The sequence below is a fragment of the Fringilla coelebs genome (assembly GCF_963513975.1).
Source record: "Fringilla coelebs genome assembly, chromosome: 5".
NCBI lineage: Eukaryota > Metazoa > Chordata > Aves > Passeriformes > Fringillidae > Fringilla > Fringilla coelebs.
Window position 1 is genome coordinate 52,967,356 of NC_140033.1, and position 126,655 is coordinate 53,094,010.

The window sequence follows — 126,655 nt, forward strand, 5'->3', positions numbered from 1 at the left end:
ATGCATTATAATTTTTTCCTGACTACAGTAAGATTCCTTCCATGAAGTGCCACTTTGACCAACCATATTCCAGGAATCCATAGCCATTTGTTCTGTTTCTGCTGCTGGTTTTGTAATGCTTATTCCATTGCCAAAAGATTACTTGTAGGTGTCAATTACGATGGAACATAGGCTGCCTCCGAGATAGACATAAGAAGTAAGCATCAGAGTTTCAACTCAGATCTGCACTCAAATAAGCCTTTAGTGTAGGCACAGGCTTAGGTCAGGCAACAGTGATGTATAAACACAGCTGATGTAAGTATCACCAGAGTAGCTGATAGTGGGTGACCCTCACTGCCAGACATGTCTAGTTTCTATACTTTGCTGGATCCATCATTTTTAAGGCTGCTCCTTTCTTCCTAAACCTCAGTTATTACAGGATATTCTTCACCCTCAAAAATCCATTCATCCCCATGCTTCCATCAGCTTGAGGTGAATGAGCTGCAGGGCTCCTCCTCAGGGCTACACACAGACCTTTTCTCTCAATAAGGTTCCTCATGAGCACATTTTTTGTTCTTCCTCCATCTCTGTTGTAACTGCTTCAATTTCCACACGTGCAATATACACATTGCTTAGTCTTTCATGTCCTGCAGCTCTGACCATCCAACCTAGGAGACCACCTGGGAGAGGACTAGGGAGCAAGGACCCTTATCCTCAGCGGGTTTCCGTGGTGCCCCCCGAGCAGCTGTAACCTTAGAGGCTCACTCCCTCTGCTGGTGCTCCCGAGCCGCAGCTGGGCATCTCAGGCACCAAAGCAGAGGTTGTTCATTCAGTTGAGGCTTTTGGTTAACCTCTTCCTCCAGAGTGGAGGATGTCACTCTCTCACTCTCTTAAAAACCTCTTTTTTAAATAACCCTGAGCTGTTTGGATCCTGGAAGAGGTGCTTCAAGAGCTTCCAATCCAGCTGTGCTGTGTTGACACTTGTGTTGTCACCAATCCAACTGCAAGAAAAATGGGGGGGAAAAAAGAGAAGGAAAGTAGAATGTATTTCTTCAGGCTTGTTTTTTAAGCCCAAACACAAAAGTTTAAGTTTAAGCATTTAGTGGAAGGCTAAAAAGAAATCTGCTCAGGCTGATACTCATCTAAGTTCAGTTAAGAGAACAGAAGCAACATTATTGCATGAGCAGTGTCAGGATCAGCAGGATCATAAAGATCAGCACAAAATTTTCAGCCATATGAGGAGCCAAAGAGCATCTCAGGATTTCTACATCATAGGCAGTGTTCTGTATCCTCACCCAGAATGCTGCTTTTCACTGAAGGAAGTCTGTGCATGTTGATGTCCTTTGCTTAAAAAGTTAACTGCATGCTTTTATGAGTAAGGGCTCGTCAGTTTAGAGGACTAAGTGATTCTTAGTTCATCCACTGCTTTAGTTCTAGGCCTTAGACCACATGAAAAAAATCCAGCTTTTCCCTTTTTCCCTTTCTAAATCCTTTCAGGTCATTCAAACCTGCTTCACTGTCAGAGAAGGATGTGTCGTTCTTCATAGGTTTGGTTTTGTTTTGTTCATAAAATGTTTTGGCTATGTTAATATTTTAAAAAAAGTTCTAGAGTCCTATGACAGCATGCTAGGTAATGATCATTACCTAGTGTTTGCAGCCTGTCTTTTCAGGACTTTTGAGCTTTTTGAGTGTATTATCATATCTGCTACCTTCAGTAAGAATGGAATGGATATCTGTGTGCTGTATCATGCACTTGCTACAAATGCAGTTACCTCCTCCCCTGAACTTCATGGAAACTGTGTACATTTAGTTGACAGCATACTACCTGTACAAGCACACCACTGCTGGCACACAAATGCACCTGTGTGTTGAAATCTCACTCAAAATGTCTGATCTCAAGCCCTTGAGAAAGTAGTTTCATTTCTCTAACATTGGCACTATTTTAGAAAATTTTAACACTTTAATGAATGTGCTTTAGGAACAGAAAATGGTTTAAACATTTTAACACCTTACCATCCTTACACAACTGTCAGCATATTCAGCCAGTATTATTTAAAACATTTATTACAATGGTTTGGAAAACATTTTTAACCTCGGTGAATAAAATGTGTATTTAGCTCTGCTTATGACCTAGCCCAGCAAAGACCTTTTCAAACACAAGCATGGGATTTTTTGAAGTGATCCAAGTACTTTGCTGGACCATGGCCGTATTCCCCAATTCCCACATGTCCGGTTCATGACTAATCAAGGTTTCAATACGGGTCCTATTTCACTGACAGACTCTTCCATGTCCAGCTTAAAAAACAAGGAGGATATGTAAGAAAGATTTCCTACTGTCTTGCACCTCCCTTCACTCAGGTTTTAGAGTTTATTCCCGTTCACCAAAAACTCTCCCAGTCAGATATGCTGGATTTTTATATCATTCCTTAAGGTACTTTTTTGGGGTCTTTTTCATCTTGTTCATTCATTGTACTTAGCGAGTTTTAGCCTAGGTATGATGTTCATGGACTGCAGTTCTTGGAATAAGAGTTTACAGGCATAAGGTATGCGCAGAGAAGACACATGACATGAAGATTTGCAGTAGTGGCACCTAGGGAAACAAACAGAAAGTTAAGAGTTGGTCAGTAACTTCTCCTGAAAAAAACCAATTGCCACTAGCCACTGTTGTTTATCCACTAGCCACTGCATTTAAACACTCGCCACAGTCCTAGAAGCACCAAATGCTTGAGACACATTTTAGTGCTTAAGTCATTCCTTTAAAGTCCTTAAATAATCTGACTGAAATCAATAGGAGCTCTATGTTAACCCTGCACTTTTCACTCAGTGCAATGGAGCTAAGAGGACTGACTTCTGCTTCTTCAGCAATCACATAATTGTCAACAAATTCAGCACTGCATAGTGACAGAAAGGAGGTGAACAAAGCCAAGTGCTTGTGAAAAAATGGTTAATGGTGCAATTTCTGTGCTACGTGTATGTCACAAAAAGAAGAGTCAGGAAGAAAGAAGGTTTTTAATATGCAATTTCACCCTATAATGTCTCAAATCATTGTACTTTCCAGAAAAGAGGCCCTTCTCATCTTACATCTTTAAACTTTAGTCAGCATAGAAACTCAGTAAAATTGCTTTAACACATATTCTTTGTGCTCTTTGCTCTACTGATCTTAAAATTCAAAGAGAAAGGAATTTTTTGTCAAATAGATATAACTGTGACTATATAAGGAATAAATAGGCTAGTCAGCCATCTTTACAGTATTCAAATTCAGTGGTGGTAGAAAATATTTCTTATAAAAATCCATTTCCAACCTCCCTATTTCTTCATTCTCCTGTATATTAAATTTTCTGGCTTTGGAGAGTTGAGAAAGCCACTCCTTTGGGAACACAGAGTGACTCAGCACTTCCTAATGGTCTAACACTCTTTTGTTTTGTTCCTGTGTTTCAAATTTATATTTCTGCCATAAAGTCGTAACAGTGTGAAGATCCAGTTAACAAGGAATTAGCAAAACTCCTGCAGGCTTCCGTGGTACAGAATAAGGTTCACAGTCAATGCAGGTTTATAGCTACTCCCCTAGTCCATATTTATAGGGATAGGGACATTTTATGGTGGGAGAAAGTGACCTCAAAGGGAGCTGTTCTGCAGCGATGGCAAGCAAGCAATTGCTCTCTATAGGAGATATAGAATTCCTTGCAGGCCCTGAAAGCCTGATGAGACACAACTTCTCAGAGCACATGTCTGGCATCTGATTACACCTCCAAGGGACTGAGGAGCAGAGACTTCTCACTGCACCCAGGTTCAAAGCTACACTATTCTGGGCCTGCTTTGTACTCTATGGGGACCACCCAGAAAGGTGCAATAAGCACAAAACTCTGTCAAACAGAGTTCACAGAAATAAGTACATTAAAGATCACTTAGTATTACAATTGGCAGTAAACTGGTCAGGAAAAGGCAACTATACAATTCAAGGCTGAATCTGGACCAGAAATAAAATTTTTCTTCATGTATAGTTCAAAACACACATACTAGAGGGAACAGAATAACTTATCATCAATAAAGGACCAAAGTTTGCTCATTGCATTCAGTGCAGTTCTACAGTAAGCACCTGTGCAACAGCTAAGTTGGAATATCTGCATAAACCCAGTAAATCATAGTAAGTTTCACCCACATTTTTTACAGGGACAAATTCTATCGATGAGAGTTCCTCTCTCCTGTGAAAATACCAGTTCAAGCCCCAACACTGATCTGCTGTTACTATCTTGCAGAAAAACTTACCCAGGGGCTAGTCCTTGTCTGAGAGGAAGGGCTCATCTTCCATAAGACAAGTGCCCTTAATGCCAGCCACAAACAATGTTTCTAAAAGGTTTCTTGCGGCAATGTCTTATTAATGCCTGAGTCACTGAAAAGACCCATTTGGAGGCTTCTCTTAATGACTTCATCTCTACTGTGGTGCTCATTATAGGGCCAGTTACCTCAGATACTGGTAGACACTATAAAATTCAGCAGAAGTTCTCTTATTGATTACTCTCACACATCAGACAGCTTTTCACAGAATCAGATTGCAAGAATGTCTGGCTCTGTCTGAGACAGTAGCTTCTTTCACAATTATTTAAGGAGTTACTTAACTTTGCTACAAACTTCAAAAAATTAATTGTATTAGCAACAGCTTAAAAATAAAATGTAGTATAACTTCTAAAGTTCAAATTCCTAATTTTCTTCAAGGTACTTTCACTTCCTGTGGACTCTGAAAATCTTCAAGGACCACTCTGAACGTCAAGGTCTTATTGAAAAATAATTGAGCTACATCTGCATGTAAGATTTTTTAACAGCAATGCTGTACAGAGTTAGAAGTGGTTGGTTCTTTGACTTATGGCATGTCCTCCCTTTAACATTACTTCCTACAATTGTTATTTTCATTGCAGTAGTTTTAAGAGACCTGGATCAGAAAAAAGCATCCCTTCTTATGAACACTGAACACACTCTCAAGAAAAACAGGACTTTCAAAAAATGTTATGGCACAAGAGTCAACAGGACCATGCGCAGCTGAAAATCACCAATTTCAGGATGCCCAGAGAAGGGCTCATCTCTCCCCTGGATTACATGTGTTTACCCATCTCTATCTGAACATCTGCTTCCCCAGAAGCAGAGCTGCTGCTGCAGTGAGCAGACAAAGGTGGTGCAGTATCTGTCACCTTTACACATCTACAAACTGAGAATACACTTTACTTTCCTACTTCATTACATCATGGAAAAATCACACTTGAGACACTGAAGTGAATAAAGTCCAATCTCCTGTCCCTCCCATTAAACTAACGCTGATATCTAAGATGTGACAAGTTTCCAACTGTGGTTTTTTGAGGTTTAGAAATTAATCTTTCTCCTCCTCCTTTTAATTCTCTATCTTTTCCCAACATAAATATTAGAGTACCTTGTAACTTGAACTGGCACCATTTATTTTTTCTTCCCTTAGTCATGGGATTTCAGGTCCCCTGTTTTTGCAAAGCTTGCAAGAACATTGTATCTCAGACTCCTATTGGTCTCACAAGTCTGTTTTCTGGTTTTTGTTGCCTAAAACAAAACCAGGCCAAAGCAAAACATCTCCCTCAGACACCTCTAGACCTCAGACTTCTCTAAAGAGAAATTTGTTTATCTTCCAATAATACTGGGTATCTTTAGCATGCTACAGGACAACTTCAAATCTAACATCTCAAAATTGCTGGAGAGAAGAGACAGTTAAAGCAAAACCCAGTCAGTTACAAAGCAAAACATATGGTGAGTTACATACAGCTTTGACATTTAGTTTTATGCTTCCCCTACATGAAAAACCAGTTTGTTTTCAGGAGACCAACTCAGTACTGTACAGAGTAAACCAGCAAGACTGTTAGCCAGTCTAGAGAGAAGTTTCCTAGAGACAAGGCATTCAGGCAGAAGCCAACTAAATTTCCAAAGAGCAGCTGCTTGTCTCTCAAGCTCCAACATGGGATCAGTGCACTTGTCTGATGCTTTGAGGAGAAACTTCTTGTTTCACAAGATTCCAAAGCAAATGGCATTTGGGAGGGGGACAGCCAAAGAAAATCAAATGCATGGGATTATGAACACCATAGCTACAGAACAGGAAAGCAGGGGATATTGCTTTCTTCTCCTATTCTTCTGTGCCCACTCTCACTCTTCAGCCTTGTGAGGTCCAACATGGCATTGTAGCAGGAAGATGTGTGACTAGCCCAGCCAGTATCCTCATTTCTGCTGGCAGAACCATCAAATACACTGACAATGCTGTTCTCACCTTTTCAAAATACAGATGATATATGGGATTGGGTGCTTAGTAGTCCCTTGCAAGGGTGGGACAGAAGGTCAGCACTGGGATGGAAGGTCAGCAGACAGACTGAAGGGAACAGCCCGGCTGTGGAAGAGAACACCTGTGCCCCCACAACAGGAGAGATCCCTGGCCCATTGACTACACACTCAATTCAGTCCTAATTTCAATCAGACCACAATAAGGACCATCCCGTCACCATTTTCCCAAACGCCAATTTTGAACTTTTTGATTAAAGTGCATGAGATTGTTAACTGGTGCCTGCGAGCTCTTGAAAACTGAGAAGCACTGCAGCCGAGGGCAAGGTTCTGTTACACAGAGGCACTAGACAACTTACCATCCGGAGTACCCTAGCAAGCCACACTGGCCACAAACATCCACTTCGAAGGCATCGCTTGAAATCATCAGTCTCTCCAACAAAAGCATGCTGGCTCCATAACCTATCAAACAATCCCGTTCCATCTCTCCAAGACGTAAACCACCATCACGGGATCGACCTTCAGTGGGTTGCCTTTGAAATAAACATTTGAGAAATGTAGTAAGTACTCCAAAACATACATTCTATTGACTCTAGGCTGTCTACAAACTGTAGGAACAACACAGGGTTGATGGACTTTACAAACCAGAGCTGCTGATCTCATAAATGTGTTGCTCCTGTACCTGCAATGTGATGCAGTTCTGTAAGTGGCAACTGCAGCACCAGGCTACAGCTCTTTACCTCTCAGAATGCAGCTGAATAAGTGAAAACAGTAAGAAGTCTAAGAGTATTCAAGACAATCTGGACACAGATTTGGCACTCTTTATTGATGAGACATTATCGTCCACAGCTAACAAAATGAACCGATATTCAGCAGTTAATGAATCAATCATCATCCTGATGCTTCAGCTGAACTACAGCTAAGACTAATTTCTAAAATAAAGATGGTTTTGATCTGTGAGAGAACACCAAAATAAGTCAGCAAAAGTAGTATACTATATATTGCTAACTCATTACTGAAATGCTGTTTTTTTAAAGCAACATTTATCTAGTTTATTTTTTTAATGTATGATGGTTAATAGACAGATTTTTATGATCTATAGGTTCCTCTACACAAGTCAAACTCTTATTTATTGTCTGGGGAGACTTCCCGTCCTTTTGGTGCTAGAGGAAAATTTTAATAAAGCAATCAAGTATACATTAAAGATTTTGAAGTAAAAAAATAAGGTACTGTATATAATCTAACATTAAGACTGCATAAGACAATCTTTTAGTTGGACACAAACAAAACTTTTAACCTCTTGTTTGTCATTCTGCAAGTTCATAGTATCAGTTCTACTCTCGTGTATCAGTACAATGATGTAGTACTTAGGTTGCAAATATCAGAGCAAACTATGAAACAAAAACAATCCTGAATTCCTACAGCACTAATATACTGCATGCATTTTAGTGAATATTTCCATCTTAGTATATTCCCTGAAACATGACAGCAAAGAGAAGGAATTTAAAAGAAGTTACTGAGCTTCACTGCTCCCTGAAACCTCATGTTTAGCTGCTGTTTCCGACACTTGTAGCAGTGTAATCCACCTAAAATATTCAATGACAGATCTGGCCCATTACTTTTGGAATATATTTTGTTTCTATTATTTCTAACAACCGAATTTTTTTAAGCTTAGTAAAGATAATAAAAATAAGATTTTGCCAACTTGCTGTAAATCACAGGAAAGAATTTATAAAAGCCTTCAACATCTAATAATCTTTTGTAACATGTACAAACTAAGCCTAATTACCAGACCAAAACACCTTCTAAAGATGCAAGTTGTATTTGTTTTTAGGGGCAAGTAGTTTCTCTTACTCTGACCACACTGGAACCTTAAAACAAATCTGCTTGTAATTCAAATTGTCCTTTTCATTCATATAACCTTCTGTTTTTGCCACTGTTGGGAGAATGGATAGAAGTTGTTTACATCCTGATTAAACTCCCCAGGCCCCCCTCCCCAGATGATGGCACCGTCTCTGTTCAGATGCTGTTTTAAAGGCTAACCCTGTGCTGAATGCAGTTCCTCCTGTGAAGTGCCAAGAGGCAGATTTTTAAAAGCAGTTTGGACCTCCAAGGAATCAGGCATTTGCTATGGTGCTAGAAGTGCCTGAGTTGTTTTTATGAACTGACTTCTGTAATATTATTTAATACACAAGTCTGCTTTCAGAGGTTTCACCTAGTGCTGTTGTTCAGGATAAAATAGTTTTACACGTGAGCCCAAATAAAGTCTCGCCCCAATTATGGCAAGATAAAACCTCTGGAAGTAGTATGGGGCCTCAACTGCATGCCTAGATATGCCATAGGTCTTCCAACAGATACAGGGTGAACATTTTTAAGGCAGATGAAATTCCATTTTAAAAAATTACAAAAAGACCCCCAAACAAAAAAAATCCAACTTAAACCTTTAGCTGTCAAGTTTCACTCCCACTGTCTATGACCTCATTGAAAGAAAACAAAACAAAATTCCGCCTACCTAAAAAGTAGTCTTCTCTAAAATACCAAAAAATTTCAATATTGAGATTGAGCCTTTGAAATGAGTCTATGTTCTGCTTCCTAAGATTATCAGATTATTCTTCCAGCTCACACAAGTTTTAAAATTTCTCATATAAAAAGTTCTTTAAGATGTTAAAACAGTACTTATAAAGCATCTGTGTTTCCCCTTTCCCACTATACACATGTACACTGCAGCTGTTGCTCTGGGCGACTAACTTCTTTCTTTATTCCAAATATGACATCAGAAAACAAAGCAGACCCTTGAAAATAAAATTGGGAATATAATGAAGAAGAGGTATTTTTAATATTAAGGAAATATGTAAGTTCCTAAAATCCTCAAATGCTAAATAAAATGAAGTGATGCTTTAGGTAAAAAACTAAGTGATTTTCATTCAATTTCACTGTTGCTTTTAGAACAAAAAAGCATAAAACAATTAACTTCAGTGTTTTTAAGCACATTAAGAATTTTTGGCATTAATTCTGCATTTTCTGCAAGAACAGTGGGTTCAGCTGAATGGTCTTATTCCTTGTTTCACTGACCAGTGGGGGAAATAAGTCTGCCTCCATGGCCTCAGCAGATCTCCTTTGTGCCTGCTAGGAAGAACAAGTGACTAGTTTGAATGGAGTTGTTTGCTGAAACACTGATCTCCAAGAAGTGGAACATTATCTAAAAACCCTGCCTGAAGGAGGAGGGCATCCCATGCTCGCAGAGCCCCAGAGCACAGAGGGGAGCCCTGAATGTTGTTTGTCCCATTTCTCCCCTGCAGCACAACAGGAACTTGCACATCTGACATGTCCAAAAACACACAGGTGGCAACTCTGACAATGTCAATCAAAACAACTCTGCATGCAGAAAGCTTACATTGCTCTCTTGTAAGAAAAATTAAAACCAGGTTTTTTATTAAAAAGATTCAGCGGGACTGGGTATCTGAGCAACACCACATATAGAAGTGTCTTACACATTAATTGTCAACTACCCATGGCATTGAAATTAAGGATTGCATTTTACTTCCAGTACCAGTCCAGAGGGCAACATCCTGGTAGGTTTGACCATGGTTGACAAAGAGTGCTGCTTAGCAATTCTGCAAAGTCTTGTTTTAATCAGAACAATAGCTAGAATCAGTGATGATCAAGAAGCTCAAGTATTCTGCCTTATTCCAGATGGAAATACAGCTTTGCTCTGTCACTTAGGGTACATTTGATATATAATAAAATGCATTTCAAGACAATGACAGCCAAATTCCACATTGGAAGCTGTTACAGGATCACTTTTAAAATCAAAAAAGAATGTTAGATGCAATCTACTCCCCAGGAAGTGCAGTGATGATAAAACAATAGTGAATATGAAAGCTGGCAATGCCAACTCTCTCAGCAGAGGCAATGGCAGTAACAAATGTTTAATTATTTCAGGAGAAAAAAGAAAATTCCTGAAAGACTAGTCAAGAGGCAGCATAAATTGAACATCCACTAGCTTTCCTGAAAGTCAAATAAGGAGCCCTAATTAAGTAGTATGATGCTACTGACTGAACAAAGAATTTGCAGAAAGGAAGGGATGGGGGAAATCACACGACCTTCATCTTTACATATAAACATTACATTGACTTGGTATTTAGGTTTCATTTAAATTCACTATCTCTGAACAGCTGAAAAGTTGGGCAGGCAATACAAAGGCAGATCAAGGGATTTGGGTAAGCCAGGAGTTCCAGTAAATCCTGTGTACTGTTAGCTACGATAGAGAGTTTTCACTTTCATGTGAAGGACCAATATAATGCTTAACACACTGAAGAACAGAAAATAGGGCAGACAGCCTATTATTTGGGGATACCATTTATGTTCATATAGGCAAGCAGCTGTGGTTGTGCTGCACCTCCTTTTCTCAATGTGGTTGATGAAAAAGTCCAGACAAAGTTACAAAATCTTTTCACGATTTCTTTCCCAGTTCAACCACTATCATTTATTTCCATGGAAAGCACAAGTTTGTCCTATAGACAGTGTGAGGTTGGAAAGCAAAAAGGCATACAAAATAAGCAATGGAAAGCCAAGTATCTCTCTGTAACAAGTACAGCAGAGACCTGCCCCTCCTTTCTCTAACAGCACATCAATACGTAGAAGCTGCACTTACTAAGAGCTGTTGTGCAGGCAGGCAAAGCAAGAGTGGTGGATCCTCACACAATCAGAAGCATAAAAATAAATGAAGAACTAAAGAATACAAATCATACTTGTTATAGGGAAGAGTAAGGGACAGACATGACTATGCTTACCTCCTACAAACAGTGCAAAGATTGCTACGGTCAGAATCAGTACAAGTTTTGACTGGTCAAAAAGAAAAGTGCTGCCATGCAGGAGGTGAGGTATAAGGGTCTACATAATAGCCCAGAGAGACTGGCAAAAGACATTTGCAATAATCTTCTAAGATTAGCTGGAATTTAATTTTTTGGCAAGTTTCAGTAAATAATCCTATTGTGATGGAGAGAGGTGAACTAAATCACACCTTAGAAGCATCCCCAAAGCAAAGCCTGTGCACTAAACTCTCTTTTGTGAGCAAAGCATATCAGAAACTTTGAACAGGAGTGCAAGGAGACACAGACCTTGGCTTTAAGGAGAAAAAGTAAGTAGCACCAGTAAAACCAGGAGGCTTCAACTTCCCCAAAGGGTTTCTCAAAGTATGTTGAAATATAAGCCCATACTATAAAATTTCTTCCTTCTACTCATAACTGATTTTGTTAAAGAAAAATACCTACAATATGAGCTAAAATACCTAACAAACCTCTTAAAATACCTATGATATGAGTAATTTGACAGGAAGGGCCCACAGTGTGTACTGTGAATCAGAGATGACGTTTTTACCAGCTACTAGCAGTAGTTTTGAGAAGCAAACTCAAGTTTTGAACCACATAGAGCACACCTGAACCTTCAGAACAACCTCTTGCCACAGTCTACTGTCAAGAGTTTTTAGTCTGCAACAACGTAATAACAGTTCAAAGCATTTCATGCCAAGTATCACAAGAAAAAAAGCTCAGTTTTATAGCAATCAGTCAGCTGGGCATACCTCTGCATGTACACAAGAATTTTGTGCTTAGCTTGTAATATTACCTGGTGAGCACTGCTCTGGGTCCTCGAGCTCTTGCATGCATTTTATCTAACACCATGTGCTTCAGTTTCTGGTAATACACGGGACCAAAATAGATATATGCTTCCAAAGGCTCCCTGAAAAAATAAAAAGCAAAGCAAAACTGACAACCACAGTCAGGACACATCTACCTTAAGAGAGGTGAGGGTGTCATGTACAGGAGAAATGTGAAACAATTTGGATATAATGAATCCTAGAAAAATGTGTTTAGGCTTTCTGGGCAACCAGTCTGAAACTTCTTTCAGGGAAATCTTCTGAACACAGAGGCTCCACCGCAGCAAGGAACAAGCTCCTGAGCTCTGGTCTTATGCTGTGCAGACATGCTGCTACAGCTGCATGTACCTGTGTCAGCTGTAACATGGTAAGCCCCTCCTCTGTACCTGTACAGGAGTGTTTCAACAGTGTCATCAATAGCCAGGAAGGACTGTAAATGTCTCAGTCTCTGAAGAGTGACTTAGGGTATTTCTGTTTACATTCCTTCAGAAAGGTAAGCATATATGTAAGCAAATACATCCAGCATAAATGCTCAAACATCCTTTTTGTAGGATCACTTCAAGAATTCGCATTTGCAACAATTGCTTAGCACTGGCACACCGTGAGCCTGACAGCTTCCTCGTTCCCTGCCTCTCCCTGCGCAGCACCCTGAGGCACAGCCCAAGGCCCAGATGGGTGAAAGCCCTCCCTAAGCAATTGTGCATCAGCACAGCTGCCTGACAGCACTGCCCAGCAGCTGCATCCAGGGGACAAAGACTGCTGCCCTGGCTGGCCCTGGGGGCTCAGATGAGCTGGGTAAAGGGCTCTTGAGAACTGTATTTAGGCACTTTCATCAGCTTGAGAATATCTGTGAGCAGTACAGAGGGTGTTACTCTATTCTGTGAGCTAGAGTATGGCTAAAGATTTCTGTGTTTAAAACACCCCCAACTGTAAGAAGAGTGTAAGCACCTAAGGATCATAAAGCAACCAGTGAAAAGCACTCAGTCGTTTCCCAGCTACCACCTTCACCCAGCTACCACCTACAGCACTGAGAATGACCAGAATTAACACTGACAGACTCAACATGGCCACTAATTTGTTTGAGGGAAAAAAAAAAGGTAAAACGCAACGTAAAAACAAGCAGGAGACAACAGTATTATACCCTTTCAGAGTCATCACTGACATTATGCAGTGTTATTCCAAAAGCTGGCTATTGAAGAAAATAATAAAACTTCATTAGACATTTGAAATCTGCAAACTTTCTTATGAAATCTGCCTTCAAATTTCATAACAAACAGATTAAGCCTGTGTAATTTGATTGGAAAAAAGTATCAGTATCCTTAAACAAAATCTCTAAATAGGGTCCTTCAAAGCTGAAGTTTGGGGACAGGGGATTTTTAGAGCTAGGTGATTTTATTCTCCCTAGGAAACATGATTAGTCAGATTTTTTTAAAAGCTACCATGATATACAAACAGGAAGTGTTTCAAGCACCAGGATACTTGATATACAATTTATGGAATATGGAGTGAATAAGGAAAATAAAATTGCTTCTCTGAAACAAAAAGAGAAGCAACATATGGAATAAGTTGGTAGGAAAGGCAATTAAAATAAAAAGTACATTAAAAAAACTTGCAAAAGAGACCTAAACTTGCTTCTTGAGAAGAAGGGGACTGGAAGGATAATAAAAATAGCAGGAAGGTAGGATTAAGATACATTTTGGAAGGGCAGGCATGTGAAGCCATATGGCCTTTTCCTGTTCCTTAACTATCTTATGTTCTTTGAACTCTGTGTCTCAGAAGCCAGTCTGATCAACACAGCAGGAAGTTTGCAGATTAGAGTATTATGCCAGACTGAAACATTGTGTAATCGAAAAAAAAAAAAGGAAAAAGGAAAAAAGAGCACACACAAAATATTCCCAAGAACAGATGCTTGGCTCCAAATCCATATTTACAGTACTATTAAAGTCAACATGAAAATGCTTATCTGATTCCAAGCATATGCAAGACTTTCTGTTGACAGAAATCTGAAATTTTTTCTATCTCTCAAGAAGAAAGCCTTGGTTTTAGGTTTTTTTTTTGTCAGGCGGTAAAACTTGAGAAATTTTCATATGTACCACAAGGGCCATTCCCATTACAGCCACACATACACAAGCAATTTTGAAAATGTGGTTCCACAAAATGCTTCTAAGAAAAAAAAAACCAAAACGCACACCACTCTTCAGCCTCTTTTCTCAATCTCACAGAGCAATTTTCAAACAAGAGAAAGTTCCCGAGCTCTGAGACATGAGAAGATTTTTCAGATGTGCCTCAACAGGATTTCCCCACTCCCCTGAAACACCTAAATCTAAAGAGCAGACTCTTACCCAGTGATCCCAGATGTTACATAGTCCTTCCCTAGGTAGTTATAACCATGGCGAATAAGATCTTCACACACATCCTTAACTTTACTGCCGCCAAAAGCTGTTCCATAGTGAAATCTGCCATCGAGCACCCCAGCCTTTCCAGCCAGGAGCTCAATCAACTTTCCTACCTGTGAAAGAAAAGCAGAGTTAGCAGCCTGGTCATTGGGACAAGCACATTGCTCACAGCACAAGTTAGTCAGACAAAGCGTCCCAGATGGCAGCCTGGGCTATTGCATGCAACAGGAGGAGTGGAAGAAGCCCAAGAGCCAGGAGTACTCCTGTGTGAAGGGGAAAACTGGACTCATCCCAGGGTCTGGGAACACCCCTGAGGGTACTAAGTCAGGCAGTTCCACTTCTTCCAGTTATCTGAAAAACAGGATTGTGTGGCCTTCTGCTGTAGGAAACAGCCATGGAGACTGATTTGCTGCAGTGCAGCAGGGGGAACAGAAGGGAAGATGCTAACAAAGGAATAAAGATCAGAGGCTGTATGAAGGAAGCACTGAGGTCCCACAAAAGGGCCAGGCAGTGAGGTGTTTAGCAGGCAGTGACTCTGCAGCACAGGTGCAAGACTCGCCTCAGTTCCTGGGAGGTGTGTATAACTTAAGAGTTTTACAGGTCTGGATCAATAATTGAAGCTCCTCTCCAACCTTCACCTCACAGTCCTCCCCAGCCAGATTAGCAGGCACAGGCAATAAGGAAGGGAGAGCAAGAAATTTTCAAACACAAAGGGTGCAAGTGAAGTATTCAGCAGCATCCCTCTTAGCATGACACAGAACAAAATGGGAATGATGCACAAAGAGCCTGCAACCCTGCTCCTTTTACAGTAGGATGGTTCATAACAGTGAAATAGAGGCTGACTACTCAGAGCAGAGCAAGTGCTGGCATGATGACTGGAGAATATCCTCAGTGAAATGACACAAAGCTTTTTTGTCTCTAGTGGCTGATCCCCTTCTCCTTCCCTCTAGGGGGACAGTGCTGTGTGAACGGAGCAGCCCCACTCACCGTCATACGTGATGGGAAGCCATGAGGGTTCATTATGATATCTGGGCAGATCCCTGTATCACAAAATGGCATGTCCTCCTGAGGAACAATCAGTCCACACACCCCTGCAGAAGAGAAAACATTTCAATTCACCAAACAGCAAACCACCAGCAGGGCTGACGCTCATCACCAGATTTTCTTTAGTGTTTTCCTCCTCCTCTCTTTCTCATGGATCACTTTTTACCCAGACTCATTACCATGACCAGTACTCCCAACCTGCAGACTAGAAGAGAGCCCTTGTGACAGGACTGGCAAAATTAGCATACCCTTATAATGCTCCCAGTGATTTGTGAGTTAGCAAATTAGGGAAGAAAGCTTTGGTTCCTATTTTCAGAAGCAACTAGATGCTTCTGTCCAATCAGACTGGAATATCCCAAGAGAGACCAAGATTTTAAAGCTGATGCTATAATTTCCTGAAAGAAAAAAATTCAGAAATTGGGCCTCTTAGGTTATGCCTTTGGACATACAAAATCATTATTGATTTTAATTTTATTTATCATACGTATCTTTGCTAAATAGTGTCAACAAAAACACATCAAATGGGACTTTGACAGGGATAAGTAGGGGAAAAGAAATAAAAAATAACAAAGATTTTTTCAGGTAACATCTGTTTGCAGAGTAAAGACTGCTATCAATGAATTACAAAGTGCAATCCACTTCACAGGCTGCTTTTATTTTGTCAGTTCACGAACACAACCTGTCCCTTTAAAAGTTTTGGAAGCTTTTTTCAGTCTCTATCAGTATTGGATAAAAAACAAAGAAAACCCTCCAAACTCTAAAAATATTGCAGAAAGAATAAACAGAAACGTGAAAACTCATTTTAAATATCCATCATGCATCTCAAAATTTCCCTTCCAATCCTTATAACTTTCTATAGTGAATTCCACAGTTCAACATACTGCAGCTATAAACCATCAAGAGATCTAACACTGAAATTCAGGTGCTAAAATGCAGCTGCTTAAGCCCATACTCCTTTGAACCAAAGCTACTGTTTCAGCTGGACAATTTCTTCCAGAAGCCCTTAGAGCTCAAAAAGTCTGCAAGCTATTGGAGATCAGCCTGCTGCAACTGTGGCAGAGCATGCTTTGGGAAGAAGTCCTGGAGTGGAGGGGGCTCCTGGAAGACTGAGAGTACTGGTTACATCCCTAAAAAGGCATCCCCCGACCAGCCAGTTCACAGGAGGATATCGGCGTCTGCTCAGGAGGGAGCTCCTCTTCCACTGTCCAAGCAAGACAGGGATAGGTGTATGGGACAGTAGTTAATAGAATGAGAATGGTAAGTATGGGGGAAGGGAGCAGAAAAAAACTGTCTGGGGCAAGGGTGTGTGTGCTGCTGTATTTCATTTTTAAACCTATTGAAACTAATTTTCATTGTTCTACTGTGATAAATCAATAACATCCTTCCAGCTCTCTCTGCCAAGGAGCAATCTTTTGCTGAAAATAAAAAAAAAAAAAAACACCAAACCAACTCAAACCAACCCACTATCTCTTCCTTGCACAGCTTTTTTTTGCCCTAAAATTTTATAGATAAATACTCTGTTATATTTGTATTATCATGCATGCATTCTGCCTTATTTGCATTAACATCTAAGAAAGCATTAGGTTGCATCTGGACTTCATGGCACCTGTAAGCCAAGAATTAAATCTCAGCTAACTTAAAATTACTTTAGGCTCTGAAAACCTTTTATATGCCAAGCTGGTTCCCATAGCAGACAGCCACTGTGTTGTTTGTTTTGTGTGAAAGTGAATGATAAAAGATCCATGAAATCGACACAGAAAGGCAGAACAGCAGAAAGAACTGAGGGCTCTCCATCATAGCGGCTTCTACCCTCCGCTGACTTGTGTAACAATAGGACCTACACACCCAACTGCAGATCTAACACAGCTGTGCATTTCATTAGATGAAGAGCACTAGTGACACAAGTAAATAATTAACTTATTCTGGTCCGCTGACTGTGGTTATGAGACCAGTCATAGCTGACAGATTTTAATACAAGTTAACACAAAGACAGCATAATGAGCTTAGAAGTTAAAAACAAAATATTTAGACAGAATCCAGAAATGTGAAGCTTACTAGGCCATTTATAAAGTTTCTATTTTACAGAGAGGGAAAAAAAAAGGGAGAAAAGAAAAAAGGGAAAGCTATAAAGCCTCAGTTCTAAGCTTCTGTATTTTAAGAAGTTGCTGAGACTCTAGCAGATCTATAGCATGTCTCTGTGTATTTGGAGGACAGAGAAGCTTCTTCCTACTCTATGTTTTAAGAAAGTTCATTCAGCTGTTAAAAAAGCTGAAAGATACCTTTCCTATTTACAATGCTACTTCTAAAAGTAAGTAACTGCAATTAATTCAAAATGTAAACTTGATTTTACTCTGCAATCGCTTGCCTTCAGAAGCTCTTTAGGAGACTAATGCTCACAGGTCTGCACTTTAAGCTCCTCAATTTGCTACTCTTTTTTTTTTTTTTTTTCAGCAGAGCAGTACCAGGCAAGCTAACAGCTTTGCCAACAGCAAAAAAGTTACCAAGTGAATTAATCCATGTAAGTGGAATTACCACTTGCAACTGGCCAATAAAACAGTAAAGGAGAGGAAGCTGTATTTAAAACAGCCTCAAGTTCCAAACCCTGTTCAAGTATGAACTGCACTTCACAACTGAGCTGCTCAACTACGCCCCATAAAATATTTATAAATAAGGCACACTCAACTAGGAGGCTGCTTTGCTCTGTGGCTCTTACTAGAGGTGAGTATTTCTTAATTGTTACTGATTTAGACATCACATGAAAATTGATCCTCAGGATTCATAGAGGACACATGGAATAATTTGGTTTCATTCACTTCCCTTCCACTCACAATTTTTATATGCTGCATCTGGAATTGAGTAATACAACTTGAGACTAAATTTTGTATTGCAGTGGGACTGAATGGCTCTCACCTATACATTCTGGTGTCTCATCTGGGACCAGAATCAAGTACTAACAACCAGAAAAGGCTGCAGACAAAACAAAAATCAAAATCTGTTATTTAATGTGGATTAACAAAATGGTTATGTGTTTTAACAAGAAAGCACCTAGCAACTTGCTACATCTAATTTCATTTGAAAAACAAATAAAATTCTAGAAAAAAAACTTGTGTATCCATTTTATAATGTCACCTTAGAAAGAAAATCAGTGAAAATGCGAAGAAATTCTTTTACAATATCAAAAAGGGAAAAAAACCTGGATTAATAAGCATGGCAGTTTAATGCAAGGGTAACAGCTTAAATTAGAGTAACCTTAAATCAGACATCCACAGTGGTTTAGCATGCAAGTATAAAACAGCCATAGGCAGTTGTTTTTCAATGCTATTGTATGGTGGCCAATAAATGACAGTCCCCTCACTATGCACAATGGCCCCCAGCCCCACACACGCTACCGCATCAATGCTGACAGCATCTCAAACCCATGTACCTCCACAAGGCACTGACAGCATAAAGAGCCCCTCGCCCCGGTACTTTTGTCTGAGTTTCTTTTCCTAATCAGGAGAAACTCAGGTTTCCAGAGCTGGTACCTTTCGTGTGGCTGCTTTTACAGTTTGCTGACAAACACGAGCACAGCCAGACTAAAAGCGAGGTTTGGCGCAGAGGGGGAAGGGGGGCGGCCAGGAGGGGGCAGGGACAGAACGCAACACTATGGGAAAGTTTTTCACCAGGCTACGATAAGGCGCCTTCTATACACACACATGCCAATGAAAAAAAAAATCATCAAATAAGTCAAAACAACCTAATATAGAAAACTAATTACTACCAGCAGGAGGGACATTAGAGAGCAAAGGAGACGACGTGAATAGAAGCGGCAGCAATACCAGTTTCTATCAGTGAGATAAAAAGAAGCGCATTACTAAACGTGCTTGTTTACTTGTTCTAATGATATGGTGGTAAAAGAGCTAAAACTGACTTGAAAGGCATCTATTTTAGCTTTGCCAGATTTGCCAGAATTTGGAAATACTCTTGAGAAATAAGACAACATCACATAATTAAGGAAAGTTGTAGCAGTAACACAGCGCTGTATGTTACAGACAAGTGACAGATTTGCAAAAATTAGCAAGGCTGAACAACGAATGTACAGCTGCTTCAAAACTCTCTAATTACATACTGTGTTGGCTAACTAAGCATAAAAGAAGTCTAGAAGAAAAAAGTGCTGCATCACATAAGCTTTGTTCAATACTGAATCATTCACTGATCTATCATATCACTTGCTACATCCCATTTGACAGAAGGGGTAAAGAACAGAATTAAAATTAACAGATAAATAATGCATAAGTAAACTTGATTAGTTTTCTTATTAAAAACATCACTCTAAATGAGAGGAGGTGCTAGAAGACAATACAGTTTGTACACTGCTTTCCCATGAGCTGCTGAATGGTCTGATGTGATAAATTTGCATAGTCTGAAGCACACAAAGAGCTGATTAATTGAAACCCTTACAATGCTTCTGGAAGCAGCTATTGTAAAACAATAACCATAGGAACTTTACAAAATACACATGGCTGAATGAGTCAAGAGCTTAATAAAATGTGTGTTCAGGATACACTATTTAGAAACAGAATTAGAGATTTTTATTCTGCGCCATAAAATGCTAAATCACGCTAATTTCAGAAGTTCAGTTGAGAATTTACTGAAAAGGTCAGAAGGTTACCTGTTAGCTGCTTGAGACAAAAAATGCTGTAATTTTCCTCTTAAGGCAGCAAGCTAAGCAGCAGTTTTGTTAAAAATAAACAGGAAAAAACAGTGTGGGAAGTTTTAATGGCATTCTGACGTTTTCTGAAATTCAGCTTCTGGAGATAAAAACATGGTAAGAAATCCCTACCTTCCCTGATGCCTAATAACTACTAATGGTCTGACATTCCTGCAGTTGATTAAGAGCAAATTCTTTTTAATGCCATTTCAACTATTTAATTGCTATAAGCCCACTGACATTCTATTAGAGATAAAGTACTAATTCTGACTTGTAACATGGGGGGAAATTACACAAGTAGCCGTTTAATGTTTTATTTTAAATGTTCTGCTTATCTGTACTGTTCAAGTGCCCATTAAAAGGAAAAAGATAAGTTGATTTCCACTATGAAGTTAGGAAAGCAGATGGCAGATGCTCAAACTATTAAAAATTTCAAAAAGCAAACAAGGTCAGACTGCTACATGAGAGGGATTGTCATGAAGTTTATGTAGTTGATAATGTAGTGAATGGATTTTGTTTTGATGCTAAAGAACATGGTTCATTTAGGAAAACAAAGACCATCTTTCATGAATTTAAACTTGCTTCCTTGTCTTTAGAGTTGTTTAAGTGCAGATACTTCAGAAAGGTTTAATCCTTTATCTTAGATCTTCAGCTATTAAAAAGCTTCTGTTTGCCAGTTCAAACAATCTCTTGCTTAAATACAGTTTTTCCACTCCTCAGGAATACTGTTCAGTATTGCTGCTTAGTTCTGTGATCTACAGGACCTTTGTTGGAGGTGTTAATCCTTTTTCACATGAGAGACTGAGAAATGTTCTTTCAGAGAAGTGTTATATTGCTTTTTTTCACATCAAAGGAGCCCAACTTTTTCCTCATTGTGACTTGCAGCAAAGCAAGAGGAAATCTGGAAATATAATAATTTCCTTTGTATGGAATTCAGATGAAGCTTCTTTAGCTTAACAATCCTTTTGCCTTCTGTGCTTTGAAAAGTGACTTTGCTTGAAGAATACAAGATTAAAACAACAAAATAATTAACCAAAAGATGTTTTTTTATCCTTCTAGAAAATATATGATGCAACAATGTGAGAACAAAGTCCTGCAGTTTAGGATAAACACATAACTACCAGAGAAGATTTATAGACTAGAGACAGTCCAGTGCCAAAGATCTTAGTGCAACATCCAGTTCGGAGATGAATATGAAAATAAAGCAAAATATCTGCATTTCAGAACACAGCCTGGTGGCCTCATTTGTTTGGGTTTTTTCCTTCTCCCCATATACTTCTTTCTGAGAAGCCTTGAAGGACAGGCAACCTTTTACAGGCAGCTTGGAGGAGTGTACTTAAAACACAAACTCACGTGAAAAGAGGGTGCAGTGGACAGGCCAGAAGTGTGACCCTCGCCAATACCATGATGACATGTGAGAGGACACAAACAAGGCAGCAAATACAGAGGCAGTGACACAGATCTGTGTTATTATAGAGGCCTACAAAAATCTACCTACATATTTAACAGAAGGCTTTTCTGTAACAAAAGGCTAAAGGTGGTTTGTGAGATTTAATCTGTTGTATCCCTGATGCTTTCTAATTCCTTTACTCTGCTTCCTTCTGCTCCAGTGACAAAGCAGAGCTTTGAAATACAAATCAATTTGGAATACAGAAAAGACCATCAAAAAGTTTGAGACATGGTTTGTGCAATCTCTTATTTTGCACATATTTAATTATTTAAAACCCACTACTACTAGGATTCCATGAAATCAAATCTCATCTTCAGGCATTCCTTCTAGAAAATAAATATATTCCCCAAAAAAGACTGACAATACAGACAGACATATGCTTTTTCTCCTTCTCACTGAACCAAGGTTGCAGTATGGCTTCAGGGTGTTTAAGATCATTATATGTTCAAATGGCTCTATGGCAGGCTTAAAGCAAGCAGTCACAAATTACACTTGAAGTCGTAATTGCCTACATTCAGACCAAGATGAAAGAATAAATTCAAAGCTAATTAAAAATTCTCTCAATAGAAAAAGTTGAACTGTTAGTATTATGATTTCTGTTCCATGATTGTCTATATTTTTCTGATAAGACTGATCTTTCCCCAGTTTGATGTCAGAAGATGATACCAGATGTAATGTTAAAAAGTTATCAAAGGAGGTTTTCCCTTTTCTTTTCATGCCTTTTCTCCAGTTCTGCTATGGTCAGTATTGGCTTCTTCATTGTATTGTTAAACTGCAAAACAGTGAACAGCACTGTTCTTGTCAGTTATTTTTCTTAGTATCTATCAAATATATCTTCTCCATATTCCTCCTTTCTCTTGTTTACTGTAACATCTTTACAGGGCAGTGAACTGAGAGGTGTACTGCCAGGACGGCAATGAGTTTGAGTAAAATGTAATAATTTGGAATATGATCACTCCCCTGATCACAAGGGATTACTAGTACAGATTGATGTTTGGGACAGCTACAAACTGTGGGAACATTGCAACAGTTGTGTTACACTCATGTCTCCAAAACCAAGCTGAAAGTGACAGTCTACATAATTGATGGGTTTGACTTTTTATTAGTATTATTATAGTCCCAAGCACAAATAGAGGATGATCAGCCATTGTTAACCTGATGCAGTGCCAGGCATAATTACAGGTGCCCTCAAAGTTTCTTACAGCATTTTAGGATACTGCTTTTCGTTACCATGGCATTTCCACAGGTAGTTGCTTGCTCTGCATTGTGAGATGTCTTACGTGCATTTTGTCATATGGAAGGTCCTCAGCACCCTGAAGCCATACTGCAACCTGCCTGACAGAATTCTGTTTCCTTGTGTCATTCTTCCTCTTCCACTCATGGTTCTACGTTTGTGGAGCACTCTTTTTATTATTTTTTGGAGGGATATGAAAAAAAAGTTCATTTACATTCTGTTCAACTATTCCAACTGGTGCACATTAATAGCCCAAACTAGGAGAAAAAATTAACCTACTTAAATTTTTCAGGTAAACCCCTATAAATATTTATCATGATTAATCAAGCAGCTTCTTTAATATAATTTGGAAGTTTTTTTTAAAAGTTCTAATAAGAAAATTTGTCCTGCACAGTACTGATTGCATTATTATAAAATAACTTGCTGCTAAAATACTGCATACCGCTTATAAGGAGAAGGGTTTAATTAGACAAAGCTGAAACTGTATCATGAAATAGTCATTGCTCTAACAGTGCTCCTAAGTTTTTAAGCACTGTACAACTTCATTGTGTATAAGACTGAAAAAGTACTAGAAAGAGAATCTACACAAAATCTTCCTGAAGGAGGATCTTCCCTGAGAAAAGAAAGAATGGGGCAGTTGAACATCCAATTGCTCAACTCCTCCTGGTTGCCTCTGAAGCTCTTCCTCTCCTCACTTATCTTAACTATCCTATAAGGCTGCAGCGCAAGAACTAGACTCAGTTTTGTAGGGAAAGTCAAGTATGTAATGCTGCTTCTTTACTTTTTTGAAACCTTCAACAGTACTGATTTCCAAATCACTTGGGAACTCAGTGGGAATAGCTTTGTATTTTTAGATCAAAAACCATCTTGAAAATACAATCAATAAAAACATTTCAATGCTTATCAGAAGAGTTTCTCTTCCTTAATTACAACAGAAACAATGGAAGTATTTCCTGAGAATACAGAGTAATTATAATAATAATAAACAAATAAAATAAAAAAACAGTTTTGTGGTTGCATGGAAAGACACAGTGGAATTACAGGTGATCTTGCACAGAGCTGGAGGTACTGAGAAAGGCAGTCTTGACTATTCTTACAGACAACACAAACTTGAGGAAGTATCTTGTAACAGCTGTCACTGTGATCAACTACTGCCTTCTGCACCCATTTTACCTCTTCTGATTGACAGGTCTGATGTAGGTCCATGTCCTGATCCCCTACCCTGGAGACCACAGAAATGTGGATTACAGTGGTTAGCTCTGCATCTCACAACAGGGATGCAGTCTTTCACTTCAGTTACACCTGGAGCTATTAGGACAGGACTGCAAGGGGTGTATGGGTTGCCATGGAAAGGATTTGTAACATCAACCTCTTTACCTTTCCATCACATCTGACAACAGACCAAGCAATGTTCTCAAGCCAAAATAAGACCTAAAAATGTAACAAGATTACCAAACTCAGGTAATAGCACGGCACATACACTAACACAGAAGGTCATACTTCAAATACTACAAATCTCGATTTTCCAAGTGTACGGAATGATGAGAACATATCAAAACCTGTCCCATACTGACAACAACGGGAAAAAAACATGCTTTTAAGTTGGTTACAGTCAGGCTGTTTTCAGTCACTTCTTTCTTAACACCCTTTGCACACCTTCCAAATCTTTGAGATTCAGAGGATGATCTGATACTCATATTTTTTTACATTCAGGTCAAAGGGAGTTCACTGCTGTTTTTCAGGAGATATAGAAGTAGGTTCCTGATTTTCATTTTCCTACTAACATGAAAACTTGAGAACTGCATGCCACCAAGCAGCTTCCAAGTGGGCACTCATTTTCAGGTTTTGGTCTGAGGATCCAGAGCTGCTCCAGATCATGTCCCAGGTGTATTTTTAAAAATATTTCCTTTCTTTCTACTCTTTGCTGGTACCTGCAGTCTTGTCTTTAGAGCAGAATGTCTGCAAACATTCTGACCTGCAAACTTCCCATTTCATTTCTCTTCTGTCCGTTCAGAGCCTCTCCAATCTATGACAATCCACTGACAAATCTATCACCTAAATCCAAATTGTGACTTCAAAAAAAAAAAACCAAACCAAACCAAAAAACCTCTGTACTTGTTTGAATTGGGGGAAACTACTGTATTTTCCAGATTCATAGATCAAGCAAGAGTAGTTGTTGCTAACACATTTTTGTTTCAGAAACAACATTGCTAAATTAGGTGAACTTAACAAAAAAAAAAAAAAGGGATATGGCCTTCTACCACTGTATTCATAAAAGATCTGAACCAATCAATGGAAACATACATTATGTATGTATAGTAGGCATATACAACAATAATTTATTTTTATTAAATGGGTCCTTTACCTTTCTGCCCATGACGACTGCTAAATTTATCTCCAATTTCTGGACGTCTGGTTTGCCTCAGCAACATTTTGATCAAGAAAGCATCCTCTGCATTTGATGAAATCATTACTTTTTCAATATAAGAATCAGTGGCGCCTTTGTACCTAGTAAAAGAACCCAAAACTATGATTTTTTTTACTTGTATGAATGAAACACAAGTTACAGACAACTACCTATGTTTTGGTAAGCTCCTGACCAAACTGTAATCTTCATGGAACTTTATATATATATATATATATATATATATACACACATATAAATAAATATATAAAATCCTTTTTCCTCATATATATTTACATACAAGTTCCAGTGTACAGCATGTTTCTGAAAACGAAAAGTTTAAAGAGTTGCTACAGAAACTATTAGAGAATTAAGCTGAACTTGTAAAGGACAAAGTATGGGTTTTTTTTCACATGGGCTCTTCTCAGCAAAAGCTTCCTCATGTATTACCAATTCCTTGATCTTCAATTAAACAAACAACAGCCAAATATAGTTAGAGTTGAAGAAGAGGTTTTTAGAATTGAGTATATTTTTTCAGACAACTTTCCTTCATGTAATTTGCCCAGCTCTGAAGTTATATTGCAACATACGTTACTGGCACATCTTTGTACTGCGGCTGCTGAGGCACACTGCTTCCTTCCAGAGGTGTCTGGGTCACAGTTGGCATAGATTTGTTCACAAGAACCTGCTTATTTTCTACTTTTTCACCTACAGAGAACAAGAAGAAAAAGCACCATGAAAATGTATCTGACTGTGTTAGAAATACATTTTAAGCTTTAAAAAAAAAAGGTGGAAGACAAACTGGAAGGAACATGCCCAAGAAATATGTTGTGCTGTTTTACTAAATATTGAATAGTAAGGGAATCACTAAACCAGTTTTCTTTGGTAAACCAAAGCAGAACAGCTTGCATGCTGGGCGCACTGTGAGAACAGCTTTTCAACACACCCTGGGTCAAAAGTCTGCACAAAAGCATCTGAAGTCATATGCTCTAAGTATGGAGAAAATTAACAAGGAACACTTTGTCATGATTAAACTGACAAATTCTAGAAATTCACACCTGAATTTGGGACAGCCCATCATTCCACAATGAGCTGTGCAAAACTACTGTCAGTCTCCTTGTATTCACATATTTCTATTGATACTGGTGTCATATATAACTTCTCCCTGCTCCATTCCCTTATCCTGCCCTTCACATTGAAAACCAGATCAGGAGGAGGCCCAATGATACAACTGCACACCAAGTATCTACCTCCCACCTCCTCCACTAAATTACACTGATCTTCAGCCTGTGTCTCTTCTGTCCACATGAACTATCTCAAATAGGTTTTTACTTACATGCTGAGAACAGTCTCAGTCTGGAGTCCAGCCCAGTCCTATCTATCCTAATACTTCAGAAGATTCTTGCCTTTTTTTTTCCTTAATTAACTTTGAAAGCTCCATTGTGATGTGTTAAGGATCAAAATTGACCCAATTGTGTACGATAATGGAATTAAGTTTAATGCCCTTTAAAACACCTTTCTTACTAGATCTTAGCAGGTCTATTAAGCTGTTTTCTAACTAAAGGATGACAGTATGAGATTCTTCCTCAAATCTATTACCACTGGAAAGCTATACACCCCTCTTTACATTCCTATTTATTTTTCTTATCTCTCTCCAAACACCTTTTAAAGTCTTAAAACCATAAGGTTTTGCTTCCTCAAATAACTACATTAACTGACATCTTGCTAGGAGATTTTGACGCATGAAATCAAAATAATAGGGGTCTATATCCTTAAGAAAACAAAAGCATATGACAGACATACAGGGAAAAACTACAATATTAAAAGCTTGTCAGCTTGGGAACATTAAGAATACAAATTCTAATACTTCAGTAGATTCATATTAATAAAAACTCCCTCTTCTACTTAAATATAAAGCTACTTTTTTCATGTGCAAAAGTCTCCCCAATGATTGGTAACATGCTGCTTTCAGGAACTAACTTTTTTTAAATTTCCCATCACAATACTGCTGTCTGCAAGTCCAAAAAATCTCCCAAGAGGCTAAGTATAACACAAGGTGCACAAGAAATACTGACAGAACATTAACTTCCACTTTGACTATGAGCATGCCCTGAGAGAACATGCAGTTTGACCCACCTGGAGAGCAGATACCATCAGCATCTAAAATCTCATGGCGCCAGATGGGTTTACGGGTAGCTGCATCCAGCATCGGCCCCATCACTTTATCAAAGGTCTGATTCGTGTATCGCTTCAGCGTACACTTGGCATTCTTGTACACAAGGCACCTTCCAAAGCCTAGAATGGAACACAAACTCATCTGGCTAGGAATTCAAAGATCCTTTATAACACATGACCAGAATAAAATCTGATCTATGGGATATAAAATATTCTTTATTAGTTAGATTATTCATTGGCTTGAATATGCATAACGTTGTACACATATACCTAGTGGCGCACAACTTAAACATAAGATCATGTACACTACTTTTTTTAGATGCTGGACTATAGTCCAATTCCAAACTGTGCTAATCTGCTTCTGTATCTCTGCGCACATCATGTCTCTTGAAATCACTGAATCTCTTGAATCATTTTGGTGGTCTTCAGGAAGATGTAACATGGGACTGTAATAGGGTGAGAGGAGCATCTCTTCCTTTCACGAGTTCTAAGAAACCTAAACTTTTACTCATGTTTGTGGCTGGCATAAGCTAGTCTGCCAGGAAAGTACTAACTGAGTGTTTAGTATAATCAACCCATTATTCTTTTTTTCCTCACCTGAAATTACATGTACTGTTATAAAATTAGTGGGTTTTAAATGAGAAAAGTAGCAGCTGTGGAATTTCTCTCTAAGTACAGCAACTAACCACGATACTAAAAACTCTAATCACATTTAGAATTACAGAGAGCCAAGAACAAAGCTTGCTAATAATCCTGGGTTGTTTTAGCTCATTTGAAAGATGGTTGTGGCCACATACAGTACATCTATATCTTCAGATTATGTCAAGTAATTCCTGACAAGCACCACAGCTCTCCCTGTAAATGTTACCAGCCCACCAGAAAAGAAAACATTCAGTTTTAAATCATGCCTGTTGTTGTTTTAGAAAAGGAGGCATAAATTAAATGCAGCAGACGTTAATGCCAAAGATACATGTCTAGGAATACTATTACTGCTGCCTAGCAACTAGAAGGAAGGGTGTTTGGGGAGGGGGGGAATAAAGTGATGGAAGAATCTAATTTTGGCCACCCAAAACTAAAACCAGCTTGATCACTGCACTATGCCTGCTCTAAAAGGAATTTACGGAGAAAAGTGAGAGAAGAGATGAAGTTTTCAGGCAACTCTCCTCCAACCCTCAGCAGCACTGACATGAAGTGCTGAAGAAATGTGGAGAGAGTGAGACACAAACATGGGTCTCTGTTAGTTAACCTTCCCTTTGGTACTTTACTTAAAATATACTGCACCACAGAGTTGGTATAATTTTTTAAGGAAGCAGGTCATTAATTGAGCTCTGGATAAACACTAAATTATTTTGCTTTAGGCAACACAATTATTTTCTCTCAGAAGGTAGGCAATACTGCTACTGCTCCCTCAGAACACCAAGCTCACAAAGACACAAACTGCCTCGGGTTCTATTCCTTTCCTGAATACATTCACAAATCTAATTTCATCTACTGCTTTTGTTACTGGTGGAAATAATGAGAGCTCTGTTAGTAATGAACAAAGGTTCAGGTAAACATCTAAAAAGCAAGCCCAACAGAACAGATTAACTCATGCCTTATGTTTTTTGTAAGCTAAGTATTTACACCTTTTTTATTTGAGATCAGAAGTTAGCCATTTTTTCTTATAATATCCAGACTCAGAATTTTATATGCATGTTAGCATCTTCACCACACTATTGCATGCATGGAGTTACAATCACTAACCAAACAGAAAACCAACAAAAGCATTCAAAGCAGTTTGGGAATTCAATTTCTTAACTGGAGATCTAACGCTCATAACTTCAATAAAATTTACTAGAGTGGTAACACTACAAGAAAACAAGTTTATTAGAATACATATTGGAACGCACACCGGAGAAGTGGGAAAGAGTTGATGATCTTACCTCTGTCCAAAGAGGCTTTATTTAAGACAAGAGCATCTTCAATATCGTAGCCACTGTAGCTCATCACAGCGACTGTGGCATTCTGTCCAGCAGGGAGTTTCTCAAAATCTATCAGTTCTATTGTTTTTGTTTTTACCATTGGTTTTTGTGGATAGGCGAGGAGATACATCAGAGTATCTATCCTGTTTCTTTGATTGTATCCAATAGTACCTGTATGTAAGAGGGGGGAAAAAAAAAAAAAGGCAGTGAACACTAGTGAGTTTTTAAAAAATGTTTTGGCTAAAAAGTTACCAAAATGCAAATTAACTAAAATCAGACAGAAATTCTTCAAGAAAAGAAGGGGAAAAATAATAATTCAAACCAAAACAATTTCACATTATTATATTTAAATAAATATATAAGTAGTTTCTTAATTTAAGCTCCCAGAAAGAATTATTTATTTTCTCTCAAACAGAAAAAAAACTAAGCATCAATATAAAAAGAAGAACAACAAAAGAAATAAAAGCCACTTGAATTAATACAGATAAGATGTTTTTTTCTAATTACAACACTGAATCCCACCGGTATGAAGCTTGTTTTTATTGTTCTCATAGCCACTGGGTTTGGGTTTTTTTGGGGAGTTCAACTGTTGTTTCGAGACCTGGTCCAAAATTTCATTACAATCACCAGAAAGACTATCACTGAGTCCAGGAGAAACTGTGGATCAAGGTCTTCATCTTCAACAACATATTTCCTTCCTTTTTTGGGCAATAATTAGTTCAACAGCAGCCTGTGTTAGAATGGGACGAAGTATAAATGAAGCATACTGCTAGCAGCAGCCAAGAGTGATTTACTTTCTGAAATTAGAAGCACCGCTGATAGAAAGACTACAGTAGAAGACCACTTCTGTATTTGTCTATTTACATGAAATTAATTTTAAATTTACAGTTCAGAATTCAACCCTTTATATAGACCTCACGGCTTGAGACTGAAATTTTTGGCTCTGTCCCATCAGAATGCCAAAGTGTCTCTTGAAATCTGAGGAAAAAATAATTAAGACCCAGCAGGGAAACATAAACTGTTGTGTAGCAGAACAAAAGTTAAGGCAATCATATATTATTGGAGTTTGCTGTACCAGGGCTATGCTATGTCTCTCAGCAATTAAGAAATAACAGTCTGAAAAGTTAACATTTTAAAGTTTTAAGTGCTAAACATTCTGCAGTACTTTGTCCTTAGGATGTAAGTCTTTCAAAACCTTTCCATTTTGTCCTGCAGTTTCAGAGCCTGGCTGCATTCTTGGAAAGGTCAAAGCAGTCCATATACAAGCAAGATTTCACACGGCCAAGAAGCACATCTGAACACAAACCTGCTCACTGCGGGGGTCAGCTTCACATTTTACATGCATCTACTTGCAACTCCCATTTACATAAAGTGTCTAGAAAATCAAACTCTAAAACCAGAGTCTAAAATCAAACCGGTCTTTCCAAAGACCTATCCTGTGCTTGGCACTAGGCTCACTCTCCTAAATCACAACAGGTCGACCCTTCCCAAGGACAAGAATGGAGAGAGAGCTCAACAGCTACTGTCTGAAAATGAACTGTTACAGCTGGCCTGGACTTTCTCAGGTTCTAGAAAGCAGATTCAACAATACAGGCACAGAATTTTCAAATAACAAGAAAAAATCTGGTAGAGTTGACAGGCTTGTCTCTTGCTTTAAAGCAGTTGTTTTTCTGTCTTTTCTTGTATAAGGAAACAAATAATCTTCTAACAGTATTTTTTGCCTCCAGTAAGACACAAGCTGGTAAGGCCTGGATTTCTCAAGACTGAAGACCTTTGCAGTCCCACCCTGCAAGGCCCACCACTTGAAGGCCCCACTATTTCTGAAATACCCTGAAATTTCAATTAGACATTGTCCCCACTGTAGTTTTGACTCAACTCCCCTGATTCTCCCAGTATACAGATCAGAAAATGTACTTCCAAATTAAAAACTTAAGAGGTTTAGACCATTATTCCCCTCTGCATCTAGAATTTGTAGGCTTTCAGAGTAGGCTGCAGTGAAGCTCAGCTTAAATGTTGCACAGATAGGTACATTTTCCTGACGCTGAGAGAAATCTTTCCAAGAGAAAGTCATGCCAAACTTAACTTCAAACTAAATGCTTGCACTTTTTTTTCTCCTCTGATATGCTTAAACACAACACCTGCTATGGCTCACTGGTCAAGGATGCTAAGACAGGATGAAGTCTGGAGCACCAGTTTTATCTTTTACACTTTAAGGGTGTCCTTTACACCCCAGTAACAATCTGTGGAAGTCCCCTATATATCAAAGATTTTGGATGACACTTTAACATATTTCAGGTAGCACAAATTATTTCTTTTCAGGTGTTTCACATATTTCAAAACTGGAATTTTTATCAGAGGTTCAGATAAGCCTAACAGAACTGCTACTGTCTGGGAGCCAGAAGCAACTGATATTACTGAGATTCTAAGCCTCAATAATAAACTATATTAAGGCTACTCTTCAGGGGATGAATGCTGTAGCAAATGGAAAACATATACATATATATCAATGCCAAGTATCCTAGCAGGAAAGATACTGGTGAGAGAATGACTCCAGAGCACAAATGAAATAAATCAGCCAAAAAACATGGTATATATCAGCAACATTATTCCTAATTGCTGGGATTTAACGGTTATACAAATAATCCTTTCTCTAAACTGGGCTAACAAACCACAGCCTGAAACCACAATCTGCTTATTTAAAATAAAGCAGCAGCTCTCTTCAGAGGACTGGTGTGCTGGGATGCACCCTCTGTGTGGGTGCTGAAATGAAGGAAGTCACTAGCTTTATTTCTGCTTTCTCTCTAAAAGAACAGAGCCCTTGTTTGCTCCAGCCAAACAACCAAGCAAAAGTAAAGTATAATTAAAGTTCACCATAACAAACCCTGCTCACAATGGCTCACATTTATAATTATCCCACTGGCAAGAACCATTTTTTTTCATTGGTAATTAGCCCTGGTTAAAGCAAAACACACAAGGCTGACTGGGATACAACAAAGATCATTTTCTTGCTTTTCTCAGTACTTGATATATTGTGAATGCACGTGTGCATTCTTTCTTTTTTTTTTTCAATTTCCTGACAGTTTTTTTTCTGTTTAAGTGTCATTTGAATATCCTTTAGGGTGAAATAATCACTGCAAAAACACTGTCTACTGATATTTAGCATAAATGAGGCATTGCTATTCTGATGCTGAAAGTTTTGAGAACTCACCAGAACAAACAGCCAGCTAAAATAAGCATTAATCCAATTCTCTGGTGTATCGCTTACAACAACATTAAACTGTACAATCAAAATTAACAAGGATACAGAAATCAATCCACTTGAGCCAAAAGGGCTATTACTACACATGTCAAGAAGAAAATTGCTCTAATTCTGTATTTCCCCTGTTTTCACCATGGATTTTCTATGATTCTGTCCTTTTATATGAGCACAAAGCAAGAGAGGAAGAGGTACAGTTTTCAAATGCTGCGATAAGCCTTGCGGAGGGGGCCCCAACTCCACTCAGACAGATTGTCACAGTACATGCATTAGCTGATCTGGATGTTAAGTGTTAGAAATATTCTTTTCACAGTAGAAAGATTAAGGAGTGGGTAAAAAGATTATGGGTAAAATGTGTGTGTGTGTGGGGAGTTCATTTCTGCATCAGCACTTCTGTGCCTACTACCAAGGAGAGGAGAGGTGTCAAAACGAGGTCGTGTCATGGAGCACAAACAATCCCCAAAGAGCAGTGGCAGAACAGAACTGCGGCCACAGTGCTCCCAGATCCAACTGTGATGACCAGCAACAGCTGGTTTTGCTTTGAAGTTTGTTTAGATTCTGCGCCCCTAGGCTAGCTGTACAAAATTTGGGAGGACTCTGGCTCTCAGTTCACCAAAGAACTTTCACAACTGTCAAAACCCCCCAGCACTGAGTTCCTTGAAGCATATTTATCTTCTCAACTCAATTTTAACACATTCAGCTGGCTACAGTACAAGGCAGAACAGTATATAAAGGGCTTTGCTACTTCACAGAAGCAAAGCAGAAAGTACATGGTACAGTAACAGGCTATTTTTGTAATATCAAAGTTTTTGCTTCCCTATAAGCTTCTACAATAAAGCTCTCACCCACCTAAGTCTGTCCGCTCAAATACTTCCTTTTCTTTCAGAGGTTACAGTAATAATCAACACCCAAATCCTCCTTTTCTTAGTCAAGATTTGTGTTGCGTCTCATGGGTTGAAGCTGCAGGGCACAGCTGTGCTGTGAGTGTACAGCTTGCTTTGTGTACCTCCACCATCACTTACACAGCAGTACATGTGCATGTGCAATATGGGGGATTAGTGGCAGGAAAACTGTATTTTTTCATTCTTCAAATTAGGCTTTTAGACAGTCACAGATGTACAATGTGTAAAACTGACTAGATTTTTATGTCATAATGGGATTAAAAAACCTCCGTTTAGAGCTATTTCTTAATTGATCCTCTGAAGCATTATTTTACCAACACATTAAATGCAAACAGTACAGACTCTTGTATTTTCATCTTAAGTACTTCTGAAATTTTAAGCTACAGCTGTTAACCTGGCACTGAAATGTCAACATTTAACTGAGGTCTTCGCAGCTGCTGTTGTATTTACTACCTAACTTCCTATCAGTCTTACAGTTCAACCTGCAACATATGTAATAATCTATGCCAAAGTGAGGGGGTTTATTTCAACTCAATTTTACTGAAATCCAGTTTGGTCATTAAGTGCAGCTCTAGTCCTCAAACAAGATGACTCATCTACCCCTGAAAGGGAGATTTCAGGACATATAATGCTCTCCAGAATAAACATTACTATTTCAGGACCTACTACTTGTCAGGGACACTGGATTGAAGACCTCATTCCAATCTCTGATGTCCACTCTCCACTTACTTGTGCTTTCACACATTTCCTTAGCTTGATGTTGCCTAAAAATGAGGCTTAGAAAAGACTGTCTAAAGCTGCTGGCACAGCCCTGTGATATGGTCAGAGGAGGTGGGTCAGTGCTGACAAGCACAAGGCTCTCCTCTCCCAGACTGAGCCCTGGGCTCCCTTTGCCGCTCCAGGTTTTGATAGTCAAGGGAGTGACACAGAGGATTTGGACATGGCAGTGTTGGATGAGGAACTGCTCTGCAATTTCAGTATGGAGAAAGAAAGCAATAAAGGTGGATGGTAACTTAAAGCTTGGGGTTTGAAGCTACACTACATCACATCTCTTCACACAAATAAACAGAAAAAAGTATGTACAATGTTTCAGGAATACCCTCTAGGTGTCATCTGATCAGTAAGTGTAGAGAAAAATCATCTCTGCCCCTACATGTTGCCACTTATGGTGGCTTTTTTAAAGCAGTTATTACAAAAAGCTTCAGGTGTTTGCAGATACTTCAGACAGAGCAAAATAAAGCTCAAGTCATGTGCCAACTTTTAAAATTTACTTTTATCTAGCTGCTTATTCTTTGAGTCAGGTGTTTTGTCATAACAAACTGAAACAAAGGCTTTTTTTATTGCTCAAGATATTCAATGGCTTTTGTGTTCCTAGCGTCAGCAGGAACGTCAGAGGATTGTATCCAAGGAGCTAAATGTGCAAGACCTAGGGTCAAAGCAGCTGAATACACCAACCTCAGAAAACACAGACAATGAATTGCAAATGACACTCAAAACAAAATGGGGAAAAAAACCTTCACACAGAAAACTACAAAAGAACTCCACAGATACTGAATTGGCTTTCTGTACACACTGATCCTGCTTAACTGTGTGTGGTAACTTACCAAACCTTCTGAGACTAATAGTCATAAAATAGAGACTCAGGGGTGGGGGAAAGATAATGGGATGGGGGAGAACTGTAAGGAAAAAAGATTGCATTGCTCCTCTTTCCACCCACCCACCTTTTTTTTTTTTTTTTTAAATTTAGAATGAGAACATGCATCTTGCTATTTTCTGTTTTCATGTGCTCAACATGATGGCTCAGCATAAGGCAGTTACTTTGCTACTAATTCTGCTGGAGAAGTCTCACAAAAGCTGCAGTGTTTAAGCTTTGAACACACAGCACAAAATAAATGGTTTAGTAAACCTAACTGAAGTGGCAGTTCCTTCATGAAACAGAGCTGTAGCTCCCAACTTGCAAGCAAGCCATCAATACAAGCCACAAAACCAGCCTGTAGAGCACCAGTGTGAATGCAGCTGTCTGAATTGATGTATGACTGCTCAGGCTCCTCTGCCTTGATCACAGGCCATAGACTTGGACACTGTAACGCAGGTTTCACTGAGTATTAAAGAAAGGATTAGAACTTAACTGCTGTTAATTACCCCCAGCAGCAAATTTACAAAACAGTTGGGTTTTAATGACCATATATGACACTGTCAAATTAATTAAGTAATCAGAAAATTAATTTTGTTTCAGTGCTCGCCCTCTTCATCCAAAAAAGCAAAAGCAAAAAAATCTAAACTATGGCTGTGGAAAGTGTTCAAATTATTAACAGCTCTTTCACACTTGAGTCTTCTCATTCTCTGATGTCAACGTTAACTATTGATATATTTATTTTTAGGACATTTACTCAACGAGTCAAAGAAATGCTCCTCAATCTGTGCTCTGTTTCTCTTTGTGAGAACAATTTTTAACTCTTTTTTTGTCTGGAAACCCACAGCACATTGCAGCATAAAGAGAAGAAAAATCCCACTCTGCCAATCCTGTAGATACGCTGAAAACTTGAAAGTCATAATAATTTCCAATAAAACGCAATAGAAAATGCAAAAGTGTCCCAGTTTATTAAAATTTTCTTTTAAGTGTTAAGAATTGCAGATATAGTCTTCATTAAGTAAAACTGACTGGTACTTTTCTCACATTAATCTTTCCAAGTTTCAGAGGTAAACTCTTTTTCTTCTCAAAGCTAAAGAAGTGCTCTTTTACTTTTCCTAGAAAAGCTTCTATGTGAATCAGGAAAAAAAGAATTTTTGTTTGTCACTTTCACTACATAGCTTCAAAAACTACATAAAACTTCAAAGAGGAATAAAAAGTGAAGTCTTACCCATGGCTTGTTTCCCCATGGCACACTGGTAAGTGTTTCTTGGGGACTGGTTGTGGTGAGGATATGGAATCAGCCCAGCACAGACACCCAGAAGCGTGAAAGGCTCAATCTCCAAATGGGTTGTATCTCTAAAAAGAAAGACTACCAGTTATGGCAGGCTTGTGAACAACTTAAGTAGAATTTATTTAATTTAGCAGTATCTCATAACACTTCAAATTCAGTTCTGTTCAGAAGAATGTAAGTCAGTAGGACCTCAAAACACAGATTCACTACAGGATTTTTATTTTTTTTTACAAAAACCCAACAACTTTCTTTTGGTTATAAGTGTTTCCATATAAAAACAAACGAAGAAAAAATAAATCAAGGTTTATGAAATTCCATAATGGAGGAAAAGCCTCCACATAATGACAACCTGAGGGAGCTCAGTAAAACAATAAAACATCAGTTAATACAGTAAGACCCAAAATGCCTTAAGGAATGTCTTCTCATATAATGAGAGACCTCCACATCAAATTACTAATCTCAGAGATTCAGAAATCCACTGGGAAGATGGAAGAAGGAAAACCACAACAGATTCAGGTATTTAAAAAACTATTTTAGTTTTCCAAGGTCAGCTATATCAGTTAAGGAGAAAACGTCTCCAAACTATATCCACTGCCATACATGGTACATGACATAATACAACACTATTTGAAAAGCTCTGCAAATATTTTGGAAGTAATTATGTTGTTAAAAGAAAGTACTGATGAGAAGTAAAAAGACAGAGAAAAGGAGACAATTTGTTCTATCTGGCATGAGCTTCAGAAGAGAAAGTCCACGCTCAACAAAGACAAATCATAGCATGCATTGGGATGCAAGTGGAGAGACTAATAACTAAGAATGAAGGGTACAATAAAGCTTGGCTGGAGCAGATATGAATTTAAATCAAGAAAAGTAATTAGGAAGTGAGGAATTACAAAATACAGATGATTATAACTAAACCTATTCAAAGCCTGTCTTTTATGTCCTGGATTTATCAGAGAGACCTTGGGTTTATGCATACATTGCTTCTCCCACACATCTAAACCCAATGCATTCTCAAAATCCCAAATTTAATGTTTAACTTCTCTTGGAAGAAGAGTCCAAGAAGTCTTTTGGAATATTTAAATTATTTAAATGAATTAATTTGATTACTTAACTTCAGGATCTTGCCAAAGAAGTGACAGAAAAGCCATTATTATGGAAACACTCAAAAGCTAGCCAAGCACTGTAAGCTAAAAAAGGTTAAGGAATTACCAACAAGCACACAGAGACTGAAGACAAGTGACAGCAGTAACTTTATAGATAAATTATATATGTACTACCAGAAGAATAATGAAATCTGAAAGCTGGAAAAAAATAGACCTGGAAATCCTGAGGATTAAGCCAATGAAACTATCTATCAGTCCTAGAAATCTTTATAAATCACAAATACACCTAAACACCTAAAAATCACCTGCTGGCCAGCAGACAGCCACTGTTTTTTCTCCACTTGATAAAAAGCAGCTATGTTACTTAAAGCCTATTATAAGAAAATACTAATGGGAGAATCCAAACTGCAGTCAAGAAATTGCAAAATGGTCTCAAGAGCCAGTAGCAAACTGGAAGCAGAGACTGCTTCCCCATTCTGCAGAACTTCACAGAACTGGTGACACTTTTCAAACAATAAAACCAGAAGCTTGATGCTTACTGATAGTGAAGTTTGCAAATTTCTTCAGAGGCTACAAGTGCATGGAAATAGATATACATTTGCACATAGGGTATTCAACAAATGTCTTCTTGCAGAGAGGTCAATCCTATTTCAATCAAAGATGACCCACCCTACTACCTTATGAAGTATCCCAGAGAGCTAATGGGAGACGTTCAAACTTTACAGGGCAGTTCAACTTCTGCAGGTCAAAAATGTCACTGCCAGAACCAGAACCAAGAAAGGAAAGGCAACCTCATGAGTTTGAAAAACAGAGTTACAAATGTGTAAGGAAGAAACTGAAGGCATTAGAGTCAAATACTCCAATGAAAACCCCTCTAATTGGATTGGAAAGAGAGCATAGTGTAGCAAAAAGAAGCCTATATTACAAAAGCAGGAATGCTACTGGGATACAGCCCACGATCTGAAGTATCAGTGGCATTACCAGAACAAGCTGTACCAACATGGCCACACCATTTAAATGCAAGATGATCATTTGGGGAAAGGGGGTACTCAACTCAGCTATTCAGGATCTAGGGAGCATCATTACCAAACACAAGGAGCAATGTGCTCATACAGTGCAAGCTCAGATACTTATGGCACAGTTAGCCACTGTTAGCATTGAAGCCAAACTCAAAACAATTGAGTTTGAACAATACAAGAATCTTCTGAGCTTCCTGGGAGTTGCATGAGGAGTCCTTTCCTCACACTGATCTACTGGAAGTTCTCTTTCTCCTCTCCTTTTAGACTAAATAATGATTTCATGTGATACATTCCCATTAACCCTTCTAGCTGAGTCAGCTGTCCTGTAACTTAAATTTTCAGCTCTGGTGCTTTGTGGAAGTTATTTAATTTTGGCACAAATGACAGCAATTGCGTGCGCTCTTCTTTGCTCATGTATACAGAACTCAGTCAAGAGCATGCAAGAGTAATCTCTTAAAGTGATAAAGTCTTCAAAAGCCTGGGCAGGAGCAATGCAATTTAATTAGCAGAGTTAATGTGTTACATTTAGCAAAGGTTAAAGATAATTGAAGAGCTCACCCAGCTCCACTGAAATCAATGATGTATTTCTATTAGCTTGCAGGAGTACTTGACCGGGACAGATTATTTAGAAAAAGAATTTTCTGCATAAATCTACTGATTAAACATTCACAGAGATAATGTCTACCATTTCATATTCAGGCTTCAGTTTACAGGATATTGTCAGAGAAACATTAAAAACCAGTAAAAAGATAGGAGGACTTAAAAATTTAAAAGAATCCTTCCTTTAATGTGGGTTCTTTAATCACAGCCAGAAGACAAGAGTAAAACAATTGCAGCAGGTGCTTTAAATATGTGGAAAACATAACAGATCTGGAAATCTCTCTGAATTAAAATCACATATCAAAACTGGTTTTAAGATGTGTGGTAAAGAACACACAGAATGATGCTGACATTTTTATTGGGGCCTATTGTACATCCAAAAGTCCAAGGGAAGGTCTCATTCCAGCACTCCACTTACTGTAAGGTGGGTGTCTAGGGTCTCTTTATGGCCAGAAAAAAAATTTCCAAACAATCGTGATATGCTAAGATAATCAAATAACATGTGGAACCATTTGCCTCTTGGATACCCATTGGATAAGATTATTTATGATGAGCTGCCCAATGAGCAGAACAAAGAGCCACATCCACAGAAAAAAAGGATATACCTTTAAGTATTGAATATTTTTGAGAGTTATTAGCAGAAACAGCTCTCTCAAAATCTGGACCTTTTTGTAACTTCCCATGGATAATTTAGGATGTGTGCAGATTCCTCTTTAGCTTTCACCTGGAGTAATTTCAACCATTATTAAGGTGTGTACATGTGAAAACAGTAACATTATCTATATGTTTGCATTTCAGAGAGTTACCCTATGAAAGTTTTTCTTGTACCAGTTACTGAATGCATACATACTTATTGATTGTATTTTCATACAGGGCAATGTTACAGTCATTTTCTTCATTCACATCCAAATATTCGACAAGGCCTTCATGCAAGAAGTCTTCAAAATTCCTACAGATAAATTAAAAATTACATTAGAACTACTGACCTTATATTTCTGCAAATATAAAATACTTAGCACATATATTAAAGGAATGTAATATGTAAAGCTAAACCAGATAAATACTTCTACATGTAGAGTTCTGTGCATATTACATATTGAAGAAAAATGTGTTTTTTAAATTAAACCTGTTGCCCTTTCACTGCTACACAGTCTGACAGATGAATGTTACTTACTTGAACAACTAAATAAAATCTTCCTACATGTACTCATCATCACTGTAAATGTAGGCAAATATAAGGATAATCACGTATATTTTTGTGATTTGTGGAATTTAATTAGACCTAAATTTAAATGCCTTTGTATTAGTGTGTTTTTTTAAAAAAATATGTTAACTAAGAATTTGCAAGGACTTTCAAAAACTCTGAATGTGCCCAGTTTAGGGCGATTAAGTTGATACTCCTGTGAGGTGTTTGATTTTTCAATCAGGAGGATGATGCTGCCTCAAACCTTCCACTTGCAGAAAGAGGAGGCTGTGAAATGTATGTATTCTGTATACTCACCAAATCTCACAGCAGTAACAAAACAACCTTAATTTGACTTTAAACAGAAAATCTCCAGTACACAGATTATGAATTTATACAGGAGAGCAGACTTGTCTAATTAGCTAACCCCAAGACTGTGAAATATTGACTGACTGAAGTATCTCCACACAGTATTTACTTGGTGAAGATGCATATGGCCTACTTGAATTGCGTACCTGTAGCCCTGAGCCAGTTCTTCCATATGTTTGTTGGTAACTGCAGGTTTTTGCTTCTTGACAATTATGTAAGGCCTGAAATTAAAAAAAAAAAAAAAAAAGGTTGGTCATTGCAAATACTTAGGCAGGTAACTTAATTTATTCTTACTCTAAGAACCCTGCCTATGCACAACCTATTCTATAAACTGTCCTTAAAATTTATCAGCCTTTAACTGATAAAACCACATAAGTAAAATCCATAACTATTCAGACCTTAGTTTGATATAATTTAAAATGTGTATTAGAAAAATCAAGGCTTAAATTTTGAGGTGAAAGCCATTTTTTCCCCTTTAAATCATTCAACTAAAATTTTATAAGTTTTACCTACAGATTTTGATGATGGCTTTAAAAAATTTGAGATTTCCCAAACTACAAAGCTAAGAACAGCATTTAGTAATGTGGTTTTTACAGAACACTTAAGTTCACAGTTTGTGCTAAACTGTCCACATGCAAGGCTGCATTTTGCAATTGCCTACATGCTGTAAAGTACAGGCATTTACTGTGGGTGATCTCTGATGAATCCATAAATTTCAACAGCACATGCATCTCTGAAAGCTTCCCTACCACACAAAAACACTGACACAAAGGACGGCATGCAAGAAGGCAACGCCAAGGGCTGTTGCTATTTGGACAAGTTGCTTTGATAGAGAGCAGCAAATAGCTACAAGATACTTGTGGAGTTCCCTCTGAAGTCTAAATAATTGTTAGAAGACTAATAAGCACTTTTAAATGGTTAATAGGGATATCTGAACAATTACAGGGTGAGGGGTGCTACAGAGCAAACTTGGTAAAGCCTTGCAAATCCACATGATTTCCCTTGCTTTTATTTTAAAAATGGTCAGCTTTCCTGCCATCTCCCAAACGACACATATTAGCCCTGACTGGAGAAGTGGTTTCTCTGCCACTGAATATGGCCCTACTCGGGATCTCTTGACCAGGTATGATTAATTGATGGTTTGTGCATTTACTATTTTGTAGCCTCTGATTATGCCTCAAACTTCATTCAACAAGCTCTGAGATTCAATTAATGAACAAAGTAGAATGTCAGCAGTAGTTGTGACTGCTGCTTTGTTGAAGTGAGCACAGAATATGCAGACCACCAGTCAATGCTAAAATACGTATATATTCATTAACCCATTCTGTCTCTTCCAACCTCTGCCTATTTTGAATGAGGGCTATTTAAGGAGAAAAGAGATGCCCGGGTCTTACTGAATTTGCTTAAATCTATTCCTGTGAAAGTCTTAGCCCAGTGCATAGAAATTTAAAGCCAGTTCAATAATGAGGTAATTCTGATGAGAAGTTTACCTGCACAGTCTCCCTCCATCAGAGGAAATGTAGACACATCTGTCAGACAGATTTGTAGAGATGGAAACAAATTCATTGATATAACCTGCTCGACGCAAGATCCGAAACGTGTTGACTAATTTCTGGTGATCACGTATTACACCGAGGATGTTACCTGGGCAGAGAGACAATAAATACCTGGTGCATCCTTTGCACATCCAAAACTATTTACAAATTCTGATCATATGTGGCATGCATAGAAGTACTTCTGCTTCTTGTAAATAATGAGTTGTTGTAAAATCCCCCTCTCTAACATGAATAAGAACCAGCTCTTTTTTCCTCTCAATTCAAAATTGTCAGAATTTCACAAGTCATTTACCTGCATGCTTCCAAACAGCCTGAGAAACCAAATGATGTGGTTCTTCCAGCTTTCTTCTAGTATGTTTCTGCTCAGGTGCCCATTAATCAGTTGGTACACAAGATAACAACTCTCAAGTCTGCAATTTCACCTGTACTGAAATGGATTCAAGGTTTCCAAGAACAGACCAAGGCCCTGCCGCCTTGTCAGAAATTTTAAAGTCCTGATATTTTGATGTATGTGATCACTCACAACAGCACTAGAATTTCTCTTTTAGGTACTTAGCTCAACTCAGCTATCTTAGCAGTGCACTTCAGCTCATACTTAAATATTCTGATGCATGATGAGCAAACAAGAGAGTAAAATTCATTTAAAGAGTCACCTGACCAAAGTAATCTTAACATATAAAATAAACATCTATGCTCACATTTTAAAAACTTTAAAGGAGAAGACAAAGGATGATAGTTTGGGGAGTTTGTAAGATGACAGAAGGGTCTTTACAGCTCAAAGAATTTGTACTTTACAGATTATCTACCTTCTTAAGTCATAAGTTTAAATCAGGATCAAGTCAGCTATCCACAAGTTTGAATTTTTTCATGGATTAAACCCACAAACCAGTGTATTGAACAGTAACTTGGCTTGTCCCACTTAGTACTAGTTCATCTACATTTGGAAGAGACTATCTTGTTCTGTACTCCAAACTGAGCTTGTCAAGGAAGAGTCCAATATTTTGGCTCTGCACTCCCCTTTGGACCACAAGACAGAAGAGAGTGCATGTGGTTCCACTGAACCTTATCTTTAACACGCTGCTAGAGAAAAGCAGAGCAAAGGAATGTAGTTTGGTCAAGTGTTGCTTTTATGTTACCAGTAGAAGGCAGGGTTGAAGAACAACCGCTGTTTAATTCAAGAGTAAATGGAGAACTTACTTACTCATGGTGACAGACATTACACACTGGTCCCTGGAAGTGGATGTTACTGACAAAAGGTTGTTTTGAAATCAGAGCTATAGTTTTAAAAATGTCAATATTTTGAAATTTGATACCATAGTACCTGCTGGTTTAGAAATGCTAAAAGATAAGCTGTGAAAGAAATATGAATGTGCAGATGCAAAGCACGTATACCAAATCATCCCTTTAACAAGACAGGCTTGTTTTCCATGAGCTAATTTCTCTCATCACACACAAAGCAACATGCCCCTTCAAAAGTATTTTTAAAGAGAACAGCATTGCTAAACTTAACAGATAATATTCTGATGTTTCCTTTCTGTTTTTAAAGGCTCTTTAAAATGCACAAATATATACAAAACATATAAAGATTACAGAAAACTAAATGCTTTCTGTAAAGGAAGATCTGAATTTGTAAATTTATTACAATATTACATATTACAAATTCGAGTTCTTTTCTTCTAAAAGTACTTTATGAATGGCACCTCCTTTGCCCAGTATCTAAAAACAAACAAACCCCTAGTTAAAAGTATATATTTTTGTGCCTATTTGTGCAAGTGGGCTTAAAAACAGGGCTGAAATTTGAGAAAGCTTCCATTTCCCAGCTACATACATCTGCAGTCAGAGTTCTGAAGACACAACTTCAAGAAACTAAGTGCCATCATCTGGCCCATCTACTTTGCCCAACCCTATAAAAATATTTACAGAGGAAATTATTTGCACGTGGAAAGCAGCATCTGCTGTTGACTGTGATCCAAGAACTACTGGAGGGTTTCTGAAGCCTAACTCTCCATCAGCAACAAATAAGAGTCAAGACTGGTGAAAAGTAACATACCATTAAGAAAAACCAGGAACACGTTTGGGTATGAAAGTTCTTCACCACAGAGCAAGTTGACATCTTCAACTCCAAGATTACTGGCTAATTTAATAATTGGGCCATCTTCCATATCCGTAGTAATGTGAGTCATGAGGGCAAGGTTTTTGACCAAACCACAGGCCTAGGAAAAAACAAAACCAAAACCCACCAATTTCATCCCTTCTCTTTCTATGTGTTAATACCATACTTGCATTTTTCTCCCCAAACTGTAATTATGATTAACAAAAACAAAAAGATGACAAAGTGAAAGGAATTAATTACCCTGAAATTATGGAGGGAAAAAAAAAAGGTAGAATTTTCTATATCACACTGAAACATAATGTTTTAGCATTTACAAGCTAAAAAAAAATATAGGCACTAAAACTGATTTTAAGTTAACCAACCATGTATAACCCTATGTTTCTCTCCTCAGCTACTCAGCAACATGATGGAAATACAAGATCAGTCCATTGATCAATTTTCCATGTATCCTGTATGTTCTAGCACAAACCTTAACATCTTTACATGAAAAAGCATCTTATACAGTGTAACTTTGTTTCAGCTCTTTAGTAAGACTAGCTTATATTGACTTATTCAGAAAGTTGAGAGTTCCTCCCTTAAGAGTATTTTCTATTCAGAAATAAAAAGATAAAGAAAAGGAAAGCCAAACAAAACAAGACTGTCAGAATCAATTCCTGATTGAAATATGTACAAAGATGGTTTTCTTCCTCAAGCTGATGGCTAAACAAATACTGGTACATGTTTCCAGAAATACTGCAGGTTGATGCTGCAACTTGAAAACAGAATGTTTATGACAGAACAAAGGGAGAGGGGTTTAGGACTCCTCTCTTTCTGCTCTCACCAAAAGAGAACAGGTAGTTCCACTGCAAAAGTGGGACCTGTTCATGTCATTCTCATATAGCCAAATGATTTCAGAACTGTTTCCAGACAGTCTATGCAGGAGAAAAAAGACAAAAAAGAAGGAGGACCAGGATGTAAACAGGTAGGATGTAAGAAGTCACACAAGTTGTGTTACCAGGCTGAGGATAATTTATCTCTGCAGAAACCTCTTCATCAAAATTATTTCTCTGATGGAGGACCACCTTCAAATTAGACAGCACCATTTGTCAGGGCAAGAAACACAGAAAGCAAAAATTCCTCACCTCTCCTTCAGGAGTGTCAGAAGGACAGAGCATCCCCCACTGAGATGGCTGTAGCGATCGAGGACCACTCACTTTCCTTGTCTTTTCAAACTGAGACGAGATCCTGGTCATCATTCCCAGAGCAGATATGTAAGACAAGCGGGACAGGACTTGTGTCACGCCTTGGCGGTCCATCTTGAATCTCTTTAGAGACCAGTTTCCCTGTAGAATAAAATTAATGTTTCAAAAGAACTTGTGCAGTTTGTCCCTGTCTTGACTTTTTCCAGAGTCTAGACAAAATGAGATCTGAGGAGCTTTGCAAAACAAAGGTTGCCCATTTATTTTAATCAAATTTCCAACTACCTATCTGCCTATAAACTCCGAGTTATAGCATATCTGTATTAGGTATTAAAGAGAAGTTGAAACAAAAGGACTGCTCTTTCAGATGAAAGGATACTTTTGCTATGACATATTCCACCAAACAAACAGTCTTTTTCATCTGTCCATCACAGGTAAATTAATACTCAAATTTAGCTAAATTAAATTATTTTGGTTTTGGTTTATAGATTTTTTTTTTTTAGTATTTAAGAAAGAAAAAAAAGATCTTTGGAGTGATGTAACAGTTTTACAATAGATCCCACAAGCTTTCAGTTTTGCCTCTTTCATGATTTGTTACTTTTGTAGGAAACACAGACATTTATGCTGGAGAAGTCTGACATCAAAGCCCTCTGTACTTTTTTGAAGCCTTTTGTTTTTGGAATCCAGAGGAAAAAGACAAACTGATGTGTCTTCCCAGAGAAAAGAGAGAGAGAGAGAGAGAGAGTGTGTGTGTGTGTGTGTGTGTGTGTGTGTGGAGTAGGTCCTCCCAGCTTCTGTTTGGATTACACCAAATATAAAAGATCCATGAACAACTCAGAAGTTTTGTGTTTCAGGACAGTCACAGGCACTCTCACTTGTGGTTTTGATCACAACAACAGAGGAGCTCAGAGCATATTCTAGGACACAAATATGCTTCCATGCAAGATTTAATAAACTCTACTGCAATCTTGAAATTTGGTGTTAAAATTTTTGTCTTTGTGACATTTACTCCATATCTAGTTCTCAGCACCTGAGTCAGTGGATACAGCAAGTTTCTGTCTGAAATACTATTTACTGCAGGCACCATGTTACTGTTCAGTCCAAAGATAACATTTTCCCAAGGACTGCCTTCTGCTAATTCTTGAACCCTTTTTGGCAAACTTGAAGCGTGCTTGCTGTACTACACCAAAACCCTTTCAGAGGGTGATTTGCTTGGCTTTTTTATTTCCACTTTTAACAGCACAATCCCATTCAGTGATCAACAGAAGAAAACACCATCCATATGAATGGTTTTGTTATTTTGATAGTTTCTAGTCTTTCACTGGAGACTATCAAATAGTCTCAAATTTGTAATTGCAAGTGGGAAGACATCATGTCCAATGGCAAGTCAGTCAAAAGAAACCTGTTCATTTGTTCAGCATCTTTAGGAAGGGTTCACTCACTGACCATTTCATTCTGTAAAGACTAAGAGTTATGGAAGTGTAAGTGGAAGAATACATTAAGTCAGTAGTTTTTCTTCATACTAGAAAGTATTGCATCTGTAGGCTAAGTAAGTATGTGGTTTCTCCTTTGCTGCCCAAAGAGTCTAAAATCAAAAAGACTGGGAAAAAGGAGAAGTAAAAATGCTGCCTGAAGATGTCACACAAAATATCTGTTGTGCTTCGGAAGGGACAGAGTGGATCCTTCAAAAGCTGCCCACAAAAAAAGAAAATCAAAAGAGGTCAGGGCAGTTGTGAGACCACCCCTGTTGAGAACATCCTGTTGAGAACTCTTATGAATGGGAAGCTGCCTCCTCAGTGGCATCAGGTGATTCTTCAGATGCTGACATGTCCATCAGGCTTGTGGCACTACTGCCTGCCCTACCTTGTCTTCTGGGGTTTTCAAGGGTAAGGAGAGGACCTGTAGCAAACATCACTGAGCACCACTGTAGAGTGGATGCAGTAGGGCTAGGAATTCTTTTGCATGCTACTGGTGTAATTATGAATCTGCTCAGTTATTTCATGCTCTTTGAGACTATCATTGAAGCATTCTGGTGAGATTGGAGATTGTAATTTCCAAGAATCATTTTTATGGTATTTGCTTAATCTCTTGAATGGTGTGCACTGGGCATTGTTCCTGAGAAATTATTTTTCAATGCTTAAGAGCAGATGGTGTTTAACTGCTTATGTGGCAGTAAAAAGAGTCCAAAGACACAAGAAGAATGAAGACTTTACTGAATATGAACTGAATACTTGCAGATTTATCTCTGTCAGTCCAAATGGAAAAACTGGCACGAGCTAGAAAAAAGCACTAGCATTTAGAGAAACAAATCTGTCAATTGTATTGGTTATGTGCACTGTGGAGATTTAACTACATTTGGGGCACTCATAAAATTAAACAGTGATAAGCTTTAACACTGGGATTTGTAAGTTACAGACTGTTGGTGGTTTTGGATGCAATATGTGGAATTAATTTGTTTACAAGAACCAAAGAAAAACCTCAGTTCCATGCTAGGCAGAAAAGCCCTCTCAAGAGCACAAAAGATGAAAAATTAAGTTCCACAATTCTTACCAGCTCCTAAAATACTTAAGTCTAATCTAATTTATTTTAAAAATCGTGCATTTCAAAGTCCTTTACAAGCTACTAGCTGGATTTCAGGAGCAATCTCACAAATTGCTCTTGCAGATGTCTGAGGTGAAACACAAAGTTAGTAGCTATTATTGTTATTGTCCACTGGCATGAAGGAAAGTATCTGTTCCAGCAGAAGACAGAAACAGGCTAAAACCCAACCAAGGCAAACATTTAAAGGGTAATGATCAGGGTTTTTCAATATTATGGCATGCAGCAGATTTTCCTGTTAAATAGATCAGCACCATTAGCAGAGAAGTACAAACTTCTATGCTGCAAATTTGTTCATTTCATCAACTTCAAAATAAAAAGGCACTGCCCTCAAAGACCTCAAAATTGAGGTTGAGAGGATTTTTTTTTTCCTCCTGCTCATGATGTTTTCCTGCTGTTTTTCAAAAATCTTTTGTACAAATGATGTAACCTGACCCTAGCTAAATCCAGATAATAAAAAACCACATAGTCAAGTAGAACCTAGAAGACAGCTGGATAAATACAACCATGACCACTATTATAAATTTGCCTGCTTCTACAATTCCTTCTCAAAAATTAAAACATCCGTTTGAAATAAAAGATACCTGATGATTACTGATTTCTCAGTGAATTCCAAATGCCCCGTCCCTGACAGAGCTTTCCAATTTTAATCTATAACAAACATTAAATAGATCTGCTTTTCAAACCAAAACAAGATCAATGTACACATTTCCATCATTCACTATGGTGGAAAAGAATGAGAAGAGCAGTACTTACTGTGGAGATGGCATTGACCATGCCGTTGGAGATCTGGTCCTGCCGCATGTGCTTCACGACATCAAACTGAGCTGCCCGCTGCTTGGGGATCACCTGGTCAGCAATCTTTTTCAGCTCAGAGTTAAATTTTTTGAACAAATCTTCAAACAGAAGAGAAAGAAGCTGGAAATACAAAATGGTTAAGGGAAAAAAATTATACTTCTTCAAGTCTAGGAAACCAGGAAAGAATCTACCTGTCAGTTAAAATGTAACTTTTCTGTTTCACAAATGATAATTTTACCACAAGTTTTTGCCTTTTTACGGTATTAGAGAACTCTTAACAGAAATTAACTAGAATGGTCTAAGTTCATGCACTTATCCCCTTTTGCTTTGCTTTAATCTTTCCTTCACACTATTTTAGCACAGCCATACTTCTCTATGCTATCCAACTATTTTCCCTAACCTGCTACATTACAATCCAGCTGATTTACTTCCTACCTGAAGTTACAAACTATTTCAAAGATTTAATACCCTAAATGTACAACCCTGAATTACACACAAGATTTGGAGGCAAGACTGGTTTTCACTCTAATACATATCTCAGGTTTCATAGGCAGCTTCCATACTCATACACACTTTTATCCTGCTACTTTTTGCCAATCACAATCTGTGGCAAACTAATTACACAGAGAGTTCACCTGTAGAACATCTGTCACTGTTTTCTAGAAATGCTACTATCTGGAAAGTGCAATCAATACTCTTCCCATGTCCCTCTTAAAAAAAGACAAACCAACAACGCAAAAAGTCTACATTTAGGCAATAAACAAATAAAAATACATATACCAGCTAAATAGGAAAAAAACCTCAAACAATCAACCCAAAATGAACCCAGCAACAGAACCATTCAAAAGTGTGGCATTTTAGCACAGTTATTTCCTGTATCTTAATTACTTCTTAAAATAGCCATAAAAGGAAAAGGTTACCAAAGTTGTGATCTGACTTTTTTTTTGCTCTCCAATCTGCTTTGTTTCTGCAGTTTGCTCAGCCTCTCCTTGCAACAGCAAGAGTTTTCCAAAACATTTAAATCTACACCTCATGATACATTTTAAGTGTTCACAACAATTAGCTTTGCAAGCAAGCAATGTAAACTCTAAAGCCTGGCATTCCTGTCCTGGGACCCGAGTCTACAACAGCTCGAAGTGTAAGAAGAACCAAAATGCAGCTGCTCTCAGTGCCAGGAATGGTAGTTCCCAGTGAACAAAGCACCCAGTGTAGAACAAGCTATGTGTTCATCCATCACAAGCTAGGACATTCTGGAGTAATTTGTACCATGCAACTTTTGTGTATGCACAATTAAACTGTATTTTACCTGTCTCCATGAGACATAGTCCCCACCTTTCCTTACCTCCTGGAAACAAGAAAGTAAACCACACTCTTCTCTCCCTAGGATGGGCCACTAGCTTTCATTTCCTTTCCTCTACCTACATGCTTCAGCTGGGCTGACGAAAGCATTTGGCAAATGACACCGTAAAGCTGGTGACAACACACAGAGCATGCTAAACCTTGACAAAAGTGGAATCCTACAGCCACTCTGGACAGATAGGTTTTTTAGACCCGACCTTAGAATGAGAGGAAGGTGCTGTAGAGCCTCTTTTCCTTCCTGATGTTTGTAATACCATTATCAGTTGCAAAATGATACTCTCTCACCACTGTCACAAGAAATCCAGTCACCTGCAACTCACCTGTGATAGCACAGTTAATTTAAATTAGATTTACACCAGAAATAAAAGCTTTTATGAAGCATTGTATTAGGAAGGAGAATGCAGTGGAGTTACCAAAAATAAGATTGTGAGGGAAGAGTTTCAGAAGTAGGGAAAAAGTAAGAGGAGGAAAGGCATCATTTTAAGATGGCTGATAGTCTTATTAAATAAGAACTAAACTCCTGAAATTAACTACAGAAAACATTTGATCTAAACAGGTTAGAGCAGGATTGAAACATTCAACTAAACACTTGAAAAAATTACTCAGAACACGTTTTCATATTTGATTTCTTGATCAAAAAACTGCAAGAATCTCATCATTCCATATGTCATGGGGATTATAAAGCCACACCACCCTTCCTCTTCTATAACTAATAAAGTCAGTTATACCCCATGTACACCAACTTGTTACTACTTGCCAGTCCGGAAAGCCTCGTACTTTGCTAATTTCACTCACAGACTCTCTAAGAGCTCTGACTATCTGGCAAAGAAGAACTTCACAATAACCACATTATTTAGGTCAAGAGCAAGAGATTAAAGAAAAAGGATGGAATGCCACTGATAATATTCAATGGATTTCATACTTAGTCCAGGGCCTTTCAGCCTTCTTCAGAGAGGAGCACTAAAGAGCAAATTATATGTAAGGAAAAAAAAATACTGACAGCTCACCAATTGATTTTCATTGAAAATCCTAAGAAAAATTAATAAAGAAGTTAAGCTGCTGAAATACAGTTTCAGCAATTAGCTTAATGTCAGAGAATTCTAATTAGGTGCCTTGAGATTGCTATTTAGCGTTTAAGCCTTTAGAGTGCCAAATTCTCCCTTTCACACAAACTGGTTGCAAAATTAAAGACATTAGGCAGTCTTAATTATATTATCAGAACAGCTGGGATTAGGCAATCTCTGAAGTCAAGGCAGTATTCTTTTGTCACAGGGTAGAAATCCCTTGCTTTCCAGGGTGCCGGATTTTGGTGCTGTTCCATATCTCACACGTACAAAGCAAGCTGCATTAGAAACAAAAAAAAAAATGAGGACAAAGAACAGAGTAATGCTTAGCAAATAATGAACACATTAAGGGAAGAGAAAAGGTAGGTGAAAAGATTAAGCCTGAAATCGGTAGGCTTTGCTAACACCTCAGCTGGCACCTGGCCTACCAAGCCTCTAGTGGCAGACAGACTAAGAGAAAGCTCTGTAAACCAGCTTGGCCAGTGGATACAACTCTGTTATCTAAAGCTAAAGCACATTTCGTACTCTCTTGTCCCATGGGGTGTGAAATTAGCAGCTATTGTTTTCACACATTTTTATAAACACAATGCCATTTATGTCTTTACACTGTTAAGACCGCTGTGTTTTTCTCCTCGCATGGGAATCTTATTTTTAATTTATTCAGATTTTAAATCAACAGTATTTTTATTCCAGGAACATGCTGGCATAAAAAAAAAAAAACAAAACAAAACACTGGCAAAACTCGACACTACTTAGCCTGCAATCCAACAAAATTAGTATTTCACCGAAAAAATAGTGGAGGAAAATTAAACTACTCAGCTTGAAATGAGCATTTAAAATACCACAAGAGAGAAAGAACTACTCTTAATCAAGTGTTAACATCATCCTCACCCCCCAATAGGTCTTCTTGATATAGAGAAAAATATTCGTTGGCTTTGTTGTGATGATCCTCTACGTTTAAAACCTTTTCCCACATAATTTAAAACAACTTTGGTTGTTAACAACTGTGCGAGCAGAGGCCTTTTTCTTACAGCTTGCAGAAAATTCTGTACCTGCTCTACTTTCTGCTTCTAGAAGTATTAGGAAAAAACAAACTACTCCTTCAATCCAGTTAAATAAGAACAATCTGATGACAAAGCAACAACTAATTTACTGATTACAATCATACTGAATTACAGCAGTTGCAGCAGAAACCCAAGAATTGCATCACAGCTTAAAATATTTATTCCACTGAAATGTTGCACTAACGTCCATTTACTACTCCTTACACTTCAGAAAAACACTCTGCCTCAACACTGGTGCAAAAATTTGATGAACAGTAAAGACAATAATTTCAAGAAAACTTTTTAGGATAAGAAAATTCTAAGTTTTTTTCATTGCATTTGTGTTTTGAATGTGTTCAAGAGTGCCATCTTAGTTTCTTCAGAAAACTAGGAAGCAAAGCATATGGTTTTTACTCTCAAATAATTGCATTATGTGTGTTTACATACGGGCATAGAGGGCAGGGCAGGGTGGAAAGGAAGAGTAGGAGACAATATGCAAGCACACACCTTAAAATGTGTAATAAAAAGAGAATTTCCACTGGATAGGAACAAAAAGGAACAAATATTGTTATATGTACAGAAACAGAAATCCCAATACAAACACCGTGAGCAGCAGAGATGCAGTTTCTGCAATCCAGTGCAATCAGAAATTCAGAATTCAGAATGATCAGTAACCACAGGTGATACCAACTACTAAAACTCCAACTTGCATTAGTACTTAGCACAGCAAAGAAGTCCAATCCTATAAACTGTTTAATCAAATAAGCACACATGGCAAGGAAAAATCCATGCCACATTAGCTAAGCAGTTCCTTTACCTGACAGGCAAATTCCTCCAGAATTAGGAGAATGCAGTTTGGGCAAGAGCTGTGAACTGCCACCCTCTCTGCAAAACAACAATGCCAGACACCTCAAACCCTTCCTTCCTTTGCAGCCTTTGGATACTGCTTCTGCCTCCAGGGCCAAAATTCTGAAAGCAGGGAACTCCACAAAATCCACTTTCATTAGCTGCACAAATTAACTTTGAATATTTCGTTAATTCATGCCACTCTAGAGGCCAGAGAGGCAGCTGACAAAAAATGAGCAATCTTATGGGCACCAAATTCCAGGAGGCTTGACTGGCTGTTCAGTGAGCTGGTACACAGGCTGGGCTCTCCACAGTGGGACAGCCTAGACGTGGCATGCAGGCACCTCCTTTGTCCCAGTTTATTCCCTTACCCAGCTGCTTAGAGGAGAATACTGGGGAATGGCTCTTACTGCTGTCTTCTTGACACCAGCAGTGTTAAGCCACAACTAGGACTGATGCTCTATTTGCACTGCTCTGTCCTTTCATCTGGTATAAAGAGGCAATACAAAAGTGAAGATACAATATATTAGTCTCAATCATGAAAGAAGATCTATGAGTCAACATAGAAAAGCCAACAAAAATAAAATGAGAGGGAAAACACTTCAGTTGAGAAGACAGGGATATTCTTTATTCCTTATTCTGCATCTTTTAAGAGGAGACAGTAACAAAACCCTGAAACACTTGGCTCTGAAGTAAAAACTCACCTGCCCTGCCAGCTCCAAACGTTTATTTCCATAATAGTCTCTGTCATCTACTTTATTTTCTCCTTGAGCCAAAATTACTCTGCGTACCATCACTGCTGTGTATATGCACTTGGCACGGAAATTGAATTCCTTCACCTGTAAAAAAAATAAAAAAAAAACTAAACAAAACAAAAACATATCAGTGCTTCAGGATCAGGTCCTTAGTTCTTATTCAGACAAAATGCATCCATTTAAATCACTCGTAATCCGGGCTGAGTTACAAAAGGGATTTCAGCACTTTACCTTCTTTCAAAATGCAAAAAATAAACATTAGTGACTTTGAAACAGATAGCAAATGAAAGTAAATCAGAATAAAGATATAGGTAATGAAAGATGAAAGTCCTGAAATCACACCTGATACTGTCTGGCTATGTAGAAAAAAGTGCATAGTTTGATTAGTTCAATGGTACAGCATTTCACAAAGATTTCTTTTGACTCAATCCAATTTATTTTGAGGATGATTTACTTTATCTCAGCTACAAAGCCATCAAAGACATTTTTCCCTGCCAACAAAGCTCGCACCGTAAATAACCATACAAGCTTACTCCTGTTTAAAAACCTCCCAGAACGTTACATACGATCACATGGGTCAGAATGGTTGATGCCAGCAGCTCTCGGGCTTCTTCCATCTTTGTTTTCTTTGGGCCTCCCCAAATCCTTTGCCTTCGTACTTTGTTTCCAATGTACTTCAATGCCTGTGAAGGGAGGAATTAACCTGAGTTAATATCAGAATTGTAACCTATATAAATACACACACACACACACACACACGAGGAGTTATGTGTGTATTCCTCAACCAGTGCAATCTCACCACCAATGGATGACACAAACATCAACATCAAACAAACTGCAAAATAACAAAGATGTAAGTGATACTAACTTAATTGAACTAACAAAAGAATTCCCAAAAAATGACACAATTGACTATGCATGCAATGTGTTTGTCACAACACACATGCAATGTGTTGTAGCATTTGGAATGGAAAGTGGTGGAAATTCATGATTGCTATGATACTAAAAGAAAGGATATGGCAGAGATATAGAAAAAAGGATTCTATAAATTCCAAAGATATCCAGTTTATTTAATTAGACTTTTCACCTTCAGTTCTTTTGCGTACTTGCTAAATTTCATTCAGATATTAAACCATTAAACCTCACTTTAATATCCCCAAAAGCTACTGTGTGGCATCCACATCTGTCTCCAGGGATGCCTTGCAGTGGATTCTTACTCTCCTACCAGCTGTCAATCAATCTGCAGAATTCCTAGTTAGATGAGTCAAGAAGCAATCCAAGCCCACACAGGAAGTTTCTGCCTGGAAGTCATGAAGCTATGTAAAAGAGTCACCCTCTCCACTAAATGGCAGATTATCCTTTCCATCTGTTAGCTCTTTGTGGAAGAGTGTATCTCTCTATTAACTTCATTTGACATTTCTTGCACAGAATAACTTCTGTATTTCTGTCTGTTTTTCTAACTTTTGAATACTTCACATTCCTCTGTATTGCTCCAGCTTACTTACTCATCTGACACTGAATTAGGAGCTCTTCAAGCTAACTGGAACCCTCAAAAGGCCCCAAAGATGAAACCCAGAAAGATGTTCACTTTAAAACACTAAACATCACACATGGAACGATTTGACAAATTTCTGCTGTTTCATTGTAAACTAAGATTAATCTCCAAAAGCTTCTTCTAGCAGATTAATATATATACCCATTTGCTCCCAGAAAAATGGCCCACGTTCTGGCTAACTAAATAAGGTGCATGAGCTAAGAGAATTGTGCTGAGTCTTTAGCAGGACAGAGGGTAGCTGCTACGTAGGCTTCATACAGGAGACTAAAACAGAAGAACATCTACTCATGATTAAATGGTCAGAGCCACATCACCAGGGCTTCAGCAAAATGGGACATGCAATTCCCTTTTAAAAAAAGTCTTCAACAAACCCCTCCTAATTTTATGGACATTGCTACTTTTTATATACAGGGTTATGCCATTAAAACACAACCTTGGGCTTCTGAAAACAAAGCACTGCTTGACTTTGATTTGTAGGCTGAGAGCCAAGTCTCACATTAGGCAAGTCCTGACCCTTTAAAAAGCCTCAGCTTGAAATAAACCTCTAAAACAAATCTTAAAACAGAAAGTCTATGTCCATTGCTGACCACACCAGTGGTCGATACCCACTGTCTTGATTTTTATGGTCTCTGGCCATGTGAAAAGACACACCTGCATCTGTGTAAAAATCTGAGCCTTTTGGCATTCTTCCAGACTAGGAGCAAATGCAGCCATCACATGTTCCTCTGTGCCAATCATCTGTACAATCTCCTGGTCACTCTCAACACCCATGGCCTAGGAAAAGAAGAAAAGACAGAAATAACACAGGCTTTATGTTAACTCACTGACATTTGCTTATGCTAATTTAGTATTGTTTGTCTGCATTACTACTAAGCAAGAGCTAGTTCTTCTCTATGAAACTGTGCCATCTGGCACTGGCAGCACATATTCCAGCTATGGAAGAACGTTAAATAGAAATCTTGATAAGCAGCAGGAAGGTACACACTTTTTGGGGAGCCTATTTGGGGTTTTCTTTCTTTTCTTCACTGGCAGGAGTTAAATTCTGTTGGTTTTTCCTTAAGGAAAAAAAATACTCAGCAAAAACAAACCAAAGTGCTTAACAATGAAAGCCAAGTCAGAATCTACAACAAAGGAAGGTGAAATTTCTTAAAGGAGAACTCACAGTCTCTTACCACAAGCAATTTTGCAAACTCCGTTGACTGTGATGTAGCTCATCATATTCAAGAAATGGTTACACTTTACCCCCTTTGCAGCTCTCTGCATTTAGAAGATGACTTCACTACACAATTCCACTTGAAAGACATTCTATTATTTCACTGATCCATGCACACCTTGTTAGACTTTATACCGCAGAAAAAGCTTAATAAACTAAGAAAGCGCTTAACTGGTTTAGAAAAATCTCTCTATCAGTAAGTGTTTCAAGGTGGCAGCCAGCAGTGCAGGACTCTGTGGATTCCAGATGGTGCTAAAGCTCCCCCCTTCACACATTTGCCTGGAGCTCAGCCATATCAAGAAATGGAATAATCTCACTAAACCTCTTCTGGCTGAGTTATAATATGTTTCTCAGAACTTTGTGAGGAAGTTACGTTCACATTCACATTATTCTCCAAAGTGCCTGTCACAAAGACCATTGTAAATAATGGCCTATGTAGACTCTAGTATTCTGGTTCTCATTAAAAACTGGCAGTACCCCAAAAACTCACATTTTCTTCAAAAATGCAGAAATACCTTCCCTTCTTATTGCCTTCATGGAGTGTCACTTTGCTTAACACCTAGCTAACGCTGTTCCCTTGCAAAACTGTTGCTCTAATTGTGAAGTATTCAGCTTCTTTTTTTCTTTCATTTCCTTCTTTTTGAACAAAAAAGTGGTTGAAGTTCCTTTAAATTCAAACACTGTCTTTCCACCTTGTGGTTTATTAGAAATTAAAAGTGCTGCAGAAGTATCACACACCCAGAACAGTGTGAGGACTCTCTTCTTTTAATGCAAAGCCCAGATCACAATTCCACGATCTCAGACAGAATTGAGTGCCAACTCAAGATACAGTTACTTCACCAGGTATGAGTGTTTGATCTTAGTTTGATCCCATTAAGTAGTTACCCCTCTGATCTCAAGGCTCTTTTCAGAACAGAAGTTGGCTGTGTGATATTATTGTGGTTGAGATCTTTGTTTTTCAAATATTATTACACTTCCTCACCCTTTTAAATAAGGTCACACAATAGTTAAAAAAATCTCAGGAGAGAAGTTAACAAAATTCCCTCCTGACCTGAAAGCCAGACTCAAAAGATGAGTCTACAAAAGCATGAAAGCTTCACAATAGTAAGGTTCCATGTGTCTAGAATTTAACAGCTGACCAGCAGACTAGTTTAGGAACAACAACTAGATTAATACAATCATTGCACTCAGTCTAGAAGTTTTTAGAAGAACAAAATTTTTGTGCCATTCTAGGCACATATAATACAAATACATTTATCTAAAGCACATCAACTGCAAGCTGGTATCACCCTATTTCTGTTCATCAGGTTAATTCTAGGATGGCAAGCAAATCTTAAGTGTCATATAAACAACATATGTTGTGTTGCAAAATATGTGCAAATTGAATAAAATTAATTTATGAGTAATGACTAAAACTCAGGCAAATGACCGAAAAAAATGTGCTAATACAACAGCCTAAAAGTAAACCTATTTATTCTCCTTTATACTCTCAACCATCCTAAGCAGAGTTGTATACACAAAACCACCTACATGCAACACTGAAAGGACAAGCAGCAGGCCCATGCTGCCACCACGGATCTGTAATCTTAAGACTCTGGTTTTCAGTAAATTTGGCCCTGATGTTACCCTTCCAAGAAAAACCAAACAAACAACTAAAAAATCTAACCAATACAAGATAAGTACTTCAGAATTAGCCTGTAACATCATTAGGACAGTAACAAAATATTCCTTGGTTGTTGCCTGTGTTACAGAAACACAGAGGATATGCAATATAGGAATGGGGTCTACACTTAAAACACTCACAGTCCTAGGACAAAGCTAAGGGAAAGGGAATTAACATAGAAGCAAAGCAGTAGACAAGATGCCTTTTTCTTTTTGATTGGAAGGCAATGTCACAAAGGGATAATTTTACAGGGGAGGGGGGAAGGAGACACTGTAAAAGCATAATTTAATAGTGGCAGTGAAAGGATGAGGAAGGAGACAGGAGCAGGCTGCTGAAGACCACAGCTGAAGGCTAGCAGTCCACATACATAAAACAGACAAGGCAAAGCAAGCATTCAGAATATTCAGATCATCCTGAGTTCAAGTGGGAGAAAGTGACCTAAGTGGGCTCAACTCCCTCCTAGGACTGGGGAGCTTCCCTCTGCCCAAAAGTGTGTGTGTCCACCTCTGTGTGTGCACAGACACACAGGTACAGATGAGAGTGTGAGCCCAGCTCTTGCTCCCCCAGCTCATGTCTTAATGATGATGTCTAAGGCGTTTCCATGGCACTTCCCTAGAATGTGGTTCTGCACTCCATCAGGCTAAATTACAGCACAGAGACAGGCAGATGACTGGATTAAAAAGATGTCAGGGAAGTTCAAGGTTGACATCACAGACAGAATTGGTCTGGAGCTTTCATAATTCAAAAGATACGAGCTATGAAACAACAGCCATGGGAACCCATAATCCCGCAGATCCAGTCAGACCACCAGCCAGGTGTCCCTCTACAGCTGCACCTTAACAGCTCCAAGGCTAAAGCAGGTTCGTAAAAACTCAACTTGCTGTTCAAATCTTTTGCTGCAGGCCCCAGAGCAGTTTCTTACAGCTCCCACATAAAATAAAGATACTTCATCTAGTGATTCAGGTAGTAAAATTCAAGTTTTAAGTCCCTGTAGGTTATTTATAATCCTCTTCCTTCCCTAACCAGTTCAGATGCAGCATGCAACCTTCACTTACTTCAGCTCCCAGGGCACACTCAAACCTACCAAATCCAAATCACAAACTCAAAAGAAAAATAGCCCTTACCTTTAAGCAGCTCTAACTCCCTCCAATGTAGGGAGCTTTCTGCAAAAGCAGCAGCACCATCTTACCTCCAACTTGAATGATTTTCAGGATAGAAACACCTTTACATACCACACAAATATTCCACATCTCCTCCAATGCTCACTGCTACCTGAAACTGTCCAAGTCCCCCAGATAAAGCATGGGTACCTCCTAGCCTGACATATTCAAAAGAGCACTGTGCACAGTTTGAACAGCCCAAAGAGATGCGCACAACTGGCAAAGCTAAAACAAAGGCCTAGCAGGGTTGCAAAGCAGCTCGAGACACCCTAAATACCTCTGTGGTCGCACAGGTATATTAACTAATGAAGTGTCACAAAGTAAGCAGGAAGCAAATTAGCTGTGTTTGTTTCCCATTACAAGGCAGCTAACAGCCCTTTAAAAACTGCAACAGACACATGCTTAAAGGGCAAAATTGTCTACTTTATGTCACTACTTCAAAAGTAAAGTTGCATTTTCATATACAGGGACTGCACAAATGCTTCTGTCACATATAAAGAGAAAGGTTAGGGAAAACTGTTTAAGCTAGCACAGCTACAAAGCTCTAACTCCCCCACATCTAAAGAGCAGATACCCGAAGTCTGACCTAGAATAGTGCCAGGCACATGCCTTTTGTAGCCTATCAAATTTCAGTTAGTTGTGGTCAATGTGCTAAATTTCACAAAACCACAACTTACATGTGTTTAGCACAATTGGCTCTAAAACATCTGAGCATGCCCATCCCCAAGATCCCTACAGGTCTGGATGGCAGAAAAAAAAAAAGGCAACAGGACAAGGTCATTCTGGCTTGCAGTTTGGAGGAGGATGAATTGAATGCAGATGCCTTCTTTAGGGGGACCCCCCTGTCCTAGGGGAACGTGGTGATGCTTGTATCCCCATTTGTGTGCTCTGTTTGTGCTGGATGTTATGTTCTGTGTCTTCAAGACTGGCTCTGAAGAGTGAATGTTTGGTTTTGGTTATCAGCCTGCTCCCCCACGGCTGGCGGGACACACAGATGGGACAGTACAAGGTGCTGCTTTTGCTTTTTGCCTGGCTTTTTGCTGTGCTCTTACTTCTGGTTTGCTCTTGCTTTTTGCTTCTGCTCATTAGTTAGTTTAACTAAGCAGTCCAATTTTTTCCTGGACTGCTTTTCCTTTCCCTTTTTTGGAACTACTCGAACCTGCTCCGGACTGGGACCTGAGAACACCGAGAGTTTGCACCTTGTGGCTGCAGCAGCTGCCCCAGCACGGGAGGGACTGATAACAGAGTGACCACTCCCAGGAGAGACTTTCTGAATTTGTCATCTTTTTTCAGTGGTGAAAGAGTGTTGTTATCCAGTATTGTTCATTTTGTGTGTGGGGGGTGCTGTGACTGTTAAATAAACAGGTTCTTTCCACTTCTCTCCGAGGAATCTTTCCCAAACAGGTTGGGGGGAGGGGGCCATGTGAGTTTGCTTTCTGAAGGGGCCCCCTTTTGAAGGTTTTCTCCCAAATTTGCCCTAAACCAGGACACCCACACAATCCAGTCCCTATCCACCCAGATCAAGGGACCTTTAGATCTACTCTATTTCCACGGCTCCCCCGCAGCCCAGGCGCCTGGGCTTCATTCCTCACCTAAAGCAAGGTTGAGAACACTGTGTTCAGGTTCTCCCCTAGCATGCAGCTCTGTCCCTGCCTTTATACCTGAAACACAAGGGTGACCTTAGATTCTAGTCCAGGGAGCTCTGAGAATTTTAGGCCTCAGCTCTGTCATTTGGTAGTGTTTGCAATGTTTTCTATTTCCCAGTCCTTGCTTTCAACAAAGATGTCTAGAGGATATACCAGTACACCTCCACCTTACAGATGCAGAAGCTTTAAATACACATTGGATTACAGATCTGCAATATTTGCTTTCTCTTCTGTAATGCTACAAGGATTTTCTGCACCTGATCTACTTCTTAAGTCACATACAGAACGTCAGGTCAATTAAAGCTATAGGGACTAGAAAGACAATTCAAAATTGCCCACTGTCTCTCAGATAGTCCCTGACAAACTGCCCCCTCTAGCTGGCCAATGTGCTGAATGGCAACTAGTTATTATTTGTTTTCTTAGTCAAAACACAGAGGTCTGTGGAACGTGGCTGGATGCTGGTTTGGGAGGAAATGCAGAGCAATAGATTTTTGCCATTACTTTCTCATTTTAGTTTTTAATTAGAAAATAAACATGTAGCTGTTTCAGTACAAGTTAAGTATTCAAAGGCAGTCATAACTTCAGACCTTAGATTGTCTATATATCTTAATTTTGTCCCTTGCAGATGTGGATCTCTACATCACAAAAAGCAGAACAGCTACTAGTAACAAGGAAGACACATGCTTCATGCCCAAGGTTTGGGTGTTGGCATAAAGGAATTATTCTCCTTGCTTTTCCAACAAATATCCAGTGTATAATACTGCCATGTGAGAGAGCTGAAGTTAGACAGGCATCCCTAAGTTTGGGATTCTCTAGGCTAAGGGCTATTGCATTTGTAATCTTGCTTCTAGTAGTTCAACAGAATGAAGCAATAGCACATTACAGCAATGCCCAAGAAAGGAAAATTGGAGACTGGTGATTGCTTCCATTTCCAGCTGGAGACTCACTAGAAGTAGAGATAAGATCCCTGACTTTCATGTCATTAAAGGAAGAGTAAAAAAGATGACCACTCATGAGAACTGCTGGAATGGAACATTCAGAAGAGTTAATGTGGTTGTAGCTAATTTGGTACTGTATTAAATCAATATAAATAACTGAAAAGCACTACAGCCAAGAGCTTATAACAACTAAAACCGCTTATTATATTAATAAATGAAAAATTAAGGAATATTATCTAAAATATAAAAGATACTTATGAAGAGGGGGATAATTACAGCAAGCATTGTCAGAAAGTAATAAAATAGTCAGTACAGTTTTTCTTAGATAAACAAGCCAACAACCATTTCCTCAGACAACAACCCAGAGCAGTTACTCTACATGAGCAGGTATTTATCTGTACCAGAACAGGGTGACAAAATGTAATAGAAGTCTATAAGATAAGGTGGAATCCATCAGTTTGGTATTGGAGTAAATGGATTAAGAGCCACATTAACACCTTCCTGCAACACAAGAGTTGTGAACTTAATTATGGTACTTTTATGTACATTTCTGTCCATAAATACCTTCTCGAACTCCTTTAACCCTGGTCACTAAAAACAGATGATCTCCTTTCTTATTTGAAGAGATTTGATTAATCAGAGGTAACAGCCATTTGCTTCTCAAGTCTAAACCCAATGATTAAACTATTTGCCAGTACGAAGGCACACTGCAGGCATGACCAGCTGGGATGCTGCGACCTCATGCTGCCCCCTCCTGGCACACAATTTCCTGTGACCACCTCTCCTAACCTACCGGGCTGTAACCCACTACAGAGAACACAAAAAGAGAGTTTTGCCTAGATCCCTCCAGCCGGAGGCCTTTTTGTGCCTTCAAGAACGCAGCCCAATTTCCTCCTGCACACGCAATGTAGCAGGCTGTAAGCGCACAGGCAGCAGCAAAGCAGGACAGGACAGGAAGGAGCTCTAGCTGTTGGCAGGACAGCTCTCAGCCTAAGGCCTGGCCATGCCCTACTGTCTTCTCCAGCAGCTGGACAGACCATGTCCACCCACCACCTCTCCTAGCTGTAGTCCATGCATTTGATGCCACAGACAGAAAACCAGAAACAACAACCCTTAACACAACTTGTAACATAGCTCATAACAAACCAGAATGCTTCTGACCTGTAGCAACAGAGGCACCTCACAAGGCAGAGGGTGGCAGGTATTTGTCTTGGCCCAGCAATGCTCTCCTTGCAAAAAAATACAGCACTTATTCTCCTTTTTGCTGTACAATAAAGATTACTTCCCAGTGGAAAAAAGCATCCAGTTTCTAAGCCCTGCCAAGTCCTTCTGTACATATTAACCTGAGAGCTGCTGTCAATCTTCATTCTTGAGCTACAGCACAGCATTTTTCCCCTTTTCTTTTTTTTTTCCCCAAATAAACAGCTGTGTTACCTTAAATATGATAGCAATGGGAATATCTTCTGACAGAGTGTTGTGCCTCAGGTAAAATCTTCCTTGTTTCACAACCATATTTGTTCTGCTCTTCTTCTCATGAGTGGAACTGAAGTTAAAATAAAAATAATATTATGTCCAACAGAGTGTTTGCACTGACTCCTAGAATCTTTCGTATAGAACTTAGCAAGCTTGAACAATCTTTCACATGAATTAATCCCACTTTTTCCTCTTTTAAAATTATATCAAACCAGCCAGGGATCAGCCTGTAACTTCAAGGGTATTATCACCTGTGCTGGGGACAATTTGGAACGTTTGATTTAAGCAAGTAGAAGTCTGTACTTTTCAAAAATCATCTTTACATGCTTTGCTAATCAGTTTTGATGTAACCAGCAAGGTCAAACTGAGTAAGTATTGCAGCAACAGTGGTAACGACGTAACAGCACCTGGTGGCCCATTAACCTCATCCAGACTTACTGAGAGACAGCAGAGTATCCGGGAGAGATGGGAGGCCTCTGGAGTAGACAAAACAGCTCTCACACTGAACAGTGACAAGCAGCATCGAATAGAATAAATTTTTTATTTAAAAATAAAAAACAATGAACCAAAGGCCGAACAAAATAGAAACAAAACTTGATCAAGGAGGAAAGGTCAAACTTAGACTACTTTGCCATTTTCAGTAATTTGTGTTGTTCAAAAATATTTGTTTCCTCCTCAGCTGCCCCTGCCTTTAGAAGTTTTTATGCCAATTTTATGTACAGAGGCAGACAAAAGGTTACATCCAATTTCCACTGCAGACAAAAGGTTACATCCAATTTCCAAGTAACTTCATGTTACTTGCTGCAAACTGGGACCAAACACCATCAATTACAAAGTGACTTTGTTACAGTAAAAATTAGAACTTGCTTTTCTTAATCTGAGATGAATCCTGAAACACATGAGCAACTCTCACTGATTTTTGTAGGAATACTATACTGCTTAGGGATTGAAGTTGTAGCACACAAAATGACAGTAGCAACACAGTTCTAAAGCTTTGGGTTTATCTCCTTTATGTAACGGTAGGAATTTACCATACCTGGTAACAGAAGCGCCAACTGTGCCTTTTCTATCAGCTTCAACAATGATTCTATTTTTGGATAACTGCTCTTGAATAAGAATGACTTTCTCTACACCTTTAACAATGAAATAGCCACCTAGTCAACAGAAAAAATAGTTCGCATGTCAGTACCCTTGCACCTTACTTGCCTCCTCCAATACGCCTTTGAATATGAATTATCAGAAAGTAAACCATAAGTACACAATGGGAGAGTAAATTCTCCCTTAAAAGAGTAATGAACAAACTTGACAGATAAAAACCAAAGAAGCTGTTTGGTTTTTAACCAAACCCTCCAACTCCTCTCTAGATAGCAAAGAATAGTATGTAACACTTTATTCTTGCTTTAAAAAAGGCAATGACAAGGAGAGTTCCCACTCTAGAGGACATCATACTCCTCTCTTTCCTAACCTGTTTAATTTTCAATGAATGAACTCCATCCTTTTCCTCCCATAGCACATCACTGTAGAACACTATACACAAAATTCAAAATAAAATACTCAAAATTTTGGTGTGTTGCTTTTTGGGGTTGAAAACTTTGTGTGCAAATACCAACTATTCATGTTCTCAGCCAAAACCCTGACAATTTCTTTTAGTTGCAAGCAGACACTTGAGAAGTTTCCACAAAGACTTAATGGTGGCAGGAAACATACCAAAGGGGTATTTCTTTGCTGAAAAAGATTTAAAACTCAAAGCACAGCTGGGGAAAAAAAAGAGCATGAGTGAAAACGTACCTGGATCTAAGGGACACTCATTTAGTTTGGCAAATTCTGCTGGAGTTTTCCCAGTAAGTACACAATTGGAGCTACGCAGCATTATAGGCATTCTGCAAGAAAACCAGTTACAATTTTACTTCAGACTCAGACAGAAAAATATGAATAGTCAAATTCAGAACAAAAACCAGGCTGAACAAACTGGCGATACACACTTAAGGTAATCAGAACTCATGCATGCTGTAACCTACAGGTTTTCATTTAAGCCCACCTTATTTCATTGAACATGTAATTGAAAAGAGACCTGAAACTGGACACCTGCAAGCAGAAAACACAGACTTCCTATTTAATTGTTATGCAGCTACTCAGGCATTGTGACAAGCGGGGTCACCGAGGCCAATGACAATTAGTGCAAAGACTCCTGGTTCCCAAAACAGTCTGCAGAGAAGAACATGCCACTGGAGATCCACTGTTACCAGTTTTTATAAGAGAAAGTTAGTTCATATCTCATTTCCCACACAGGAATGACACCTTCTGGCTGCAGAGAGACAGTGCCTCTAATTCAAAAGCATGAAGTTACCCCAGTAGTAACTCTGATTTCCCTGGTGTCCTAGAAGTGATGCCTGCAAGCAAGCATTTTGTGAAGCAACATGTGGTGGAAAGATATTCCAAGAAATTTTAAGAAATTCAATGCTTAGGGAAGTAAATAAAAGAGAAACTTAGATTCTCAGACTGCATGTGAGGCAAAACTTCTTCACCATGAGGGTAGTCAAACAGTGCAAAAGCCGCACAGGGAAGTTGGGCAGTCTGCATTCATGGAGGTCTTCAGGACCTGACAGGACGAAGCATTGAGCAACCTGGTTTGATCACAGAGCTGACCCACCATTTTGAGCAGGTGGCTGCACTAGAGGTTGGAAAGGAGATCATAGTTTTTCAACCTGAATTGCTCTATAAATAATAAATCACTGAATGCTTACTTTCAATTTGGCTTATTCAACAACTAACCAGAAATGATTTTGCAGTTATTATTGAAAAGTGTACTTTCATAGTCAGCTTCATAATTACCTTTTCATTCTCAGATTTTTCATTAAAATTTGGAAAGAGAGCACAGTTTACTTCCAAAGAGAAAGCTGTATTTTGCAAAAGCTAAAAACAGTTTACCACTACATCTACCAAAAGATCTCCATGCTCTTTAGCCTCTTCTACAAAAAAGTAGACTTTTGATCCAGCTTACAGAATTTCACTCCTTGGTGGACAGCCTTTGTAAGAAATGTGTTCCAAGTGTTTTCTAAAACACCCATTGACAAAAATTACTTGTGAGTTCTACTACACAAATATTTTCAACCTCTGAGATTTTTCATTCAAATTTACTTCAATAAAAAACAAGATTAGGCTATATTTCTTGTATTCAAATCTCATAAATTATTTTAAATCTTTGCTGTTTTCATATTCTTGTATCTTAAAAGTAAACTGATGAACTCAAATTCTGTACTTCAGCAGAGTAAAAAAAGCTATCTTGTCACTGTAGTTCATTGAGAAAGTGCTTCCTAGAGATAAGAAGCTTCATATGACAAGCAAAATCCATCACAGAATATAAGCTCAATGCATTGGCTGTTTATAACAGAAACAGGAAGCAGCTGGCATAAGGTAAAATGGAATACTTAAATGCCATTACTGAAAACTCCAGTGAAACATCTGTTCCAGTCCAAACTGCATGTCAAACAAGAGCATTGGCCAAAGGAAAAAAGTACAATCCTAGAGACAGATGAGCAAAATTATTTCCCATGGAAATAATAATTGGATATTAACAGCTTTTAACAGCAAAAAACTTTTTGCTTGTATGCCCTAAAAGGCAGTCTAGTAACGTAACTTAAGCAATTTTAAATGAAAGCTTAATTTGTGCAGCAGAATTAATGCTTGCTTTACTGGTTTTACCATCCATCTTCCACAGATGCTACTCTACATACTATGTACGAAAGACTGAGTAATTTGGCTACAAAGCAAACATTTTACAATAATGCAGCTTGCAGCTCCAGGCATGCATTTTCCTCTGTGGCTTTATATCAAAAGAATCAGAGACAACATTCATCCTTATATCCATCCTTCTCTGGAAGGAGACATTATCAGAAGCTTTTGCAAAACAAGATGTTAGACCCTAAAAATCTTGTACAGCTGTTTATGGATTTTTGCCTGCTCATTGTTTCTTTTAACAAGGAAGCAAGGTTGACCTACATCTGATTTGCAGTAAAAACGCTTCCCTGCATGGCACCTAACAAAAACTGACAGCAGCAGCTCAGCACATGGTGTCTCACCTGCCAATGGGTAAGGCATTGCGGATGATCCTCTGGCTGCCTCGGGTGTATTCAATATCCACAGTAATCGGTGCGGAATAGGTCATGTCCCTCAGGCGGCACTGAAGGGACAAAAGGCACACAACAGGTGAGGTACTGACTTCAAGCTCAAGAATCTCTCTTAAAACAGCCTGTATTTGCCCCGTCCTGTAAATCCTCACAAAGAAATGAAGCAAAACAAAGCTTTGGCAAGATCTCCATGATACCTAAAGAATGTTTGACAAACTTTCCTTTTTGTTTTTGTTTAAAACAAAATCCAAGAAAATCCAAATACAATTGCTATGACTTCCAAAAGCAGCCAGCAGCTTTGTGCCTTCAGAAAACAGCACTGCAGAGCTTAACCTCTAAACCCTCTAATTAAACCAACAGGTCTAATTAAACCAACAGGTCTAATCAGCAGAGCTGGCACAAAGACGGCAGTGTGTCTGAGCAGTGCCCAGCTCAGGGACATTTCTGGATGCGGACTCCCAACAGCTGAAGACTTGTGCTGCCATATAATGTCTGACAAAATGGAAAGGCACAAGACTGAGAGAGACATGATTACCTTATTATCAGAATGAGCAAACCTCAGTGTATGGTACCATTTCTAATGATGACTTACAGGAGACATGATTACCTTATTATCAGAATGAGCAAACCTCAGTGTATGGTACCATTTCTAATGATGACTTACAAAAGGCTAACTACAGAATCACTTCCTGCAAAGATTCCCAGAATTTACAGGAATCTGCAAATTCCTTGGAGACCAAGAAAAGCAGAATAAACATCAAGGTTCCATCATTTCTAATCCAATCTTTCTGGTCTGCTCTCTCCAGCCTCACTCTAAGATGTTGCCAGTCCTTAAGGTACTGTCTCTTCATGCAAGACAGGCCTTACTGCATCTGCTGAACACAACAGAGCAACTCACAGCAGGTCACTTGTGACCTCACTGAGCACGCTTTACCTTTCAGCTCCAGGATTACAGGTTTAACAGTACTCAGACTTGCACATTTATACTTCTGCAGTATTTCAATGTATTGATAAAAGGCAATTAAGATCATGCTGTGTATTGAAGATGCAGCTCTATGGAAAAACATGCCTCAAGAATTATCATAAACTGGATGCTTCTCCTCTCCACACTACACAGTAAACCTCTTCTCCAGTAAAAAAATACTGATATACACCAGCAGCTTTCAAGCCATGCCTTGCAGGAAACTAGGTGCCCAGCAACTACATCCAATTTAAAAGTAACTGAGAACATTTCCATATTTTAATTACATTAAATTCATCTGTATGAATAGTTCATGAAACTCCCACAAGGACTGGAGGAAAAAGAAAGACACCCTCTTTTAGTACTGCTTGGGGGAAAAATGCCTTGGGATTCTCTGTGTGTGCTTTTTTAACACAGGACACAGATATAAAATACAAATTACAGTGGAATATTCCAGCATGTGTATTTTAGTATCACCTTCCTTAAGGTAACTCTTACTATAGACACCTGAAAGTAAAAGACAAGCATGACTTGATATCCACTCAGACCTTCATAAAAATCGAAATGATTTTAGGTGGTTTTGTGAAGGAATTCTTTGAGCTTTCAACAGAGAAATACAACAGCAGACTCCTAACTGTCTAATCTCTTTTTTTTTGGCACCCAGGCTTGACCTGAGCAACATCTTATTTAAGAAAACAACTGTGGCCTCCGTTTGTGCACAGCACACTGAAAATAAAAAGAAATTATGCACTAGCATTAAGCATCAATGAGAATAAATGAGATACAAGAGTACCTTATTCTAAACTCAAGATCACTATGCTCTATAAGCATTTACTTTGCCTTCTTCTGTATGTACAGTCACTTTAGCTATACAGTAAACAATCATATTAACACCTAAATTCTTGAATATGAGTTGTTTGCCTCTAACAATTTTTTGCATACTATTTCATTCATATGAAAGAAGGGCTTCCTGTTACATTATTTGCATGTTCACATCTACTGATAGAACATTAGCTACACATTTGTGAGATGCAGCAACTATCATGTATTACACCTGGCTGTGTTATTGGCTTTATTTCAAAGCTTTCCATCAAACCAAATGAGATTTGAGTCAGTTCATTGGAGACAGAAAGTGGCTATGCCCAAGTGGCACAGCTGATTCTTACAGAATTTCTCCAAGCACAGAATGCATTTCATTATAGTCTAGACTGGATGACAAAAAAGACATTTCAAGTGTTAAGTGGATACAGCAAAGGAAATAAGCATCTGATACATGAACTGAGTTATGAGGTTGACAACAGGCTGCATGCAAGTAAACAAGTGCAAGTTCTAAGCTCAGTTCCCCCTCCAGAGGCCAAAAAGAAGTGGTCACTACCTCTGTTGCAGTGGTATAAATCTCAAAACACAGTAACAGGAGAGAAATAGTGTGTTCCTGAGCACTTTGAAGGGAACTAGAGGCTCTGGATACACGAAAGCAATCCTAAAAAGTTCAAAGCTTATGTTAGCTTATGGCTTTCTCATGCATACAGAAACTATCTTATATCCTCTTGGTCAAAACCAAGAGACTTTCTGATGTCAGTCACAGCAGCATGTCCTCCAAAACACATCCTTATTCCAGAAGTACACAGTCCATTTGTTAACCTACGTGCCTACAGCACTGCAATGAAATTAAATATACTCCCCAGAAGGATAATGTTCATCTGCAGCTTCTTGTAATTTCAACAATTTCCATCTGTTTCTGCTTAAAAGTTCCACGTTTGCTTTCTGAATCAGACTTTAAAAATCTGAGCAAAAAATCAGATACAAGGTTCCAAAGACTGGAAACGAAACAGAGACTGAAGTGACCTATGGTGCAGACAGTAGAAATGCTAATATTAACAAGATGTAAATAAGAATGTCAAAGAACCCTACATTATGGCATGAGGACTTGAGCTCTGTCATAAGGAGAGCCACAAGATGAAGCAAGAGAACTACTTTTCACTACTTTCATGGAAACCCAATCAAATTCAGCTAACACAAAACACTGAATACAGCAAAAAACCCTCAACAATTTAAAATAAAATGAAAAAGCTTTATTCAATGATGGTTAAGTCTCTCAAGCTTCTCTTTAGTGATGGTGGAATGCAATGCACTACCTAATGTAACATGCACATACTCAGAATTACATGCAGTTATTATCCAAGACATTCCCAAGATAAAAAAACTCAACAAGATAGATGCAAACATTAATACCTCATGAGGCGATACAGGTCGTGTCACATTAAAGCTTTCTTCCACATCTGGAGTACCCACATAGATATTGAGGTATCTGCAATACAGTTTCAAAATAAGCAATGAGGCAAATATTTGTCAGGCAACCTAAAGGAAGCAAAATTGTACATACGCTGAAAAATCAAATTACTTGATGAACACAAGTTGATTAATAATGAGCAATGGTTCTTCCCAAAGTAACTCACTGTATTTGGGCTGTGGTCAAATAATAAAAATTTAGCCTACATGTGCAATAAACCTTTAAATCTTCCCATCTTCCATTGCATAAAGTAACAGACAAGTCACGGAAAAGACCCTCCTGGTTTATACGTACACAAGTACTTATAAACACTTTATAGCTGATAACAAACTCATGAGACAGTACTCATGCTACTACTGACATGGAAATCATCTCACGCTTACTTCAGGTACCACATTGGGTCGGCATCACTTGTCACTTTTTCATTGGCCTTCATGATTTTCTTTATCTGGAGGAGAAAAAGAACAAGATGGGACCATGGCCTTTGAGTACTAAGAGCCACTCTTCCCCCCATCCCAGGAAAGCCTACCTCGACATTGATGAAATAGTTGAATGAGTCTATGTGCTGCTTCACCAGTCCTTTCACCTGAAAAATAACGCACGCAGCAAATAAAATCAGCTTCAGTAACATTAATCACAGAAGCCAGAAATTAAGATACAAGCATTTATAACTGGTTTTGGACAACTGTGCTAAATTCTTTCAGCTGACAAACTTCTGGGAAGTGGCTGGTTGCTCACTCTGGTTCTAGACTACATTTCCAAGCTCACACTGGAGCTGTCATATAAAGAGCATATAAAGACAAAGGTCTCCAAGAGCCAGTAAAACAGGAAAATAATCTGGAAATATTACATATATACAGTATGGATTGAGAATAACCACAACAAAATGCAAACCTCTAGGAGGATGTCTCCACAAAATAGTCTGTAAATTAATCAAGAAAACAATCTATGCAACAAGTCTATTGATAACTGCAAGGAACTAAAACAAAAGGCAAAATCCACAGGAAAGTGAGGACAAGTATTCTGGGAAACAGTAAAAGCCAGAAGAAGGTAATGTAAAGTTAGAAAGGAGATTAAATATTCCCACCATGAAACGAGCATGTAGCACTAACCTTTAAAAATGCTGGAAGAAGTCTCCATTTTTCCTGAAAACAAAACACAGTTTGAAACATCTTTCCAAGAAGTAGCCAAATATCTAACATGCTGAGACTTTTTGTCTGCATGTTTTATTGTTATTGTTGGTTTCTTGAACAGTAACATTATTTTAAATCAGATCCATTTAGAAAAAAAAAACAAAAAACAACTGTCTAAAGCCAACAGAGATGGCTAAAAACTACCTGGGTCATCTCAGTAAACCATACATGCAGTATTGTCTCAGGATGCAATGGCACACTGCCTTTTCTAAGATCAGCTCATGTGAAAATATATTTTTCTGAGAAAATTCCTTAACACCATGTCCTCATGTAAGATCAACTAACATTTTTTTTGACTTTGTTCTGTTAACACTGTAAATTATATTCCTAGAAAGGGAAGATTTCCTACAACTTTAACTTTGAAAAATACATGCAAGAACCTGGGAGCAGCACTTGTTCTCTGTAACATTTATCAGGACTCTAAATCCAACAAAGATTTAGCAAAAGTACTGACAAGTTCTAAGTATATCAAGGTTCCTACAAACTTTCCCCAATTTCTAATCTTCCATAAGCACAGGGAGCATCTCCTTAAGTCAGCTCCACTTTCTCCCACCATGGCAGTACAAAAACTTGCATTTATCTTTGGCTGGAGACAAAACCCTTTTAATAAAAGGCCTGCTCCCAGCCCTCATATGCTTCTCCTTCTACTACCATTTAAAAATACTACAAAATTAAATAACCAAAAAATCCTGTAGAAAGTTGTTAGCCTTCTTCTACCCACAGAAATGTTGACGATGCTCTTGGCTTTCAGCCTCCACTGCTGCTGTCTGTTAATCTACTAATCTTGCTTGTGATCCCAATTTAACATCTAATAATGGCCAAGCTAAGGAAGTAAAAAGAAACACATGCAGTATGGTGTGGCTTTTCATACTGGTCCTTCGTGGTTTATGTGCAGTAGCGTTTACAGTCTGCAAAGCTGAAGTGGTTGATTTCAGGTTTTTATGATTTAAATGCTATGTCTAAAAAAAGAGGTTTAATCTGTTAAATAGTAATGCAATTAAACTGGTGAGCTAAGGATGAGCCTAATGGTTTTAAAAGTAAGTAAATACGGCGAGGCCAGGCTGGAAGGGGCACGAGGCAGCCCGGTGCAGCGGGAAGTGACCGTGCCACGGCAGGGGATGGAAGGAGCTCTGCGAGGTCCCTTCCACCTCAGACCGCTCTGCGCAGGGACCCGGGCGGGGCAGACTGGGGACGGGACGGCGCCTCAGGAGCCGAGCCCGGGTTCACGCAGGGCTGCCCAGGGGCAGCTCGGACCGGACACCCCCATCCCACACACACAAACACACACCGAGCGGCGCAGCACGGCCAGGGGGGACTCCGCGTGTGCGCCGCCAGAAGACTCCTTCCAGCCCACCCCAGCTCAGCTCAGCACGGCTACGCTCCGGGAGAGCCCGAGACGCGCCCGGCCGCTTGTCCCTTGCCCCGCTGACCTCCACCGTGTTGACCGGGGCCGCCGCCTGCTCCGGGGTGAGCGTGCCGAGCCCCAGCGCCTCCATCGCCTCCATAGCCACCCGCGCACTGCGGCGCTGCAGCACAGCGCGTCCCCCCGCGCTCCAGCGCGGCGCCCGAACGTTCCGGCCCCGCGCAGTCCGGGCGCCGCCGAGCGCTGAGCGCAGCCGGGCCCCGGCAGCCCGCCCTTCCCTCTGGCCTGCAGCCCGCCCTTGCCTCTACCCGGCAGCCCGCCTTTCCCCCTGCCCTGCAGCCCTCCCCGCCGCGGTACTGGGGAGCTGGCAGCGCCCGGAGGTCCCCCCTGAATCCCCGAGCCGGTCACCGCCCCCCGCTGCCGCAGCCAGGGGCCGGGAGGCGGCAGGGACACGGCGCAGTTGAGCTTTAAACGGTTTTCCTGCAGTTTTTAGCATGTAAAGCAACGCGGGGCACCAGCTTTTAGCGTTATTATTTTTATTGTCGTTGTTATTATTACTGAATGTTGTAGCTGAATCACCTACAAATTTATTTGTTCTCCTTTACAAGGGTCGGTAGTACAGAGACACCAAAATCGCAGTCAGATGGGGAGCTACTCATCTGCCCCAGTTCAAGATTAAGCAAGAAGCACTACTGATCTCTATAGCTTCCTGTGGCAGTAAGGTTCTGAGATATACATATATGTAAATATAATAATTGGTAGGTTCTAAAAAAGGGTGTGAAAGCAGCACATACAGACGTCTGCTCTGGCACAGGTTCCACATGAGCAGTATTCACGGGGCTGGGGCTGGGTTCCCCCCATCTTGGACGCTAAGGCCCCTACCCTAAAGAGGAGTAACATTTCAGGCTCCTTCCACTTGGTTTCCTGCCTAAAGCGCACACTCAGTGGAGAATTTGTTTAATACGTGGCAATCCATGTTTAATCCATGCAAGGCCTCAGACGGGCACAGGGGGAAGCTTGGAGCAGCTTCTCACAGAAGCCACCCCTGCAGTCCACTCCCCCTCCAACTCTGCCATGCAAACCCAATACATCCTTCATCCAAGCAGTCAGATTTAAGCAGGCAACTGTTTTGAATATTATTTGTACAGCTGGGTTAAAGTCACTACTCTGCACTGGAGCTGCTTCTGAGAAATAACAGAAAAACGGTCACAACAGGATATTAGTGGAGTTATTTATCTTTGGCATTTAACAATCTGTTGCATTTAATAACATTTGTGTAAATGATTTTTCACCACTGCTGGTATCACAAATAAAATTTAATGCATACAAACCCTCAAATACTTGGTTTTTAACAAAGCTGCTACAGAATGGCATCTTTTTTTACAAGGACAACTTCTGAGTAGAGTCAAGTGCATTTCAGCCACAGTAGCATAAACAGCATGCAACACATGACATTAAACAGATGCAATGTCCCTGTTTGAAACATTAAATCAAAACACATTAAACAATCACTGTAAAACATAGGCCATGCTATAAAATGCCCTTTGCAAGTCACCTTAATCAGCACCCCCCCCCCCCCCCCAAATAAATGCTATGCTTTGAGTATTTACTGGTAAAAACTAGTATGACAGTTTTTCCAGCTCATTAAAGAGCTGAAGTTTGATATTTATTTGTACAATAGAATGGACATAAAATACTACAATTAAAAGTTCATAATCATATTATCACCTTCAAATGTTCATAAAATCCTCTTTTGACTGAACCTCAAAATAACGTAGGTATCTCTAAAAGCGTAGTAAATCACTAAGATTCACTCCCTCTAGCTGTTTTTGAAATGCATTCTTCTTTAATGATTTTGAATTGCCTACCAAAATTTCATATTCATCTGAGCAAGCCTGGCTTACCTAGTGGCACAGTTATGATAGTCTAAGAGTTCCTTTCTCTTAGGTTTTCCAGGAAACAGTTCCCTTTAAAACATGTATTCATCTTTATTTTGTGCAATGTTTTCACAGGGGATAGAAGAGAAGTGCACTAGAGAAATTTCTCTAAAAAGGCATTTTGAAGAAAGTCTTCCTTAACATTTACATGTGACCAAAGTCCTTGGACACTGAAGAACAAATGAATAGAAGTAATTTCCTTTGCTATAAAGGGTACACATTCCTGTAGAAATGGACTACAAAACCACAGTGCTAATAATGCCCAGGTTTTTTTAGACCTTTATGATAGACACAGTAATGTACATAAACAATTTGTGTGACACATTATGCTTTTACAGGTTATTTTTGTCTCTTCATAAAAAATAGACTGTAATATAAAATATTAAAAACAAGCTCTAACTTGTACCACACTAAGGTTTTCTATATATGACATCTTAAAAGGAGTATTATATGGTAATATATTAAAATATCATTTTCAAGTAAATTATTCAATTTCATAGACAAGAACATGTCTATAATATGTACTTCAGCACTATCTAATCCCAGTAATCTGAAATATGCAAGATAAAGCCTGTGTAAACTTAAAGTAGTTCACTTCCACATTTCTCTTTCTCAATCCTATTCATTTTCTGTATGCAAGATTCCCAATGCCTTAAATGGGAACTAAGTATTGGGGCCCAGTCCAAAGAAATTTGAGGAAAACAGGAGCATTTCTCCTAAAAAAAACTAATGTAATAATATTTTCAAAAATTACTAATTACTCAGGTTCTTGCTTTCAGATCTAAGAATACCTTGTGAAAAATTTATATTCTGTTGGATAAGGGCATGAGAGGGGCAGTTCTTTTGTGGTACACGGTGAGGTCAGCGTTAAGTGCTTTTAAGGGAATGAAGGTTAGAAAGACCTAACTTAAAAATACTTAATACCCACCACGTATGATCAAAGATCAATACATACACATATTAAAGCTCTGTATGACCCCCACTGAATAAACAAAATGCTTTTAAACAAATCAATTATATACAGAAATTTACTCCACCCCCAACATCATGTTTCTCAGGTGTTCATCCTTAATCTCAATTAGAGTTGAGAAGTTCTGAATGATTCGTACTTGACCTTGCGAACACCGCTTCTGTAACTGCCATCCTGCAAACAGCTTGTAACCCTGGCATTCCTTAATGTAACAAAGTCCTGGGTCCAGTAATTGCAGGAGTACCTGAACTTGGCCTGGTTTGGTTACTAAAGCAGTTATGCTATACTTTCTCCTTCAAAGTATTCTCAGAAACGTAATTGTTGTCTGAGGTGTTACTCTACAAAAATACAATGTAAGCATAGTACATTTTATCTACAGTTGTTTTCTCATTTCCTAATATGCATTGCTATATGTAAATATATTTGAGTTGAAAAATAACATTGTTGTGATGGTGGCAAAACAGTAAGTACATTGCCAACTCTTTCCCACTGCAAGTCATAATAAATGCTTGCTATGGAAATTAATAATTCTCTGGCTATTACAAGTGACAATCCATTAAACAAATATTTTTCTATTAAAATATATATATGACCTTGACATTAATTTCTTTACAGTGAATTTCAGAAACTATCTGTATACATTTTACAAGACCTTTCCCCATCAACAGTCACTGGAGTAGTCTGTTCTTAGAGATGTGACTTCCCCACTGTCTTGGAAGATTAAAAAAGGGTACATTTTTTAATTGCTAGATGTTTCTGCTTCCGTTTTCTCCATTGCTGACTCAGGAAAAAGCAGTTTTCTAAGTATGTTGGCATAGAACGGTCCATACACTTTTTTATTGAAGTTTACAATGCTTGCATACTGAGATCCCAGAAACTCTATCTCTGTCTGAATCACAGAAAGGCCTCCTGGCATAGTAGGCGTACGCTTCTGAACACTCGGAAGAGCAAGCAAGCTTCTCATGAAGAGCTGGATTCGTTTGTCTGAAATGGAATATAAAATATGCTCAGAACAAATGTAAACCCAAGATGATGCCATAGTCACTTTGTAAGTAGCCTGCGCATCAGCACAGTGAAAAATGCAACAATGTAAGCAACAACTCTTTCCCAAGATTGTTTTGGGGTGGGAAACAATACTGCAAGATTCTTCAATTTGGCTACTGCAAGGTAGACACAACATAAATCTACTGCAACAAGTTACATTAACTAATATGAAGTAGACTCAAAGGAAGGGAAAAAAACACGGTAGGTTTTAACCCAGAATGGACAGAAAGAAGACTAAACACTCATTTTATCTAAATTCTTCTCCAAAATGCTAGGCTGCCTAGGCTTGTCTCTGCATGCACTTTTACAATTATTTCCAGCTGTGACTAACCATGCTCTGCAGCATACCCAGAATACCATTTCCAAGTAAACACCATATCCTTAGTCTTAGTTGAGCCAGTATTTTACTGCAGTAAGAAAATACTTTTAGAAGATAATGAGACAGCTGATTAAGCTTGCTGGAAGTAAGTTTATAAACAGACACATACAATACAACAATTAGGCAGACTCCTACTAACCGATCAAGGAACAGACAGGATTATTCTTCTCAACAATATGAGTGATTTGACCCATTAAATTATTCTGCATTTCTTCACTAAGAGTGGGAAGACCTCTTTCACTTAGAGACTTGTTCACTATGCTGCAAATCTGGACACCAATAGCATTCAGAGCCTCCTTCAAGTCAAAATTTCTGCAAGAAAGAAAAAAGCATTAAATTCTGAAGTTTCTGTAGCATAGGTAGTAAAGTGCCCTCACTTGTCTCCTTTCCCTTTTATTTTCAACCTGGTCTCTGCCATGAGAATTTTGAGAAGTTTTCATCTTTTGCTGCAGATGTACATAAATCTACATATACAGGAAAATTTCTATGTGGAAGATAAAATAAGAACCTAGTTGTGATTCAAATGGGAAAAGCAATTTCATGTGTGCAGCAGTTCACTTTATCCTTTTGCCTAGGTGTTTTTCTGGGCCACGTGCATAGCATTTCATGAGAAAAAACAGAGTGGAAAACTCTTATAAAAGACAGTCACATACATGATACTTGCCTGTAGTACAAGCAGCCAAAGAAATAGGCAGCCAAGTAAATTGAACTACCTACAACAAGTTTGAAGCAACTCCCAAGAGGATTTAGTGATGTACTGCCACAGTCTCTCCAGTATTAGGAGAGTATGAATGAACTTTACTACTAGGTTCCAAAATTTGTACATTAACAAGACTAAGATTTCATTAAAATCTACCTTTGAAAACACGTGTCTAACATATAGTGTCCTTGTATAATTAAGGAAATATACAAATGATTAAAATCTGGTATCTTCCTGTTAAGCACAAGCACCAGCTATGACACTAAAATTGTTTCCAATTATTTGCTATCAAAAAAAGAGTTTAAAAAAAGGAGTAAAAAAAAGACCTTACTTCTTATTCATGCCTTCAAGAAGAGGAAGGGAGATCCTTTTCAGCTGGTCAGCAAAATCAGGCACATCTACAATTGCTGTACCCACCATGTTGTTTGTTATGAGAGAAACACAAGCTATGACTTTTAATTGATTGAGCTTTTCTCTCAACTCCTGAAGACGAACTTCATCTGTTATTAGAGTCTAGAATTGAAACAATAATACTAATTTAGGAATAAGGAGAAGATCCAGGAAAGGACAGGTCTAGGATGTAGTCATGAAGCACTACTATTTTTAATCACAAATACGCAAACCCAGAGGAGACAGCAACTGAAATACCCTAAATATGTAGTATAGTATAAAGTGGCATTATGTACAAGTACCAGAAGTAAACCTGTGGCGGGGAGAAAAGTAATGAGGAAACTGAGGACATTGCACCTTATTCCTCATCGCTGCTGACAAATCTGTAACCAACAATTCAGCCCATGACATGGAATGCTCAGAGCATCCAGAGGACATTGTAATGACCAAGTTACAGACAGAACAGTCTTCTGGATTTGGGTGTCTTTTGAAAAAATGCCAAGACTTGTAACTGATGGATAATAATGAACAATTGCGCTTGACAATCACCAATTCAATGACCAGAGCAGGTTCTGCAAGTGATATATAACCCGCCCCAGGCAAAAAGCCAGCTGATCATACCAAGAACATAAGTAATCCCCACAGCAAGATGTAGCTGGAGTTCATTTCAGGTTACAAAGAGTTCATCCTGAGCAACATAGGGGCATTAACATCCAACTGCAGTTAGTAGCAATTTCATAGTATGGCAAGCAAGGTCTACCAGAGGACCTAGATGTAGGTCCTCTGTATGTAGATCTTACTCAAAACTGGTCACAGAAAGGTAACGAAGTGATTCCCTTCTGTCCACTGACTGAGAACACCAAGAGCATCCCCATATATTTAACAAGTTCTGTGCCAGGCCATCCTACATGTAGCTAAGGCCCTCTCTGGAAATGCAAATTTTAGCCCTGACTGGTGACAAATTTCCCACTGGCTTTATGGAAAGTTACAGAGGTCAGTAATCAGGAATTAGAGGGAAAAACTGAACACTGAGTCTTGAAGCAATAGTTTACAGTGAAAGGAAAAATACCTACTTTAGAGAACTCAAGCTTTTTACTCATTCTGTTCTGAGGAGCAATCCCACCAATTCCTGCTGCTGTTAGGAAAAGAGTGCTACAATCAGTTCTTTTAAAGATAGAGAAAGCCAAGTACTGTCAATACAAGGCCCAGCCTTTGACCACAGCCAAGACTGCTCTTAGGGTGGAGCTGGTGAGCTGTGATTAGAAAGAGGGAGAACAACCTTCACCTTGTTCTTTTCTGGTTGTTGACTTGCCCATCTCAAATCTCAGAATCTGGACTAGAATATAATCTCCAAATTTCAGATTTACTGTGCAGAAATTTAAGGAGTGCAAAAGAGTATTCACTTACTGTCATCAATAGCAGGTTTATTGTATCACACCAATGATTTCATACAGCTGGTAATCTGAAGACACCAAAATATATTTCTTACCTCTGGAATTGTCTTGCAATAATCCCACTGTAACAGTTTCAAGTAGCCATTGTTTAGCACCAGTGTAGGACTAATAATTGGTTTTGAACTACTATCAGCACCAGGGCATGATGAAGACTCATCAGAAATAGATGACAATTCATCCTCTATTGATTCCTTTATCCATTCTGTTGTGAGATTCAGGGCACCTAAGCATTGCAAATAACACAGATTTACTGCATGCCTTCATCAAAATAAGCACTACCTTGAGGAAAAAAATTATTTGTATACAGAAGAGAATCTGAAGACTTAAACATAGTGGACAGCTGAGTCTTCACAAATGGTAATTCTCTCACTTTCTTCCACTGGTCACCTTCAAATTCTACATGGTTTCTACAAACCCAGCCACAAATTAAGACTTCAGACAAGATTTTTAGGTAACAGAAGTCTCAATGTTTGAGTTCCCAAAGGATTGTTTTTCCTTTTTTGGAGAGGCCTCTTATCAGATAGGGTGTAAGACTAAAAGATAGAGGTGAAAGAAGATTAAAACATTTGATTTTTTCTGGAAGAGTTCTTCTCAGGCTGCATAAATGAACACTGCAGGCCCTATCAGTGGCTCAGGGCTCCCATTTTAAAAGCCCCTGCTCCAGATATTAGCATGCTTACTTATTCTTCTTAGAGGACATATTTCTGAACACTGTTTAACCAAATCACACAAAATGTGTAACAGTGGATCAAGTTGACTTTGCATCATCTAAGAAATTTTGTTCAGAGCCTGCCTTTTGTTTATTAAAAAACAGACCTTAGCTCTCCCAGCTTTCAGGCACACTAACTGGTTTTACATGTTTACTTCACACTAACAACAGAACAGTTGCACACAAAAGAGAAAAGGCTCATCTTATGGAGGGCTTCTGCATCCAGACAGCAGGAGTCACCACTTGTTTGTTTTTCAGACACCATTCAGTTTGGCAAATATAGGTTTGTCTGAAAGTGCCTCAGATTACAGACAGACAAACTTGATGGCAAGTTAAGCAATCATCCACTGATAGCTTGCTTGTCAAAAAATTTTCCCATTACCTACATACAGACAAGAAATTGAAGTTTTCCTCTAAGTTAACTGCAACTTGTAGAGTTTACACAACATGTATTTAAATAAGCTTTTTTTCAAAGAAAAGTTTTAATTTAATATAGCATGGTACATACTTGGTGTTTCTTCAAGAATTTCCTGGAATTTTGTTCTTTCATAGTCCACCAAGTTATGCCAGAGGTATGGTCTAAGGCTTTTAATTGTGTAATTTGCCATATCCACTTTCATCAGGTCCAAAACATGGAATATTTGTCTGAAAAGAGGAATGTAAAATTTCACAGTTTAATTTGGTCTATTGATTTTCACCAGCACACATGAAACACATGTACATTACCACTTTAATTTCAATTTTGGAGAAGTGAATGCCTTCATTGGCATTTCAGTGCAACAGATATGTTACCTATCATCTGGAATTCTTGAAGATAAGGCTTGGCCTAAGTTAAAAAGAACAGTACTGATGTAGCATCACTAAACACTACAGCCCTGTAAGTTTTTTTTCAAAAACTACATGAATTGGTATATTTCAGCCTAAATTAACAGATTTTAACTTTTTGGTCACTGACTGCATTAAGAGAAACAATCCTTCTGACCCAATTGTTTTGATCCCCCATACATATATATACACACAGGAGAACAACTACCATTTAGTCTTAATATTTCAGCGTACCTGAGGAGCACTATTTTCTGCCCTTTTATGCAAATGTTCTACTCAGGTTCAAGTAATAAGATCTTAACTAAAGAGCTTTTAAATCCAAAGTTTGGCCTTCCAGAAGAAGCATGCAAGTAACACTTCAATAAGAAACAGTACTGAAAGTGTGCTGTTTACATTTTGTAAGAATGAACAAGACGAAGAAGACAAAGAAAAGAAGAGTTTCTGAAACAGATTATTGCAAGAGTTGTTGGCTTAGATATTCAGAGCTGCCTGGCTTCATCTAGGTATCCTACTCATTTTATTACTAAGTGAGATACACAATCTGGTCAGTGTGTCAGAGCTCTTCCTCTTTAATGCTTCAGGAAGTTCTCCTATCGTTTGAGAACAGGTGTTATGCAAACTGACACAACTTTAGACTTCCTTTACCCAGCCCCCCACCTTCCACTGTCTACTACCCTTTCAGAGATGAGTTTTTTTCTCCAAAACCCACACTCAAATACCAACCTCAGTAACTCTACAATATTGTCAGTTGCTTTTAACTGTTTTATGTCATTGTCTCTTATTGGAGCACATAACTTTCCCATAGTGTTGATGACATAGTTAGCTAGCCCAGGAATATCAACAGCATTGTGTTCTGCCTGCTGTCTTATAAGATCCGTATCAAGGACTTCACAAATTTGATTGTGAATCCTGTTTGCTCCAGGAGTCAGGAAAGAAAGAAGAATCTAAATTAGAGGGAAGAAAAAAGAAAAAGCTTATCAATAAAGACCAAACCACTTAGTAAGCACATTTGAATGAAATTTTAATATTCATGTCAGGTGTATATAGCTGACAGATTATAACCAGACATTTTAAGACTGAACATTATCAAAAGTTGTGGGGAATAAAGGATTGTTTGGGGGGGAAAAAAACCAAACCGGTACAGTTCTGCAAGAATGCTCAAACCAATAAAACAGAAAGCAAGTCAACAACTAGACCAGTTGAAAAGCTGGGAGGCTACCCTGTAAAACAAACATTTACGAACTTAAAAGTTCTGAAAGACTCAGTATTGTGCCAAGATTGAAGGTTTGTACGTTCACCTGTGCGATAATCAAACAATGAAGTTTAAGTGGGCAGGTGCAATCATGTTTACACTGTTGTTCATGCCCTAAGCTCACAGTATGGTTCTGGAAACAGGCTAGTAGAGATGGGAAGCTTTGGGAAAAGAGATGACTTTCAACTGATCACTGTGCAGTGAAAGTTGAGTGAACATGTCACTGTTTGTTTGTGGCCATATTCCTGGTTAATACGGATATACTATAAATAGACATCTATTTTCAGTTCTGGATAATCATAGCTTCATATTATAAAAGGAAAACCAGAAGGTGTTGGCTCAGCTAAGTTAAGCAGACCCTTCAGTGAACTAAGGGACTCTTAAAGCTGAGGTGACAAGTCAATACAGAGAAGGAAGAACATTACCTCCTTAATTTCCTCAAAGAGCTTGATAGCATGTTTGTATTCTGGAGGATCTTCATTCAGTTCTGATTCCAAATGATCCCAAAATGCCTTGTGTACAATTTGTTTCACTGTGCCTGCAAAGCTGTGGAGTAAGTCAATTAGATATGGAGAAGACTCCCAACTAGCTTCCACCCTTGTAACTGTTTCAGATGAGACTGATCATTTGTTGGGAAACACACCTCCCCAGATAACTAAGCCCTGCAACCACATCTTTCTTGGACAGTGGATCATCATGTTCCAAAACACAGTCTAGATTGCTCCATTCATTTCTCCTCTCTTTCCAACACCAGGACTGCTTTTTGCAAAATTCAAGCTCTTACCTGTTTTGTGGGTAGTCGTCATGTTTTATGCAAAAATTTGCATTTACAGCAATTTCATGAGCTAGAGTCCAGTTTGACAGATTTCTTGTAGCTGCCACCAGTTCATCAAATGTGATAACCTTGGGAGGGCTAGCTGCTGGAACAAACAAGATCAATTCAAGCCAAATATCTATAGCTGATAAGTGCAATTGAATATACTAAAACCTAGAAATTTTACTGCTTGCTAATTGGACTCTAGTACTCTGGAAGAAGCGACCCGAGATTACCAGGTCTTTATATCTTCCTAAAACACTAACTCAGGAAACTCCCAGCTTATCAGGGGTGTGCATGTTTGTGGGGAAATACCACACAAGCCTCAAAACATTCTGAGGAGCATTTTCATATTTCTGCATCTGAACTAAGATATTTTTTTCCTTTAAAATGGGATCTTGCATTCCACTGGTTTCCTACTAACTGTTCTGTCAAAGCCACCCAACCAAAAGCACGGGCAGTAAGAGATACCAGATGTCCACTGTAATTCCAAGCACATGATTGCTATATTGCCTGTTGAAAAGATTCTGAAGTTACTGACTTGCAAACCGCCCCACTTAAAATCAGCAGATCTTCAGTCTGCTGTGAAATTAAGTTACACTAATTTTTTTTAGGAGTTAGCAGCAATGATAAAACAAACTCTACACTGGAAAACGAGCAAATTCCCAAAGTTTCTAAATCCTTAAATTCTATAATTTAATTTAGTATTTGGAAGGCTGGTAACAAAGAAAGACAAAGATCCACTAACTGCAGCTCCACTAAGAAGCTTGTTTTAATATAAGACTAAAATTACATAGATGTAAGAAGTAAGCATGGTCTGCAAATGCTTACAGACACAGAGAAACCACATTATAACCAAGGTTTTATTTACCATTACTCAAATTATCCTCCTTGTGCAAATGTGTGTTTTCTGTTTGATTCTAGTATTTATGAAAGAAAAATGTGAATTCAAGATTAATTACATGTAACTTGGTATGGTATTACAAATTTCTAAGTCACAGAATTAATTTTTAAGTGCAGGGATCAAACAGAAGAAACCCACCCTTTGCACAAAAGCATATCTGGTTGAGTGGGAGGCTGCTACCAATGTCAAGGCCAGGAAGACCATGGTGACACACTTTTCTTACACTTTCTGAAGGGAAGGAGTGCACAGGGAGACCCCCATGGATACAGCTGCTGCTGGTGTTCCACACACAGGAGATGCACTGCTTCACAGCAAAGAGAAAGCCACGCCTCTCTGTTAATACTCTTAAACAGATTCAGAATCCCAGGTTCTACCCATGACAGCAAAGAGAAACAAGGTAACTTAGCCTTATTGCTCCATGCACAATGCAGGTAAGGCTGAAATAGGCTTACACGCTGGGGAGCTGGGTTTGCTTGAAGAATCACTGTTAAAGCTCTGCCTGGAATATTCTGAGTCACTGGAAGAAGCTGTGCTTTCTGAGAGCCGTGAAGAATCTGAGTCACTATTCTGGTCATCACTGAGAGGCATTCTGATTCCCTTTACCTTGTTTACACAGTAAACAAGACCTGGAAAGACAAACACAATTCCCATAAAACCAGCACTTAGTTTTGTTTGTTTCTCAGAAGTCAGCTACTGATCATTATATTGTGAATGAAGATCAAGTAGTTGCCTTTCCTAAACAGGAAAAGCAAAGGAAAGGATTTGGCTCAACAAAAATGGCAGAATCACATAGCTACCAACACTATATGGTTGGTATATATACCAAAACTATACCTGTACTGTAAGAAAGCTTTGCACCTTCAGCTGTTTCATACCTTAATGACTCTGTGGAGACAGTCCCTAAATTGGTTGTATTTAAAAAAAATCAAAGACTACCCACAGAAACCTCTAAAGCTCCTTGTTACAAGAATTCTGGTAGTTTTCAATATCCATAAAGCCATTTTGTGGTGTCACCATCCCCCACCTGACCTTATGAAGAAGTGGTATTTAGCAATGAGTTTCCTTCCACAAACACGCTGCACAGAGTGTAACAACTGCGAAGCAAACACAGAACTTGCAGGGGGAGAACAGGCAAGTAATTCAGAATATTACATTTCTGACAGGGTGTAGCTCAAAGTCTGGCCATTTGGTGGGTCTGTGCTTAGAATCAGATCAACAATGGCACAAACCCAAAAACCAGTCGTCCTAGGGGTGAAGGTGGGTGGATAGGTTTTCTGGTTTAAGTCAAATGGCAACTCTGAGCCTCTAACATTCTATTTAGCAAAGACAACAACCTCCACTGACAAGCGTTGTGCTTCATAGTGTTTCTGTCTAGGTAAAGAAACTGCCTCCCAGACAGATAATCTGCAATTGCAGAAAATGTGGACAGCTGCACAGTGTGATACAGATGATTAACAACTTCATGACAGGAAGTGAAAAATAATTTCATAATATTAAAATGAGAACCTGGAAGTCAGCTGTAATTACTACCAAAGGAATTTGGCCCAGATACCAAAGTAGCTGTCCATCTCTGACTATGGCCGTGAAGCATTCTATAGTGGATTTCATGAAATTACATAGGCAGCAAGGTTTCCATCAGCAAATTTAACTAATATATAACTTCATTTATTATTAAATCACATCAACTTCAGTAGGCAGGGAATACCACACTTTGCAACTGCTGAATTTGGAAAAAAGACACTTTTAGCAATAAAAGGATAATCTTTGTCTGTACTTACGTGAATCAACATATTGTGGGGTCCTGGGATAGACAAAAGGTAGTGAAAATTAAGATTTCTTTATACTGGCACCTAGCTATAGCTTAAAGCATGTGACTTTTTGGGTACCAACTCATCCTGAATAGGCCTTTATAATTTGATGAGCTACTACATTGATGAGCACTCCCCTGTTAATTGAGATGATTAACATTACTTAAGTGTGTGTTTACTCCTCCTACTCTCCCAAGAGGAAAGAGGATGCACTTGAGCACCTTATTTATGTCATACTTTACACTGGGTTTTTCTGTGAAAAGAACTGGTCACATTAGCAAGAACACAGATAACAGTTTATCACAGTACTGGAGGAGCCAGTGAGAGATACTTGACTAGAACATAGAGGTCATGCATTCAGAACTTGCAACATTACCAGTGATGCTAAGCATCATAACTCTTATTAGAACAACAATTTTTTAATTTCTAACAAGCAAATATTTAAAACAGTATTGGCTAAACAAGACGGAGTTGCAAGAAAACCTAAAAAACACTGCACAAAGATATTCTGGCTTGGAAACTGTATTTAAGCTACAACTAGAAATGGGTCACTAGTTAATGCTAGAGAAGAAACAAACTATTTCTTCAATTAAAATCCGTGTTACAGATCTCAAAGTTAGTGATGATCAGAAACTAGTTGTGACAAACTAGTTATAGAACATACTTGAGGGTCTTCATGTTGAACTGCTCACTTAAATACAGTAACACTGTACAGAGCCTGCAAAGTTCTTATTACCCTCCAACTAATTTTTTTAATCAATATAAGAACACTGTATTTCCAGACTTTATCTTGTATAACACTCCTTTACTTCCATACAAATAACTAACCTCCAAAAGATTAATGTTGCAGGATGTGGTCCATCAAAATATTTGATTAATGTCCTTCGCAGTGTAGTGGCCCAAAGTCTTGTAAATTGCTTGCCCAGTGTGAGCAATTCACGGCGTGTCTACTGCTTCAGTTCAGGTGGAAAGAAGATGGAAGAAGGTAAATGACCATTAAAACCCCAAATACTCTCACACAATTTACACATCATCATTTCATGAATTACCTCTTAGTTCTAGGTATGACAATGTTAATAAACATTCAGTTTTGCAAAGTCATTCTCAGAGAAGTACTAAACCGGCCACGAAGGTGAGTCAGCCCTGCCATTTTCCACCCCATCTTGATTTCCAAGAAGATCAAGTGGTTAAGGCAGAATTAGAAGTCTATATACATTAAGTCCTTAAGCATTAGTCCCAGCAAAGGATCAATACAAATAGTTGCATTTCAAAGACGCACACACATTTTGATGTATCAAGACCATACCCCCTCCCACAATATATGCACACATAGAGATAGCAGAGCTGTCAGTAGGGTGCTTCAGAAGGCTTAATCCAAGTAAGAAGTTTCAACACTGCAACACGAGGTGACACACAAAAAAACCACTGCAATCTTTTGCTACACTAAATATATTTCCTAGTAGAATGCTTCAAGCACAATAGGAAGTAAGAATGGGTGTACTCTGCAGATTCAGAACATGATTGCTAAATTCTACGTTTAAAAGATAAAACACATCAAAGTAAACATACATGAATATACAAGCAGAACCTGCAGGGGCCATCTAAAACACTTAGGCAAATACAGAGTCATGGAGCATATGAAAGGTAAGTACCAACCAAAAATAGCATTTCTAATTAGTTACAACCATAGTCAACTGAGTCACTCGGTCTTTGCTTTATAGCATACATTGGAAGAGCTGATTTCCCTTACATTTTTGTAGATAGCACAGACGTTCTCATTAATAATTAATGGCCAAGTTCATTTAGAACTTTAAATTAGTGTAACAGTCACAAAAGTATGTCAAAAAGCCCTTCAGCCTTGCAAGATCTCTTTGTAACTCACCATTCTGGATAAACAATACCTTCTTGTTGTTTTGTTTTTTTTTTTTAATTTTCTTAGTAATTATTACATATTAGGCTGTTGTTTTAATACACATATTAATATCCCAACTGTTCTATTAAAGGGTCTGCCTGAGGTTATAACCTGCTTTAAAGACTACCCACATTCACATTTATATTAGGTTGGACACCATCACAGTGGGGTTCATCACACCATTTGCTTTCTTTCAATCAGTACCATACTGTAGGGTGTTTTAAGGATACACTCTTTGGAAGACCAAACTAAAAGTATCTTCTACATGTACCAACCCCAAGATTCCAGCTAATTTAACAATGAAAAAATAAATTCTCACATTTGTGCTATTTAGACAGGTGAGGATTATTCTTTTTAGTAAAAAGAAAATTAACACAAAACTGCAGATGCTTAAAGGCATCTTGTTCTTAATTGGTTACTTCATCCCCCAACTAGATTCTTCATTTAGAACTTATCAAGTGCAAAATCAGGTTAGTTTTAGAAGACACTTTTTATTTCTGTAGGTTTGCTTTAAAAGTTATTTTATGAAGCACCTGGGGGGAGGAGGGACAGTTTCACAGTTAGGTATTTTCTTCAGATACCATCTTCAAGCAAAGGTTTTTCACAGCCCTGCTTTGTTCAAAGGAAGTGTGCATGGACACAGAGACTTATGAGTGCTCTGTCCAGTTTTACCACTATGAAAGTCTTAACTTTGTTTATTCTGCTGGGTTCACATTCTTACTATCTTCAAGCTGGCACGGACTGAATCTCATTTGGTCTCGAGTTTCCCTTTCACTGACTCCACCTCTGTCAGCACTCACCACAGAAGAACAGAAAAGAGCCTTTGTTAGGAGTTTCTTGCATTTCCGCCGCTATTTTTCACAGCTTACAGCCGACAGTTCTCCCCTTTAGCTTTCTAGTTTCACAGCTCTTGGAAGAGACACTTCTCTTCGAGAAGGCTTAAAGAACTCTGTTGGCGAGAGTGTGTTGGGCCGACTGCCCCGAGCGCTGCCCGCTGGAGTGACCTCCGCCCGGACAGGTCGGTGATGGGACCGGGGGCCGTCCTGCCCACCGCCCTCCCCCGCAGGAGCAGCGACACCGAGGGGAGCCGGCGGCTCCTCCTCTTCCTCCATCTGTTTCACGGCCCGGCTCCTCCCCCGGCCCCATGTTTTTAACACTTAGCAAAGGCAGGAGTTTGGCACCCTCCGACCAAAACAAACAGCGTTTCCAAGGACAGGTCCGGGGGGAGGGAGTCCGGGGGAGAAGCAAGGAGGGAACACTGCCTGTCAGTCCCAGAGAAGGCGAGCCCGGGCACCCGCCCCTAAGCGCCCCAGCCCCCATCCATGCCCCGGGGAGGTCTCGGGGTGCCCCTGCCCTGCTCACCAGGGCTGCAGGGGGAGACTCTGCGGATGCGCCCGTCGGGGCGGATCGTCCCGGCGGACACTAAGGGATGGCGACAGCCCAGGAGACACGGGGCAAGGAGAGAACTACGGACCCAGCGCAAGAACTGCGAAACCCACCTGCTGCGGCGGGTGCCCCACCGGGGCAGCAGAGCGACGGGCCAGTCCACCACCTCCCTGCCACCCACACCGCACAGGAGGGTGGCAGTCCCCGAACCAGCACTGTCCCGGACTCACCCCGCGACTCATCGCCCAGCGTGCCCGGACACCCCGCCGCGTGTCAGCTCCGCCAACCGGCCGGAGCAGTCCTGCCCTGCTGTCCCCAGCCGGTCACTCGCCGCTGCTCCTCTCCGTCCTACACAGCGCTCGCCGGGCCCGCACTCAAACCCCCCTCTCAGATTTAAAGACCCAGCCCAGACTATTAGTGTCTTCCTCGGGCACGTCCATCTCTGACGGTGGAAGCGGGGAGGTGCGTCATCTTTTCCTGCCTGCCTGCGGCGAGTTATCCGAGGCGCTTGGGCTAGCCTCTGCTTATGCTAGTAGAAACTGTCCGCATCTCCTCATTCTGCCTGCGACCGGGCACTAAGCTTGGGGAAATATGCGGCGACACGGGAAGATGCTTCGGCGGACTCCCCCGCGCTGGCAGTGGGCCGTGCCGGCGTGCGGGGGGTAGGCCGGGGGATGGGCCGGGTGGTGTTTACGGAAGGGCCCCATCCGTCCGGGCCGGCGCCGCTCTGGCCCCGCCCCCGGGCCGCCTCGGGGACGGGCACACCGACCCCGCAGAGCCCGGGCGTGTGGGAGACAGGGGCTGTGTTCCGCAGGGGATGGGGCAGCGCCCCTGGCTGTGTGTGCCCGCAAAGGGAGCAATAACTAGGTTCCTGCCCTGGATTCCTTATTCCTTACCGTCTCGATGGGGGGGGGGGGGTAGTGTGTCGCTCCTCCACGCGCCATCTTGGCTCCCCAGTGCCCCCCCCGCCACCGCGGCTTCAGAGGAGCCACTCGGCCCCGTGCTGAGTTTAGTCACCCGTGTCGCTCACGGCTGTGGCCTGCTGAGCGCCCACTGAGGAACGCAGCACGGGGCAGTGCAGCACTATCATTATAAATGCTTTGCTTATTGCTGTATTGACCTCACGCACGGCAGCTTCACGCACCCACTGGGCCAGCAGTACCTGTAAGGGTCATCACCTCTTCCTGTCACAGAAGCTACGTGCCACCAGTGCCTCACCCTCCAGGAAGCACGGAGGGCAAAACGCCGGCAGTCGTCTCTGAGGCAAGAGCTCACTAACACGCCAGCCTTGCCCATCATGAAGACAGAGCTCCCCTTCCTGCAGATAACCTTTAGCACACGTGGTGAACCACACAGAACAAACAGATGTTGTATTCGGGTAGACCAAAGCCCACTGTAGGTCCCATTAACCTCTGCTGTAATATCAAGGGCTCGAAGTAGGGAACAGTTTGGCTACACAAGGAGTGCCTGGCTCCTGGAGAGGGAGTGCTTGCTTGCAGCAATGCAGAGCACCTGTTAGCCTGGCCTTCAGAGACATAAAATGGGATTAAGTCCAACAGCCTAATCAGGTAGCTTCTATAAAGAATACGATGTTTTAAATCACTGTATTTGCGCTACTTTGCTCCACTTTGTGCATGTCACATGGCAATGACAGTCTGAAAGAGGTTCAAAAGGGCTTTGGAGAAGACTGTGATTATATACAGATGGACTATTTTGTACAGAACTGTTATGACTTCCAAGGACATAATTTATTATTATTTTTTAAATCAATTTTTGCTTAGACACCATCTGAAATATAGGGAAAACATGAGTTTTTGCTGTGATGGCTGCTGACACCTTTTTTTAATTAACCAGCTAAAACTGTACATAGAGTACATGCAAAAACACCAGAGGCAGTGATTCAGGGTCCATTTTGCATCTCTGTGGACTGGACTTGTGGAAACCTGTGCTGCTCAGTGGCCTAGCTTACACAGGGAGGGAAAGTGAAGTAGCTTCTAAATACTGATATGAAAGATAACTTCAGGGGGAAAAGTATCTCAGCCTAAAAGTATGTCCACCTAAATCATAGAGTAAGAGATGGGATTCCAGAAGGGGATGGCTTTAAAACAATTTTTTTTTCAGCTATAGCAGTGTCATTCTCTCACGAGCCCACTAGCTGTTTTGGAGTCCATTCTTAAGTGTATAGCTTGCTCTATCTTATCCTATCTATCTGTCTGTCTATCTATCTATCTACCTACCATATCAAAGATGTACATCTGTCATATGTAGCTGAGGCACCAAGGACACGCTTTGAGATTCTGGTCCAAAAGCCAAGAATAAGTAGGACACTGCAGTACTCAGCACTTCCCCTTCTTTTTGGTTTCAGTTCTTTCCTGATCCAGGGGCACCAAAGCCATAGGCCACTATATGGATCTTGAAGTAGGAGAGATTTTCTCCACAGAGGAATGATACTCTTTTCTCACTTTCTGGTGTCCCCAATTTCAGCCAGGAAAATAATTGTACAGCCTTTAAATTTCTTCTGCTCAATTAATAAGATCAATGTTTTGTGTCTTATATAGCACATGTATGTATGTCCTGGATTTGGCTGGGATAGACTTAATTTTCTTCCTAGGAGCTGGCAAGGGGCTGTGTTTTGGGTTTGTTTTGAAAACTGTGTTGATAACACAGGGATGCTTTAGTTACTGGTTAGCAGTGCTTACACTGAGTCAAACCCTTTTCTGCCTCTCACCCCACCTCAGCAGCTAGGAGGAAGGTGCACAAGAAGTTGGGAGAAGACACAGCCAGGACAGCTGACCCCACTGACCCAAGGGATATTCCATACCATAAGGCATCATGGTCAGCAATAAAACTCTGGGAAGGTTGGTGCAGGGGCACAGCTTGGGGACTGGCTGGCCATCAGTCAGTTGCTGGTGAGAAATTGTTTTCATTTGCTTCACTTGTCTTTCTTGGCTTTTATTTACCCCTTTGTTATTTTCATTTTGATTGCAATTTAATATTATTTAAATTTGTTTCAATTATTAAACATATTTTATCTCAACACACAAGTTTTCTCACTTTTACCCTTCTGATTCTTCCTCTCATCCCATTGGGGACATGTGGGGTGAGAGAGAGTAACTGTGGTACTTATTTCCTGGATGGAGTTAAACCACACAAAGGTACACATTTGTAATTTTGACTAGTGTCTCAACTTGACTTCAACTCTTGGCCTTTCACTACAGAAACACTGTTAATTGAAATTAAGGACTAGTTTGTGCTCACACTTTGCAGCACTTCCTTACTGTTACCAGTTAAACTGTCAAAGACAGTAAAGCCTATAATTAATGCTCTGCTTTATCCAGCAAACAGCAAGGCAGCTACTGAGTGGATAAGATGTGCAGCTGCATTTGGCCCCGTGGGTCAGAAATGTCCCAGTATGTGGCTAACTCATGGTTAGTGTGGGAGGAGAGGGAAAGGGCAAGGCATGCTATAGTTTATGCCAGGGGCCATGACAACTAAGTTGAGAACATAATTTAAAGTCACAAGACATTTTTCGCTAATTCTAATAACTGAGCCAGGCAGATTGGCTTTAGTGCTAACAGATGGATGTTAAGACTCTAGGCTGGCTGAGATCATCAGGCCCAGATTTGATAATAGGCTCAACGTCAAGACAGAAAAAATACAAGGCAGGTGTAAGGATGCTTTCTCAGCTTGTTCTTCTGTGGAGTTTTCCTATATTCCAAGGAGAAGTAAGTCTTGTGAGAGGCAAATAGGGTTGCAACTTCTCCCCGCTGAAGTATTTGTCTTCAAAGGCAAAGCAGAATATTGACATTTCTGAGAGAAAATGGCATGTCAGTACCTTCCCCAAACACACCAGTCTGCAGTGCCTAGCAACTTTATCAACTCGGCAAATTCCTAATGCATACTCCTCTCAGCGCTAGTAATTGATCTTTCTGTACAAAGGAAATAAAAGTTTGACCCACAGTGTCAAATACAACAAAAAGCTATTTGTAGAAGGCTACTCTTGGTCAGAAATAGCTTGAATTGGTTCCATGATGAGAAAAATCTTTAGGTAGTACATTGCTAACGTTTTCCTTGTCACTACCAAGTCAGAGAAGGAGGAATAGTGGCAGTTACCTATGCTACCTTACTCCCTGAAACAGATTTACATCCCTTAATACTTAACATTGATGATCCTCTTGATTATTCTCTTTGGTGAAGTCCATATGGCTCAGTTCTTATAGTAAACTCTGAAATAAATGGCTTCTGAGCTAAAATCCTGGGTCTTAGGGTAGTGCTACATAAGCTTTTCTGGGCCTTTCCTAAATAGAAATCTGATATCCCCTTCTCATAAAGTGTGAGAGAACTAAGGCTGTGGCTAGATGTTCACAGTGGAAATTGCTGTTGTAGCTTTCCCAGGGTGCTTTGCTGCTGAAGATTTCTACTCTCATTGTATTGAGGATGACAGATTATTCAGAGGGTTCCTCACCTGCTTTAGTGCAAGCCTCCTCATACCAGCTTCAGCCACCTTTGGTATATATTTAAGACAACCTCCTGACCCCATGCAAGCTCTCTGTTACTTGCTAGGGTCAGGGCAGTAACTTCTGTTGTGGTGCTCATAACTTGCAGTCACACCAACATCCTCTCAGGTCTGTGCATTTGACAGAATTGTGCTAAAATGCCTGAGACAATTCACTATAAATTCTTCTCTTATCACCCATTCTAGTAGTTACTAGAACATATCTATAGACTAAACAGTTCAGTTCATCCTAAGCCTTGGCAGAGGTGGAACTGTATTTGACAGGTTGACATCAGGGGCTGTGATCCAGCTGACCTTACAACTCACTGTTTCTACATAATACTCAACATAAAATTTATTTTTTATGTGTATATATATATATATATGCAAAGGAAGAATATACTGTAATCAAAGGAAAGACCAAGGAAAGAAAACTACTTCCAAGACAAAATTTTATTTAATTTCTTGCTGTAACCAAATAGAGAAACAGGTATATTCAGTGCCTCAAGCTCCAGCTGGAGCCCGTGGCAGAGGGGAAGGCCTGCTCAGCGTTTCCTTTCCTGTCCTGGTCCAGGACTCGCTCCGTGGGGAAGATAAAGGCAGCAGGCTCGTGTTGGCGTGGGGAGGCAAAGAAGCATGCTCGGAGTAGAAAAGCTCTGGGCAGAGTCGATGCTGAGCTCTCGGTCTGTCCATCTCGAACAAAGCCGTCCGTGACCTGAGAGGGGCTTGTCTGGGGCCTGGAGCGCTCTTGCCACCCAGGGCAGCAGCTGCCGGGTCCTCAGGGACCAGCCCGATGCCAAGTCTAAGCTCTACAGGCACTAGAAACGGGTTGGGGAGAGGGGTTGCAGATGGGGGAAAATAACTTTCTCTCCACGCCTTTCTCTCAGTCATTCCGGAACTTGCTGCAGGTATTCCAGCCAAAATCACAACCAATCAAAACAGAAGTTGTGTGAGGCACAATTCCGCCGCGTTCTACCACTAAAACTACGAGGGGGGGCAAAAACTGACAGCAGGACCGGTCTGGGTTGGGGGACGCCCGGCGCGGGGGCTGCGGGGCGGGGGGGGAAGAGCGCTGTTCGCGCTCCCTCCGCTCCACAGCGGGCCGGGAGGGGGTCTGTCATCGCGAGGCTGGGCCGGGGCTTCCTCTCCGCCCCGCCCGTCGCTTCCCGGTCCCGCTGCTCCCCTGGGGATGGGGCTGGGCCCTGTACGCCACGTCTGCCTCCCGGCAGGGACGGAGCCCATCCCCGTGTGCGTGGCGGCTCCCCGGGGCGGGGCGGGGAGCGTGGCGCGGCCCGGGCCGGCGCCTCCGCCTTCCCTCCATCCTCCCTCCCTCTCTCCCTCGCCCACTCCCGCTCCTCCCGCTCTGCGTACGACGGCGGCGGCGTCCCGCTATGTCGGCCGCCAAGCACCGGGGCTCTAAGGGGGGCAGCCCGCCCGCCGCCAACGAGAAGAGCGCGCAGCTCGGCGGCGGCGAGGAGCCGCCAGCGAAGAAGCCGGCAGCGGCGGGGCACGGCCGGGGCGGCAGGGGGGGCCGCTCTGGCGCCGGCCCCCGCCGCGGCTGGGCGATGCTGCTGGGCGCCGCGGTGGTGCTGGGCGCCGCGCTGCCCGCCGGCTGGTACGTGCTGCAACTGCAGGAGGAGGTCGGGCGGAGCGCCCGGGAGGTGGAGGCCTCCGGCCGGCAGCGGCAGGAGCTGGCCGCCACCCTGGACACCGTGGTGCAGAAGGTAGCGCGGCGCCGGGCACCGCCGGGGGCGGGCGGGCCGGGCACCGCCGGGGCACTCGGTGCTGCTCGGAGGGGCGAGGGGCAGCAGCCGCCCGTGCAGGGGGACGGGCGGGGGGATCCGCCCCTTAAATAAGGAGCTGGGCAGCTGTCGGGTGGCCGGTCTTGCGGGAAAGCGAACGTGTCCCGTTGCCTTCCCCCTCTTCTTTCGTGGTCCCTCAAAGATGCTTTCATGGCATTAGAGGGGCAGATGGAGTCAGGGCCGCGGTATTCCCCGTGCCTGCAAACGTGGCCCCGGAGCAGCGAGTAATCCCTGCCAGGCAGCGTAGAGCTGGGCGGGACGGGGCGGGACGGGACCCCGCGGCGGTGGCCGCAGTCCCCTGCTCAAGCCTTTCCAGGGCCTGTGCCTGAAGCCATTTTATGGAACGCAGCCCGCACGCCGCATTAGGTGTTGACAGCGGTGCGGACCCGCCGTCCCGAAGGAGCCTGCTGCCCGAAATTCTGTATCTTCGAGGCCCGCAAATCACTTAACCTAGCGGGCCGAACGAGCTGCTCGTCGCTGCCTGTCGAGTAAGCAGATGTGCACGCCGAGGGACACTGGGTGGCAGCGCTGTCAGAACCGGGCAGGATCCTGCCTCAGCGTCCCCACACTCCAGAAAACCAAACCCATGTGAGCTTCACCGAACAACAGAGGCTGTGCCAGAAACACTGCTGCAGTACCTTGCCTCCCACGTTCCTGCCGCAATCTCTGGCCAAGGGAGTGAGACTCGCAGTGTCCAAGGCAGTCCAGGACCATGGAAAAGCTGTGAAGTTGCTGACACAGGATGTGGCTCAAGTGAAGTGAAATAAATGCTCATTTCCCTCATTTTTTTCACTCAGGCCCTTATTAGCCTCCCAGCTGTAGTTTCACAAATAGCACTGTCCACTTGGATACATCCTAGGGTGCCTAAACCCTTCAAAAATCGCATCTGTGATTGCATATCATCAACATACAATTAAACTTATTTCCTGGGAATAGGTTAATTGGTTGGAAGACAGTATGTAAAGTTATGACTGAGTCAGATCAAGGAAAAGGAAATTCTTGTCTCAGCTTGACTGCTTTCTGCATGGCCTATAATCCCTGCGAGCTTGGGCCTGGGCTGGCAAAGGAGGGAAAGGCACTGGCAGAGATCTGGCTGTTCAGTGCTTCCAGAAACACAGTGGCCTTTACATGTGGAGATTATATTGTCAGTCTTGGAGTTTCCTGTCCCATACAACAAGAAGGAAAAGGAAAATTCATGTCAGCAGGAGTGAAGAGTTGTAAACTTCAGGGCTACAGGGCTGTCTGAAGCTAGTTTTAAATCTGGGGGCTTGACTCACTGATGACAGTACAATGATTTGAACTAGCAAAGGTTGTTGCTTTTAACTGGTTTTTAAGCCATTTTTGTAGACTGTAAGAAGGAAGAAATTGAAATGGCAAGATATAAAACTACACTACATGAGTTAGAACTAGATGTACTTGCAGTGTATAAGCCCTTCTAATCAAAGGAATGTGGACAATTTTTTGCCTCCCATCTCCATGTCATTGCAGAAAATCATAAGTATGTGCTACATATTCTAGGAGATGAGTATATAACAGAAGTTTATAAATAGTTGGTTTCAAAGACAACTGAAACTTACTTGCCTTTGTATAGCAGATGGAGATCGCAGGGTTTTGATGTAACCCATGGAAGTTTTGGTTGCTGTGGTTTGGTGACACAGGAATTTGCTGTATTTCACTGCTTCACAAAGGTGTGGGATACTGCGTTGCACTTGCAGAGTGCCATCAGCACAGGCTGCTGTGTAGCTTTGCCCTTCATTTGACTGCTGAGAGCTTCTGTCAGGAGTAAGCATTATATAAACTCATCTGCTTTACACATCGAGGAGAAAGGAAACGATGTGGAAGTTTAGTCTTTAACATGGAACCATTCTCAGAGAGACCAAGGTCATTTGGTGTTTAAACACAAGCTAGTATGACCAGTTAGAGAAAACAGTAGTCATTGGCTGAAGATACATTTTCATGTACTATTTGGGATGTTAAATCTTTCAAGGGCTATGGTTTCAAATCTTACCAGCCATGTATGCCAAAAAAGGAAACTCACATGAAGGTTCACACACAGATCAACTTCTTTGAAGCAGGGAGTTTTTACCCCTCTTGTGCAAGGGTATTGCTTTGAGCCCTGGTGGCTCTCAGTTAGGACAAATCCAATTAGAAGCTGGTATATTTTGAAGACCCCAGTCCATTTTATTATATCAGAGCTCTCTGATTTTCAAGTGGCTGGCCCACATGGGGAATAGCTTCAGCTTACACCATGAACAGTGCCTGAGTGCAGTGGAGTAGCAGGTATAAAATACTTCCACTGTGTGAGGTGGGATCCATCTCTGTCAGTCATAGAGACCCAGCCCTCTGGAGAGTTCTGGCTATTTCTGATTTCTTAGACTAAAAAGACAGTTACTAGCAAATATGAATTTGGTGATTGGGTTGAAATGTGTCACTGTAATAGGAGCGGGAGGAGAACTTTCCTGTATTATCCTGTTGGATTTTTGACCTCCATTTATAGTGATACAGAAAAAGCTCTATGCTCTCTGTGGAAATATTTAGAATGAATGACAGCTAAAATTAATGAAAATAAGGTTGGTTAAGTCAGTCAAGTGACTGGTGCTCAGCTGCAATGTGTACGGCAGTATTACCTTTTCCACCCCTTCCCCTTAGCTCAGTTCTAATTTTCTATGGGAGCAGTAGAGAGTACAAGTCTAGGGAAAGTAGGGGCATTAGAAACCCTTTTACTGAAGAGGGAGAACAGAAGTCAGTGGGTATTGTTCAAACAGCAGGGATCTGTCAAAGCAAAGGCAAGTCTCATGGCCAAACTCTACAATCCTTGCACAGTATAGACATTCATGAAAACTAAGGAGGATTTGGCCAGGGATTTGCAAAAGTACATAGAAATAACTTAATTTCTAATTAGGATATCTGTTAGGTCTTTAGAAAATAACATCTAGGTTCTGAGTCAGGGAACTGCTGGAGCCTGCTTCACTTAAAAAGAAAAAAAAAAGGCAGCTCTATGTATTTCTTTCTTAAACCATAAAAAATATACTTCTTTTTATTTATAGAATAAAACAGCCCCTCCAGCTGTGTATCTAATCAGCAAACATGGCAGCCCATGTGGCATGGCTGATTAATATACCCCTCAGACACAGGGAGTAGGGCAACGTGCATTACTCAGGAATTGCCATCCTGCTAAAGCCTTCAGATATTTTCTGTGTGATGGATTCCTCTTGCAGCCAGTGGGAGTTCTTACATTGCATTACTAAGTTGAAGAAAGTACAGCCCACACATGCACAAAAAGGTTTTTCCACAGTCTTAAGACTGATGCTCTGCTTGGCCTCAAAATTAAGTAATGTGTGCTTCCCTGGCCTGGATCTTACCTTTAAATGTGAGAGTAAACAAATGGCGCGGCCACTCACCCCTTGACCTTTTCCTTCTGGCTGCTACTAAAACCAGCTGTAAAGATAGTTTTGTAATTGGGAAGTTTAATAGCGTACCTGATGTAGTGGTAGGAACTTTCTGTTAACCTGAGCTAGATGCAAGGCAGGCTCTTGGCAGCTGCTCTGCTTTTGTTCTTTGTGTGTGCATGGATGAGCCCTGCTCACTGCAAGCACGTGGGTGTATGCAGGAGTGGGAAAAGCAAGCTTCTAACTATTTAGAACATTAAAGACTTCCTATTTTTTTTCTAATCTTAAAAAATAATTAACAAAAAAACCTCTTGTGTTTCTGTTGGTGCCTAGGACCAGCAAAATGTCATTACTACTTCCATTCCTTGGCCCATCCCAGCTCCCCCATCCCTGTAATTTTTCCTTGTCTACCGCAAAACTTCTTTTTCATGATCAGGAATCTTTCTTTGGTATTCATGCCTGATAAAATAAAATCCCAGCTTTTCTGTATTCAGAACCTGATGCCAGATATTCTTTTGGTTTGGTTCCCTCCCTGCTCCCCACCCACCCCCTCCCCCCCCCCACCCTTTTTTTTAAAGACTTGTGATCTTTAGAACCAGGAATCCTCCATGGGAGGGATGGTTCAGGGGTCTGCATGGAGACTAGAGATATAGGTTCCTTTTTCACTGCCGCAGATTTCCTGGGTCATGAGTGGCAGGTCAGTGAGGCCAAGGACCCTTAACAGATGGTGTATGTACAATAGAGCTGTAAGGCTGAAGATGCTGGGTTTTTTGTGCCTCCCATATCTGTATGCCATGGGGTGACTTGAGGTATGGGCACAAAGGATTGCAATGCAATCATTTCATCTAGTAACAAGGACTATAAGGATTTTGGACAAAAAGGGTGAAATTACTGGTATTAACCATGTGTATTTCTGGCCTAGGTACGCTCTCTTCAAACCACATTTGGGGAATTTGAATCCATGATGAAAATTGTTCAACAGAAGCAGGAGGTGAGCGAGAAGGCTGTTAAACAAGGGGAGAGTGAAATAAACCGGATCAGTGAAGTGCTTCAGAAGTTGCAGAATGAAATTTTGAAAGACTTGTCTGATGGCATTCACATGGTGAAGGATGCAAGGGAGCGAGACTTCACATCTCTGGAAAACACAGTGGAAGAGAGACTAACAGAGCTGACCAAGTCTATAAATGATAACATTGCTGTATTCACTGAGGTCCAGCAACGGAGCCAAGATGAAATCAACAATATGAAAGCAAAGGTTGGTTCACTAGAACAGGCAGATGTGTATAAACATGAAATTAAGGTGCTAAAAGATGCTTTTGATGAGATGCAAGCATCCATGAAAATGAAAGAAAAGGACATAGAGACCTTGAAGAGTACAATAGATTCCATGGAGTCTGATGTGTACACTGAAGTGAAAGAGTTAGTCAACCTCAAACAACAACATGAGAAGTTCAAAGAGGCTGCAGACACTGAACACCTTTCATTAAAAGCTTTACAAGAGAAAGTTCTGAGAGCTGAGGATTCTATTATGCAGATCCCTAGTGACATTCAAAGACTTGATGAAGATTTACTGCAAGTTAAAGCCAACCTCAACAAATGGGAAAATAATGAACTCTTCAGAAAAGCATTAGAAACTTTTGGGAAAAACAGTGAAGGACTGGAGTCTCGATTGAGGCACATAGAAGACAGCCTAGAGTCTCTAGCCTCTGTTGCTGCTCAAAACAGTGAAAGGTTGGAATCTTTCCTTTCTAAGGAGGCAGAGTATGAGAATAAGCTCAATACCCTAGAACAAAGCATTACCACTCTTCAGGGACTCTCAAATACAGATGCAACTTCAGTCACAGGTGTTCTGAAAAATCTTGGTGAGGCACAGACTTCACTGTACAACGACATGGAAAACTTAAAGAGAAGCATCAGTGACTTGCCGTCCTCTGGTGCTCTCCAGGATGTCCAGAAGCAAATTAATACTTTGTTGGATCAAGGAAATCTTCACGCAGGTCAAACACATTCTCAAGGTTACCTTGAAAAGTTTTCTTCTATGGAAGGCTCTGTAGATGAACTGAGATCTTCTGTTAGCCAGGTCGATTCTGATTTGAAAATGCTAAGAACTGCAGTGGATAGTTTAGTTGCCTATTCAGTGAAAATTGAAAATAATGAGAACAGCTTGGAGTCTGTGAAGAGCTCAGTAGATGACTTGAGAAATGATCTGGAAAGGTTGTTTGTGAAAGTAGAAAAAATACATGAAAATATTTAGGCAGTGGTGCTTCTTGGGCAAATAATGGGTTAAGGAGAATAGCTTTTGTATGCCCTGTTTTTTACTCTTTTAAAAAGCAATTTGATACCTCCAAAGAGAATAAGAATACTTTAATAATAGAGACAGTTCTGCTTATTTCCTTTATTTCTTTTCTGTGTAGTGTTTTTGGAGTTTTTGTTGTTTGTTTTTTTCTTTCCCCTAAATTTTGTTTTAAGGAAACACAAGTTTAGTTGGGGGTTGAATTTCTTAAGGGCTCATCTTCTCTATGAAGTTGTACCACTGTTAAGTGTAGTGGTGTAACTACAGCCTTGTTAGCATGGGCACATATTTAATGGCATGAAGGTGTTTCACACTGACACTAGATATCCCACACAGAAGTGCTGTACCTGTTCTGGTACCCAAAGCATACTGCTGCACTCACAGAGGATTTTAGTGGTATGTTTTGGTTCAAGAAACAAAACTACATGCTATCTTAAACTGTTCACTGTGATGAACTTAAGAGTGGAGCAGGTGTGCAGCATCTCATCTGTTTCTGCAGTTTGGGACTCAGATGTGTGGTCACTTCACCAAGGGTCAGCTGAGCTGTAGTGTATTTCTGTGAGACCTTAGTCTGTACCAAGGAACTAACAAGGTCTGAGGTAAGTGGCACTGCCTGGGGCTAAGGCCTAGGAGATTCATTCTTTGTGATCACAGGCTTCTTTGCCAGCATCTTCAGCTGCTGGTGCAGCAGATCAGTGCTTAGAAGTGACATCTGAAGGATAGGATTAATTTCAAGAGGGTGCAGTAATATTTTTGTCATATTTTTAGACTGTTTACGTGATTAGGCTGTGTCTTCCTTGGAAAGATCTAATTTGGTCTTTGATAAGAGATTTTTCTATAAAAATCATCACAAATTTAAGGGAAGAGAAGAACCAAAATTGCACCTGTTGTGGTCCATATATAACAAGCATGCTAACAACAGCAATAATACACTCCAAAACACACAAGAGGGAAAATCACCATGAAATCAGCAGAATTGCTTCTATGGAATATACATTTCCAGGTTTTCACACAGCTGACAGTGACCTGAACTCTTATGTATTCAGGACTTGGTGCATTCTTGTCACTATTTTTGTCACCGGGTGTCTGGCTGGCTGAGGCATTGGTAGCAAAGGATCCTTCTAGGAGACCTGGTCTAGGAGAATGAGGAAAAAGTGTCATAATTCTGTAGATGATCTTTTAAAAACCACTTTCTTGTGGAGCTTCTTTGGTTTTCTCTCTTTTTGGAAAGGATTTCTAATATCCCTCCTTTTCACGTTTACTTTTGAACTTTATCCAAATAATTGGTAAAGGAGTCTGCATGTGGTTACCTTGGAAATAGGCCATGGGCATCATGCTCATCTCAGCTTGGACCAGACAGATCCTCGACTGTGTTAGATGAAAAATTCCTTGAAATAGCATCTCCCAGAAGTGGGAACAGCACAAGTACAAAGGAGTTCTCCTAGGTAAACAGGATACTGAACCATATCCAGTGTTCTTCCCACTGTTAAACAGGAAAGAATTGCTGTCAGAGAAAGAGGGAGCCATGGGTAACTGTTGTCACTGTTGGAACTGCACTGTTCTTTGTTGACTTCTCAAGTTCTTGAACAATGTTGTTTAGGTTACTGTGAAATGAACTGTATGGCTTATTTGTATTTGCAGTATTTTTAATACATAATAAACATTTGGAATATTCTTTGCACCTTTTTTTTTTTTGATTGCTGCTTGCTTATTGTTGTGTTTCCCAGGGTGCATCCAGTGGGGTAGAGGGAATGGCTTGGGGCAGCACCAGATGTGCTGCAGCCCTGTACTTGTTCTCAGCTTCCACAGGGAAATGTTGAGGCACTTTTGCTTGCTGTGGTTAAAAGCCAGCTCTTGGAAGCAGGGTTTGAGTCACATCAAGGTGTTGCTGCTGACAAGCAGACTCAGGAGCCCAAGAAGGTGATCATAAAGTGTGAAATAAATCATCTGTGTCAGGAATGAGTTCTGTGCCAGACACTGCCAGCAAGGCCTCTCTAAAACTTCCTCAGTGCCCAAAGCTTGTAGGACAGAAACCATGTGCAGAAAGAACCTATGTGATATTTCCACAGTGGCTGCTCCTTTTGCTTAGCTTCGAATGATGGATTTTAAGGCCCAACAACTGACACCATTCTCATGATGGAGATCTGCTTTTCAAAAGTTTGAGAAAGAGTAATTTCAGGAGTCTAGGCATCATGATATCCTGGCAATTCTTGAGTCACAGAAATAGGTAATAAGTCTTTAATTAAACTACGTGTGCTTGACAAAGCAGGTGAGCACCCAAGCCCTTCTATCTAAAGATACTTGAGATAACCCCAAGTTGGCAGCAAGCTGGCTGACAGCCTGCAGTGAATTTATAGTAGCTGCATGATGTTGGAACTTAGGCTGCTAAAGCCAGCAATGCAGCTGGGCTGTATTTGATCTCAAAGATTAAACAAAAAATTACTAATTACACTTCTAGTACTGAATTTGTATGGCAAGCTATTGAAATTATTTTTCTCACTAAATGAGAATAATAATACTCTGTAAATAATAAAATGAAGGCAGGCACAGGGACAAGGATCCCTTGGCAGACTGGTGGCTCAGCTTTTATGTCTGGTTTGACATTTTCATCCAATACAAACATTTCCTCATTTCCTCATAAATGTTCATAGACCACATACAGACCTAATTCTGCTCTTTACTGTCATTCTTTGTAATATAGCAGTAGAGAAGGTCTTAAGCAAGACAGACTGTGTTGCCAGTGTTCCTTATGCTACTGGGAGTTCAGGAGTCTTACCTGACTGATGGGGTATTGATCGGGTCTGTTCATTAACACTTGCCTTCATTTTTGGCTCTCATAAATGGAGAAACCATTACACTGAGGCACTGTGGACTTGATCCCTCTTGAAAGGGCTTGCCCAAATAGCTATGCTGGCAAATGTGATGGAGATGAATCTTGGGTTGCTGCAGGGACTTCTTCCAGCGGGAATTCAGCCACTGCCTTGAGCTAAATTACTGAGAAGGGCATCTGGCGGTCTAAATGCGTACGTTGGAAGTTTCATTAAAGCGTGGATTCGTGATTTAGTGGTTTTACTACCTTTTTTGACACAGCTCAGCTGGTACCGTAAACAAACCTGCAGAGAGGTGAAATGACTTCGGGAAAAAACGTCTATCTGAGATGCACAACCACCCCAGGAGCCAAAAGACACCCAGTGTGGGCCCTCTGCTTGGCTGGGCACTGCCAAGGGCGCTCCGTGTCCAGTGTGGAGCACTGCAGGACAGGAGTGGCTGGGCTGGAGCGACTCCCCAAGAGAACGGTGGCGATGATCGGAGGCGAGATGTTGCAGGAGAAGAGCTGGAACGGACGGGACTCTCTAGACATCGCCAAGAGGAGGGGAAGGAAGGATGGAAGGGGAAGGATGAACGAAGGGAAGACGGAGCTCTCTCCCCTCCCCGAGGCTGAGGCGCGGAGCTGGGCGGTGGCGCCGGGCGCCCCCCGGTGGCGGCGCCGCGGCAGCGGCGCGGGCCGGGCTCTGCGCTGGCCCGTCCATCCGTGCCGCTGGAATTCCCTCCCAGGGCAGGAGTCGGGAACGTGTCCCGCCTGGCGCATCCAGCTGGCAAAGGACAGGCTCCAGGTGCCCCCCGCCTCCTCTCCCCAGGTTCCCCGCGGCACCGGCCGGTGTGCCCTGTTTAATGCTCTCCTACGCTACCACCGCCCCGAAAAATCCTCCATTCACCGCGGGGATCATTCTAGAGGCAACTGCCACTTACTCTGTCCAGTTTTGCCATTTTGCTAATAACTGATCCCTGGCCCGTTTGTCGTGTCACCACCTGCTTGGGTTATAGATGTTTAGGGAGAGGGAAGCTGTGGCTCTTTTGGGTTTAATATCAACTCTCTGTGATACTTAGCACTGTGAGATGCTACACTGTTGGTCCTCTGAGTACTCGTACATTACTGCTACCCTGGCCTTCCTGCATGCATTTTAGTCATTGTTATCCCCCACCAGGCAAGAGCAGATATTCACTACTGTCAGACGTGCTGGTTCAGAATATTTACACTCAGCACTTTTTGAGCACCTATTTGTAAATCTTGGTATGAGGTCAAACAGTAAAAAAATGATTCCTCTGCCAAGAACCCACTTAGTCTAGCGATGCTCAAAGGGCAATTCTGCCTTGTAAACCAAAACAAAAAGTATTTTGTCCTTGCTCACATAGGAAAACCTCTCCAGAGTCTCTAGTATACAATCCATTGCAAGCTCCCAATATAATGTAATGTCTCCAGAGTCTGTGCTTGCTCATGCACTCGGAAAGTGAAAGAACTTGGAAATCTCTTTATGTGAGCAGAGCTTGATAATTCCTGCATTTATAATGCAAATACTAAACCCCAGAGCTATTCAGAGTTAATACAGCATCACAGTTGTAGCTTACTAGACCTCAGACAAAGAGATCCCTGAACTCTGCTTTTTTTTGCTTATGGAGCAGGTGTTCGTTCCCTTGGCTGTCACAGATTTGCAAATAGTACATCTCAAAATATTTTCCAAGATGATGCTACTAGATGCTGTGTTTAGCATCATGGGGACAAGTCTTTTCTCAAGTGATTCCTATGTCACTGTGAGAGGAAAATAGCCCAAAGATGCAATTTCTTATTTTACTGCATTTCCTGTTTGGAAAAAAAATTAGTTTTGAGGAAACACTAATTACACAATTAACTCCCATGCCTCACCGTGGTGTTCATCTGCAATTCTAGAGGAAGAAGCTAGTTCAAATAAGGGCGGCTTTGTTCCACTCAGAAAGACTTTGCTTTGGCACTCTCTAGATGTAAATATGTCAAATTCCAGTGGATAATCCTTTCCTGTCAATACTGCTTAGGTTGGGGTTGGGATGGAATCCTAGAGTTATGAGTAAGGATGGAAAACATAACAAATGGAGAAAGAATCAGGGTTACCTTGAAACTTTCGATTTCTTTTACGGCTCTGACTTTCAAAGTTCTGACTTTTTTTTCTTTTTCCTTCGTTTCTCCCTTTTCACCAAACTTCTCAACTGTATATACATAACAGGGGGATACAGAATATTATGCTTCGATTTTAATTGATTTACAGTAAAAATCTGAAGTCACAAGCAAAACCATGCCTTACAATGAGAGCCACTGAAGAGCTACTTGTTTAGAGAGAGCACTGCAAGAGATGTGATCTCAACATAGGAATTTATATCCTTGTCAGTGGCAGGTAAAACAAAAACTTTGCAGTTCCCAGAGTGTGTTTGAATAGTTCACACTTTGGTGTCACTCAGGCCAAAAAAATCTTACTGACAAGTAGTTCCCTACCCTGGAAGCTCAGGGAAACTCAAAATGCTTTTGCAAGGGAGTGAGATCCAACCTGCAAGGTGGTGTTGCTTTGAGCCAGAGACCTGGGAAGGGCAGCAGACTACCTCTAGTCTACTCAGCTTGGGAAGCTTTTCTTGGACAACCTCTGTTGAGTCTGCAAAGTCTGTAAATTGAAACAGTGTGGCCAAAAGAAAATTTCCACCCACATGGGAAACCTATACAGAGTGACAAGGATCCTGATCTAGATCCCACTCAAGTCAGTAGCTACATTCCCCTTTTCTTTCCTGGTACAAAATTTATGCCAAAGCACTTCACCCAAAGCCACAGAGAAAATGTGTGACATACCTAACAATGGTTTCCAACACCTCAAGTTCAAATAATCCTCTCCTTTCCTATGAGTGCATCAGAGTTTCTTACCAGAATACCTAATAGCTAACAAATCTTCCCATCCTGAGTGAGGTTCTCCTTTTTCAAGATCCCTTCTCACAGTCTGGACACAGCAGCATAAGAACATTATCAGGGGAGGTAATACTGGCTTCTATGGTTTATGGATTAAACAAATACGGTCTTTGGTGTTGGGGAAGCAGGCTGGGCCTCAGGGCATGTTTATTAGCTATTTCTGTTCAAAAGATTAACAATGTAGATAGCCCAATGCTCACCATTAGGCTCTTCAGCAAGGGACAGCCTTCTCCATGCTGTTGTTTCCAGCTGCCTAGCATTTTAGACAGAGCAGCTACCTGGTACATATGCCATCACAGCCCTCAGAGCTAGAAACAAAAGGAACATTGATTGATCTGAATGTGTGCCCTGAGTGAATGAAGCTGTTGTTATTCCTACATCATGCATATAACACCAGTGCCCAGAGGTTCAAACAGGTGCTGGATGAGAAGATTTATTTAGGCCTCGGTCCACTGGAATGCTCTGGGCACCAAACCACTCTCCCAAGGGCATGTATTTTAGGATTAAATGTGGGCTTCAGGCAACCATTCTGATAATTTTTGCCTCATCCCCATACCAGATTTTTAAAATAATACATTAATGTCTGAAGATGGTATTGGTCTTAGCACATCCATTGAGGATTCCACATTCTCAATATGGTTTCTCAGTTCTAATGTGTTTAGCATTTAAAAATAAGATATACAAGAAAAAACCCAGCTTTTCTATTCAGAAAGGAGATATTTGTATTGCTAATAATAGCCCTACTAAGCTTTTATGACCTTGAGATTGATAGAAGGATAATTAAGGTTTGCCAGAGTCTGAATCCTTACATATAATTAACTGAGGTGATAATAACCTCTTAGAGCCATGCAAAATACCTTTGTAGTTGAATGCATTCAGTGATCAAAGTGCTTTACAGCATCCTAAAAGAATGTCACGGCCTGTCAGTGATTGCAGTTTGGGGACATTACGGAAAAAAGCCCTGTACCCCCTACGTCACCGTGGTTTTAAAGCCACAGCAGCTGTAGAGATAGCAGGGTGACTCCTCCTGGCCTCCTTTGGGTTCAGAAGAATGTCCTTTGATTAAGTCAGGCTGGGAGACATTGTAGACCTTTCAGAGTATATTACCATACAAGCACATTTGGGTTATGCAGTAACAACATGGGGTAAAACTAAGCTGTGGAGCTATAGGAAGTGAGGGTGCAGTTGTCCTTTGTGTCACTGTTCCTCCCATCCACTGTGCAGTCAGACCCCAGACCACCTGCCCAAAGGAGCTGAGCAACCAAAGAACAGAGAGCAACAGAGAGGGACAGAGAGGAGGTGTGCTGAAGCAGTGAGCCACACAGCAGAGACAGCCACCAGTCCACATGGCTGGTGGCAACCACGGCACCTTTGTCATTTTTATAGTGTTAACTCTTAGGTGTTTCTGCATCCTCTCCTGTCTCTTGTAGAATCACATCTTTCAAGGAACATGATCCGAGGCCTTTGGACATAGATAGATAGACAGATCCTTCTCTGCTGACTTTGATGGTCATTGGAGTAGTGTGTGTGTGGCACAAGGAGAGGGGAAGGTGAAGAAGTACCAAATAGAACAGATGCTTGCTGCTTTCCAGCCTCCAGCCCCATTATATATTTTCCAGTGTTTGGGGAGCTTTATTAGTTTATGAATCTTCCCAAGGCAAAGAATCTCCTCTTTCTTCTCTCGATTCTTTTCGTATGGGTAAGGAATATTTATAATGAAGTTGGCAATAGATAGTGGTGTTATTTGTTAAATATAGCCCTTAAAAATAGTTTTTGTTTCAGGTCAAGGAGTAAGATCAAGGACTTTAAGCATTGCAACTAAGTGCCCCAGAAGTGCTGGTAGCTCCATAAATGCAAGACAGGAATCACATATTTGAACTGCCTAGAATTAGTGTGTTTTCCCCAAAGTCCACGTGAACCACCAAAGTAGGGTGAGGGGTTGCATTCTCATGAGGTTCAGGGGATTACTACTGACCTGTAATCTTGCTGTTGTCATGGATGATCTGCAAGTACTTTTAGCAGAGAATTGTGTGTCTCATATGACATCTTTGGGACCTGCCCCTTGCAGCACACGTGCTGACTCTCTTGCTTATTGTGGCTCATGAGCCAGGTCTGCCCCAAACTTCAAACAGTTGGAGTAAAAGCTGAATCTATCCAAGAGCCCTACTACTTTGTTCAGATCCTGATTTGCTTTCACTTGCCTTCACAAAGCTCTTCAGTTCCCTCAGGTTTAATGTTTCACATTCATTAGAACTGGTATAATTTACTACTTTACCAATAAAATAAATTCAGCCACAGAGCTTCTGTTTCAAATGGTTGCACAGAGCTAAGTCCCTGTTTGTGAAAGTATTTGAACTATAAAAAGAAGCACATCTATTTAAAAGAGTTTTTGGGGTGCTATTCCTTTCAATTTTTTTCATGTCACCAAAACAAAAACTTCTCCTCCTCCTGAAAAGCAATGAAATAAATCTAAGTTCTTACAGACTTCACAGCACAACCCACGTTCAGGACTGGGTTTTTTTGCCAATGCTTTCTTGCATTGGCAAAAGAGAATTGAGAAAAGGTGTACTGTAGCGAGTGAAGTTCAGTGTTTGCATTTTTGCCTGAACTATTTAGAGGCAGCCCTGATTTCAACATTTCCTGGACAGAATCGAATCTGGAGATAAATTTTTTATTGGGATGATGGCTGATTCTAGAGATCAGCACTTGATTCCTGCAAAAAGGAACCAAGAGCGCAACATGGAAATGTCCATTACCAGGTGAATCCTGCTCACTTCAGTACTTCTGCCTGCCAAAGGGAAGAGAGTTTTGGAGGGTGCAGCCACACTGTACCTTGAGTGTGAGCCCAAACTTCCTTTATACCTAAAGCATTTGGGCAAAAGCTTTGGGCATGGCGTTAACTACAGATTTGGGCAGAGGAACCCAGACGAGCCTCCTTCTTTTCCTCTCTCCCAGCCTGCATTCCAGAAAGCAGAAGCAGGGAATTACTATGGGTTTATACAGGCAAAGAGAGGCTTGAGGACTCAGACTAGCAGCTAAATCTCCCAGCAGCAAGTCAAAACTCCTAGCCAAAGTGCTGACTCCCATTTCAAAGTGCTTAGGTCCCTCTGAAGTTTGTACTGAGTAAAGATAAACATATCCTGAAGTGCTTTGCTAATACACCAGGGATGGGCTTCACACAGGGACCAGGGCTGAGAGAGGAGTTCTTCACTACAAATGAAAAAATCTGGTCACTGGGTGATTTATTATTCTCTCTATCCCCTCTTTTTTTTAAGAGGGCTTCGGTTACCCTCTGCTGACTGGAATTTTTCATTTATGTTGGAGAAGTATTGCTCCATGACTTGAAAAATTACTTCCAGTGAGCAATAAATGCTGTGGGCCTCATCCTGTGGCTTTGGGCATGACAGCTCACCACCGGTCACTTTGCCATGGGATCCTTGCCATTCTTTCTCTGTTTTCTTTTTCTTGTCTTATGCTTTACACATGTTTGTAATTAACTCTTTCTTTTCTTTTCTTTTCTTTTCTTTTCTTTTCTTTTCTTTTCTTTTCTTTTCTTTTCTTTTCTTTTCTTTTCTTTTCTTTTCTTTTCTTTTCTTTTCTTTTCTTTTCTTTTCTTTTCTTTTCTTTTCTTTTCTTTTCTTTTTTCTTTTTTCTTTTTTCTTTTTTCTTTTCTTTTTTAAGTTGCCTTGTTACATCTCCCTCTGTCAGCTATGGGTTTCCCTGTATTTAAATCCCAGACATTCCTCACCAATGTGCTTGCTGAAATGCTTTTGCCGCTGGAAGAAATCCTTTTCTCACATTGTTTCCAGTACATGTGGTAGAATGAGTCCTTGCAGTTAAAGAAAATTCCCTCCGGGGAAAGATCCTAAGTGCAGTGAAAGACTCAAGACCACCAATTAATCTGCTTTCAAAAATAACAGCAACATTTTAGGTATAGCTAAATTCTTCTTGTACATTGTAGCTAATTCTTCTTGTACATTTTGATCTTATTTGCACATTTCTGACAATGAAACCTCTGTCTGGCTGTATTTTTGAGTCTTCTGTGCAGTTATCAAGGAAAAGGTTGGGTGTTTTGGCAGATCTCTAATGTAGGCTCTATCACTAAGCTTATTTAAAATGTTTTCTTTAATGAGTCTTGCACTTGTGGAGAATCTTAATATTGCTCTGCCTTAAAATAACCCTTGGTAGGGATCTGTGGGGTCTGTTTCTTCTTGCCCAGCCTTCTCTTGCTCCTTTTTGCATTTGGCAAAAACAAATATGTGCTTCAAGGCAGTTCAACTCCACTTACTCTTTTCAAAGTCGAAACGAAGCCGTTTGAAAGTAGAGTGTTTACTTATCAAAGCAACTCTTGCATACTTACACAGCAGTAAGTTACTTAAACAAGCAGAAAACAGCACATTATTAGGACGCTGTTATTGTGTCAGGATGTTAAATGTCTGTGAGCTGTGTGGGACACCTTCCCAGGGCACTTGGGCACAGCAGGGTGCAGAGCTTCACCACTGCCTGCTCACCCCCCTGCTCTGCCTTCCAAGCAATGGCAAAGGAAAGTTGTGGCACCCTTAGGACAAGGTGTGTTGCTGAAGTCCCAATTCTGCAGCTTGTTTTGTTGAGATCAGAGCCCTCTCTCATCACTCTGACAGTGTAAATGGACTTTAAAGGTAAAAAAGTCCATAATAAGTCAACAACTATTGCTGAAGATGTTGGGTAGAACAGGTCTGGAAGTGCCTGTCTTGGAGCTACACATGTTGATTAACTGCCTCTTGCTTCCCAAATGCCACAGTCTTCTCAAAGTGGGGCAGAATTTCCTGTTTGCTGCCCTAGCAATACATAGGGAAGCCAGCTTCTGTTCGACCAAGCTTTCTGTATAAACATGTACAAGTCTTCCCAAGTCCAGTTACCTTTCTAGCTGATTTGCCTATACAGATTTGGGTCTTTAACACTTTGATAACATCTTCTTACAATGCCTAAAATTCTCCTAATTTTTCCTTATATCCCCTTATATCCTTATACAGGATAAGGAGAGTTGTGCCTTCCACATCATCCAGCTCAGTTACTGCAATAGCAAGGAGTAGAACTCACTCCTGTGGGAGTAACCTTGTCTCTTGCCTCATGCAAGATTTAGGCTGCAGCTTTCTGCTGAGCCTTCTTCAAAGGCAGCCAGGAAGAGCAAGGTTGCCAAACCTCACTGCAACCTTAATGGGATTCAGTCACCCAATTCCTCACAGCAGCTGTGAAATCCCACTCTCAGCTCCATATCTTGTTCTTTGCATAATGTTCACACCCCCATGCTGCAGCCTGGCTACTCAGTCCCAATGCGGCACCTTGTCTTTGGTTGTCTTAAAGGGCTGCAATTTAGGTTGATGTGCCCAAAGGAAACACAAGAAGCACATCAGATTAAAGAGGGAAATAAAGAGAAAATAAGATAATAACACTCATCCTCATTAACCTGAAAGAAATGAGACATAGAGAACAGAAGGAAATGAGATGTAGAGAACAGAAGGAGCAGCCACCAACTAAATAGGTCAAGTTGCCAGCATGAGGCTATTTAGACAGAGATAGCAGGAATGGTGATCAGATAGGCAAAGCTTTGAGATGTAGATTTAAATTTCCCTGGTCAATGGCTCCAGAGTTCTCTAGTATAGCAGGGCAGAATCCACAGTAATCCTGCTTTCTCCTCCAGGTTTCACCGAACATAAATTTTTCATGAGTGTCCTTAACATGAAGCACAGCAGTCTTCAAACTAACACCTGCTGCATCTATTTTTATAAGCTGTGGGACTGATCATTTCTACAGGGGATTCAAGGATAAAACATATTTAGTAACCACAAAGGTTTTCTATTACCGTTATGTTTCTTTTCCTTTCAGAACTTGGGACTATATAGCCTATATGTGCCACTTGCTGCTGTTCTTGTTTGGCATAAACATCATTTTTTTTCTCCTTTAACTTGGTGCCAGATTCTGCTCGTGCTTGTGCCCTTGTAGATCCAAAATAACTCCCTGGGCACTAATGGTGCAATTCCAGGTTCTCTCTGAGGTAAGTGAAAATAGGAGCTGGCCTTTGTCAATTCAAATTTAGCCTTGATGCAACTTCATTGAGGGTGAAGGAGCTGCCATGGTGGTATTTTGGCCTCACTGCTCCATGACACTGAGTGTTTCCTGCAAGCAGCAAATGGAGTGCAGTCCAGCCAAATGCGGTGAGTGCAGCAGGTCACATACCTCTCATAAAGCTCTGGAGCTAAACTGGGTCAGCGGAGGCACGACAGTCCAAACCAGCTACAGAGAGACTGTGTTGTTTACGTGAAGCAAGAAAAGTACGTGTGAACGCATCCATGCAAACCTGTAACTGGAACTGACAGAGGCGAAGGGAGTTCCCCGCTCCGCTCTCTCATCAGATATCCTCGATAATAACCCCTGACAGAGAAAGCCTCTTCCTGGGCAGCTGCGGATTTAATTTTGGTCTTTGTCCAGCCCAAGCTGCTCAGATCTCTAAAGGAGTGGATTTTCTATACAATAGGGGTGGGATGCACCGAAGCGTGAGGAGGAGGCGGGACACCAGGTGTCTATGAATGAGCTAACTAGGAGCCTGAAATGCCTCCGGAGCCCTCCCCTGCCCCTTGTTCTGCCCTTGGACTGTAACACGGAGCAGCACAATGAATCAGTATTAGCCCCGGTGCAGCTGCAAGAGGTCAGGCCCTGCACTTTTGTACCAGCATCTTTAATTTATGCTCCTCGGGGACTCGTTTTTTAAACCGAGGAGAGGGCTAATGCTCGAGCTATCAGGGGAAATTACATCAGTTGGTGAGAGCACAGGCTTTTAGGAAAGGCAGCTTGTACTTTAACCTCTCCTACCACACCCTCGGCGTGATGCTTAGGTAGCCTTTTCTGCCCTGATCTCTTTTAAGTAGCCTGTATAAAGTCAGCAGTGCAGATCTGTTCACCTATTCTGCCACTGATCTTCAGGAATGCAAAAGCTAAAAAGCTTAAGAAAAGGGAATTGCATTTGGTGGCACTTAGTGCAAAGTTAAGTCCAGAGACACAAAGTCTGACAGTAAAAGAGGCAGGGATAGATGTGTACTTTTGCTAAATGCATCAAAGGGAGAGTTCAGATTATCTTCATTCTGGTCTACACTCCTGGCTGCTAAAGCTCTACAATGCTGCCTGCTACCTGCACTCTATTATTTTGTACCTAGTTTTATTGACACGGCCCATGTTATTAACTGCAAGCTGTTTCTCCAAGGAAAATCAGGTTATCCAGCCAACCCACAAGGAATAGAAGGGATGCCTCATGCATGTGAAACCCCTCAGTCTCCAGTCTCCAGGCAATTAACAAGCAGCATTAATTAACTTCTGGGGGAGGCAGCCCTTCCTGTCTGGAGTGGTGGTGGTTCTCCCAGTGGCAGGAGGGAAATGCTGGTGAAGGAAATGTGGCAATCATTAGCATCAGGAATGGAATATGCACTGGGGAAAACCATTCACTCTAAGGAGCAGGTACTGGATGTGGGCACTGAACACCTGGTTGCCTTCTGTTTGAGACTATGCAAATCTGAAGTGCATGTAAAAAATCAGGGGAACAGCACCTGCAGAAAAATTACAGTAGGTTAGGAAAGGAAACAGGCTATGAAAATATTCATCTACCATCTGTGACGAAAAGCAAAAATAAAAATTTTCACCACTTATATAAATTAGTATTATTCCTAACAAAGTGTAATTACATTGGCATGAAAACAAAGAAAAGTGAGGTCTCATAAAGAACAACAGTCTCTGGATTAAATCCATTACTGGTGTAAACAAATGCATTCCATGGACCTCAGAGGATCATGCCTGCTTGTACACACGGTGAATTTGGTTTGTTTTCCCCAGAGGCTTTTTTCCATTTTAAGTGTACTGTGCATGCAGATGGTGAGAGCTACAATGGGGTGTCCAGCTCTGTACCAAAACTGTCAGCTTGACTTCAGCTTGAATCTAGCACTGTGCTCTGCTCTGATTATATTTTTAAAGGTTTACAGGAACAATATTTCAATTCCTTGTGATCTTTGACTTTTAGATCCTCAAGAATCATGATAAACATAAAAAAGGCTTTTAATACTGATAGTTAGTGTTGACACGATCCGTACTGTAGCTGTTAAAGCAATGTGAGCTTGCATATGTACATACAGATGGGTACATAGATATTTCTGTTTTCATATATTCATATATGCATGCTGCTGTTTGGTATATCATGGACAAATACAAAGAGTTATTAATGATTATACTAATACCTTGAAAATTAGACTCTGCCATGTGTTTTGCCTCAATTTATCTATCTTCCCTCAGAATCAATCTGCCCTTCTTTTCAGGAGTGTTGAATAGCCACTGCTCCTGAACACTGGCAGCTATGCATAATCACCTCCTCTGAAAACCACACTGAGCTCTCACAAGCCTGTTTATGATGGCTCCTGGTGTGTTGGTGCTTCTCTTCAAATAAAAATACTCCCAATATTTGTCTGCAGTATTGTACTGGAGGATGAGTCCAATAATCACACTACTGGCAGCTGCTATTTTTGAAACAGGGCTGTGCAAAGCTTCCCCTCTGGTCCTTTTCATCTTTGCCTGTCATGCTAAGAAATGTATTTTTGAAAACATATCTCTGTCATTAGGAACGCTGAGTCCTTCTGCTGCTTTTCCAAACAAGGCACCTCCGGCACCTCTGGCTGTGTTGCAAGTTTGCAGGCAGAAAAACAGAATGGCCACCAAGTACCTGCTTTTTTAATTACAGAAGCATTAGCTGGTTCAGAAGAAAGTGGCCTTTTATTCCTCCTAGGGCTCTTTTCACTTGGGCAGCCCCTGTGAAGGGCAGAGATACCTCTTGTCCCTGCCATTCCTGGAGGTAGAAAGGAGCTAATGCTGCTATGCCACGGCACAAGGTCAGTGATGAACACAAGCCTCAGTGTCCTGCTTTTTGGGCAGAAAATGAGCGGGGATCGTAGGCTGAGACCTAATGATACCTACAACTGATGAATACAGCAATTAAAGGAGAACATGATAGCTGAGAGGAGAATTACACCATGTGCCTTTCTAAGGCTCATCACCACAGACACAGAGGCTTTGCTTCTGCATTCAAACCTGCTGAAATCCATTTACACAGATGCAGCCTGATGATCTGATCCCAGGAGCAGTACTTTTAGTCTTTTCCTGAGTCAGATTTGTGGGTTCAAAAAAACCCTGTGACCAAGACAATGACTGCGGCTTGGGCTCCTAAGGCAGATGCTTCTTTGCTCCTGAGAACCAAGCTGGGAGCCAGGCTTTTCAAGGGACATCCCGGCAATCCCTTTGCCTGGAAATCTCTTTTCAGTGGGGATGAGCCTGACCAACCAAGCTGTTATAGGCTTCTCTCCATCCTAAGAAGACTCAAGGCAAAGAAACCCTCAGTAGCAACGCTGAACGTAGAGCAGCAGCAACTTATGACATGTGACAGAGTTTCACTGATCACTTATCACTGGCAAAGGGCAATTTTACACCAGGAGCCTTTCATGGCACCTGGAATCAGCCCCCTTATTTATTTGTAATCATACACCCTTCATAGTTGTTCAAATTTGATTTATGAAGTCACATAGATTTTTTTTTTTTGAGGTGAAGAAAAGTAAATTCTGCTAAAAAGGCATGACAGCATTTTGTGTACCACTGATTCCTGATACCATTTCCCAGGTGAAAAAGCTCTCAAAGAAAGATCTGTCTCTCACTCTGTGCCTGTAACATTCCTAATACATCCCAGCTCTGGTTTTCACAGCTCAAGACATCTGTTCACCCACACAAAATACCAGATAACCATTAAGGTTTTGTCAGTCTTCTCCTGACAACTTTGAGTGCAACACACCTAATACTGTCTTCACCCATACTCTGGCCAGCTTCAGTGATGCCAATCCCAATTTACATCCAGGTTTCCTGACAAAATCATATTTACCACTTACTGTAAAGTGGTTGAAAAATGTTAGGCTGTTAGGCACTGCTGAGGCTGGTTTTGCAGACAGATTTTTCCAGTGGTACTCAACCGCTTGGTGGTGCTACAGAAAGGGTCTGCTTTGCTTTCTAAAGCAAAGCAGGTTTCTTCTCTTTCATCAGCAGCAACCAGAGATCACAGAAGATAAAGCTGTGGCAAGAAGCACCTTTCTTTCTTCTTTTCTCTTTTCTCATTCGAGTATCATCATTGCAGAGATCAGGTTGAAATCTTGGAAATTTAGCTATAGTATTTCTCCAAAGAATGTGTGTGTAAAGTTGCAAACTCAGCCAATTAATTTCCCTCTGTTGGACATTTGATCTTCGTATTTCCAATGGAGCTGAAAATTGGAGGACAGATGGCGTCCTGGGAGAATTCACCCATTTAAGAATGAATGTGCCCCACACTATGCTTGGTTTTCCTGATGATCCAGCTCTTAATTTTTCTTTTTCTCTGTCACTACCACTGGCAAGAATCAAGCAGATTCAAGAGCTCATGCTGCAGTGACACGGAGCAGAGGATGTGTGTCACTTGGTGTAAAACCAGTGAGAGCTGGGCAATGACACCCCTTCATTTCCTTGGAATACCCTATGCATACTTGTAGGTGCCAGTTGGTACACAGGGATGAAAGGTGAAATTCTTCAGTTTTATCAAGCCAGGGCAGAAAGGTGATGAAAACCCTGAGGAGACAAAGGGATTGAGCTTCGTGTCTAGGTTCTAAGGGAGGAAACTTCCTCAACAAGCCTGCTGCATCTGTCCCAACAAGTGAGAATGGGGACTGTGGGAAGGGAACAGGAGGATGAGAGACAAGATTTCAGACATTCGGACATTTCAGTATTATGATGAGGGGGATGCATATGGAGGGAGAAGATAAGTAATTTCCATCTGTTTTACAACAGCATCTGGTTTATTCTAGGCAGCATAACTGGTCTCATCTTCATAAGCTTCAGTGCTGGCAAAGGCTCCTGTGTGTGGAGCCCTCACAGAGATTAGCACAAGCTGAGGTAAAGCGAGAAGGATTTAGTCTTGCTAAAGCAATGGTAAGTATGCAGAGGTCATGTTGCTCCTCTTATTAAATTTGAGTACTTTTTTCATCTAAGTAACAGACCTTCAAACATGTTCTTTGAAAATAACTGTCCTGTTCCATTAAAAATAAATCTGTTTCTTTCTTATAATACAATTAGTGTCAGCAAAGCATTCTGCAGATCCAAGAAGATTTATTTCTGTATAATTCTTGGGAGGCAGGAAAGAGTATTCTAGTTCTTTAGGAGAGATAAGGAGACACACATTTAAAAGTGTTTTTAGGCCCTGGGCCAGATTTTCTGATTGGCCATAGATCATGGGGGAGATGGAGGCATCTTCTCAAACCTCTGAGGACTTGCTGGGGAGGGTAGCTCTTTCCTAGAGCTAACATTGCCCAAAATGTTGGGCACTTTGCATTGACACAAGCAAGCTGGTGGCCTTGCTTCTCCCTGGGGGGTTGGGACTGAATCTTAAGATCTGTGTTGTCCTCTTGGAGTTGTTGAACTGTGACTGACTGTGGTTTCAATGCAGACTGGAGAAGCCTGGGGGTAGCTGTCATACAGACCAGCTAGCATTGGCTCCAAGAAACATGACGTGTCAGCATAGGAAAAACATTTTCTCCCACTCTTAAAGCCCTCCATCCCAGGCCTGACACTCACCCTCCTCTGGGTCCAGCAGTGAGGACAGGGCTGGAGTGAGAGGAGCTGTTACTCTTGGATGACAATGCACGAGGGGCTGGCATCCTCTGCTCCCCGACACCCACTACGGGATTTTAGAAATTTGCAATTCCCCTTACGCCGCCCGCATGAGAAGTGGCATACGGAAACACAGGACAAAGGAAACAGTAACAAAGGAAACACAGAGAGTCACAAAACCTTCCCTCTCACTATTCCCTAGCCAGCAAAATGAAATTTTCATGCATAATGAGGCTTTGATCAAGTTGGTCACTTAGCCAATTTGCTATTGATTTAAAGAGTCCTCTCTGCTAGCAAACAGGCATAAAGAACCAGATTTTTAAAAGACCTAATAGAAAATTATATTTGGTTCTTGGGCATCTATACACAAACAGATTCATTTTCCATTTAACTGCTCTTTGTAGTTTGCTGCCTGAGAATTCTGGGTATGTCTTTTTCCTGTGAAAGTCATTCTGGATCGTTGGTACACATCCTAAAGCCATAATATTCTGTTTATATCTTTCTAATCACTTGCCATAAAATTATTATATTGCCATTAACATTTTTTTATTATTTGACCTAATTTTTTTACAAGTCCTAGAAAACACTATTTTCTAAAGCCAGGAAGTGGCTGCAGACAAATGAAAAGTAAACAAAATAAAGCTAAAGGAAGCTGGCAGTCTCTGTGCTGAATCTATTTTCTAATTTAGTATTGTTTTGACTTTGACAAATTAATGATCAGTGAAGGAAAAATACAGCCAGTCTTACAGCTATGAATTCCAGTATTTCAGTGGGAATTTAAAGGGAAGTGAGTAGGATGAGATGATTTCTCCATGTCAGGTTGTATCCCTAGCATGGAGACAGTGGAAAGGGCATGGAGTTGTCCAACTGCCCCCTAGAACACCTCCAGGAGGGGAAAGCACTGCCTTTTGAGAAGGCATAATTCAGTCCTTTCTCTCCCTTGTGTGTGGAGGGCAAGGAGGTTACTAGCCAGCCTGCAGCACCTGCGGGCAAGGAGGGAATAGAGCACTATGCTGTCATCTATTCCCTACAGATTTGTCTCCCAACAAAGTCAGGTGGCACACAGTGCCCCTTTGCCCACTCAATTTGAACTGCATACCCACACTACCAAGGGAAATGATGCATGTTATCAGTCAAATATAACAAGTGCTGTTCTGTCTGATGGGGTGTAGTGTATGTCATGACATGGTAATGTCATGGGGTCCATTTTTGGTAACTGGGCAAGATTTTCTGTCATTATCCCTGATATCTGCCAGTTAGTGACAGTCTTGCGGAAAGGTTCGCTCAGTTCGCTCAGATTAAGTGTATCCCAAAGGTATGAACATCCAGTAACTCACTGGTGTCACATGCAATGGGACTTTTAGCAAACATCTTGCACTTAATCTTCTTTGCTCTAAAAGTTATGTATATTTAAGAAAAACATATATACTTTTACCATATATACTTTCACTTGTCTTTTTTACTTGTCTTTTACTTTACTTGTCTTTTTTTTACTTGTCTTTTACTTTACTTTTACTTGTCTTTTTTATTTCCTATATTATTAGAGCAACTTTAATCTTATATTTCAAAGAAAAACTGGTTATGCATCAAACAGCAGCATGAAAAGAGCGATACAATCTAGACATGGATCCACAGACCTCAACATCAAAATAAAAGTCACGTGCAAAACATACTCTTGGCTTTCTAGACAAAAGCCACAACTAAGGCTAACACCACCTCTCTCCTTCTAGGATCTACCTAGTGGCTGTGATATCTCTATTTAGTGGGACTGGCCAGGAAATCCCAGAGTCCTGGAGGGATGCGTCTGCCCCATCTCATCCATGAGTCATCCAGGATGAAGGGGTCACAATGGCAAAAGTTCATGCTTCCCCATTATGTTCCCACACAAATATCTCTGAGTGAAGGCCCCGAGGCACGGGCTCCCAGGCACAGCCCCCAGCAGGATGACACCAGTTCCATCACCGCCTCTGCTGCATTTCCCTCCCCTCTCTCTGCCCTGGCTGCCTCCCAGCCCCAAACCAACCTGGGACCGCACAGCACCACCCTTTTCCGCCGCAACCCACATGCACCACCAAACACCACCTATGTTTACAGGATGAGAGCACCACCAAAACCCAACAGGAAGAGAGCTCGCTTTCCTGCACCGTTGCACCAGGCGAGTTTGGGCTGGAGGAATTGAGTGATGGTGGCTGGGGATGGCCACTCGTGGTGATGCCTTGGAGGAGCTGGTGTGTGTGACCTATGCCCAGAGCAGCTGTTCCCGGTGTGCGGGAAAACAGGCTGGGTGCAGATCTGGCTGCCTGCGCACGGCCTAAGGGGCTGATGGTGGAAAGCGATGCCCCCAGTCAGTCTCTCAAAAAATGGGCAAAAACCCAGAAACAGCAGAAGGGATGGAACTGAGGGCAACAAAGGGAAGTAATGAGAGGAGGGAGTGTGCTGCTGAATGACTCGGTTATGTTTTAAATATCTTTTTTTTGCAGTTTGCATTGTTGGAATGTGCAATCTATTGGCTGTTACTGAATGCAATTCTCTGCTCACAGTGTTGCAACTTGTATGTGAATTTTAATCCTGAAAGGATTCATGTGCAGGGAGAGGGAGGGAGCTGGTAATTTGGACGCTATTGCTAATATATTTAATAAAATTAATATAAAGTAACACCACAGAGGTTTACTGAAAGAACAGCTAAACTGAATGAGAAATAGGAAAGTAACAGGAGAAGGAATTGTGTGCGCTCAGTTCTTCTCAAAGCTGTGCAACAGAAAGATGCTGAACTTCAACCACTACATTTCAGTTTTGTCTTCTGTGCAGTTTGGGTTGTTTCTTCTCATTTCTCTGGTTATGAGGGTCCCAGTTTATCAATAACAGTGGGGAGTTTTGAGGAAATGTTGACTGCAGAAAAGTATATTTTTTATGGATAAAATCATGTGACATAAGCATACAGGCACACATAAACAAATTTTCAGATTTGGAGATGTAAATCGAGCAGGTGACTGCTATCTTCTGTGCTATGGATATCCCAATAAAACATATCAAGCAACAGAAGAAATGGAACAGTATTACAGGTAAAAATTATAACATATTAATGGTCTAAATTCTCAGGAAAAGCCACAGAAGCAAAAGCTTGAGGCTTGGAAATGGAATTTTAAAAGGTATTTTATAGACATACAGCTCCTCTCCTATTCAAAGTCTTATAGTCTTATAAAGAACCCCAGTCTCAGTTCCAGGGTCCTCTCCAAAAAGTCATTACAAGTATTGCTCAGTTTCTTCACTGCTCATAAAGCTCTACAATGGGTCTGGGATCCAGATTCAGAGGGCTTAATTTCACATAAGTCTTTATTCTTCCTACTGCATGGACATCTCAAGAGTCCTAGCACCAATCAAAGAACAAGAGGAGACACATGAACTTAGATGGATGTTATCCTGAATGTGGGCCCTGCCAGTGATCATTACTTGACTGAAGTATTGTTTTAACAGTGAACTGACATCTCTGGATGCAAACAGGACACATCTCAAAAGACCACTACTTGTCAAGGCAAAGTTTTTTTATATGGCTCACTACAGAGAAAATCAGCATTACAGTCATAATCCTGAACTTTTTGACTCCTGCAATTTTCATAAAGCATGCAATTACAAGGACTGGATGTGATCTGCCAGGGCAGATAATACACAGATACCTGCCACAGCAACCAGATGGATGCCAGCTGTCTCTGCCAGCACTGCTTTCTAGAGGATAATCCCTATCCTTGAGTGGAACACATTAACATGCTTTCACTTCATCAGATCAAAAAGCTGTCTCTCAGCAGGTACTTAATGCAGAAGAGACAGTTCCATTGAGAGAATGTCCTCCAGTTTTGCCTGCCAGTATCTTCCAGTGATTTGAAAGTCATGTCATCTTTAGATTTGCAGTCTGGACAGTGCTGAACACTAAAGCTTGGTCCAACAAATGCATACACCCCCACTGAGCTTGATCATCAAACATGAGCAGTCAAGGCAATTCAATTGACGTAACTATGGTTATGTTTTTCTCCATGTACAGATTATAGAGCTCAGCAGAGAGGACTGAAACCTAAGGGAGCAGCATAGAACACATGTCCACTGCATCCAGGAATCCCTTTGGTACTCATTTCTCTTCTTTCCTCTATCTTAGCGTGTAGGGAACTGCCAAGGAACATATTCCAGCCCTTTGACAGCCCCTGGAAGCCAATCTGTGCAAGGGTGGTAACAACACCGTTAAACAATTCATAAACACTGGAGAATGCTGAAGAGCAAAGGTCTGAGTACAGATGATACCATTTCACCAAGTTGCCATATGCATTATACTTGCAGAGAGTACCTGGCCCCAGTTGGTAAGTTAAGTATTTCAGCAAGTATCTTTGAAATGCTGTTTTGTTTTTATTTAGTTCAATACATGGAATAAATTAACATCAGCTCTATGAAACTCATGTCTCATTACAGAAGCTGTCAATTTTTTGAGGACCTCTAAATATTTGACTGAGTTCTATTAAGCCAGCGGGCTTTTTTATCCTGAGTGTCTCTATGCCAAATAGAAAATAAGTTGTGCCGTTCTGAAAGTTCATGGTAAAATTAATCCTAAAAAATGCACTAAATTTTATAATAATTTTTTGCTGCTACCATGTTGCAATCTTTTAAGATCATTTTCCAACCCACATTGACTTCAGGAAGGTAAGCCTCCTGAAATCAATGGCTTTTTGTTGTTATTATGATAATCTGTATAATTTAGATTTGGTACAACATATCCTCCAATATTTTTTTGCAAATTAGAGCCTTGTCCTATTTCCTTTGAAGCTGGCTAGCAGAAGTCTGCTGGTTTCAATGGGAGGATAATTCCTTTTTGTGAATAAGGAAAAGCAGTTATGTAAAATAATACTGTCAGTAATGAAGAATTCCCTAATGGTGTCTATAAACTCAAAGAATTGAAATTCTTACCAAATGTTTATCTCAGAAACAATTAAGCACTACATGTTTTACACAGACTTGCTAAAAAATGAAAGGAAGCATCTCTGTATGTTGGTGATACATTCAAACATATGTATACTTCTATATTTAAAGAATTTCAATTATCGTTGCTATTACATGAGCACAGAAAGTTTCTTTTGTCCAGTTTCAATTTACATATCTAATTTGCTCAATGCCCACTGGCTTCACATTTAAGAGCATGGAAATTTAAAAGGAAAAGTGGTATTTCTTATATTACATAGTACCTGTGCTTATTGAATTACAAAATCAGCAGTTTTTATTTTGGAGTTTCTGGTAATTTATTATGCTATCTCTCCAATCACAATCCAATATATAGCAATGATTTATGACATATTTCCTTGAAACTGATGATTTCCATGAAAATTATGATGTATGCTTCCAAGCAGCTAGGAGGGACAACTCTTGGGGATATAAACAATGCTCATGAGTACAACCTGATTGTTATATATATTAGAGTTAATTCATGCTATATATATGTGTATATAAAATATTGTAAAAATCCAACTCATGTCTTTGACCACCCTGGCTGGGAGCAGAGTCCTATTTCTATTCAATTAGTTCCCGGAAAACATTAGAGATAATATCAAGTCCCTCAGCTGAAGAATGAAGTCTTCCCGGACCATGAGCATCGACTTCCCAGGAATGTCTAAAGCCTTTTACCAGGATCTGCACCTGGAGCAGATTGCATCTGTCATCCTGAATGCTGGCACCACTCAGTGAAAGAAGGAAATTCAGACAGCCATAGGGACACTGGGACTGGCTTTAGCATCCGTATGGACCCAGTGATACATGTGAGAGAAGGCCATTCTGGAGAAGCTCAGACAGCCATTGGGACACCTGGACTGGCTTTGTATCTCTACGATCCAGCTCCACATGTGAAGGGACACAAAGGACATTCTGTCATTGTGGCCCCAGGTGGAATATACGGGATATAAGCTGGCGGTATGAGACAGTCGGGTGAACCTCCAGGGAAACGCTGGCACTCTGTCAGTCAGATCCAGGTTCACCCAGCGCCAAATTCCGGAATTGACGCTGTCCTGGCTGTGGTGGGTTTTTTTAAATTCTACTTTGTTACTGATCTAATAAATCTTTGTTAATTTTTTTTTTAATTTGGCTGCTGGTTTGATCATTTATAACAATAATGAAACCTCTTTTCATCATGGGCATTCATGCTTTTCTGCTACTCAAGAGGTATAAAGGACCTGAATACAGGCTACACTGAGTTTCAGCCTGAAGGGAGTTTCCAGCGTGTCTGACAACCATAGCTGGAGGCTTCCCTCCCTGCTGCCTCTGGGGGGCCCCAGCCAGTCCTGAGCTGCTCCTGCAGCACCTTCAGCTGGCACAGGTCAGAGCAGGACCCGGGCTGCTCTCCTCTTTGGTGGGACTAGGGCTTGCACGGGACATGCAAAACCACCAGGCAGTTGGCACTGTCATCTTGACAGACTGCAACCCTGGCACCCAGCAAGAATGGGACTCTGATTTAATCTACTTAAGTGAAGTTGCGCAGAGGTGAACACGCGCCAGGACAATTTTTCACTTCTCCTGGCAGTCAAGGGCACCCTTCATGTTCCCTGTGCTGCCAGCCCCTCCTCTAGGTCCCTCCCTGCTGCTGCTGCATTCCCACTCCTGTGCCAGTCCTTACTTGCAGCAGGTCTGTCCCGCATTCCTACAAATGGATGTCTCTTGAGGCAAATGTGAGAAGCTCAAATGTGAGAAGAGCCATGTAAGTGGGTTTTATACTGGGGGTATGGAAGTCAGCCAGGGCAGTAGCAGATGTCCCTCTGTCCCTTTCCTGCATGTTCAGGTAGCCCAGGCATTGCATATTCTGTGCCAGCTGTGGGGAATGCAACAGCACCTCAGAGCATAAAAACAACAAAAACCTCCAAGCTATAAATGTCATCTTGCTTCTTACAAAGAGAATACCACAGAATTTTTGTGCTTTCCACATTTAAGATAAAGGAAGGGGCTACAGGAAGAAAATGTCTGCCTTTTTTTTTTTTTTTTAATGGTAACAGAGTGAAGCTTCCCTTACCTTTCCTGCTTTGCAATAGCCACTTTCTGGTGCGTTCTGTGAAAGAGATTCCATGCTCCCAGACTTCAATCAATATAGGCTTCCAAAGATCAAGAAGCCAGCATACACGTTTCTTCTGAATGCTGCAGGATTCTGTCTTTTTCAACCCTTGTGGCATGGTGCTGGCTCCTGCCAGGAAGAGGGTACTG

General features: G+C 40.5%; 3 protein-coding genes across 9 annotated transcripts; 1 reads left to right on the forward strand and 2 right to left on the reverse strand.

The window, feature by feature from the left end:
• Positions 1 to 1,088: 1,088 nt before the first annotated feature.
• POLR3B (RNA polymerase III subunit B) lies at positions 1,089 to 73,686 on the reverse strand. 3 transcript variants are annotated; one of them, XM_084206553.1, is made up of 28 exons: positions 73,590 to 73,686; positions 72,079 to 72,111; positions 71,496 to 71,552; positions 71,350 to 71,414; positions 70,909 to 70,984; positions 67,668 to 67,768; positions 65,377 to 65,468; positions 64,625 to 64,742; positions 63,550 to 63,658; positions 56,147 to 56,269; positions 54,507 to 54,623; positions 53,890 to 54,024; positions 48,832 to 48,993; positions 45,421 to 45,621; positions 44,237 to 44,399; positions 42,121 to 42,274; positions 40,777 to 40,851; positions 39,929 to 40,027; positions 36,291 to 36,418; positions 29,233 to 29,442; positions 27,272 to 27,430; positions 25,726 to 25,843; positions 25,097 to 25,239; positions 15,301 to 15,404; positions 14,260 to 14,426; positions 11,887 to 12,000; positions 6,621 to 6,794; positions 1,089 to 2,569 (listed from the first exon to the last, which is right to left on the reverse strand). In XM_084206553.1, exons 1-28 carry the CDS (start codon positions 73,662 to 73,664, stop codon positions 2,440 to 2,442), a joined length of 3,402 nt encoding a protein of 1,133 aa, XP_084062679.1. In that variant the 5' UTR covers positions 73,665 to 73,686; the 3' UTR covers positions 1,089 to 2,439. The 3 variants fall into 3 exon arrangements, with proteins under 3 accessions (XP_084062679.1, XP_084062680.1, XP_084062681.1); XM_084206554.1 differs by lacking the exon at positions 73,590 to 73,686 and adding an exon at positions 73,448 to 73,562; XM_084206555.1 differs by lacking the exons at positions 1,089 to 2,569; positions 14,260 to 14,426 and having other exon boundaries at positions 6,666 to 6,794.
• A 1,063-nt stretch (positions 73,687 to 74,749) lies between these two features.
• On the reverse strand, positions 74,750 to 90,395 carry TCP11L2 (t-complex 11 like 2). Of its 5 annotated transcripts, none has more exons than XM_084205759.1 (11): positions 90,237 to 90,395; positions 87,537 to 87,658; positions 85,353 to 85,526; positions 83,967 to 84,099; positions 83,608 to 83,728; positions 82,654 to 82,874; positions 81,614 to 81,750; positions 80,432 to 80,619; positions 78,884 to 79,065; positions 77,992 to 78,164; positions 74,750 to 77,413 (listed from the first exon to the last, which is right to left on the reverse strand). In XM_084205759.1, exons 3-11 carry the CDS (start codon positions 85,486 to 85,488, stop codon positions 77,169 to 77,171), a joined length of 1,536 nt encoding a protein of 511 aa, XP_084061885.1. In that variant the 5' UTR covers positions 85,489 to 85,526; positions 87,537 to 87,658; positions 90,237 to 90,395; the 3' UTR covers positions 74,750 to 77,168. The 5 variants fall into 5 exon arrangements, with proteins under 5 accessions (XP_084061885.1, XP_084061881.1, XP_084061882.1 ...); XM_084205755.1 differs by having other exon boundaries at positions 83,967 to 84,102; XM_084205756.1 differs by having other exon boundaries at positions 83,967 to 84,102; positions 87,537 to 87,661.
• A 5,425-nt stretch (positions 90,396 to 95,820) lies between these two features.
• CKAP4 (cytoskeleton associated protein 4) lies at positions 95,821 to 103,652 on the forward strand. Its single transcript, XM_084205645.1, has 2 exons — positions 95,821 to 96,225; positions 100,615 to 103,652. The coding sequence occupies exons 1-2, from the start codon at positions 95,893 to 95,895 to the stop codon at positions 101,944 to 101,946; spliced, it is 1,665 nt and encodes a 554-aa protein (XP_084061771.1). The 5' UTR covers positions 95,821 to 95,892; the 3' UTR covers positions 101,947 to 103,652.
• The last annotated feature ends 23,003 nt before the right edge of the window (positions 103,653 to 126,655 follow it).

Excerpts from the sequence above, each read along its gene's own strand:
- POLR3B (XM_084206553.1), bottom strand. The coding sequence starts at position 73,664 with ATGGAGGCGATGGAGGCGCTGGGGCTCGGCACGCTCACCCCGGAGCAG. Across the intron at positions 54,624-56,146 it reads AGATTTTTACACAGATGCAG|GCATTGAAGTACATTGGAAA; the intron begins GTGTGTCTTTTC and ends CTCCCTTCACAG. Across the intron at positions 36,419-39,928 it reads TATGAAAATACAATCAATAA|AGATACAACCCATTTGGAGA; the intron begins GTATGTATGCAT and ends CTTTCTTTTTAG.
- TCP11L2 (XM_084205755.1), bottom strand. The coding sequence starts at position 85,488 with ATGCCTCTCAGTGATGACCAGAATAGTGACTCAGATTCTTCACGGCTC. Across the intron at positions 84,103-85,352 it reads CAAACCCAGCTCCCCAGCGT|CAGCTAGCCCTCCCAAGGTT; the intron begins GTAAGCCTATTT and ends TGTTTGTTCCAG. Across the intron at positions 83,729-83,966 it reads GACGACTACCCACAAAACAG|CTTTGCAGGCACAGTGAAAC; the intron begins GTAAGAGCTTGA and ends CTTACTCCACAG.
- CKAP4 (XM_084205645.1), top strand. The coding sequence starts at position 95,893 with ATGTCGGCCGCCAAGCACCGGGGCTCTAAGGGGGGCAGCCCGCCCGCC. Across the intron at positions 96,226-100,614 it reads TGGACACCGTGGTGCAGAAG|GTACGCTCTCTTCAAACCAC; the intron begins GTAGCGCGGCGC and ends TTTCTGGCCTAG.